Source organism: Balaenoptera acutorostrata, chromosome 1, assembly GCF_949987535.1.
Source record: "Balaenoptera acutorostrata chromosome 1, mBalAcu1.1, whole genome shotgun sequence".
Classification (NCBI taxonomy): domain Eukaryota; kingdom Metazoa; phylum Chordata; class Mammalia; order Artiodactyla; family Balaenopteridae; genus Balaenoptera; species Balaenoptera acutorostrata.
In genome coordinates this window covers 104,053,974-104,172,342 of record NC_080064.1, presented here as the reverse complement: position 1 = coordinate 104,172,342, position 118,369 = coordinate 104,053,974, and the positions used below count along the sequence as shown (strand labels likewise).

General features: G+C 44.6%; 1 protein-coding gene across 1 annotated transcript; it reads right to left on the bottom strand.

Annotated features, from left to right (window-relative positions):
• Positions 1-4,158: 4,158 nt before the first annotated feature.
• Positions 4,159-80,862, bottom strand: PTGFRN (prostaglandin F2 receptor inhibitor). The gene is made up of 9 exons (XM_057527157.1): positions 80,496-80,862; positions 49,648-50,016; positions 46,628-47,041; positions 41,512-41,892; positions 30,244-30,669; positions 26,868-27,287; positions 12,038-12,145; positions 7,371-7,676; positions 4,159-5,884 (listed from the first exon to the last, which is right to left on the bottom strand). The coding sequence occupies exons 1-9, from the start codon at positions 80,542-80,544 to the stop codon at positions 5,718-5,720; spliced, it is 2,640 nt and encodes an 879-aa protein (XP_057383140.1). The 5' UTR covers positions 80,545-80,862; the 3' UTR covers positions 4,159-5,717.
• Positions 80,863-118,369: the final 37,507 nt, after the last annotated feature.

The window sequence follows — 118,369 nt, the reverse complement described above, 5'->3', positions numbered from 1 at the left end:
CACCCAGGTGTATAAGCCCCAAGCGGTGAGTATATTAACCATGTCATTTTATTTCTGGTTTTTGATGCTTTGACACCTAGGACCTTGCTGATCCTGGAGAGACTGCCCCTCCCACGGCTGGCCAGTTCCTAGAGAAAGGAAATCATTCCGATTTGCCTGTAAGCACGCCTTCCACGCGCAAACCAACCAATCTGGAGTCCACACACCCTCCACCTCCTCCATCAGGCTCTCACGCTCAGGACCGCTGTTTCCTGCTCTGATCACCCCAAGGCCAGGAACCAGATGTGCTGGCGGGGTGCGGGAGAGGGGGATAGCTGGTGTATTAAATTAAGAATATGCGGATTACGACCTGCTGAACGAGGAGGCACCAGCCACCCACGTGGGGTCACCCAGTTGCTCCCTCAGCATCTGAACTCCCACCCCGAGGAAGTGAAACCCCCGGGTCATTTTGATTGAAGGCGCAATTTCAATACACTCACGCAAAGTCAAGTCACAAGACTTGTTACTGACAGATCCCAGAAACCAGGGTCGGGGGTGCCAATGAGCAGGGGGAAGGGCAGTGCTCCGACGTCCCAGGTGTCCAGCAAGCAGGAGATAAACAGCAGGGTAACAAGCACCTATTATAAGATGGTTGGGGCAGAGGCTGCAGGCTCAACTCAAAGTGGTTATTTTAAAAGGTGCCCCAGGAAAAGCAAAGTGGGAACTTGCGGTGGGAATCCTAAGCTCAGGTCCTTATCTAAATGTCCAGGCTCTGGCTGTGAGCAGGGCTATTACACTGTAAAATCCTAGGCAGCAACTCAAAATAGCTGTTTTCTCATCACACCAGATAACTAGGGATACTCCCTATGCCCCAGAAGCTGCTGAAATTATCCAAACTAGTCAATCCTAAGCCTGCTTACCCTGGCTTGCCCGTTCCTTCCTGTGAAAACCCCAACAAAGGCTATTGCCCGTGCTTCTCCCTTGCTCCCTCTGCTGCCTGAGGGACCCTGGTGCTTTCCCGTGTGGCCCCCTTTTGTGTGGCATGACCCTCCCTCTTGGAATCTGTGAGTGTAACAAACTGTCTTTTCAATGGCAGTCGTCTCCCGATCTGCTGGTCCTGCCTCACCTAAATAATAATAAAACCTGTATTTTAAAGCAGTGTGCTACACACACTGGTCTGTGGGTAACAGGACATGGAGTGGCTGTTACTTGGAAGATCTAGTTACATGAAGAGCAGGTAAGAAGTCTTCCGCTGTAGTCACCCCAGGGTGACCTGAGGCACTTGCCCAGGTGTACAGCACATCTAAGCATCCTAGTGTTGGTTAGCTATTGTCACAGTGGTGAGGGGTCCCTGCCCTCGGGCCACTTTCAGACAACCAGAGCAGCTGTCAGGGGTTCCTCTCCTAGCCTGGAGGGGCAGAAAAGCCTCCCTGGGACCTGAAGGAGAAGTAGGAGTTGGAACAGGTGGAAAGAGGTTTCTAGAACGAGCAAACAGCAGGTTGCGAAGGCCTCTAGGAAAGGACGTAAGTGGCAGGTTTTCTGTGCTTAGCACAAGGCCTAGGCCACAGGAGGTGTGCAAGCAAATTTTTGTTTTACTTTTAATATAAACTGAGGCAGGAACAGGCTGAGCAATAGGTGTGGGACTGCTGAAGACCAGCTCCGACTGTGTCAGCATTGTGATGTGAGCTGGGTCTTCCGTCTTCATGCAGAAGTGTGCAGTGTCGGGCTACTCTCCCGGCAGGACGTTAACTGTGCATTTATAAACCGCCAGTCCCTTCTATAGGCCCGGATCAGGGCCAAGGTTAGTAACCGGGACACAGACCCAGCCCCTGAAGACCTCACAAGTGAGGTGGTCCCTGCCCAGGACACACATGGGGAAGCCCAGCCGAGGCTGAGCGTCTGCTCCAGGGGCCAGCAGGGAGGTGGGGCTCCCAGCACTTCCTGCTGTGCAGGTCCCTGGAGCCAGTGGCCTGGGGAAAAGCACTGTTTTTATATAATACGGGGACGAGCACCTTCTGGATTAGTTTGGCTCCAGACTGGGTCATGAGTCAGAAAAGCCGTTCCGTCCCAGGCACAACATGGTCACAGAACTTGGGTGTGTTTCCTCATCCGCAGAGAGGAACAACCTCTAACTTCTCTCTTTCCTGACAGGAGTCCTGTAAGGTCATGGGAATTCACGGAAAGACCAAGAGACCATCCATCAGCAACAGGATCCTGGCCCTCACCTTTCCACTCGGTGGGAATCTCAATATTGATCCTGTTAAATCCATTTCTTCTTTGATCTTTGGTGAAAATCTACAATGCTTTCATAGGATCCCAAGAGATCAGAAGGTGCCCGAGTTGCAACCGGAATTCAGTCACAGCCCCTCATGCGGAGGAGATAAAAGGGCCTCAGAGATCAAGTGCCCCACACAACTTCAATTTAAATTAAACTTCCTTTAATGAAATAAAAAAAACAAATGGTGCATTGCATAATATTTTGTGGTCACAGTATAAAACAATACAATTAGTTCATATAACATTGGATATGGACAAAAATACACAGGACCCTTTCTTTGTCTACGTAAAATTCAGCAGATCCATATGTGCCACGCTAAAAAAGAAAGAAAGTCAACTTTTTTCTCCTAGTGATCTGCACACAATATTTATCACTGAGAATTTGGTCAAACAGCGGAGGAGAACTTACCCAAATCCCAGTTCCCTTCTTCCTCTGTTGTCATCGGTGAAGCTAAAAAAAGTTTCTGAAAGTAGCAAGTTGTGTAGTATTGCTTATTATTCCTGCTAGAGAGGCTCAGTCTTTGGCTCACAGATGTCAGTGACAAAATCATGGCTGCAGGCAGTCTGCAAAGCAAGAAGCAAGAGCCACCAGGGAAAACAGGCAAGGGTCTGGGCAGGAGGGGCCACCTTTACGAGGATCTTAGGGAAAGCCACGTGGATAGGAGGGGAGAAAACACACAAATAAATACATTTCTAAATTCAGATTTAAATCCAGTTGGTGAGTCAGAGTTCCACCGTCCCATGAAAAACCTGAAAAGTTGTTAAAAAGTCAGAGCTTGGATTTTCTTTTTTTTTTTTAAAAAGTGAAAAGTGTATGTAAACATTATAAAGTAAACAATTGAAAGTAATTTTGAGGCTTCTATCGGAACATAGCTTAGGCTCTTTCTGGGGATATCTTTATGATTAGAAAAAAAAAAAGCCAAACTTTTGATCGCTTCTTTGTGTTAAGCAGTGCAATTTCATCTGTGTGAATCGTGGCTGGGTCCTTCCATTCATACTAGTGTTTCTGGAGGGAACCTCTTCCAGAAGAACACTTAGTGGGGGCCCTATTTGGTACAACAAAAGAGTACATCTCACACTTTGAACAGGACACACATTCCCGCCAAGTTTATGCCCCTGGAAGGAAGGAGGCCCTTGGTACAACGCCCTGGGATTTCTCCCCACTTTGTACCAGCCCAGTGGACAGAGGGTGGGGCTAGGGGGGCGGGCGGTCAATGCCTTAACAGCCCCAGCCTTGAACTGCAACAGCAGTTTGAAAGGAAAAGGTACAGTGTATGAGCACGTGTCACCTTTCCTGCCACTGAGTGTCTGCTGTGACCCATCCGTGGTTTTACATACACCTGGGGCCACCTGGTCACGTCCAAAGCCAAGTACCCTTTCCTCCTACCACGGGCCTGTACTACCACAATCCTGAATCTTCTTTTAGGAGGCATGATAACTGCAAGGGTTCAAAGGGCACTGGCTGTTCCTAACACAGCACCTGTTTCTATTTCCTGTTTGCACAATCACCTGTGACCACCTCCTCTGGAGCGGCCCAGTTAGGAAATGGCATGCAGGAAACACCCAAATCTAGTGCTATCAAGGCCTCCTTCCCTTCCTCTAGTCATCCGTGCTCTGGTGGGGCGGACCTGCTGCCCGTCTTCCCGCCACAGATGCTAGGTCTGGAATTCATTTGTGCTGCTACCATTAGTGCAAAATCTAGTTCCTATCACGTGAGTGGTCCCCTCTGTGGGCGAAACCAAAAGGAAAAAATTCGGTGGAAACTTGCCTCCTGGGGGTGATTTGGTGATAAGTGCAGAACGAATCGTGGGTGACAGAGGGAGGGAAGTGGAGGGGAAGATGGTGGGCCCGAGGAGTCGGCTGTCTGGCCCATTGTGACAAAGAGCCGCACATGAATGGCCATCATTTTGTATTACTTTATTGCTCAAAACAAACGAATCTTTCTCCCCTTTGGAAGACAGAGCAGTATTAGATCCTTCAGAGCCAGGATAAAAGCACAGAGGACTGCAATGTGGGGCGTGAGTCACCAGTGAGCCTCAGGAAACCCCACTGGGATGCTTCTGAAAAGCCAGCGCTGTGCAGGGGGAGACACTTCGGGGAGCGGAAGATCTCTTTGGGTCCGTTGTCCTTCTCCTGGTATGAGGGATCAGGCAAAACGGACTGCTCTCAGATCTACTTTGTAGGCTGTTCACATGGCAATATAAATTGCTGGGTTTCCTTTGTCTTCCTAATAGGAAAGCAAACATACCACAGAGTATACCCTTTCTCACTAACCCCCTGCAGGGGATTTTAAAAAGACTTGAAGGACTGAAAAGGTCATAGAAAATGCATGGTTCTTCCAGGTAATTTCTGATTCCGTGCAGTCAGTCTTGCAAGCAGCAATTCACCTCCACATTAAGGAGCCCACGCAGCCCACAAAGGATGTGGGGTGTCCGTGGTTCCCCCTGCAGACCCACAAGGCCTTTGCCTCTCACAAAGGGCGGGACAGAGAATAGAGGTGGCTTCTTCCGCCAGACACACCCCTGGCACCACTGACCCTCCGGGCACGAGCTCCAGACATCTAACTCCCAGGATCCCCCTTCTGCAATCCCCAGGGCCCCCTGAGGCACGGTGGCCTCCGAACTACGGAAGTGACTGTTCCCTTCCTTGTCCCCAACTTCCTCTTCCTTGCAGGCCTTCTTACTGCCTTGGACAGAGGTGGCTGTGCATTTTTCTTCATACGCATTCTTAAGGCTAAGGTGGCAAGATAAGGTGCTTGGTGGAGAGCCAAATTCTCAATTCCAGGGCCATTTCAGCACTCGCACATAAAGCAGATACGAAAGAAATGGAAAGGGGGCAGAGAAGCAAAAAACCAAAAGAGAACAAAATGCATCTGGGCTCGATAGGAAGTTACGGACTGCAGGTTTAGATTTCAAATGTGGTCTAAACCCCCTGAAAATAGGGGGTGGGGGAGGGTAGTAAAAGCCACAAATTAGCCTTCGGCACTGGTCTGTGTTGTCCCTTGGCAGGGGTGGAGGGTCGCCTTTAGCAGCTCTCTCAGCACGTGCCTCCGATGCAGAAGCCGGCTCTCAAGCGGGGCCCTTCCGTTCTCACCCGAGACAAAGAACTCTGAACGCCTTCACCCCTTCCTCACCGCAACCCCTCGAAACAAAAGGTAGAAACACACACAAGCCAGAGATCTATAAACCAGTAGGAGAAAAAAATTAGACAGAGGTTAACCATTAAAAAGCCGCCGTCGGGAAAACACACACTCGATTGTTCTATCAGAAAGTGCCGTGGGAAGAAGAGCCGTGTGCTGGTAAACATGTCCGCGCTCAGAACTTGACATGCAGAAAAGAGAGAGCGCCGAGTCCCACCTGAGATTAGAGAGGACTGGTTTTTAGTGTAACACACATCACGTTAAAAGATCACTGTCCTCTTCTCCTCGACCGTCCCTGTGTCCCGGCCTTTCCCGGCCCCGGTTAGTCCATCTCCATGGACATGAGCCGGCGGCGCTCCCGCCTGGTCTCCTGGACCTCCTTCTTACAGCACCAGTGCGAGCTGCAGTACCCGATGAGGCAGGACAGGAGCCCGATGACCGTGGACAGGCCAACGCCGATCAGCAGCGGGTACTTGAAGGCGTTCAGCACTGGGAGGGAAAGACCAGAGGGAACGGGTCAGTGATGCGAGGAGGGGGGCCTCGGAGAAGACCGCCGCCTCCCCTCTCCATTGCCACGGCGTCTCCACCAGGGATCTGACCTCATGCATCCTGTACCCAGCACCTGGCGTGGTGCTTGAGACAAGAGTAGTTTGGCCATGCGTGTCCAAAAAATGAGCAAATGTCTCCCCACCCAGCTCTGTGCGGGAAGGCAGCGGAAAGCCAGAAAAAAGAAAGATTCTCCTTCAATGTCTTTGAATGTCAACTTGCTTTTTAGGGTTTTGGCAGGAGACTGATTTTTAAAAGTCAGTATAAGGGCACCACACATTCGGCAGCAGATGCATCCTTAAAAAAAACCATACATAAATCAATTCTATGCATCAGATAACTGAAGTGTACTAGGGGAGCTATTTTAAGTAACACTATAGTAAATTATCTAGCAAAGTGAATAATCACTCCCTACTTGTTTAGTAAATCTGGGTTTTCATATGGAGTGACTGCAAGCAAGACATTTCTAAGAGGCAAATATGGTATAAGTGACTAAGTTGCAGGAATGCACAAACACTGTTTAGATCCCACACCCTCAACTCCCACGTCCCCGTCCCCCAAAGTACCAGCACGCCTTGGGTGGAGGCTGGCACTGTGGTTGTTTGCCTGACATTTAATACAACAGCCCCAGGAGAGATTATCATCCCATTTAACAAGAGAGGAAACGAAGGATTAGAAAGGCTAAGTCACCTGTGGAAGAGCTGGGGTTCCAATTCCAGTCTCCACCAAACTGACACATCATCAGGGTAAGACACTCAAAGGCTCCTACTTAATCCTTGGTGGCACCTGGACTTGAATTCTCTCCATGAGTGTTTTCAGTTAACGTTTACCCTGACACTTTTTGCAGAGAAGACATGTTTCTCATTAGCCAAGGAACAACTGCCCACACTCTGGGAGGCCAGGGAGCAGAGTGGTGGGAAAGGGGCCCGCTGACCATGGTGCTTTAGGCTGACCGTGGTGGTCAGTGTGGGCCAACGAGGCTGGGACCTCCCCCTCCCATCCAGGAGGAACCCCCTTTACCAAGAAGCAGAACCAGTAGGAGGACAAGAGGGGCAGAAACCCACCTGCAGCCCCTCCTAGAGACCTGGACCCACTCTCTAGATCTGGTCTCTGCCCCTGCCTGGCAGAATCCGTGCCAACCCGAGGACACAGCAAAGTGGGTGTGTACAGAATTTAGAGAAAGCATCGAAAATCTTTCCAGTAAGTCTTAAAAATCATTTCCCAGTGGTAGCTCCAGCACACACGATACCAAAGCTGGGAACACAGCAAGGGCTGTGTGTGCTCTTTCTGGGTACAGGCCCGGGCCGGGCTAGAGAGAAAGCAGGCACATTCCTCACAGGGTGGGAACCTGGATCCCGTCAGCGGCAGCAGAGCATGGAGAGAAGACATTCCCCAAACACCAAGAGGGTTATTTGTGTGTCATTCTTACCATCCATCTTCACAGTTATAAAGATGGGCTTGGACTGGATCTCTGCCTCTTTCTGCCAGGAACCGGTGGGTGACTTCACCCACGGAGTCACGGAACAGTAGTAGTTGCCAAAGTCCTGGTCCTCGGAGCCATGCACTTGCAGCAAGAACTCTAGCACGCTCACGCGCTCCAGGCTGAGGCCGCTCTTCCAGTCTCTCTGGGCCGTGTTCACAATCCCCTTCCGATCCAGGGACGACAGGAGGACGGGAGCCTTGTCCAGGCCGAAGGAGTGCACCGCAAACCAGGACACGTCAAAGGCCATGTCGTCTATGGATGACCAAGCCACAACGCTGGGGTCAGTGCCACAGGCAGAAGTACCAAGTACGGCTAACATGCCCGTAACCTGACTGTGGGCCAGCACGGCTCTACGTGCCTTGGGTCTCCCCGAATCCTCTCAACAACCCCATGATGAAGGTACTGTCACACTTCCCACTCTGTGGCGGGACCAAATAACTGAGGTCACACAGCCAGGAAGTCACAGAGCGCGTGGCTTAACCCAGGAGTCCAGCTCCAGAATGCACCCTCTTCACCACGCCACTGCCACTACCCAGCTGAAGGAGCACAGCCCCAAACTGTCTCCTCCAGAGAACACGGGATGAAAGGCTGGTATGTGGTGACATCGAACGCCCTGTCTCCCAAAGAAAGCAGGGTCCTTTGGCATTTCGGGCAGAAGAACCCACGACAGGAAGGACACGAAAGTCGTAAGGAATGACATGGACATAAAGTGAATCGTACGAAATGGAGAGTTGTAAACAGTTTAGATTTTATTGTTTGCTGTGATTTTTTTCCCCCTGAAGTGCTTAAGTTCAAAACAAGAGGAAAAAAATGTCAAGCTGAGAAAATTGAACACAGTTTAACAGTCCCAGAGAGTAATGCTGCGGAATCGTAAAGTACTCTGCAAAATTAAGGTTCTAACAGCCTCACATAAATTAATATGGGCATAAGAGAAAGACGGCTTTGGCACAAGTGGTAGTTCTCATAGAACGTGGAAATAGAGTACACATCCTAAACCCCTGACCTCTTCTTCTGACTGCTACCAAGTGATACCAGCTGTGTCAGGTCTGAGAGTCACCCAGCAGGCAAGAAAGGACTGGGAGGTCACAAACACTGCTTTACCTTACATTCGCTTGATGGGGCTTTCTACACACATGTTAAATAACATAATTTTTGTTAAACAAAAAGTAACATCCATTTAGTAAAAATACACTAATAACCTCAAAAAGCACATTCTAAGGCAAATAAATTATATTCAGATTCTTACGTATTAAAAAAGAATATAAGCAAAACCAGAAGCAAGAATTTTTTTTTTTGGCCACGCCACATGGCTTGCGGGATCTTAGTTCTCCAACCAGGGATCGAACCCTGCAGTGGAAACGTGGAGTCCTAACCACTGGACAGCCAGGGAACTCTCCCAAAGTAAGAATTTCTAAAAAATTATTCAAATGATAATTCCTCTTCAACTCACTCTAAAAATGTTAAGGGCCACAGGCAAATCTCAACTCTACATATGTGATGTCAGCCCTCTACTCTGATGCACCAAAACATTATTTTTTCCTCCCCATCGACCCACCGTGGCCCTTGAGCAAAACACCTGATTGTTCCGAGGGTGAGGGTCATCTCTTGCAAGAAGACCGACACCCTGAGGGCAGAGGGAGTGCGGTCAACGTCCTCACACCCTCACAGTGCCCAGGCGGAGTGGGCCCCCAGATCCCTCCCAGGTCCTCAGTGAAAACTAGCTCAGTGTTGCTGTCACCTGCAGGCGTCGGGTGGTTACTGAAGGCAAAGAGTCACAGCTGTGTCCCCATTACTTGTGTCCAGACTCTAACCCCAGTCCCGCCGTGCCGTACAGTGTGGTGGCCAGGCTGCAGGGTCAGGTGACCCGGGCTAGAATCCCAGCACTGGCTCTTGTTAGCCTAGTGACCTGGGTGAGTCACTTAAGTTCACTGTGACTTAGTTTCCTTATGTGGAAAAGGAAATTACAATAGCACCCATAGTTAGTTAGCTTTATAAAATGCTTAGAACAGCACCTGGAATATAGTAAGCGCTCAATAAAAGTTGGCCGCCATGAACATCCTTACCGTCACAGTTCAACACACACGTTCTGTACTAAGAGATGCTGTAACAGGAAGGGTACTGCCACCTGCAGCAGATGCTCCTGGTGCTCCGCCCCAAACAGCTGGAGCGCTGGGCCCCCAGATGCTGCAGGTGCTGGCTGCTAAGCGCTCACACCGGTACCCTTCTCCAGAGGACTGGCCTTAGCTGACAGAAGCCACCTCCTGGACAGCCACCCCCGGAGGTGAAGAAACACGACCCCTCCCCAGCCATTCACTGTGGACAATGACTGACAAATTGGGGTGGGGGCGGGATATAAAAGCCCAGTCCCTTAGCTCAAGGAGGTCACACTCTGTGGTACGACCCATGTTCTGGAGCTCCCCACAGGGAGTTAGACTTGCTTTGAAGATCTCTGCCTGGCTTCTTTCCCTGCTCTATCCTGACTCCCTCACTCCCTCATCGTTTCCTCCTGAGGGCACACCTTCAATTAATCACTCGCACGCTTGTCTCAGGCTTTGCTTCTAGGGAACCTGACCTAAGGCACCACCTCTAAAGGGCCGTGGTCTGCCCCTGTCCCTCCCCCTGCCTTGGCACTCGGCCCACTTGGGCCACATGTCCTTTCCAGAAGAGAATTCCTTCACAGCCCACAGGATGCGAGAGGAAAAACGAAATTACGACTTGTGTTTAATTATTCAGAATCTTCCACCCATGCAGTCTAAGAGTGCAAAGTTCTGGAAAATTGTGATCTGCAAGGTAACAGCTACCTATAGCTTTTGCAATTACACTGGAGGAAAAGACTTATATTAAGGGCATAGTTGGTGACCCCTCAATTTACCGAGAAAGAGCATTTAAATGATTTGTTTTTGTATATCTCTATAAAAGAGCTTTTTAAATTTTTTTAAAATTTTTTTATAAATGAGCTTTAAGGGTAAAAATGGTATTACACTATTCCAACTTTGGAAAAGGATCTCCCCGCCCACCCCCCCCCCCCCCCCTTCCTGGCAGTCTCCACAGAAGCGGTGGCTCAGTCAAGACCTAGGCCCCTCCTTCCTAACCCCGCAGGACAGAGCTGACCTCTCTGTTGTTTTGGATGGGTTTTTTTCTTTTCCTTTCTTTACATCTTCCACAAACTCTTCTCCTTTTTTCCTACCTCTAAAGCTCAACCACGTTCAAGTCCCCTATGAGAGTCAATTTCGGTATCAATCAACTCGTCCAGGGGTCAGTAAACTACAGCCTGCAGGTCCAATCCAGCCTACCACCTGTTTTTGTAAATAAAGTTTCACTGGAACACAGCCAGGCCCATCTGTTTACATTGCTCTCTTCGGCTGCTTTCCCTCTGCAACAGCAGAGTAGAGTAGCTGCTGTAGAGATCATCTGGCCCACAGAGCCAAAAATACTTTCTACCTGGGCCCTTTACAGGAAAGGTTTGCTGACCCTGAACTAGCCGCACCTGAACCTTCAGCTGGAGTCCCTGCAGTAGCCGGACCTCAGGGGATGGCGGCCGAGCCCCTCTCCTGTTGGTCACGCCAGAGCCAATACAGCCCACCCTCACTTGGCTGACAGCCTGCCCTTAACACAGAATGAAGATCTGCTTCCAGTTTCCACCCCAGGGCCACACACCCAGTGGTCTCTGCACAGAACTCAGTGAACCCTGCACAATTTGGCCTTTTTGAGGCACAAATCTGTGTGAGGCCATGGCTCTGCTTATGATGGGGTGGGCAGTACAAAGACACCCAAGGTCAGAGCATGGGCATCCCCCAGGCAGTGAGTCAGGGTCTCCACGGGCTCTTTAGGAGAAGGCAGAGGTGGATACAGTCCTGCTCAGCAACAGAGACACACCTACGTGCATTTAATGTCCTTTCAAACCCTGAGGGTCTACGAGTGAGAAGAACAGCACCGGGTACTAAGGGGGCCAAGCAGAAAAAGTGTAAGGCTGCTGGCCCACAACTGTTAGGTATCCTGTTGGCAGTACTAGTATCTTCTGCAAAGAAAAGATTTACAAAGATTTCCTAAGAATTTAAACTACAATAGCTCCCCGTGGTTACTTGCTACTCATTTCCTCTGCTCTGTATTTCTTCAGAGTGTTAATTGCTATCTGATATTATATCATATGGTGATTTCTTTCTTGTTTGTCTCCTTAACTAGGCTGCAAGCTCCATGAGGGCAGACATGGTGCATTTTGATCATTCCTTTATTTCCAGCAACTACAACAGCACCTGTTTATAGGAGTTCAATAAATAGCTGAATGAATGAAGGAATGAATGAAAGACAAAAAGCGAGGGAGCCGGACTCTGCCAGTAGGTTGCAAACAAGCTTGAATCAGCCCCCGAAGCGGCCACTAGATCACCCTGAGAACACATTCAAATGTCTGGTTGTGTTTCCAAATCGTCAAACAGATAGTTGCATCCATTCAACACATCCTTATTAAACACCTACTGAATACTGCCGAGCTAGGCAGTTTGGGAATAAACAGCCAATCCAGTCCCTGACCTCCACATCTGTGTAACACAGTGGGGATGATATGAGAAACACTTACAAAAAGAAATACGGAGAAGGGGAAGGATGGAGAGAAGTACCTGGATCCAGGGCTGCTCCTTCAACAGTGATGATACAGAACAATTTGATGAGATCTCCCCGGATGACTGATGGCGCGTTCGAGTGCACAGAGGCATTAAATATAGGACCTGGAAGAAAGCAATGCCACCTCATGATCCTCTTTCACACTTCTGTTTAAATCCTGTTCTTGGTGTGCAAATGGGCATCTAAATGTGGGATCCCCTTCCTTGGAACCGAGCTAGAAATTCACAAAATAGGTGTCCTAAGATTGCTTTCCTTCTATTCAGAGAGACATGTGCATTAAGTATATGAGCTTCATCTTAAGATTACAACCATGGTCTCATTTGAAGCCCACCCACCTCCCATCCTGGTACAGCCTGGGCTGTTTCTGGCTGCACATGGTTCACTTCCAGGCCAGAGTGGCTCAGAGGCCAGAGGGTTCAGGACTAAATCAGGGACGCTTTTGGTCCCGAAAGAGTGAGCAGCCTCATTGTGTTGGGTGCTGGCGACGGGCCCTGCTATTAAGAGGCTGAAATCCAGTAATGCCAACAATGACGACATTTCTATAAAGTATGGTGGGAGCACTGAAGGCGATTCATTCCAATCTGCTGTGAGAAACTGAAGAAACGTGGAAACTCCTTTTAAAAACTACCCAGGGACTTCCCTGGTGGCGCAGTGGTTAAGAATCCACCTGCCAATGCAGGGGACACGGGTTCGAGCCCTGGTCCGGGAAGATCCCACATGCCGCAGAGCAACTAAGCCCATGCGCCACAACTAATGAGCCTGTGCTCTAGAGCCCGCGAGCCACAACTACTGAGCCCGCATGCCACAACTACTGAAGCCTGCGTGCCTAGAGCCCGTGCTCCACAACAAGAGAAGCCACCGCAATGAGAAGCCTGTGCACTGCAACGAAGAGTAGCCCCCGCTTGCCGCAACCAGAGAAAGCCCAGGCACAGCAACAAAGACACAACGCAGCCAAAAAGAAAAAGAAAAAATAAATTTACAAAACTAAATAAATAAAAATAAAAATAAAAACTACTCAGATAGGATCTGTCTTGCATACCTTTCTGAAACTCTCACTTGATACCCAGTTTACTTTTATAAAAGACCCCTTTCCTTCTTCCAAAGGCCAGAGGATGTTTCTACACAAACCATGCTGACTCCTCATAGTATCATCGACTCACTGCAAGGCAGAGTTGTTCCAAGTTTCTAAGTTGTAAGGCAATGATGAGCATATGTATGAGCAAGAAAATGTGAAGAATTAAGTAAAAAGAATTTAGGGCTAGAAGTTAATAATATTTACCATAGAGTCAGTTGGATGCATTTGACTGTAGGCATAATTATTATTGTGCTATTTCATAACTAGGCACAAATAAATGACTTACTAAATTTAAAAAAAAAAAGTATGCCTTGTATGCAAGAAATCTGCAGCTCCGATCCCCTCCTTAGGCAGAGAGAAGGGCTAGGTACTGCATTCTGTTTTTAACCCCTTTACAGCTCATTTTTAGGTGAGAGTATTACATAGCTTTAGGCCAATCTGATCCTAAGAGCTTAATATTTACCTTATGCCAATTCCTAATGTATAGGAATAGGCAAACCTGAAGAAGATTCCAGAACACCAATGCTAGGGGATTTCCCTTGGGTTTTCTGGAAAGCAAAGATAGATGGCCCTGGACAATGATTCTGAAACTCACTAGAAGCTAAGAATACAGGTGTAACTACCTTTAAAATCATATTACCAGAAAGAAAAAGGTCCTTTTTGTTTTAACATCCAAAAGAAATGACTGTGAGAAAGAGAGTAAAAAGTCATATGAACCAATGAGGCAAAAAAATTGAAAAGGCTATACTTTCATTTCAACATGAATAGTAAGATGAATTCATCAGATGGCTTTCTTAACACCGAGTCCATGAGTAATCTGTGTTTTGCTGGGAGAAGGGTGAAGGATGGTTGTAGAACATGGAAACCTTGAGGCATTAGGCAGCCCTGGGCAGGTTCTGCTGAGTACTCAGATTCAGTCTAGGGCATGGAGAACGTAACAGAATGGCAGTCCCAGGACGTGGGGAACGGGATGAAAGCAAAAAGAACAAGGAAACTTTACCTACTTCTAGACATCACATCCTTCAATTAACTCGGCTCAGCCATGGTTCCCTCTGGTCCTTACCACCCTGGATTTGCTCTGTTTATAGCAGTGAGGTGGGAAAGGATTAAGCCAGTTGCTCTGAGTTGGCTCAGTGGTAATGACTGGGGGAACTTCATGCCATATATGGTCATCCATGAGGACAGGTTAGTAGCGACCATGGTGAGCAATGGGGGCTGCATTTTTTTTTCTCTGACTAGAAATTTCATGGTTATAAATAGAACTATACTATGGGGCTTTCTTAAAGTATCCAGGCCCCTTCTAAGAGAACACAAGATAATAAAACACAAGGAGATCCTCATAGTGGATTTAGGTTCTTATTTACTTAATTTGAAACAGTAGAGGAATTTGGACATATTTCCTTTACCTTATTTGGACAAATTTCCTTACTGAATTTGGACAAATTTCACTTTCTTTTCTTTATATTTCCAAAAAAAATCCAAAATGCCTTCTAGGTCACAAGTTACTGTTCTCATTTCCCCTCATGGCCGTGGGAACAACAGAGCATTTGTGCTATGCTCACCATGCAGACAAGGACCAGGGAAAAGGCCTGCATTGTGAACTAGTCACAGCAGTGGATTTCCTTCGAACGAAATGAACAACTCACTGTTAATGTGGGTCATTATCCCAGGCTTAGAAATATTTTTATTATGGTCAATTTCTGTGGTAATGCTGTTTTCTTGAGGGGATGTGTCTGGTTAACTTCACAGATGACAGACTACAGCACAGATAATTTAAGTGAACAACCAGAGTCACTACATGTCCCTGGATTCCTAGTCTGCAGAGTACATGGACCACTTCGCTTCTAAACACAAACATTGACACAAACCATGCTCCAACTCTCGCCCCTAAAAAAAGGCTGTAAATGAGAGTATTTTTGTGAAAGCCAAAACTACAGACTGTCTGCATGTCCGTCAATAGGATAATGGTTAACCAAATTCTAGCAGGTGTAGTCATTAAAGTTGGTACTTACCTAGAATTTTTTATTACATGGAAAATGCTTATCTTATAATGTTGGGGGAGGGCAGAAAGCAGGTCATAAAACTGCATATACAGCCTGATTTCAAAGTCATGAAGAAAACATGCAAGGGAAAAATTCTAGGAAGACGAATACCACCAATTAACAGTCTCTGGTAAGATTATGGGTGATTCTTCCTTGTATTTTACTGTATTTTCAAACTTCTCTGTTAAGGAGAAAAACTTTATTATTATTCTTTTTAAAAGGCCAAAGTCGGGCTTCCCTGGTGGCGCAGTGGTTGAGAATCTGCCTGCTAATGCGGGGGACACGGGTTCGAGCCCTGGTCTGGGAGGATCCCACATGCCGCGGAGCGGCTGGGCCCGTGAGCCACGGCTGCTGAGCCTGCGCGTCTGGAGCCTGTGCCCCGCAGCGGGAGGGGCCGCGATAGTGAGAGGCCCGCGCACCGCGATGAAGAGCGGTCCCCGCACCGCAATGAAGAGTGGCCCCCGCTTGCCGCAACTGGAGAAAGCCCTCGCACGAACCGAAGACCCAACACAGCCAAAAATAAATAAATAAATAAATAAAGTAGGGGGAAAAAAAAAAATTATAAAAGGCCAAAGTCTTTAACATCATCACATTTAAACCGTATTATTCCTCCTGATACTTTGAATCAGTAGAAGTTACAACTCAGGGACTTCCCTGGTGGCACAGTGGTTAAGAATCCGTCTGCTAATGCAGGGAACACAGGTTCAAGATCTAGTCCGGGAAGATCCCACATGCCGCGTCCCGTGCACCACAACTACTGAGCCTGCGCTCTAGAGCCTGCGAGCCACAACTACTGAGCCTGCGAGCCACAACTACTGAGCCTGCGAGCCACAACTACTGAAGCCCATGTGCCTAGAACCCGTGCTCCACCACAAGAGAAGCCACTGCAATGAGAAGCCCGCGCACTGCAACGAAGAGTAGCCCCCGCTCACCGCAACTAGAGAAAGCACATGTGCAGCAACGAAGACCCAATGCAGTCAAAAATAATAAATAAATAAAATAAAATAAAATAAAGAAAAAAAAAAGTTACAACTCAGTAGGACCCCTTGGGGAACACAGTCCGCATACCAAGAGGCAAGTGTCCTGAAAGCAGAGGACAGAAAGGTGGACACCCGGAAGGATCTCTTTGTTACATGTGTTTTACCATGTGCTGCTAATTTTTAGGAAGTAAAGGCTCTCAGTATCAAGTCAATGTTTTCTTGGAGCTATTCGGGGCTATGGCATTGTGCTGGGTGCTGGATTTGATGGCAGCTCCTCTTAATCAAACTGTGAACTGGCCATGACAACTCTGTGGATTAAATAAAGCAAAAATCTTAGGCAGTCTATTCAACCTGTAAGTTATAGTGATTTCATCTGTTATGCTGAGATTTAAAGAACTGAGAAATAGATTCAATTCCCATTCCTCACCTAGAAATACATACAAAAGATTTTATGTCTCCCCTCTTTCTCAAAACAGTTTTAAAGAAACATCAAATAACAAATGTAAACAAATTGGAATAAAATCCTATAGATAATAAAACAGATACACAAATAAAGGGCAAAAACCACATAATCATCTGAATCTCAACAGTCACAGAAAAAGCACTTGACAACACCCAACACTTCATCATGATAAAAACACTTAACAGATTAGGAATGAAAGAAAACTTCCTCAACTCAGTTTCTGGTGTCTATGAAAAACCCACAGCTACCATGATACTTAAGGGTAAAAGATACTTAATGGGGAAAGTTCCCCCTAAGATCAGGAACAAGACAAGGATGTCCACTTGTGCCACTACTATTCACCACTGTACTAGATTCTAGCCAGGGCAATTAGACAAGAAAAATAATTAGAAGGAATTTAGTAAAACTGAATAGAAGAAATAAAACTATCTCTATTTGTATCAATAGATGACATGATCCTATATTTAAAAACCCTAAGTAGTCAACAAAAAAAAAACTATTAGAACTAATAAACAAGTTCAGCAAGGTTGCAGGATACAAGACCAATTTATAAAAGTCGATTGTGTTTCTATACACTTGCAATGAACAAACTGAAAAGGAAATTAGGAAAGCAATTAATTTATGATAGCATCAAAAAGAATAAAATACCTAGGATAAATTTAATGAAAGAAGTTCAACATCTGTTCATTGAAAACTACAACCACCACTGACAGCAATTTTAAAAGACCCAAATAAATGGAAAGACATCTCATGTTCATGGATTAGAAAACAATATTGTTAAATAGTAATACTCTCCAAACTGATCTACAGATTCGACACAATCCCTATCAAAGTCCCAGCTGTCTTTTCTGCAGAAATTAATGAACTGATCCTAAAATTCATCTGGAAATGCAAGGGACCCAGAATAGCCAAAACAATTTTGAAAAAGAACAAAGCTGGAAGGCTCACACTGATTTCAAAACTTGGTAGAAAGCTATAGCAATTTAACAATGTGGTTCTGGTATAGGAAAAGACATAAGGATCAACAGAATAGAACTGAGAGTCCAGAAATAAACCCTTATATTTATGGTTAAATGATTTTTGACAAGTGTACCAAGACAAGTCAATGGGGGAAAGAACAGACTTTTCAACAAGTGGTGCCAGGACAACTAGGTATTCCCATGCAAAAGAATAAAGCTGAATCCCTTCTTCATACCACACACAAAAATTAACTCAAAATGGATCATAGCCCTAAATGTAAGAGCTAAAACTGTAAAACTCTTAAAGGAAACCATAGGTGTAAATCTTCACAGCCTTGGGTTAGGCAATGTTTTCTTAGATATGACACCAAAAACACAAGCAACAAAAAGAAAAAATAGATAAATTGGACTTCATCAAAATTAAAAACTTGGGTGCTTCAAAGGATACAATTAAGAAAGTGAAAAGACTACAGAGTAGGAGAAGATATTTTCAAATCACATATGTTGTTAAGGGACTTTTGTATTCAAACTATGAAAAGCTCTACTAGCCAACAATAAAAAGACAAATCAATTTAAAAATGGGCAAATGGTTTGAATAGACATTTCTCCAGAGAGGATACACATATGACCAATAACTATATGAAAAGCTGCTCAACATCAATAGTCATTAAGGAAATGCAAATGAAAACCACAATGAAATACTACTTCACATCCACTAGGTTGGCTATAATAAAAATGATGGAAAATAATAACTAGTGAGAATGTGGAGAAATTGGAACCCTTACACACTGCTGGTGGGAATGTAAAATGGTGCAGCTGTTTTGGAAAACAATTTGGCAGTTCCTCAAAGAATTAAAGAGAGTTACCGTATGATCCAGCATCACTCTTAGGTGAGAAATGAAAACTTATGTCCACACAAAAACTTGTACGCTAATGTTTATGTCAGCATATTATTATTCATAATTGCCAAAAGGTGGAAACAATCTAAAGGTCCATCAACTGATGAACAGCTAAGCAAAATGTGGTATATCCTCACACTGGAATATTATTCAGCCATAAAAAGGAATGAAGGACTGATACATGATATAATGTGATGGACCTTGAAAACATTATGCTAAGCAAAAGAAGTCAGTCACAAAAGCCCACGTATATGTTTCACATCATATGAAATGTCCAAAAAAGGCAAATCTATAAAGATAGAAAGGAGATTAGTGGTTGCCAGGGGCTAGGGGTAGAGAATAGAGGGAGTGACTACTAACGGGTACAGAATTTGCTTTCTGGAGTGATTGAAAAGTTCTAGAATTAGATTCTACTGATGGTTGTACAATATATATCTGTGAATATACTAAAACCCACTAAATTGACACTTTTAATGGGTGAATTTTATGGTGTTAACCATATCTCAATAAAGCTATTATTAGAAAACAAACAAGCAGGTACACAACAAAAGAAGCGTGTGTTTCCTCTGCTCTTTCCAAATCTGAGGGTTTAAATCAATATTTACTCTTTATTAATCTACATATTAAGAGATTATTAGATGCCAGAAGATTATTTCATAATACACTATAAAAAGTTATAATCATACAAAATAATATTAATAGAAAACAAACTTTACTAAGGTATAGTTTACCTTTAATATAAATGGTAATAATTAAATTCAACAAATATCTTGCATTCATTGCACTGATCAGTTAATACCTGAATCTTTACAGGTGGGTATGAATTTACACATTCAGAAACTTCCAACTGGAACCCAGGGCAGATTTAGTGAAAACATTCAGTATTAAACTCAAAAGTGATGATCCTTCACTTTGATATTCTAAATAAGATTGGGAATCAAAAACTTTTAAATCATCTACCTGCTGAAACACAGATACACACACAGATTTGTCAAAGGAGCTTAATGAATTTCACAGATAAATAAGAAACATTTCCATTTGAGAATATGTATGTATGCTATTAAAAAAAAGTGGAACTTTACACCTTATAGCATAAAAACATTTTACTTACCAAAGATAAAATCATTCAGAATGGACACCAAAATGCTCATTTTAATTAACCCTCCCATAGGTGAACACCACTAATAGTTATTCTTAACAAAGCAGGTTGACAGATGTATTCACCCATACCACCACAGCTCTGGAGACTCGACTAATTGGAAATCTTTTTCTAGTCCAAAAGCAAGGTGAAGCATATCCCATAAGGCTGGGATACTCATCCCCTGTATGGAAATACTGCTCTGATAAGTTGGGCCAAGAACAGTACCCATCACCTTCAGTCCTAGGGACCTCAAAGAGTGAAAGCCATGGGCTGGATAAGACTTGGGTCTTAGCTTTGAATCTTCCACTCTTGGCAAGTCACTTAACCCCTCTGGAGGCTCAGTTCCTTCTTATCTTTATACTCCATCCACCATGTTCCCTGAAGGATTTGATATAGGTGTTTGTCAGTTGATCTATTTTAAAAAATGAGGGTAGTATGTTCACACAAAAATTTGTACACAAATGTTCACAGCAGCATTATTCATAATAGTCAAGAACTGGAAACACTCAAATGTCCATTAGCTGATGAATGGATAAATAAAATGTGGTATATCCACACAATGGAATATTATTCAGTCATAAAAATGATGTGCTAATGAGAATTTATTTTGCATTAAATGCTACAGTACAAAAAGAAGGGGATATGTGGTTTTTTGGTGTTTGAAGAATTTATTTTGCGTTAAATTGCTACAGTACAAAAAGAAGGGGATGTGTGGTTTATTGGTGTTTGATTTTCTTAAAAAACAATAAGTAGTATTTGTAGTTGGGAGTTACATAGGTTTATGTGGAGAGAGCAGTTTGCTATAGCTACCAAAAAAAAAAAAAAAAAAAAACCATTGTCTTGCCAACACATCCCAAGCACTTTGGGATTCCTAAACTTATTTTCTCATATAGAAAATATGAAATTTACTGGCATTTTTTTTGCACTTCTCAAGACAAAAATGGCATTAAGTAAAAGTTACATGTATATTTGATTCACAGGTACTTAAAAACTTAAAAGCTGCAACTGAAAGAAAAGGTCCCCAGTATTCAGATAATTATATTTTCTTTTTCTGACTACATTATGGAGTTTATACCTCATTTATTTTATATATGTTTTCTTTAAAGCACTGTTCCTTTTGACACTAAAGTTTTCACTGTACTACATTTTTCATGTAACACCAAATCCAGGATTGCATTTTACAGTGCTTTTTCCCTCACACTGCTGCTTAAAAAAACAGCTAGCATTATGAATTTACAACATGCCAAAGATGACACAGAGACTACATTTATTTTTGTTCTTGTTAAAACTCTGTGAGCAACATTTATCAAGATATTGTGTTAAATTACTGGCATTCTCTAGGTACTAAATAAAAGGCTGCAACTCTCTAACATTAAAATATATATATATATATACATATGCATATATATAACAAAAAATTAAAAATAAATTGAAAGAAAGAATGAAGTTCTGATACATTTTGCAACATGGATGACTCTTGAAAACATCATGCTAAAGTGAAAAAAGATGGGATGCAGCAAAAGCAGTTCTAAGAGGTAAGTTTACAGCAATACAATCCTACCTCAAGAAACAAGAAACATCTCAAATAAACAGTCTAACCTTACACCTAAGGCAATTAGAGAAAGAAGAACAAAAAAAACCCAAAGTTAGCAGAAGGAAAGAAATCATAAAGATCAGATCAGAAATAAATGAAAAAGAAATGAAGGAAATGATAGCAAAGATCAATAAAACTAAAAGCTGGTTCGTTGAGAGGATAAACAAAATTGATAAACCATTAGTCAGATTTACCAAGAAAAAAAAGGGAGAAGACTCAAATCAATAGAATTAGAAATGAATAAGGAGAAGTAACAACTGACACTGCAGAAATACAAAGGATCATGAGAGACTACTACAAACAACTAAATGCCAAAAAAATGGACAACCTGGAAGAAAGGGACAAATTCTTAGAAAAGCACAACTTTCTGAGACTGAACCAGGAAGAAATAGAAAATATAAAAAGACCAATCACAAGCACTGAAATTGAAACTGTGATTAAAAATCTTTCAACAAATAAAAGCCCAGGACCAGATGGCTTCACAGGCGAATTCTATCAAACATTTAGAGAAGAGCTAACATCTATCCTTCTCAAACTCTTCCAAAATATAGCAAAGGGAGGAACACTCCCAAACTCATTCTATGAGACCACCATCACCCTTATACCAAAACCAGACAAAGACGTCACAAAGAAAGAAAACTACAGGTCAATATCACTGATGAACATAGATGCAAAAATCCTCAACAAAATACTAGCAAACAGAATACAACAGCACATTAAAAGGATCATACACCATGATCAAGTGAGGTTTATCCCAGGAATGCAAGGTTTCTTCAATATACACGAATCAATCAATGTGATAAACCATATTAACAAATTGAAGGATAAAAACCATATGATCATCTCAATAGATGCAGAAAAAGCTTGTGACAAAACTCAACACCCATTTATGATAAAAACCCTCCAGTAAGTTGGCATAGAGGGAACTTACCTCAACATAATAAAGGCCATATATGACAAATCCATAGCCAACATCGTTCTCAATGGTGAAAAACTGAAACCATTTCCTCTAAGATCAGGAACAAGACAAGGTTGTCCACTCTCACCACTATTTGAGATTTTCTTGTTTCTTGAGGTAGGCTTGTATTGCTATAAACTTCCCTCTTAGAACTGCTTTTGCTGCGTCCCATAGGTTTTGGAGCGTCATGTTTTCATTGTCATTTGTCTCTAGGTATTTTTTTATTTCCTCTGTGATTTCTTCAGTGATCTCTTGCTTATTTAGTAACGTATTGTTTAGCTTCCATGTGTTTGAGTTTTTTACGTTTTTTTCCCTGTAATTGATTTCTAATCTCATAGCGTTGTGGTCTGAAAAGATGCTTGTCATGATTTCAGGTTTCTTAAATTTACTGAGGCTTAATTTATGACCCAAAACGTGATCTATCCTGGAGAATGTTCCATGCGCACTTGAGAACAAAGTGTAATCTGCTGTTTTTGGATGGAATGTCCTATAAATATCAATTAAATCTATCGGGTCTATTGTGTCATTTAAAGCTTCTGTTTCCTTAGTAATTTTCTGTTTGGATGATCTGTCCATTGGTGTAAGTGAGGTGTTAAAGTCTCCCACTATTATTGTGTTACTGTCGATTTCCTCTTTTATAGCTGTTAGCAGTTGCCTTGTGTATTGAGGTACTCCTATGTTGAGAGCATATATATTTATAATTGTTATGTCTTCTTCTTGGATTGATCCCTTGATCATTATGTAGTGTCCTTCCTTATCTCTTGTAACATTCTTTATTTTTAAGTCTATTTTATCTGATATAATATTGTTACTCCAGCTTTCTTTTGATTTCCATTTGCATGGAATATCTTTTTCCATCCCCTCACTTTCAGTCTGAATGTGTCCCTAGGTCTGAAGTGGGTCTCTTGTAGACAGCATATATATGAGTCTTGTTTTTGTATCCATTCAGCAAGCCTGTGTCTTTTGGTTGGAGCATTTAATCCATTCACGTTTAAGGTAATTATTGATATGTATGTTCCTATGACCATTTTCTTAATTGTTTTGGGTTTGTTTTTGTAGGTCCTTTTCTTCTCTTGTGTTTCCCACTTTGAGAAGTTCCTTTAGCATTTGTTGTAGAGCTGGTTTGGTGGTGCTGAATTCTCTTAGCTTTTGCTTGTCTGTAAAGCTTTTGATTTCTCCATCCAATCTGAGTGAGATCCTTGCCAGGTACAGTAATCTTGGTTGTGGGTTCTTCCCTTTCATCACTTTAAGTATATCATGCCACTCCCTTCTGGCTTGCAGAGTTTCTGCTGAGAAATCAGCTGTTAATGTTATGGGAGTTCCCCTGTATGTTATTTGTCATTTTTCCCTTGCTGCTTTCAATAATTTTTCTTTGTCTTTAATTTTTGCCAATTTGATTACTCTGTGTCTTGGCGTGTTTCTCCTTGGGTTTATCCTGTATGGGACTTGCTGCACTTCCTGGACTTGGGTGGCTATTTCCTTTCCCATGTTAGGGAAGTTTTCAACTATAATTTCTTCAAATATTTTCTCTGGTCCTTTCTCTCTCTCTTCTCCTTCTGGGACCCCTATAATGCGAATGTTGTTGCGTTTAATGTTGTCCCAGAAGTCTCTTAAGCTGTCTTCATTTCTTTTCATTCTTTTTTCTTTATTCTGTTCCACAGCAGTGAATTCCACCATTCTGTCTTCCAGGTCACTTATCCGTTCTTCTGCCTCAGTTATTCTGCTATTGATTCCTTCTAATGTAGTTTTCATTTCAGTTATTGTATTGTTCATCTCTGTTTGTTTGTTCTTTAATTCTTCTAGGTCTTTGTTAAACATTTCTTGCATCTTCTCGATCTTTGCCTCCACTCTTTTTCCGAGGTCCTGGATCATCTTCACTATCATTATTCTGAATTCTTTTTCTGGAAACTTGCCTATTTCCACTTCATTTAGTTGTTTTTCTGGGGTTTTATCTTGTTCCTTCATCTGGTACATAGCCCTCTGCCTTTTCATCTTGTCTATCTTTCTGTGAATGTGGTTTTTGTTCCACAGGCTGCAGGACTGTAGTTCTTCTTGCTTCTCCTGTCTGCCCTCTGGTGGATGAGGCTATCTCCACTCTCACCACTATTATTTAACATAGCTTTGGAAGCTTTAGCCGCAGCAATCAGAGAAGAAAAAGAAATAAAAGGAATCCAAATCGGAAAAGAAGTAGTAAAACTGTCACTATTTGCGGATGACATGATGCTATACACAGAGAATCCTAAAGGTACTACCAGAAAACTACTAGAGCTAATCAATGAATTTGGTAAAGTAGCAGGATACAAAATTAATGCACAGAAATCTCTTGCATTCCTATACACTAATGATGAAAAGTCTGAAAGAGAGATTAAAGAAACACTCCCATTTACCACTGCAACAAAAAGATTAAAATACCTAGGAATAAACTTACCTAAGGAGACAAAAGACCTATATGCAGAAAACTATAAGACACTGATGAAAGAAATTAAAGATGATACAAACACATGGAGAGATACACCATGTTCTTGGATTGGAAGAATCAACATTGTGAAAATGATTATACTACCCAAAGCAATCTACATATTCAAGGCAATCCCTATCAAACTACCACTGGTATTTTTCACAGAACTAGAACAAAAAACTTCACAATTTGTATGGAAACACAAAAGACCCCGAATAGCCAAAGCAATCTTTTTTTTTTTTTTTTTTTTTAACGCAATCTTGAGAAAGAAAAACGGAACCGGAGGAATCAGGCTCCCAGACTTCAGACTAAACTACAAAGCTACAGTAATCAAGACAATATGGTACTGGCACAAAACCAGAAATATAGATCAATGGAACAGGATAGAAAGCCCAGAGATAAACCCATGCACATATGGTCACCTTATTTTTGATAAAGGAGGCAAGAATATACAATGGAGAAAAGGCAGCCTCTTCAATAAGTGGTGCTGGCAAAACTGGACAGCTACATATAAAAGAATGAAATTGGAGCACTCTCTAACAGCATACACAAAAATAAGCTCAAAATGGATTAAAGACCTCAATGTAAGGGCAGACACTATAAAATTCTTAGAGGAAAACATAGGCAGAACACTCTATGACATAAATCACAGCAAGATCATTTTTGACCCACCTCCTAGAGAAATGGAAATAAAAACAAAAATAAACAAATGGGACCTAATGAAACTTACAAGCTTTTGCACAGCAAAGGAAACCATAAACAAGACGAAAAGACAACCCTCAGAATGGGAGAAAATATTTGCAAATGAAGCAACTGACAAAGGATTAATCTCCAAAATTTACAAGCAGCTCATGCAGCTCAATATTTAAAAAATAAACAACTCAATCAAAAAATGGGCAGAACACCTAAATAGACATTTTTCCAAAGAAGATATACAGATTGCCAACAAACACATGAAAGGATGCTCAACATCACTAATCATTAGAGAAATGCAAATCAAAACTACAATGAGGTATCACCTCACACTGGTCAGAATGGCCATCATCAAAACATCTACAAACAATAAATGCTGGAGAGGGTGTGGAGAAAAGGGAACCCTCCTGCACTGTTGGTGGGAATGTAAACTGATACAGCCACTATGGAGAACAGTATGGAGGTTCCTTAAAAAACTAAAAATAGAACCCATACGACCCAGCAATCCCACTACTGGGCATATACCGTGAGAAAACCATAATTCGAAAAGAGTCATGTACCACAATGTTCACTGCAGCTCTATTTACAATAGCCAGGACATGGAAGCAACCTAAGTGTCCATCGACAGATGAACGGATAAAGAAGACGTGGCACATACATACAATGGAATATTACTCAGCCATAAAAAGAAATGAAACTGAGTTATTTGTAGTGAGGTGGATGGAACTAGAGACTGTCATACAGAGTGAAGTAAGTCAGAAAGAGAAAAACAAATACCATATGCTAACACATATATATGGAATCTAAAAAAAAAAAAAAAAGGTTCTTAAGAACCTAGAGGCAGGTCAGGAATAAAGATGCAGATGTAGAGAATGGACTCTAGGACACGGGGAGGGGGAAGGGTGAGCTGGGACGATATGAGAGAGTGCCATGGACATATATACACTACCAAATGTAAAATAGACAGCTAGTGGGAAGCAGCCCCATAGCACAGGGAGATCAGCTCGGTGCCTTGTGATCACTTAGAGGGGTGGGATAGGGAGGGTGGGAGGGAGACGTAAGAGGGAGGAGATATGGGGATATATGTATATGTATAGCTGATTCACTTTGTTATAAAGCAGAAACTAACACATCATTGTAAAGCAATTATACTCCAATAAAGATGTTAAAAAAAATAAAAAATAAAGTGAAACAAGCCAGACACAAAGGTTACATATTACATTCCATTTATGTGAAATGTCCAGAATACGCAAGTTTATAGAGACAGAGAGGAGATTAGTGGTTGCCAAGGGGTAGGAGGTTGGGGAGCTGGGGAACTAAAGGGTGTCAGCTAAGGGTGCAGGTTTCTATTGGTTGTAATGAAAATGTTCTACAGTTGATTGTGGTGATGGTTGCACAACTCTGTGAATATACTGAAAACCACTGAACTGTATATTTAAATGGATAAATTGTATGGCATGTGAATTATATTTCAATAAAATTGTTTAAAAAAATGAAGCCATTGGATCAAAACCCTAGGGTCCCTTCCAGCTCCATCTAGGGTTCAACAGGGTTCACTGCTCACCTGAGGTTTGGAAGTCTATCTCAATAGGATTGGAGAGGCTGGTTGCTGCTTCTCGCCACAGGCTGCCCCTAACAGGGGACCAGGCTGTCACCATGCAGCGGTACAGCCCTGCATCCGAGACCTGAGTCTGGTACATTCGATAGCGAAATTCATCTTCCTGAACTTTCTCTAACACAACTCCATCCACCCGCGATGCATCTGTCCAGTTCTCCAGCTTCACCACAGAATCCTGGTCCAGGGAGATGATGTACTTGGTTTCATTGGGACTGGAGAGGTCCCCAACAGGCTTCTCAGCCATGATGAGAACCGAGTAGCGTGGCGACTTAATATTTTTGGAAGACACTTTGCAAGTCATCTCAAATGTATTTCCGGCAGCAAAGAAAGGCTTGGGCTGCCTTGCCTTCACCACAAGCACGGAATCTGCAATGAAGTACCAGAAAGACATGATTTCTAACAGGATTAGCTAAATGGATATGCATCTGAAAGCACAATGTCAGGGAAATAGGAATTTATTTGCAAATTGCCGCACAATAGCGTTTAAGAAAATCTGGAAACTCAGAAGAGAAATCACGTGTGTCAGTAAGCAGGCTGAAATCCACCATGCTGGAAGAGGCAGAGCTGTCTGATTCGATTTACTGGGTGTGAGGGAACAGGGGATGGATGGGTGAGAATTCGTTTTTAAGGATTTTCAAGTCCTTGAGAAGTTTCACCCAGAGCAAGGATTTGGGAAGCTGCTGGTGCCCCCAAGGATGTGAGGGAGAACTTGCTTCTAGTGAACTGGGGAAGACAGGGCTCTGGGCAATGCCATTTGCCTCTCCCCTCTGAGGCTCCACTGGGTACAGGAAAAGCACACTTAGCTTAACCAGCCTGCTTGGAAGAGCAAAGCAAGGGAGCAATGGGTTCTCTCTCTGTTTCATCATATGATGGTAACATTATAAAACAGATCTATTACTAAAGTGACTGGAGCTTACACTTGTAGATCCAGTCATTTCCACAGAGATGCTATTTTAACATTCTGAACCAGTGTCCAGCGCTACTAACTTAAAGTGTGTGACTCCCTGCCTCTCTGTCAAAAAAAATAATCCCTAAGCATATACACATTAGAATTCATCTGTATTATAATAGCTCAGTGTCAGGCACTTGGAAGGTACTTAAATATTTGTTGAACGGATGGATAAATGAATTAAACACAACTCTTTTGTCCTTTAATGAGATACTTCTATAACCCATCTGGTACCAAACATAATTTTTATGTTGGGGTTATTTTGGGAATAGTTGTTCCACCAAACCTATCAGGAGGATATGTATGTTATGGGGTCCCTCCAGAACCACTGATTCCTAAGGTTCCACTGAGCCATTCACATTCTTTCTTGGAGTTTAAATTTGTGAGATTAGAAGAGATCACTAAAGGTTAAACAAAAAAAAAAAGTCCAAGGACTATGTCCTCAGGCATCTAATGTTCGAGGATCAGGAAAATGAACAGAAATCAGCAAAGGAGGCTGAGAAGAAGACTTATGAGGTTGGAGAAAAGCCCAGAGGGTAGGATCCCACAAGCCAAGGAAAAACCAAAGTATTTCCAAGAAGAGGGAATGATCAACTGTGTTAAGTCCTGCTAAGTCAAGTAAGATGACTAACAACTGGACTTTGCAATATGTCAATCATTAGTCATCTTAACATGAGCAGCTGGGGCAAAAGCCAGATTAGAGCAGATTAGAGAACAGGAAGAGAGAAAATAGAGACACTGAGGACAAACAAATCAAATCCTTTGGCTATCAAAGGAAAGGAACAGAAATGAGTGGGCAAGGGGTATGGGGAACAGACAGATGGAGGGGGAAGCAAGACCAAGATTAGTTTAGCTTTAATTAAAAAAAAAAACAAAAAAACCCACAACAAGAGATCTAAAATAGGCCAGTGGGAAACAATGGGAGTGATGTAGAAAGACAGGTGTGTTTACAGGATAGGCTGTTTGGAACTGAGAGTATGGAGGGCTCTCAGTCATCAGAAGTGAGATGTCTAGTGCAGGGTATGAGCTTGGGAGTGAATAACCAAATAGGACAGAGGTCATAATGATTAGAAAGGAGGACAGGGGACTGAGAATGAAAGGTTTCTCAACCTTAGATGCACCTGGGAACCACCTTGGGAGCATCTGACAATTCTAATGCCCAGACTGCACGGAACCTCAGGCCAATGAAGACAGAACCGCCTGTGGGACTCAAGCATCAGTATTTTTTTAAAGCTCCTCAGGTGATTCCAATGTGCAGCCAAAGGTGACCCAGCGCCCATATGGATAGTGAAGCTAGCAAGACAGGAGGAAAACTGGAGAGTGGTTGGGAGACAAAGCTGAGCATCTTCAAAGAATGCATGAGGAGGACCCAGCAGTTGACAGGTGACAGCAATGAGAGGAGGTGGAATGATCTGATGACAGGAGATCTGAAGTTGGATGCTTTTAGGGAGGAGGGAAAATAGCCTGGAGGCTGCAGCGAGGGACGAGGAGGGCACCTGACTCATCTAGGCCAGGTTACACTGTGGGAAGAAAACACCACCACTCAGGAAGGCTCCAGGGGAAATGGTGTCCTTGGGGAGAGCGAGGTGGGTCACGTTTACTGTGAGGAAGAGAAAGGACTATTCAGAGATGAGGTCAGGAAGCAGGAGATTTTGCCAAGTTCTAGAGGGCCCTGTTTGGGGTTTGGGGATTGCAGAGGCGTGGCAATGAGGCGACAGAAGCATGTGGTGGGCTGTACGGTGCTTCACATCCAGGGCACGAAGGAGGACCCGGGAGGCCTGGCCTTCCTGCAGTGACGGACAAGACCAGGGATAAAAGACTCGACAAGTCTGACATCCCAAGGCACACAGGGCTCTGAGCATTCGGGAGGAAACACATCAAAGAAACTGTTTCCCTTAAGTTCCTGTCAGCTCTCCCCAGGAACACTCTCTCTGAATGGGTGACTGACTGCTCTGGGGCAGGCACAGTGGCCTGGGGCTGCCCGTTCATTCTGGGGCGTCTGAAATGTGCCTGCATCCAGCGGGAACTCATGGACCTGGATACACTCCCAAAGGCGTGTGCAAAGTTTGGCTTCAGATCACCCAGCAGGGCCATAGTGTCGATGGCGTACCCCAGGCACCCTGTGAGCTCCTACAAGATGATCTCCTAGCACCGACCAAGCCCCAGCCCTCTTGTTGGACTTACCCTTCTCAGCGTCATCATCGTAAAGGGGTTCATGCTGAGGATAAGAGGCACAGTCACTGGAGTGTGAATTTCTTGGATCCCTAGTGTAAACAGAAACCTGCAGAGTGACTGTGCATCTGAAAATGCACAGTGGGATGACTTAAGCCAAAACAAAACAAAAATGTTCATGAACAAGAAGGAAGTGCCTACCTTCTGATGCCCAAAATATGCTGACAGGTTTGGAGAAGACGTCCTTGCGCTTCACCCAGCTGTTGTTACGCTGTTTGGTCCAGGCAGACACAACACAGTAATAATTGCCCCTGTCTTCCTCTGTAGTCCTTTGGATTCGGAAATTGAACGTGTCTGTATGCTCCTTAGAAAAAATGAAGTCTCCGTCCTGGGCCCGCTGCTTGCTCCTCTCTCCATATTTCAGTGTCCAGTCCCCGTTCATGACCGCAAGGAGCTCGCTGGTCACCACGTCATCGCTGCGCCGGTTCACCCTGTAGTACCAGGACACCGTGAAACGGACGCTCGCCTCGGTGCTCCCCACGTCCACTATCCGGCATTCCAGCTCGGTGAGGTCGTCTGAGAACTCAGGGACCTTAGAAGCATTCAGGTACACCTGATAGTCTGGTTCTGAAAGAGAGAGAGGGGCCAGGATTTAAAAAAAAAAAAAAAAAAAAAATCAAATCAGACAGAGCAATTTACCAAGAATCAGCAAAAGGAACAAGACAAGCACTATGGTTGTTCTGACAATTAAATGCCCATTCTGTTAGCTACAGTGATAGAAACGGAAGTCTTTGTGTTGTATGGGAAGGATCCTCGGAGAGTTTGTTATTGCAAAACTTTCACAGCACTGCCCCCACTATCCCCCCTCAACAAAACCTCCCAAGGCCAGAAGCCAAATGTCCCCAGTCAGAGTCTTGATCTTTCCAGAGGGTGAGGCCAGCTGTTAGTTTCCCCAGGAAGTTGGAGTCTTCTGAGAAGACTCTCTTAAGAAGTTGGGTGTCCATGCTCTACCAAGACGTTCTCTGGCATGCCAAGCAGTGCCCAGAGACCTCCAAAGCCCCCGCTGACACAGCACTGGAAAACCCAACCTCAGAGTACATTCTAGCTCTTGAGGCCAGTCAACCCACCGTGTCGCGGGTTCCTGCCATCCTTGGCTTTGCCCCAAAAGGCAAGGCCCTCAGGTCATCATTCCTCCTGTGTATGGCCATCCTCAAACCCCCCAAACGGTATTTTTTTCACTGACACACGTAACTCCCCCATTCAATTCTGCCAACCTTGAAGGCAGCTCACTGTGATCCTGGCTCTAGTAAAGCCCGCTCACTATGACCATCCTGCTTCCTGCCAGGCACAAATTCTGATGAGGGAGGGAGGGAAGCCAGCAAGTGCTCTCCTAGTGTCCCCACGGCCACTGCCACAGTCTTGTTATTTTTCACTTGTATAGAACCCCTCCTCCTGTGAGGTTCACTGTTTGCATTTAATCCATTTCTGCAACTCCACATTTCAAAGCCTCCCAGGAACTGGTATGAGGACCCCCTTCATTGCTTCCTTTCCTCTACCAATACCTCCTCTGCATGTCACATCTAATTATCTGAAGTTCTCCAGTCACTGCAGTCTCGCACCACCGGGTGACCTGTTTGCGGTGGCCTCTCCTCTTGACTGCCCTGCAAACTTGCTCTCATTCTTCAATGTCACCTCCTCTGTGCTCCCTTCCTGGACACCCTTTCTCTGTGTTCCCATAAGCCGTGTAGATACTGTTGTAAAGCAGTTATTACTCCTTGCTTGAAGGTCTTGTCCCTAAGGTTCAAACATACAGCCTTGTATACAGTAGTCACTCAATAAATGTTTGCTGCCTCGATGCTAAGACTTCTGGAAAAAGCTACATTCTTCACCTGCTAGGAGACAAATGATTCTACCTAAACAGAACTTTCCATTTGCCAACACTGTATTCACATCACCTCCATCAAACAGTTTAGTTTTATTTAACGTTGCTTTTATTTATGACTCATACAAATTATAAACTGCTGAGGTCAAGGAACAGTTGTTTTGTGATTTATACTTCTAACGAAATGTATAACATCATGGCTTCCCCAAGAACGACTCAGTGGCCAGGAAATGGAAAGAACTCAAAATCCGAATTCCCTCAAATGTCATCTTCACAAGCACTTAATTGCAAGTGAGCCTGGACCCTGCGCCATAAGAAGTTGAACCAGCGCAGCTCTGCCCGCTGATGGGAGAATGTCCTCAGTGATGTGGACGCTACAGAGAAATATGCTAGAATGTCATCGGCCACCTCGTTTCACAGGTGAATGTGCTAAAGATGCACAGCTCGGGGGGTTTCCTGGCCCTGGGCAGCGTGCTCACACACACGCTGCCTCTCCAGTGACTGCTGACTGTGGAACAAACACTGAAATGTATTTACACCATCACATGCATAAGACGAGGTATTCCCAACTTAGCCCACATCCAGGGTTTCAGACCCTTTCCTCATGGGGGACTTTAGCACAGCAACTAGAGTGAGGACAAGGACAACCAAGTTTATTTAATGTGGATAGGACAGGCTTGAACTGGTTGTGCACACAGCAAGACTGCCCTCCTCAGTCCTGTCAGGACCAAATGGGAACACCAGATCATCAAGAGTCCTCATGAAGCCAGCAGCAGCTTGCTCCATTCCGAGCACAACGCGAAGACCCTTCACATGTGTCACCACATTAACCTGAACAACAAACCGTGAAGCAGTAAAGAGCAGTGGTGAGGAGCCAGGGGTCTGGAAGCCAGACTGTATTTGAATCCTGGCTCTGCCTTCACTTGCTGTGTGACCTTGGGCAGATTACTTAACCTCTCTGGTGCCTCATCTGTAAAAATGGGGAGGATAACAGTAACCACCTCATAATGTTATCATGAGGATTAATAGTTAAAATAATATACGTGAAAGTGCTTAGACTGGTGCCTGGTCCGTGTATGTGTGGCGGGGGTGTGGGGGGTGTGCTGGCAGAGGTGGGTGCGGAGTGAGGTGAATTGGGTTGTGAATGTGTTATTCTTGAGATGCAATGGAGACACCAAGTCAAGATGCTACGGACACAGCTCTGTGCCAGTGTTTGAACCTGGAGTCTAAGACACAGCTGGGGCCAAAGCAGGGGAACAGACAGACAGACATACACACACACACAGCTAAAGCCTCACTCCAAACGCGCACAGCCGGCCCCTCCTCCTAACTTTCCAACCGCTGCTCCTGGTACCACACCCCACCATTCACTCTCCCAGTCCCCCCTCTTGAAAGGTGTGCCGTATCCCACCCTCTTCAGACGGTGCCTGAGTCTCCCAATTCTCCCTCCTCAGTGTCTCTTCCACTTCTCACATTCCAGGCCTCACACACAGTAGGTGCTCTATAAATATCTGTGCATAGAAGTGAAAACCTCACGACCACCATTCCCGTCCTGGCCCTCTGCCGCCACCAGCCAAGACTATTGTAATAACCTTCCAACCCGCCTCTAGGCTCACACCACCAGCAGGTCACCTGTTCAAGAAGCCTCCCAGCAGGTGGCTTTTCTCTCACCTACTGAGTGAAGAACACACTCTCCAGCCTGGCATTCAAGGCCCTGCAGAGTGTGAGTCTAAAGCCCTCTGTCCAGCCCCACCGCCCACTGCCCTCTTGTACACGCTCGTCTACTCTGTGCCGGTGACACCTGTTACCACTCCCTCATCGCCTCCGCTGCTTCTTCCCGCTGTTGCCTCTGCCTCAGCACCTGGGACACCTGCTCAGTAAGGCGCTGAGTAAATGACTGAGCCGATTCCTCCATTCTACTCCCTCCTCTCCCCCTAGATGGATCTGTTTTAATCTATGTATCCAAATGTGGAGAAAGGAGAGGACAGGGGTTGCAGTGTATGCGCATCTAGTTACAGGAATGCCAGCTTGGCAGAAGAGCAAAATCTCTTCATTGACCGGTTGGTCTCCTTGTTCTCTGTTAAAACTAAATCTTAGGCCCGCAAAAGGAGGATCCTAATGCAAAAACAAACAAACACGTGGATTCCTGTGGACTTACAAGGCATAAGTTCCAGTGATTTAAAGGATGTGCAAAGGTCATCTGAACTATCCCCCAGCCTTGGAGGTCGCCTTCTGACTTACACTCCTAGAAAAGATATGACTCCACTACATCAGAATGGTAGGCGTGTGAGTGGGTTCCTATTTCTTTTATGTTTTGGTGCATGTATGGAAATCTTCCTTTATTGTTGTTTCACAATTTTAAAACTTGTTGGCAGAGATTGGGCTTATTCCTCAAGGTCCATCGTGCACAGACCTCTTCAGGTAGCCTCTCTTACTGAATAGGAAGCCTCCTGTGAACTCATCAGCCTGTCCCACCTCTACTTCTTATTCAGCAAACATTCACAGAGACCCTACCACCCGCCAGGTTCCCTGCTCTCTGAGGACTTCACTTGAACATTGCCTTGAACTTCAGCTACAGGTCTGTCTGCCTCATGGACCTTCTATAGGGCTCTTCTCAGGGTCTGGGACCCCCTACTTGATTCATCTGTGTGTGCGATGTATGCAGTGCCTTGTACATAAAAGACATTAACACACTTGCTGAACTGGACTAAATTTAATATTTTGCATAAAAATGCTCATTTTCAGCATAAGCATTACACTACTGATTACTGCTATATTCTGCTTGATCTCATCAAGAAATCATCTAAGAATGTAATAGTGGTTATGTTTAAAAAATGCTTATCAGTTAAAGATGCATACTAAAGTATTTAATGGCAAAATGACATGATGTCTGCGATGTGTTTTACATTCTTCCAGAAGGAAAAAAAAAGAGGGGGCAGGGGAAAGAAAGAAAGAGAGAGAGTGTATGTGCGTGTGTGCGTCTAGGGGAGGGAAGAGAGATAAAATAAGATTAGCAAAATACTGATAACTGTTGAAGCTGGTGGTTTTTCTACTTCTGGGTAAATTTCTACTCCAAAAGTTTAACACAAACAAACAACCCACCCACATCGTAAGCCCTTCCACAGAATACTGAGGCCAGTCTAAGGCACTACATCACTAACCTTCCGAGAAACAAGGCTCTCTCCCTAATCTAGCTCCCAGGACGACCTGCTCATTTACACACCACCTCCTGAAGCTGCGGCCTCCCATAGTGCAAGCCCCAGCAGGAAAGACTTTGTGTTTTGATTATGGGTCATTAAACTCCTTTGTTATAACTTTCAAAACAATGAAAATGTTCCGAATCATTGGTTAATTTGTAAAAGCAGATATTTTGTGCCTACCACATGCAGGGACCTGAACCGGGGGATTTCATTTATTCACTCTCACAACAATTCTGTAAGGAAAGTACAAGGATACTAATAACTGGCATTTATGGAGGGCTTCCTGTATGCCAGGGACCCAGGCCATACGCTTTCCTTGCATTCTCGTTTAATCTTCAGAACAACCTTATATGATAGATACTATTTTCACGTACTTTTCCTAAACCAAACCAAACCAAACCAAAACCGAAATCAAAGCCCAAAGGAGGTTAAGTTCGAAGACTAAGATCTTGCACAGCGCGGGGCGGGGAGGAGAATCATAGGAGAGGCTTTGGCTCCGTGGCTTGGCTCCCACTAGGGCCGAATTGCACAACCTCATTACACACCCAGTTATTCATGCTTCTCAAAGCCAGCTGCATCCCAGAAGACAAGAGGGATGATAACAGCTGAGGCACTGATCCTGAACTGTGTACAACAGGGCCATGTTCTAATACCCCCCTTTTGAAGCTTAGTTAACTTGGGAGAGCTAATTAGATGAAGAGGCTGCAAGCACGAGTCAGAAGAAACAGGAGGAAGAGGGCCCTTTTTTCTGCCGATGCCAGTTTTATCACCCTGAACTGGGCAGGTACTTTAGATGCAGCTGAGCGAGTCGACTAATTGTCAAAGAGTTGCCACTATCATCATTGGTATACAACCATTAAATATTCTCTGGGACTTCCTTGGTGGTCCAGTGGTTAGGACTCCGGGCTTCCACTGCCGGGTGCCCGGGTTCGATCCCTGGTTAGGAACTAAGATCCTGCAAGTCTCGCAGCACAGCCAAAAAAACAAAAAGCCCAATTAAACATTCTCTAACATTTAAAAAGAGAAGGCTATAAATAAGGAGCTGTTATTACTTTACCCCACTTAGGAGAACCATTATTATGAGGTTGCAGTCAGCATTAGTCATTTCAGAGCAATAGAGATAACATTATTTGAATGGAATACCTATGCCCCACACCCAAAGTGACAATCATGCCGTTTTTTTCTTTCTTCATCCTCACTCACTCCTCCCAGAGAAAGAAGAGAGAATTACCAGATTTGGGGGCAGAGGCAAGAAAGGGGCTAGGTGTGGTCAGCTCAGCCCCTTTTCTTTGGACCCACACATTCCTCGTTCTCCATGCCCTAAGACACCCCCGTGGCTTACCTGGTTAAGAACTTGGTGGGGTAGAGCATGTTCTATATTGACTCTCCCCCAAAAAACACCAATAAATCACAACCCCACCACCATGAAAATGTATAGAGCACTTAAGTGCCAGGCACTGCGTGAAGCACTCTATATGCATTATCCCACGAAGCCAAGAAAACCAAAGCTTAGAAACCATAAGCGATAAGCCCAAGATAACACGCCTAGAAGGTGGTGGAGCAGGACTCCATCGCTCTTCTGCCTTCAGAGATAATCCTGGATGGACAGCTGATCGTAGCTGCCCATAAAATTCTGCAGATCTAAATCTTATCTTCTGTAGATGGCAAAGAACTCTCAAGTCTCCACCAAGTACTTAGCAGATTAACAGCTCCTTTTAGAGAAAAATAATTACCGTCCTCGCTGGCACACGGCTGGAAGAGGGGACGGTCCTCAAGTGGGGAAGAATGCAAATTAGGTGCCTAAGCCTGAATAGCGCAACTCAGCTCTGCCGTGTCCTGCTCATGTATCTGAAGCCCGTGGAACCCTCTCCAATTAACACCACAGAAGTCTGGGACTTCAGGCAGAGAGCTCAACCATGAACTGATTAGTATCCAACTCTTGCCAAGGGCTCATTTAAGACATCTGATAGCAGAGAGAGATGGCTTAACATGCACATTAAGCAGCCATTCCTCCAGATTCTCTATAGTTTTAGCCACATACTAAATTGGATCAACACAAAGCAACATTTGTCCTCCATAGTAACTCAGTTTCTTACAAAAACTCCTTCACACACTTAAGATGTATGCCTTCAGCTTTTATGGGGAGTGGATATAAGAAACATCCATTTAAACAATCACTTAGAGCTTTTGTAAAAGAACAGTTGAAAGCACTGTCCATTATGCTATCGAATGCCCCTTAAATAAAAAAAGCACATGATCGGACTTCCCTGGTGGCGCAGTGGTTGAGAATCTGCCCGCCAATGCAGGGCACACGGGTTCGAGCCCTGGTCTGGGAAGATCCCACATGCCGTGGAGCAACTAGGCCCGTGAGCCACAATTACTGAGCCTGCGCGTCTGGAGCCTGTGCTCCGCAACAAGAGAGGCCGCGATAGTGAGAGGCCCGCGCACCGCGATGAAGAGTGGCCCCTGCTTGCCACAACTAGAGAAAGCCCTCGCACAGAAACGAAGACCCAACACAGCCAAAAATAAATAAATAAATAAATAAATAAAAAGCGCATGATAAATTCAATGCCAAGAAAAAGTTTGTCTCTCTTTTGTTTGTTTTCCATCATCAGAGGAGGACTGTATAATCACATCTCTTTGGCCTCAACTCTCCAAAACTTCAGAAGCAAGTTCAGTGCTCAAATGCAGTAACTAATCCATCCCAACCATCTTGCAATACCTATTCTTTGGTTTTGTTTTTTTTTTATCCCTTTTGATCTTGATTTTATTTTTGTGCCTCCTGCTTTAAATGGGACTTCGTTTTGCAACCCAACTTAAATCTTTTTCCCTTCAAAAGTAGGGCATCCATCCTAAGTAAAGACATTTTTTCTTACCCTCTAAAAAATTGTAGTCCTCCCAGCTGCTACAAGTGCTCTTGGACTTGACAGACCCATTCACGTCATTGCCCTGATCTCTCTGGTTAACACGATGGAACGTGAGAAGACCCCAATCAGCTTCAACCCCTCATCTACTCAGTGCACCCAAGCAAATGAGGACAAGAACCACCCAGCTTTTAGGACTCTGTGCTTTAGAGTTTCAGGAGTGAAGCTGATCCCCAAAGCCAAACTGTTTCCATATAGGATGACAATACTTGGGACAGACTCCCCTCAAGATGAAAATACTTGGGACAGACTTGACCTAGGGCCATAATTCTGTCCAAGCCATTCTAAACGTTTCTTTTGAAATAAAAGGAACAAGCGTTAACCGCTGCATAGATTCTATTTTCCAAAGACGATGCAGTAACGTTTCCCATCTCACATGCCCTTTTTGCAATGTGACCTTCCTGGTCTCCCATTAAGAGATGGGGTCTCTTTCTCTACCCCCTTGAACTTGGACAGACTCTGTGATGGCTCTGACCAATAGAAAACAGTGGAGGTGCACTGTGCCAGTCCCAGGGATAGCTTTCAACTAGCCAGGCACTTCTACTTCCTGTGTCTTGGCAGCCAGCTGCCGTGTAAGAAGAATGACTGTCCTGAGAAGACGGCAGCATGAGAAACCCAAGCCACATGGACAGGGCCTGGATGAGACACCACGTGGGGACAGAGAGAGATGCCCTGGAACGTGGTGACAAGTGCATGGGAAAGCCATCTGGAAGGGGATCCCCAGCCCTAGCTGTCCCAGCTGTCACCATGTGCATCAGAGAGGAACCCCATTGAGTCCTTCCCTAATTCCTGACCCTCAAAATTGTGAGCGAAATGAAAATCAGTGGTTTTCAGGTGGGGATTGGGACCAGTACCTCACTCGCACTGTTTGTGGGGATCAAATATTTAATGCGTGTAAAGCCCTTGGCCCAGTCCCTGGCACACGCAGTAAGTGTTCAACACATGGTAGTTATTATTTTTAATCTGTCAGGTAGCAAAATTGAGCATTTTGTGTAATACCTGCCTAGGGAACTGGCTTTCTCAAGAGCTCTTTTGTGACAACATTCCACAGTCACACAACATAAGATGACCTATCTAAATAGAGTACTTCCTGTCTTATTGCCACCTCTCAGTTAGCCTCAGCAGGCCCCAATTTACATGTGGCATGGTATCCACATGCATACGCAGACATGTTGTCGATCTAGAGAGAATCACACAGTGTCAAGCCAGGCCTGATCACTGCTGAGCGGAGAATCCAATCAGGAGGTCCTGGAGAAAAAGCCTACTGCTGTACTCAGGCCCAACTCGCCTCCTGACAAGTGTCCAGGGAGCTGTAATGGTATGAGTCACAGGCACAGGGAAGGAGGAGAGATTTAAGGGGAAGACAGGAGAAGAATACCACTTACACTCCTGGCAGGTTTGCCCGTGTGCAGTATCTCTGAATATTCTGAGCTGAACATTATTGCTTTCTTTGCAATTCTTCTTTTCCTATGCACATACTTTAACATACCCATGTGTTGGTGCTGGTTTATCTACCCATCAGGCCAACGTTTACTGAGTGCCCATTATGTGCAAAGAACTGCGAGAGATGCGGGGTCTGGGGCCTTAGATCAGCCAGGGAAAAGCACACTGACAGCTTTCACAACAACCATGTTGGATCCTCAGAATAATAACCAAACCTTTTCCCACAATTTAGTCTCTTTATTTCTTCCCACTCTCCGGAGAACACAGCCACCAACAAATCCCTTCCAGCTAAAAGAGCCCATTCCCTCCCAGAGCTCCCCTCCTGTTTCCTGACAGTCGCTGCATCTCTCCCCCCCGGGGTAGGCTGGGATCAGTGCATGAGGACTTCAAAGAAGCCCTCAAATTGGAGTGCAGGCAGCACTGTCTTAAAAAAAAAAAAAAAGGGAGAGAGAGAGAGAGAGAGAGACCCATTTGAGCTGTGATTCTAAGTCGGTGGGGGAGGGGTGCGGAGCGTCCGCGCTGGGATCTGACAGCACCGCACAATGCACCGAGGATCAGGGCTGTGGGACACATTCAGCTCCAGAGATGAAAACTCTTCTTCTGGTGCTGACAACATCTGTTTTATTTTGAAGGTTGCTAAGGAGAGTTCTAGCTGGGCTAACATTGTTCCAGTTCAGTACTTCATGATGAGTTTCTCGCGTGGGGTTCAGACGGCAGGAATAAAAGCTCGCCAGATGAACCCGCTCCTTTCACTTTGCAGATATCAAAGAATCACTTTGCTCCCAGGGATGACTAACACCCCGCCCGGTCTCGCTCAGAATTGGATGGACCCTCTGCTTACTCTCTTTATTACTCATCTTCTCCCTGCCCCCTCTGTCCCCACTTGCCAACTCCCCATCTTTGCCAAATAACAGCTTATTAGGAAGAAACAGACAGGGAATGTGCCACTAGCCCAGGAGAAGATTGCACTGCAGAGACAAGGAAGAGCTGAGAAATGAGCTGGGGCTCACGGCGGGAGGATGTTTAGTGTTAGACAAAGGAGGAAATGATTTTTGAGCCTTTAAAGATCTGTTTTACCTCCTAACAGAGCAATGCCAAATGCCTTCATGCGGGCTCGGAACAGTCAGGGGACAGTAGAGAGATCAAGCTCAAAACAGGGAAGAGGCTAACCGGCAAGCCTGTCTCCATCTTTGCAGTAATGGACGTGGGAAGCGAAGCACTCCACACTCCACCCGGCCCCATCCTGCCTAAGTTCACTTGCAATTAATTACAAGATAGTAACAAAATTAGGAAAAGTCAGCCCTGGAGGGCAAGCATTCAGGAAAATAAGAGATGGGGAAGATGAGCATGGTAAAAAAAAGAAAAGGATATGACAATGACCTTCACATATATGACAAGTAACAGTAACATGGGTGGCAAGGAGGGCAATAGTTGAGGGCCACTCTGCTCCTCCCTTGGGAATCGGACGTTGGGAGAGAGCCCTCCAGAAGTGCAGGGGAAGCAGGAAGCCCCCTGGATTTGACTGGTATCTGCAAAAAAAAATTCATTTGGGCATTCCAGGGCATTCAGTGAAAAAAACGTGTCCCATTAACTGAAGGAATTCTTTTTCTTCCCTGGGCTTTAGAAAAGCCCCAGCTCCTGCCAGAGAGTACCTAGGAGTCTAGGAAAAGGAAAGGGAGAATGGCAGTGTTCTCCCTCCAACAAAGACCCATTTCAAAGAGCCATTCAGCAGGGCCCCCGACCCTGCAAATCTCGACAACGAAAGGAATATATATCCTCTCAGATGAGGGTACTGAGACAACTGAGGCCACATTATCTAAACATTTCCCTTGCCTGCCAGATTCTATTTCAGCCAGTTTTGCTTTCTCCCCCAGCTTGGGATCTATGCAGGAGAGAGCATGTTTGTCCTGATATCAAGAAGGCCAAAACAATGCAGAACATACAGCTCCCTGACTCCTCTCCGTATCCCAGAGGAGGAATTAAGCCAGAGAGGTGAAGAGCCATCCTCCAAACCACTCACCTAGCCAGGTCACAGCCACAGCAGCTGGAGCCGACATGGCCTCTGCCACCTTATGCCAGCTCCTGTTGTGCCCGGGTGTCCAGAGTGCCACGTGGCAGAAATAGTAGCCAGCATTTTCTTTGCTAACATCTCGAACCAGTAAATGGTAGGAGCGTGCATCCACATGACTCAAGGCCATGTGAGGAGAGCTGTGCACCAGGGAATCATGGTCCAGCCGAGCCAACACATGGGGGCCGGGCAAGGTGCTGTCAGGCGTCCTGCTGAAGTACCACGTCACCGCGGGTCGGACGTCGTCCGCTCGGTCCGTTGTGATGTTGCAGGTCAGGTCTAGCTCCTTTCCTTCAGCCACAGACACATTCCTGGCCACAGCGGCTCGAAGAACTGGAAAATTAAAAACAAGGACATCTAGATAATCTCGATCGTATTTGCTACTTCCACTCCCGTCCCCTTAGATCATCTCCTTTTACCTTCTTATTTGCAACATTCAAGTTAGAAGGCTTTGTACAGTTTTAAGTGCTTGAGAAATGTACTGAATAAATGAATGAAACATACCATATTTCTTTTTATTTCATTAAAACAATAACAGCAGCAAGCACTTATATATATATGCTTACTATATGCCAGGCACTCTTCTGAGTGCTTTATAAATTTCATCTTCAAAACAACCCTACAAGGTAGTACTATTATCATCTCCATTTTACTGATAAGGCAGTTGAAGCACAGAGAAGTTAAATAACTTGCCCAAGGTGCCACAGCTAATATGTGACAGAGCTAAGATTCAAATCCCGGCTGTCTGCCTCTAGGGACTCTGCTCTTAAGTGTTACACTATTATCACGTACACTATCATTTGAAAACAAGTCTGCTGAACATTACAAAACTAAAATTATACTTTCTCCATATGCATGACAGGCCTTGGGTGACTTTCAGAGAAAAGACAGCTCAGCTCCGGCCGGTACATATTATTAGTTGGGGGCCAGGAGCTGGAGGGTAGGAAGTGAGGGTGAAACCATCTTCTGGGTAAAAGGGGGTGGGGAGGATCCTACACAGTAGGACTGGGAGACTGAAACCAGACAATATGCCTAACGAGTCAAGTCTTCCAAAGGCAATGCACTTAGAGCATCATTTATTCTGTTCCACACACCCGCCTTCAAGTCAAGGAGAAAGCATATATTCTAAAACCAAACCACAGTGATTTCTGGATTACCCATGCCACTGCCCTCTCTGTGTGGATAATTAAAAGTAGACTATATTTAGACGAAGCACTGAAGGATTTTGTGTCACGGTCTCCAGGCAGATGTGGTTTCAGCATTCCCCTGTCAAAGCTTTTTACATGGAAACATTTTAGTTTATTCAAGGGATTTTTTGCAAAGAACTTGAACATCTGTAATCAGAGTAGAAAAACATTCAACACGTGGTAATGCTCTAGGAACAACTGCTTAGAGGATAAATAGCCGACACCTCCCAGGGGATTCAAGTGGACGCACAGCAGAGTCCTGGTCTTCTAGCAGGAGTCACTCAGCACCAGCTGCGGTCCCGGGTCAGCTCAGCGACAAACGCTGTCACTCAGTTCAGAAAAGACGCAACCCCAAAACCCATGCCCTTTGGAGTAAATCACTTTCATATAAATATTTCCAAAGGCTGATGATATTTCAAATAAGTGATTCAGGCCAAGTTCAAGATCTGCCTTGATGAAGACAGAAAATGAGGTGGGCATAGTATTAGAAAAAGGAATTTGAAGTCTAATTTCTCACCTCCACCCACCTTCTTCCAAATTCCTCCTCCTCCTTCACCCTTTAAACGAGCCAAAAATAATATGAGATATCTTTTGAGAGGAGTCAGTATGGAAACTGCTGCCCTGAGCCTGTGCTGCGGTTCGAACCACCCCACATACAAACCATGGTCAGAGATCCCAGAATACTGCCATTGTCCCTCTATGCCAGCCACCACTACTGGGGGTAAAAGAAGGCTCAGGAGGGAGCCAGCGGAGGAAAGAAGTGGGCAATATGCAGTTGTGGAGAGTATGCATGGAGAAAACAGATTCTTGCGTTTAGAAATACTGGCAGAAACATCTCTTTAACAGTATAGTTCACTTTCTAATTTTTTTTCCCTGCAAGTGGCTAAATATCTTGTCACATCACTAAGCATAGTTGTCACATGTTCTATGGGATTGGAGGGTTCACTGCTGGGACAGGATGAAGTACGGTGAAGGGAAAAAAAGAATCAGTTCTAAGGACTCGTAATGCAAAAGGGGACCTCAGACTAAGCCCGTGGTGATGGAGGCTTTCTCCAACTGGATATAACTGAACCTGTAAATTAGACACCAGCATCTGCATCAACCAGACCACTCCTAATATAGGGGGGTTTACTGCCACCTACATGACACAGCCCCACCATTTAAGTAGCTTTGTGCCATTTATCATTACAATGCAATAAGAATACTTAAGAAGCTAGCTATGGACAATGTTTGTAGCAGCACTATTTACAATAGCCAAGATATGGAAGCAACCTAAGTGTCCATCAGCAGATGAATGATTAAAGAAGATGTGGTGTACATATACAATGGATTATTACTCAGCTGCGAAAAAGAATGAAATTTAGCCATTTGCAACAAAACCTGTAGGGTATTATCCTTAGTGAAGTAAGTCAGACAGAAAAAGACAAATAGTGCATGTTTTCACTTATATGTGGAATCTAAAAAATAAAACAAACGAATCAATATAACAGAACAAAAACAGACTCACAGATACAGAGAACAAATTAGTGGTTACCAGTGGGGAGAGGGGGAGGGGGTGGGGCAAGATAGAGGAAAGGGATCAAGAGGTACAACTACTAAGTATAAAATAAATAAGATACAGGATGTAATACGCACAGGAAATATAGGCAATGTTTTATAACTTTAATGGAGTAAAATCTATAAAACTATTGAATCACTATGTTGTACACTTGAAACTAACATAATATTGTAAATCAACTACACTTTAATTTAAAAAAAAAAAAAAGCTAATTATGGAGAATGCACGTGTTGAAAATGAGAGAAAGACCATCACTCTAGTGTGGTGGTTCTTAACCTGGGGTCCACAAAGAGAATTTAAGGAATCTGTGACATGGATGGGAAAAACAAATTGTCTTTGTTTTACTAACCTCTACGTGAAATATAGCGGCTCCTCTCATTATGAAACTAAGCAACAAACCAGTGTAGTATTATCTGTCCCTGGGACCTTGTTCCCAATAGAAATCACAGATATTTTCTCATCACCTTACAATTGTTGCAGATATCTTAAAATATCATTTATATTCATCACTTATCAGAAATTACAGTAGTTGTTAGGCCTGCCACTTCATCTTATTATTTAATGCAATAATAAAACACTATATTATTATATAACAAATTTATCTTAAAAATATTTTGATTACTATTCGATGTAATTGTTTTCCTGTATCATCCTCCACATGTATTTTATGAATTAAAACACATTAACTCTGAGAAAGGGTTTGTGAGCTTCAAAGGACTGTCAAAGACGCCCATGGCACAAAAAGCTACGAACCCTCAGGCTCAGGTGAGAGCCAGATGCTACCGCCTGCCTAATAGACTCAGGGTGTTCAAGTCTTATAACTATACTCTGGGTTTTGTGGCTTGTTTGAAATAAAAAAAAAATACCTTTACAACTGAAATTCTTGTATGAAAAGATAATTCGCTGCCAAGCTGAAATTCTTAACCCTCCTGCCCCGTTAAAACAGTTGTTTGATGCAAGCTGAATATCCGTGGTTTCTCAGGTCAGATTCCTGGCAGATCACTTCCGAAAAGGCAGGTGACCTGAATCCATCTGGAAAGTGATTTCTGCAGCCAGGAGAACCAAGACTGAGCGTGACCTGCAGCCCCTCTTGTCGGCAAGAGCACCTCCAACCTCACTGACGGCCGCGGTCACTCAGTGGCCAGTCAGGGCTGCTTTCACCAAATCCAGCTCCTGTGCTGTGGTGTAAACGCAGGGTAGAGTGCCCAGGACAATGCAGCTTGCAGAGGAAAAACACTCCCCGTGTGTATCGTTTCCTGCTTTCCTTCCAATCTGAGCAACAGAGCGACCACACACTCTTGTTTATAGTCAGGAAATGAGTCCAGCCAAGGTCTTCCCAGTTTACAAAACAGGAGGCAGCAGCAACAGCAGCAGAGTACTCTGAGATCTGGAGATGTCAGCCTCCCAGCAAACCAAGTCTATCCAACCATCCACAGCAGTGACATCACCCGGAGATGGGCTCTTTACGCTTTTTCTCTGCCAAGCCAGAAGCTCCATGAGGCCTGGGAACGATCCTTGAGCATCTCTGACCCCAGAGCCCAGGACAGAACTGAGCACACAGTAGGTTCTCTACTGATGCCTGTTGGAAACTGAGTCAAAAATGGCCTTTTTTTCTTTGCTATTTGTTTTCTTTTATTTTTATGGGTTTTCGAAAATGTATTTTGCATTTCCTTAATTACTTCTCTAGCAGGAGTAAGAAGGGTTTTGTTTGTTGTTTTTGAAAAGGCTGGTTCACAGATGACAACAACTTCTTGCATATAGACCCCCGGGCTGAATGCTTCTGGGGTATGTGGCATAGAGGACATAAGAAGAGGCCCAGCCCTAGGTAATCCCTCACCTACAAGGGGATGTCACATCTGAGGGGACCTGAAAGGCAGGCCTAGAGGACCCAAGTCAGATGAGAGGTTTGGGGATGAGCCAGACACGTCCCCAACAGCTGTGGGGAAGGGCAGATGCAGAGATTTAGGAAACACCAAACAAAATGAAGCCAAGGGAGCGGGCTGGGGGGCAGCTCCACCCCAAAGCCCCTCTGACCACCAGGCCAGACCTCTCCTGGCACTTAAAAGGACTTAATCTTTCAGTCACAAAATTCTCGTAGTATGTTACGTAACCTGCAGCTTCCCAGGGGTCTCGGCATTTGGCACGAAACAAATGCATCCTCCCCAAACCATTAACACCACCCTACTCCCTCACCCGTCAACGCGAGGCCTCCCAGGAGGAGCAGAAATCTTGTCAGAGAAGAAAAAGGCTCCCGGCCGAGTTCTTTACACCACATTGGCCTGAATAATACATAGTCTAAAACATACAATTTCCAGAAGCTCACCTGTTGGCTGGATCACCACGGTGGCCACATCCACGGCTTTTTCTTGAATTTCTTGCCAGTTACCCTGCTCTCCGATCCACTCGCTGACGATGCACCGGTAGGAGCCCTGGTCGGAGGCCAGGGCCCGGGACACGGAGAGGCGGTACCCGTCGCTCCCCACGGTGTCCAGGCGCACGTCCCCGCTGCGGTAGCGCTGCTCGTAGCCGGGGCCGGGCCGCAACCTGCCCTCGTGGGTCAGGGAGAGGATGCTCCGGTGGGTGGGGCCGCGCCACACCTCCCAAAGCAGCGCCAGGTGCGTGTGCAGCGGCGACGCGGCGGAGGCCGAGCAGCGCAGCTCGAAGGGCTCGCCCTCGCGCAGGCTGGGGCCCGGGGAGGGCTGCGGGCCGGCGGCCACGCGCAGAGCATCCGGCACCACTGCAGGGAGAAAGCGGAGCCGTCAGCGCACCGCCACCCCAGCCACTGTGCGAGTGCCCAGCACCGTGCGGGGCTTGCGGCACAATTTCCTCCTCCCCTCCCCTGTTCTAAAGCCCAGATGGGCACGGCTGCCCACTGCGCTTCATCTATGATCTCAACTTTCTGACTTGAAGAAAGAGGAGACATTAATAAGACCCCTGGCTAGAAATGGGTGGTGCAAACTCCCTTTTGGGAGCTGTGCCTTGGAGTTCTACTTCTGCCACCCTTAGGCAAGTCACTTTACCCCTCCGTGCCTCATTTTCCTCAACTCTAAAAAGCGATGACAACGAGACCTATCTCCGGAAGTTGACTGAGAATTAAACCAGTTATAAGGGAAGGTGCCCAGGAGAGTGCTTGGCACTCAGCACTCACAATCAAATAACCAGCCACTACTGTCCAGCACTTTGTTAGGACACAGGCTGGAGTAGAGAACCTGGGGGATCTTCTAGGAGTGAAGGCAGTGTAATCCGCAAAGCACAAACACACAGGAGAGCTTCCTGTGCCTTGAGGCCTGGGGAACGTCTAAGAATGACTAGGGTGAGCAGAGGGTATCTGCAGGGTAGGAACCCATCAAGGAAAACTGACGCCTCAGCTATTTAACTATTAGGACCCACTGGGGAAAAGCTGGGCTCTTCCATAGTCTAGAAAAAGGGGGCCGGAGGTCAGGGAAGTGTTGGTGACTGCTCTTGAGAAAGGGAAGCCACACGTGATGTAACCAGCGAGGAGGCCCCTACCAAAGGGCAGGGACAACCTCTCAGGCCTGCCTATGGGCTGGATGAGAGAATCCCCAAACACCACTGTCCATCATCTCCTTGGGTGTTCCTGCCATCCCACACTCAGAAACGAATTCAGTGTCCTTGAGAAGGGACTACTCTAAATAACAGAAAAAAAAAACCTGCTACATGTTTAGAAGGACACATCACAAAGACCTATCTCTATTGCAAATGAATATAATGACCTTCTACTATACACATCAGTCTGTGAGTCCAGCTAACATGACTCAGTTCCCAAGACCAGTTATCCCTGAGGCCATGGATATACAGCTTGAAGACCCATGAAGCTGAAGGCCAGAGAGACCCTAGACCATGCATGGCGGCCACGAGAGGCTCCACATGGCCAGCCATCTGCTTGCCTGACCCCAGGAAAGCCTCTCCTTACTCCTGCCTTTCAAAGACTGGAGAACAAACAGAAAGATACTGGGTGGTTGGTGGCGGCGGGTTGGGGGGGGTAGGTTCCCCCTGCTGCCTCCAACTCCTCAAGATGAGAATTACACATGGAGACGAGGGTGCATCTGACCTAGTGGAGGTGTAGCGTGTGTGTGATGACCACAAAAGCAATGCATTATTTAACTCCAACGCAAGAATGTCTTATGGGACTTTTTTCTCAAAAACATATTTGGATTTTGTAGAGGGATGAGAAGAGGTAATGGAAGAGGTAGACTGGACATTTTAATACCTGCATAATGGACATGGCTGTTTTATCCCCTCATGAGTCTAATGGGGGAACAGTATCTGGACAATATGGTAGCAGTCCATAAATCATTACAGAAGGAATGAATGCCTGAATCAACCCCTTCTGTTTATATCATCATGTACATCTTCTGCTTTCCTGATCATTAATTACACTACTACTCTGGTATAATTCTTTTTGGAACAAGGCAGGATACAAATAAATGCATACTTAAGTAATAATAATAACCACACTAATAATGTTTCTATTTTGCTAGCCCCAAATTAAAATTGTTTGTTCTTGCTCATTTACTAATTAGCTGTGTGATTTTAGGCAAGCAATTAACCTATGCTCTTCCATTTCCTCATGTGTAAATTAGGGAAATACCCTGCCCTCTCTTCCTCATTGGGTTGAGAATTGAATGTGTGCATTAATCAAGCAGAATTTGGAAAATGAAAAAACAAACAAACCCAAACATTCCAGATACATAAGGTGTGATTACTTGCACAGCCAGGCCAATAAGGTTGCAGTGGCCACTTCATTCTTTCCCCACATATGACCCCTACAACTTCTAGAACAAACAGGTACTTAAATCATGAAGGGCACAAAGAAAGACGTGAGCTTTGAAGTACCTGTTAGTCCCATAAACCTGAACATCAGTGGCATCATGACCGTCACCTTCTCGTCCCTAACCTGACTGAGTGCTTACTATGGCATTGCTCTGAGGCTTTACATGTCCTAACTCACCTTGACCTTTACGGAAGGCACTGTTTTCCAGAGGAGGAAGCTGAGGCATGGGACATGCCCACGGCCACAGAGCTGACAGGTGGGAGGGCCAGCCATGGGATTACTGAGGGCAGGCAACCTGGCTCACAGCTGGAGTCGCCATCACACACCAGCCACGGGAGGGCTCACAATCATAATGGACTGAAGAGGAAGGGCCCTCAGAGGTCACCTGGCCCATCCTCTGCCTTTAATCAGGTAAGACATTATTCCTCCATTGGACAGAGGAGGGAACAGAGACCCAGAGGATTTCAGTTTCCTGGCACAGCCCCGCACAGCTGAGTGGCAGAGGAAAGTCCGGTCCCCCAGCGCAGCAACCCCCCGTGAGGATGTACCTTTAACTTGCACTGTATCCTCATAGTTGCCCTGGACGGTGGCATCCGTGCTGGGGGTGGAACACTTGTAGTGGCCTTGGTCTGAGGGCTGGACGTTCTTTATGTGCAGCTCCACGGCGTCGTTGGCCGTCCGCCGCAGCACGATGTCACCCCTCTGCAGGCGCTCACGGTACAGCTGGGCGGGGAAGCCCACCTCCCAAGTGCTGGCGAGCTCCACGAAGCTGCTGCCCGAGGCCAAGAAGCTCCAGTCAAAGTTCTGCTCGCTGGGGCCGTCGTAGTCGCTGACGTTGCAGGGGATGACCAGCTCAGTGCCCACCACCCGCACCAGACTCCCCGCGGGGACCCTCACCACACGCCCTCGACAAAGAGCTGCAACAACAAGAGGTGAAAGGCAGGGCTTGAATCCAATAAGGTCTTCCCAGTATAAATGTGGTAAAACTGTGGGCACTCCGGCTCCCAGGCACATGGTGGAAACGTGACATCGACCAGCTGGGGAAATGTGACATTGACCAGCGTGCTGCCAGTGTCTGTGCAGAAGAAGGCTGAGCCCACCCCAAGGACCCCAAGCCAGGAATACCCCCCTGCGGTGAGTACCTCTCATGCAACAGTCTCCTAGGATTGCCAGGGAGGAAGAGAAGCACTAAAAGTAGGCTAACCATGAACTTGAATAGCTTTCTCCCTCCTGTTACTATTTAACCTACTGTGATCACTCAACATGAGGTAGAAATACTTTAGGTTTTGTGTGAAAGAAAAGGACACAGCTAATCAAGTATTTACATTTCTGTCCACCCTATATCAACATTCTTCCCTAGAGACCATTCCCTGGGGGCTCCTGAGACCTGATTTACAATGATGGCTGCCAATTTTTAAATCCTAGAGCAGCCTTCTGATAAAATGATTTAACTCTGGTTATCTGACATCGCCTATAAATTAATTTTAAAATATGACGACTCTACCAAGTATTAATTTTCTATTTTCTGGCTCATTTCCTTCTCTCTACTCTTCACCCTGATCTAAATTCAGAATGAGGATAGGGAAGCACAAAGGGAGACAGTGCCTGCTCCGGCTGGTTGCTGGGCGTTGGTAGGAATGCAGCGGCTTACTGGGGATGACAGGCCTGGTGGACAAAGCCAAGAGTTCACTGGCATTCCCTGCCCCAAGAGCACAGACCTCACAGGCCTCTGGGAGGGCCCTTAGGGACCGTCACCTGTGTGTCCTTTAAGATCGTTTCTTTGCAATGAACTTCAGCACATTTTTTTGCAGTGCGTTTATTACCTGTGTTAGCATTTCAATTCAGACCAGATGAACTTGCATGGCTCTTTCCTGATGTTCTATGAATAAGTATAGCATTAAGATATACAGGAGAAAGCATGGGCTCTGAAATCAAGGAGACAAGTTGAAACTGAGAGACCTCTCTTAGCTTTGGCTTCCTGCACTATAAAATGAGGAAAGAAGGATTCACCGAGTTGATGAAATAAAATGGCTAGCTGAGACTCTGCCACGTAGTAAGAGCTCAATAAAATGGAACTTCTATTATTTATTTTGTTCTGTGTTTCTGTCATTTGTTATGGGTTGCATTGTGTCTCCCTACCACCACCCCCCCCCCCCACATTCATATGTTGAAGTCCTAGCCCCCAGCACCTCAGAATGTGATCTTCTTTTGGAATAGGGTTGTTGCAGATGTAATTAGCTAAACCGTAATGAGGTCATACTGGAGCAGGGTGGGCCCCTAATCCAACGACCAGTGTCCTTAAAAGGGGGGAAATCTGGACAGAGACAAGCACTCAGGGAGAGTGCCATGTGAAGATCAAGGCAGAGATTGGGATGATATGTCTATGATCCAAGGAATGCCCTGCACCCCCGGTCCCAGGAATGCACACTGGGGCTGAAACCAGGTCAGAGTCTTCCTTGCTCATGTTTGCTGAAGCTGCTCAGGAAGGCACTTTCACCTCCTTGGGAATCAGGGTACTACAGAGCTGCTTTGCCCTGAAGCTGCATGTGGGCAGCGCTCCTGACCAGGTGAGGAAGCCATCTACCGCAGAAGAGACCCAGGTCAACACTGGGGCCAAAGAGGCGCAGAGAATGTGCCCTCGTGACTAGACGGTATCATCTGAGCCACTAGTTCTGCCACACCTTCTAAATCATTCCACATGCACACACACATACACACAAACATACACATGTGCACACATGCACACACACACACACACACACACACACACACGCACATGTCTTCCCCTGGACATTTCAATTCCTTGCAATTCCACTCACACCCACTTATATTCCTTAGGCTAATTTCTGTCACTGGAAACTCAGGGCACTGAAATAATACCCAGCAAGCAGTGAGGTCATCGTCACCACATTTCACAAAGGAAACAGGCCATCTTTTTTACATTTAATTTCAGAGATGACTGGATAATTCTGACTCTCCCAGAGAGACCCTTCAGAAGGAAGCTTCAGGACTTCCCTGGTGGTGCAGTGGATAAGACTCTGCGCTCCCAATGCAGGGGGCCAGGGTTCGATCCCTGGCCAGGGAACTAGATCCCACATGCATGCTGCAACTAAGAGTTCACATGACGCAACTAAGGAGCCCACCTGCCACAAAGAAGGAGCCTGCGAGCTACAACTAAGGAGCCCTCCTGCTGCAACTAAGACCTGGTGCAACCTAATAAATAAAGAAATAAACATTAAAAAAAAAAAAAAAAAAGAAGGAAGCTTCATGGTGGAGACCCGTAAGAGGGAACACAGCCTAACGCTTATTCTCCTTGAGCCCAGTTTCCATCTGTGAAATGCAGACACAACCCTTAGGGCTGTGTAAGGATTAATTGAGCCACAGAGCACTCACAACAGTGCCCTGCACGCAGTAAGGGTCTGCGGTTACCTGCTTTGCAGGCCGCCTCTAGAATAAACCTGATCACAACCATTCCCTTTGCTTCCTTGACAGGTTTACAAAGGAATTCCCTAACATGTAAACCTTTGCAATTTCTAGCCCTTGTCAAGAAGTTCACCAGGGTTAACAACCAGCTCAACGGGGCTCTTCGGCACGAGGCTACATTCCTTGTAAGGTGTCTGTCTTTATTCTTAGTGAGTGGAGCTCAGCAAACTGAGCCAGCTGCTTGTCTCAGCTCTCCAGTCCTGCTTCCACAGAGTCACCCAAATCATCTTTTTAACGCACAAATCATATGTCACTTCACTGGTCAGAAGTATCTCATGGCTCCTCATCACCTACAGGATACACTCTATCTTCCAGACCCCCCACTGTGATGCCCCTGGTTCACGCCACCTTCCCTCTCACCTGAATTATTGCAACAGCCTCCCAACTGGCTGCCTGCCTTCCCTCTGCTCTTGCCCTCCACTCTCAACACAGCCAAGCCATCTTTTAAAAACGTAAGTGTATTACGTCCTTACTCTGCTCAAAGCTTTCCAATCACTCCCCATGTCACTCAGATAAAAGCCAAGTCCTCACAGAGGCCACCAAGACCTCACAGGGCCTGGTCCTCTTTTCTTCTCCAAGCTCCTCCCTCCACTGCACTCCAGCCATGCTTTCCTCCTAAGACTCTTGAGCAGAGAGACCTATTCCAACCTAGGGCTTCTGCACATTTTCTCGGTCCGGAGCACTCTCAGACATAAACCCCACCCCATCACCAGCTTCACATTTCATTCTAGTGTCGCCTTATTAGTGAGGCCTTTCTTGACCGCCTTAAAATTGTACACACCCACCCTCATTCTTGCCAAATTTTCTTCTTATCACTTATCACTAATATTCTTTATGTGTATCCATATACTTTTACTATTATTTATTATCTGCCTCCTCCCACCAGATTGTAAGGTCTAAATGAGCAGTGATTTTTATCTGTTTTGTTCACTGCTGAATGCCAGTGCCTAGAACTGGGCCTGGTACATAGTAGTTGTTCAACAAATATTTGCTAAATAAATGAACGAATAGAAGACACACAAGATCCTTCATAGTCTGGCCCATGGCTACCATTCCAGCTTCATCAGCTACCATTCTCCCACCCCTTAGTCCTTAGACTTCAACAAAACAAATGGCCCTTCAGTCTCTGGAAATGCCATGTTCTCTTGGGCCTCACAGCCTCTGTTTCTGTGCTTCCTTCATCTGGAATGCCCTCCCAGCAATCTCTCAGCCTCTTGCAAGAAGCAGCTCCAGCACCACCTCCTGTGGGAAGCCTTCCCCATCTCCCCTGGGGTCACTTAGGCACTCCTGCCTCAACTCAACCTGCAGAAGTACCTTCGACTCTGGCTATGTTACAGTGCCCCTGGAAAAAGCCAAGCAGATAGGAACAGATGCTTGAAAGATCAAATTCTAATCTAAAAAAAGATATAAACCTGAGCAGTGCCGTACATGTAGAACTAGGATGTCCCCTCATCTGCGCAAAGCAAGATTTTGAAGTTTAGTTAACAGAATTTCAATTTGCTACCAGCAGTCTGCTATTTAGCACATATTTCCTTTAATATTGTTAAATAACAGCTAATAATATTTTAAAAATAAACACAACTTGTAAAGCATAGAGCATATGGCTCTTTCCAAATCAAAAAGAATATCTGCAAAGCCACACGTTACCAATTTTAGTTGAAACCTCTTGTAACAGTTGACTAAGGGGAAAAAAACAAAATTTTCCTCTGGTTTTCCAAATTCTACCAGTACTTCAAATGAAGAGTCCCAAACACTTTGGCACCTGAACTGTATTAGGTTAGCTTTCTATAAAAATGTCTTTACTAAGAAACAATTTAAATTTGTTTTCAGGGGTCAATATAAGAAACCTTTATATGAAAAGCATTTCTTTATTAGTTTTAAAAGGACTATTGAGGCCACTATTGTGTTGTTCAATGACGCAAGAATCCATATGATAAAAGTCTCTTAAAATTTACTACCAGAAAAAAAATACCAGGTGATGGACCATTGTGTGTTCTTTCCCCAGAAAACAAGAACTGTATAGGCGTCTCTCACCACTCAGGTCAGTAACCACAACCCAAGCACCTTTGATACTCAACACAAATTAGGGTACCTTAATAGGACATTTTGTGCAGTATATTAAGGCTCTGATGCTAAACCTCTCTCTCATAATCCCAATTACTAAGTGGCCCAGCACCACATCACCATGCCCTGGTGATGCCCAGACCCTCTTAGATAGGTCTCAGAACCCTGCACTGCTTCCTAATTCCTGTTTTTAAAATTTCTGCCTAAACCTACCAAAACAAAATAAAACAAAACAAACAACACACACAAAAAAACCCTGAATACAATTGTTACTGCTTCATCATCTCTTTTATCTGTATTCCAACTTCCAAGTCCTGTTTTCCCCAACATATATAAAATTCATGTGTCCTTTTGTACCTTAGCTTCAAGGAAGTCTAGTACTAAATATGATGGTGAAATATGGAAACCATTCACAATCTAAATTTCTAATAATTATCTCTTTTCTCTACCTGTACACCTTCCTGTGCCTTCTCTGCCACCCTTGTACTTTTGATTTCTTTACCCTTATTTTAAGGTTTATTGCATGTGTGTATTTCACTGTAAATTGCCTCAAATATATTTTTTGGGAGGAGGGGAGATAAGTGAGGTATAAATTTCAAAAGACTAATAATGGAGATGAGATACTTTCTGCTATGATGGACTAGCTTGTATCAGATCAACTCCCCGCCCCCTGCCCCCACCACAGAACAACTACAAAAGATGGACAAAACACAAGAAACAGACCATTGAATGCACTTGTGATCTATCCAGGTATCCGGGACTAAGGGGCCAAGATCACAGAAACACCCCAAGGTGGGCCTGACAACATGCACTGCTTTTTCTCTTGAAATATTTGCCAATTTTAAGTTGTGTAGTAAAAGGTAGTAGTTCAGAACTGCCAATGCCTCATGGGGCCAAGAAGACAGCAACTGAAGTTCAGGGCCATTAAGAAAGTCATAGTCTAAAACAAGCAAACAAACACAAAAAGAAAGTCATAGTCTGAGGTGGGGGGAGTTGGTGGGGGAAGATTGGTAAGTGTCCGAGAAGTTAAACAGAAAATAAATATTAAGAAGCTAAAAGGTTAAGCAAATTTTTCGACCATCTCACAGTACTGGGGAAACAAAAATTGGAAATCCGAGTTCACAAAGGAAGGTGGACTATAGTAAACACCCCAGACTGAATTACAGCCCTGGAAAGGGCTATGCCTTTGGAGTAAGAGCAAAGCTGAAGAAACAACCAGCTCTCAAGAATACTGAAATCTTGTCTCAAAACATCTCAGCTCCTCACTGGATTACAGTGAGCTTCTCTTACTGTATTAGCCTGCTAGAAAGAAAAATAAAAAAATAAAAAGTAAATCTTCTTGTGAAGAAGGTAACATCATACAGAGCCTCTACAATTTTTCAATATTCAGTCAAAACCTACCAGACATTCCGTACGACAGCACCAAATGACTGAACACAAAAGACAACAAACCAGACAATAGAAACAGATGCACAGGGATCCAGATACTGGTGTTATCAGACGTGGACTTTAAAATGACTATGATTAATTTATTAAAGAAATAGACAACAGGATTTCACTTCTTAACTTTATTAAAATAATCAGATTAAAATTCTAGAACTAAAAAAAAAATCTAAAATTAAGAACTCAACAAATGGGTTTGATATCAGATTAGATGCAACAGAAGTCAGTATAAGATATCCAAACTGAAGCACAGGGTGTAAAAAAGATGAAAAATGCAGAAAAGAGTCTAAGAGACACATGAGAGACAGTAAAAAGGTCAAACACGTGTAACAGAGTCCCAGGATGAGAAAGAATATGATAGAATTAGAATTAATTTCTGAAGAAATAATGGTTAAGGTATTTCTTAAACCAACAAAAGACATCATGCCACAGATTCAAGTACTACATATCTAAAGCAGCACAAATACAAAGAAAACCACACCTAGGTGCATCATTGTAAAACTGCTGAAAGGCACAGAAGGGAGCAACAATTCAATGATACCTGACTTTCAATAGAAACAATGCTCATAAGACAATGGAATGACATCTTTTTTTAAAAATATTTATTTTATTTATTTATTTACTTGGTTGTGCCGGGTCTTAGTTGCGGCAGGTGGGCTCCTCAGTTGAGGCATGCAGGTTCCTTAGTTGTGGCATGTGAACTCTTAGTTGCGGCATGCACATGGGATCTAGTTCCCTGACCAGGGATCGAACCTGGGCCCCCTGCACTGGGAGCGGGGAGTCTTAACCACTGCACCACCAGGGAAGTCCCTGGAATGATATCTTTAAAGCGATGAAAGAAAGTAACTACCAACAGAGAATTCTACACAGAAAAGATATCGTTAACAAAGGAAGGCAAAGTCAATATGCTTTCAATCAACTCTCAACCAGGGAAAGAGAATTAATAAAAAGAAATGCTAACGAAATACCAAAAAGATATACTAAAGGGAGTTCTTCAGATAGGAGGAAGATGACCCCAGATGGAGTCATGGAGATGTAGGAAGGCATAAAGAGCAACAGAAAGGGTAACTGTGTGGGTAAATCTACTGAATGGTGACTATGTAATACAATATTAGTAATGTCTTCTGGAATTTAAAATATATGACAACAACAGCACAAAAAGCAAGGGAAAGAGTGAAATAAACGGAGCCTAAATGTTTTCTAAGGTCTTGCATTTGATAAAAGGATCATCAGTAGACACTAATAAGTCAACAATGTACGTTCTAAGCTCTAGAATAACCATAAAAATGAAAGAGTGGATAACAAACTAATGAGAGGGGGATAATAAAAAATACTTGATTAATCAAATAATCCATAATTTCAGCTAAAATCATATAAGCTTTTCTCAAGTATTTACTTTGTAATGTGTTCACTTTGATTCATCATCAGATTTCTCTCCACAACGCTAGGACAGAGTTAAGAGGAGGAATAATAACATACTGCATCTCTCTTATATGCCAGACCACCCCTATCACAGAACCAAGGAAACTGAGACTCAGAGAAGTTAAATAACTTGCTGAAGGTCATAACAGCTATGAAGTGAGGGACTCAACCCAGGTTTATCTGGCCCATGCACTGCACTGTCAAGGCAAAGATGGGCTGGGTTGGTTTTGTCTTCAACTGCACTGTTGATACTACCATATTCTGTTGATTCTGTCTTTGCCCTGAGTGGGAAGAAGAAACGGCTTGAAATTCCCTATAAAATATTTCAAATTCTCCACAGGCAATGTGAACCAGATAGGCAACAAAGTAACCAAAATGAGTTACTAAGGGAAGAAATATATATTCTTGACATGAAATAGAGGAGAGAAATCCCATTTCTCTAAACGGGATTGTTAAAAATAACTTCCAGTTTCTTCAAATATTTTTTTCTGATAGACTGCCTCCATTATTTTAAGTGACACTAACTCTATATCTCACACTTTCATGTTCAAAAAAGGTGAAGAGAACTTGATTCTAAAAACATATGGGAAGGACTTTTGGAAGCCCACTGCTCTGACTTTTCAGCAGTGCAGATAATTAACATGCAAGAGGTAATTGTTTCCAGATTGCTATTTGCCTACCTCTGAAGTACTCAAGAAAATAATTAAATGCTTTCAACTTTCTTCCATCATGTAGAATGGATGGAGATAGGGAAGAAAAGTCGGGCAAGTTTTTCAGTGCAATTATTCCTGCAATGTTTATTTCAATAAGCACTATTGGCAACCATGAGGAATCATTAAGAGAGACAAGCTAATGAAGATGAAACTGTATTTATCCACCCTCTTCCACCCCCTTATGATATCCATGGGAAATAGATTTTATTTCCTGGGTTATCATCAATATTATTCTAAATCAAGGCCTGTAGAGTACAGCAGATCTGCACCGGATTTTTGCAATTGTTCCTATTATTGCTCAAATTTTATCACCTCACTGTGCTGCCTAGAAGCAAACAATCTGATTTTACAATCGGAGCCATTTGTAAGATAAGTATTGTAAGTTACTGAATCCAGTAGAACAGGTACAACGGAAATACCGAAACCGAAGAGCTTGTGGTATTTCACTTTGCCTTGTAAAATGACGGCTAAATCCCCCTTCTCCAGTCCTTACAAGGCCTTTAAGAGAGACCAGGGGCCTATGGATTGCTATGCGAAGTTCCCAGTCCACATGTGATTTAGAAGTGAATACACAGAAGGTTAAACCTGTAAACTCTCATAGAACCTTTACTGCAGTACCTGATTTAATGAATGCAAAACCTTTGTCTCTGCAGGACTGCCACTGAGAGGTCTGGCAGGAAGGGATCATGCCGGCTTTCATCTAGACAGTCCCTAAGTGATGAAAATGCAGCAATGTACACATTAAACAAGTTCCAGCCAGCAGAGAATGTGTAATGAAGTCACATATGGCAGTACTTCAAAATCCCATCCAAACGCAAATAAGGTTCTACTAGAGCAGGCCTTAGAATCATTTTTTAAAAAAAGCTTCAGCTAAGACCTCACAGAGATAAACTAGACAAATGCAGTATGACTCATTTAACAAACAACTACTGAGCAAGAAGCCCTCGTGCTGGACGACATGTGAGAGAGGAAGGTAAATCAGCCTTGGACCTTCTTTTAAGGGACTTACGGTATGTTGAGTCATAAGGGGCACGTGAAAACTCTAACGTGAGGAAAGATATAGTAACCAAAGAGAGGTACTAGCAAGTGCTGTGGGTTCCTCAGAAAGTGAGGGTGCATCCCTCTAAAGGGATTAGTGAAAAGCTTCATGCAGTGTCAACATTTAAATTGGGCCTTTGAAAAATGGCTGGGGAGTAGGGGTTGGGCAGGGGACGCTGAGGAGGAAGATGGTCAGAGTTAAAGGGAGGAGCACAGGCAAAGGCCTAGGCGGGGACATGTGGGGAGTGGTGAAGAGCAGGGCGGGCGGAACAGTGCAGTAAGAGCAGGCTGGAGTGGACACACACACGGGTGGTCAGTCGGAAGCCCTCTAGGAGATGATGGGGCCGGGGGTGGGGGGGGGTGCTGGGGGAAAGGTTGGTACAAGAATCAAAAGAAGAGCAAGGGCAGGAGCGGAAAGGCAGCAGCCCTAAGAGTCATGCTGGAACAAGAATCCATTGATAGAACCGAGATGAGAGACATGCCCAGGGAAGCTGAGAGCTGCTAAGGAAACACAGAGGAGAAAAGTAGTCAGTGAGATTCAGACAAGTTGAAAGGTCCACCAGGCATGGAAACCCCCCAGTCCGAAGATATCTGAGCCCCAGATGAATGTGGAGTCACATGCTTGGAGAGGAGATCTGGTGAAGATCTGGGAGATGTGAAGGTCCATGGGGTCACCGGGGGACAGAGTACAGAGAAGAGGGAAAGGGACAAAATCATAGTGCGCTCCTATTATTTAAGACACAAGCAGAAGAAAAGGAGCCAAAAAAAAAAAAAAAAAGGCAAAAAGGAATAGTAGCCAGTTAGGAAGAAAACAGAAAAGGCTTACGTCCTAGCAGCCAAGGGATGCAAGAATTCCAAGAAGGAAAGGCTGGAGTGATACTTACTGTTTTACTTAAGGACATACCCATCTGCTTGCTCCTGGGAGGCTGCGAGCTCCTAAGGCAGGACCTGGTTCCTATACTATCTGCATCCTGCACAATATCTAGAGGAGAATCCTATTATGCTTCAGTTTGGAAAAAATGAGCAACAATGTCAAACCTGCAGAAAAGTCAAGGCAGATAAGTGCTGTGAAAAGACTTCTGAACTGACGACCACGTAACCACTGGTAACCTCCACAGAAGTGCATTTGCAGTAATGTGGTGTGGGACTTGGAGAGTAACAGCCAGGAGAAAGGAATAATCAAGATGTAAGTAAGGGAGCGTACAGCCATGAAAAGACCCCAAAGCAGGCAAGAGGAGATGAAGGGCACAAGTGGGCAGTTTATCCTGGAAAGTCAGCCAGTCCTCCCCAGGTCCTCTCAGCACCTTCTAGGCACCGCGGACATTCGGCCAAGAGTCCCTGCTCACAAGAAGCTTGTGTTCCAGTTAAGGAGAGACTGGGGAAACAAGCCCAGAGCGCTGATAAATGCTATCAAGATAAAATAGGCCGACGTGCTGGTGACTGGGGATGGGGGAGGGCTGCTTTTAGCCAGTGTGGTCAGGAAAGGCCCCTCTGAGAAGGTCACCTATGAGTTCAGACCAGAATGAGAAGGAGGCAGGGGTAGAACTCTGGGGTAAGACTGCTCCAGGCAGAGAGACCAGCAAATAGAAAAGCACTAAGATGGAGCAAGCCTGGTGTTCAAGGGATAGAAAAAAAGATCAGTGTGACTGGATTATAATGAACGAGGGGGCAGAGGTCTTGGACTCTGGTTGAAATGGGAAGCACGTAAAACTAGGGAATGATAGAGCCTGCTTTATTGTAGGAAGCGCACTGGTTGCTGTGTGAAAGACGGATTGCTGTGGGACCAATTTGGAAGTAAGGACACCAGAATGGAAGAAGTTACGGTAGACCAAGCAAAAGAGGATGGACATTTGGCCTCAGCTTGTAGTGGCGGTGATTCTCAGGAGTAGTCAGATCCAGGATATATTTTGGATATAAAATGAAAAGACACACTGCCATTTTGAATGTGGAAAGTGAGGAAGACAGGAGCTGGTATGACACAGGCTCTGGCTTGAGCACCTGGGTGCATAGTGAAGCCACTTACTGACAGGGGAACATAACTGACAGGAAGGAATTTGTATCAGGCAAGGCTAGAGATTTCTTCCAGCCCTTTGAAGTCTGAGATGCCTGCTGGACATGTGAGTGGGGGTACAGTGGAGTAGGCAGTGAATTTATGTGTCTGGAGCTCAAGGGGGAGGTCCAAGCAGAGACATTCACTGGAGAGTCATCAGCACATAAATGGTATTCAAAGCCACAAGTGGCATGGGATCACATAGGGACAGAGTGTATACATACAAAGGAAAAAAGAGCCAAAGGTGGAGCCCTTACCTTTTTCAGAATTTAGGAGAAAAGGATGGGTAAAAATATAGCAAGGTTTTGAGGCAAAAAGCTTGAGGAACCTTAGGTGGGTCTCCAGTGTCTCAGTGAAGTAGCAGAGAGGGGTTTAGATCCTGGAGATTGTGGACAAGGTTTAGAATAAGAATTAGAAGGAATATAGTGGAAAACCATCACAAAACTAACACAAGGTTCACTGAGGTGAAGTAAAGACACCCTAATTGGTAGGAAACTCAGGTGGGCAGGTTGTAGGATTTTCCCCAGCAAGATGACAAAGCTCAGACTTAGAGACTATGGTTGGTGTGGGTTACTCAACTACCATATGAGGACTGGCAAAGAAATGTGGCAGAGGGTCCTTAGGATGTTAACAAGCTCACTGCTGGCATGCTGACCACCAGGATGAGCGCCCAGGAAGTGAAAGTGGCTTGGGAAAAAAGGAACTTTCAAGATCAGGGGGATCACAGTGAGGATGAAGAACAGGTTCAACACATACGAGGGAATCTGAAAGGAGGAAGGCAAAGCACTTGTGGTCACACAGGGAGATATCAGAGTTGACAATCAAGAGGTGAAAGAATTCAGAGTGATGACAAGGTCCAGGTGTGGCCATTAAATCTCACAAAGTGTGTTATTTTCTCAGGAGCTAAGATGACCATAGAAGGCACTTCCTGAGTTCTTGCTGACCTGAGCTGGCTGCAGAAACACAAGGAAGGGACAATATGACTAACAGACCATGGGGGTGAAGAAGGGCGGTACAGAGATCTCAACCTTGTTCTCACTTAACATTTACACGACAGTTTCTGGCTCTGGTCTGCAGTCATTCATATCTGCAAATCTTCTTTTAGCCTTCATACCACGAGAGGAGGGACAGTAAGCATCTGTTTCCCCAGGTCAAACAGGACCTTGGTGATAGAAGACTTCACGCTCCATGGGAATTGACAGGCTCTTCAGTCAATGCAACTTTCCTTAGCTTTTGCTGCCGAGATAACCATTCCCTCTGGCACTACAGACAGGAAAGGCAAGGAAGACAGGAGGCAACTGAGGAACACAGCTGCAAGTCACTTCTTGAAGACTGGATCATTAACTAAGTGAACTTCTTACCACTGAAGCACTAGATCACCTAACCATGATGTCGCTCCAGTTCCATGGCCTTTGAGAGATCCCAGTCATGCCAAATCCTTAATTCCACATTATGAAATTCCACATTATGAAATTGTGCAGGTTTGTAATGAGTCAACATGGCTAAGTTGGAACTACACTTCCTGGAAACCTTCTCCCTGTGCAGTTCTGGGTTAGAGTTGGACAAAAGAGACGTAAGTGTGTGTGAGATTTGGGAGATGGCAAGGAAGCAACAGCCATTATGCTCTGGTGGTCGTCAGGGTTCAAGGCAGCAAGAGACAGATGCACAGGTGTTGGTGGGCTCCAGTTTGTTCTAGCTCTTCTTTCTGCTCTGGGTTTCTTCCCAAATGCTATCTTTACTGACCAACTCGGCTCCAAGACCACCAGATGCTTGGCTGCAAACTCATAGGTGGTAGCTATAAATAGGCAACTACCCTTACACAGACTCTTATGCCAGACCCCCCCCCCCCCAGCCCCATGTGCCCCGCTTGCAGTCCCACTCTGCCTGGCTTCTCGATTCCTCTGCCAGCAATAACGTATCCACCCCCACTAGTGCTTCGGGGGGATGACTAGTGGCTTTTCCTTGATCCCTTTTCAGACCTTCCTTGCCCCAGCTCCTCCCAAAATTGTGTAGTCTAATTCCTCTACTAAATGGCTTATTCCATAATATTCACAGTGGCTCTGCTCCTCTGATGGAAGCCTGATACATACATACATACTTGGCTTCATACAAGCCAAGTACTGAGCAGAAAGCTTCGCCCTCAAGGACTCAGTAACTGACAAAAACCACCTGACATTTATAGCATGGCTTTAGAGTTTTCAAATCCTGTTCACATGATTTAATACTCCACCTTGAGAGGATTAAATATGGAAACTGAGGTTCCGAGAAGTTAGGTGACCAAAGAACAACACAAAGACGCAAAAGCCACTTCGAGGCAATCTGTACTGGTGGGTAACCAAAATAACTCAACAAAACATGAAATGATTCAAACAATTCTCTGTCCAAGGATCAGAGACAGAAAAAGCTGAGGCAAGATCTAGCCACAAGGATTATTTTAGAGTGTTCTATAAAACTAACAGCTGCTAGAGGCCCCAGCACTGCCTAGCACCCCTCACTACTCAGCCATTTTCAATCCTCCCCATGTTTGAACAGGCCAGCAGAGTCTGCCAAGTTCTGTGTGAACACCTGGTCCTCCTTTCAGTCTAGTTTAAAGAGAATGGGAGATTCACAGGAGTTTAAACTTGCATCTGGGCATGAACACACCTGAGCTGTTAGTAAAATTCTCCCCCACTCCTTCCCTTGAGGATCTTTGTCCTCTTTCCCCCAATTTTACTGTTTCCTATGCCCATTTTCTGCCCTTCCTTTGCCTTGTCCATCCCTCCTCCCCAACAAGGCCTTAAGCCTGCCCTTGATATTTACAGACACACTGCCAGATGCCATGGGTGGTACAGAGGTCTGTGCCAGCTTCCCCAGTGAGGCCCAGTGAGCAGTACAGTTTGGTAGTTTGACTTGAACAAAAAGACTCTGAGTTCACGTGCCCTTTAAGGAACAGACCTTGACCCCATGGATCCAATATTTCATTCCTTCACTCAGCAGCTCTTTACAGCACACCTGCTGGGTGCAGAACCACATCATCAGGTGAGTCGATGAGCCAACACCTAGCCAAGTGTCAAAGTCAAGGACGATGGAACAGCGTGGCAGCCTCACAGAAACGTGGGGGGAGGGATAAATTAGGAGTCTGGGATTAGCAGATACAAACTACTATATATAACACAGATAAACAACCAAGCCCTACTGTATAGCACAGGGAACTACAGTCAATATCTTGTAATAACTTATAATAAAAAAGAATGTGAAAAAGTTACATATGTATAACTGAATCACTTTGCTGTACACCAGAAACTAACGCAACATTGTAAATCAACTATACTCCAATAAAAAAAAGAAAAAAGAAAAGCTGGGAGGAGATGAGTCCTCCAACAATGAGAATTTTTTAAAATATTAAGTTAATAAAGGACATGAGGGACTTAGGGAAGGCAGAACCAGAAAAAATAGACATTCGCTCAGGACATCAGGCTTAAACTCCTTTAGGTGACAATTCCAGGCTCTTCACAATCTTACGACTGTCTCTCCAGCCTCCACCCTTTCCCTCTGAAGCCCCCACGACTTAACCCTCTGTTCCATCCACCAAAAAGCTTTCTTCACACAAGACCAGCAAGCTTTTGTAAACAGGTGTATTTCTTTACTTATGCTCTTCCCTCTGCCTGAAACAAATAACCCGTGCTTTCTCTGCCAGACAAAGCCTACTGATGGTTCAGACTTAATGAAGGCCACCTTGTGGAAGCCTTTCCTGATCCGCCCCCAGCCCCAGCCCCAGCCCCCAGCGCCAAGCAGAGTTCAGAACGTGCCTGCTGAGGGTCGACTCGGCACGGCCACCGTGATCATCCCAGGCTCGTTTGCTTGTCCGCCGCCCTCGCCGGACCGTGAGCTCCATGGCGGGGCAGAGCGCTTGCTGCTCATCACCATATTCCTAGCCCAGCAACATGCTTGCTGATGCAATGGCTGGGATCACTCCTATCTCAATGAACTTCTGCAGACTGGAATTTTAGAGCCAGAACTAATCTTTGGACCATCACCTAAGTGGGTTAACAGGAGTTACTTAATCTCATTTGTATCAGAAATTGCCCCTCATCGATGAATTTTCAAAAAAGCTCTTCGATGAGCTCATCACAGAAAGTGAAAAGCATACAGTCTGAGCAACCATAACGCACAGCATAATCAATCAAGAGACCCGTTCTCAGCACCCCAGGAAGTGATATCATCTCAATATTCCAAACCCCAAATTTTGCCACATCAGTTTTATTATCACTCTTTGGGGCTAGAGAAGCCAACAACTTGGGTGCTTTGCATCCTTACAAAAGGTTCCCAATCCAGACATAGCACTAAAGCCTAAAAAAAATGCATATACAGGTAGAGAGGATACAAGTAGTGATACAAACAGGTATGGAGGATTGTGTCAGCTGTCCCACCTTTTCTGCAAGAGCACCTCTGTCTAAACTAGCCCAGAATGCTCTCCCTTTTTTTTTTTTTTAATTATTTATTTATTATTTTTATTTTTGGCTGTGTTGGGTCTCCGTTTCTGTGCGAGGGCTTTCTCCAGTTGCGGCGAGTGGGGGCCACTCTTCATCGCGGTGCGCGGGCCTCTCACTATCGCTGCCTCTCTTGCTGCGGAGCAGAGGCTCCAGACGCTCAGGCTCAGCAATTGTGGCTCACGGGCCTAGTTGCTCCGCGGCATGTGGGATCCTCCCAGACCAGGGCTCGAACCCGTGTCCCCTGCATTGGCAGGCAGAGTCTCAACCACTGCGCCACCAGGGAAGCCCCTGCTCTCCCTTTTCATTAAAATTTCAGCATTTTTTTCTAACAATCCTTAGACACTTCTGGGTTTTTTTTTTTGGCTGTGCTGCGTAGCTTGCAGTATCTTAGTTCCCCGACCAGGGATTGCCACCTGTGACCCCTGCAGTGGCCTGGACCGCCAGGGGATTCCCCTTAGACACTTCTTCGAGGCCACCTCTTTTCCTGGGTAAATGTCATGCCTCCACATAGAGACTGGCAGCTACAGGAGTCAGGTCTGTGACTATGTCTTCATATGCCCGGAGCTCGAGACTAAAGCCTGGCACAGGGTAGATAATAAGGAGTAGTTACGACCCAGGCCGACGGTGAGACAAGGCACCTGCTGCAGGCAGCAGCCCCCTGCCCCTTCCTGCAGACGTGGCCGGAGCTGGCCACTTATGAGAACAGTGACGGCAAGAAGGCAGTCCGCGGTTTGGACTAACCCAGCCACCAGGCACTTGAAGCCTGCACTGGAACCGAAGAAGTACGCTTCCCCACGCTGTGAGCAACTGACACGAAGCCCAGGAAGGAGCACATGCCAGTCGGGGATGGGAGAGGCTGTGAAAACCCCACAAAGGGAGGAAGGGGTGGAGGGGGTAGAGAGAGAAGAGTGAGGACCATGAGTCGTTTGTCTTCCACACGAGCTGCCAAGGAAAGAACGGAGAAAATCACATGAGGAAGAACGGGGACTTTCTCACCTCTGCCTTTTCATGTGTGGACTCCATCTCCTCCCCTATCCCATCCCACCAACCTGTCTTAGAAATGAAGGCACCTGCAATTACTTCGGAAGTGCTACGGCAGTAACAAAAAAAGATAGTAAGCACACAAATGAAAGACAGTGAGGGGCTTCCCTGGTGGCGCAGTGGTTGAGAGTCTGCCTGCCGATGCAGGGGACACGGGTTCGAGCCCTGGTCTGGGAGGATCCCACATGCCGCGGAGCAACTGGGCCTGTGAGCCACAACTACTGAGCCTGCGCGTCTGGAGCCTGTGCTCCACAACAAGAGAGGCCGCGACAGTGAGAGGCCCGCGCACCGCGATGAAGAGTGGCCCCCGCTTGCCGCAACTAGGGAAAGCCCTTGCACAGAAACAAAGACCCAACACAGCCAAAAATAATTAATTAATTAATTAAAGAAAAAAAAAAAGACAGTGAGGACACACAGATAACCTCTGTCCCCTTTATGACTTAAGGCCCACAATACAGACTTTATATATGTATTTCATACATGCGTTGCATATGTCATATACAATATATATTATACATGTACACATGAGATATATAGGCGTTTTCTAAACACATAATTTCATCATTCAATAACTCAAAGTCCTAAGACACTGGGGTAAACAAAAACAGACCTGGCCCTGCTTTCATGGTGATTGCAGTCTGGGGTGAGACAGACACTCAACCTAGTAAACAGAGCATTATAAATCGACGGCCATGATCTGAAAGAATGGGTCCAGCGAGAGCCCAGGACAAAGGAACAGACACAGCTGTGTGCTTACTTTACAGGCAGCCTCCCCCCGGGTCAGAATGCGTACTCACCTCTCCCAGGAAGTGAGGCTTGAACTGGGCCCCAAAGAATCAAACAAATAGAAGTAACTCCAAGACAATATATAAACACGAGAGGGGCAATGTGTACGCAGATTACACAGTTGTTTCTAAGGGCATGGAGTGAGGGATGCTTGGGAAGACTTCAAGAGGAGTCATCAAAATTTAATTATGGGCTTCTTTACTCTGAGGTCCAAATGCTGTCAATGAACACACTGGAGAGAACACAGAGCTTGCTCTACCATTGCCATTTGCTTAGGGCCAAACATACCCTGTTTGGAGTGGGATAACTCCTGTTAGGCCTGTACAGGAGGGTACAACTGGGCAGTATATACCACCTCGCTGCCTCTGTGATACTCCAGAGCTGCGGTAACAGAAGCACTGTCCCCAGTTACTTACAAGCCGGGTTCAACACTAAGCTTTCTGGGACTCATATCGATGTTCGGAGAAAACTTGTTTGCAGAATAAACTGTTATTAAAGTGGGACTCTGATGAATAGACCACATGACTGCATAAACCTTGTTTCCATAGGAAAAAATTCCCCATCCTTCCTCTAAAACTTATGTGTCTTTTATTTGGTGACAGTCTTTTGAAGAGATGCTCTGATAAACTACCTAAGGGGAACATCAGCAATGGTTTTGTGAGCCATTTTCCTCTTAAGAAACAACCAGAAATAGGCTTATGGCCTGACTTATCACCTTAATTTAGCAGACTAGCTTCCTGTGGGCCCCAGCAGACCTCGCCAGCCCCACGCACGTGGGTTCTCAGCGTCTCTGTGGGCGCCGACAATGCCGCTGACCACTTTCAGGGTGATTCTGATCCCGTTCTTCCAACCTCCCTGACCCAGAGTTTAATATCCACGCTCCCTGAGGTCTCTCTTACTGTTCCAGCTTAAGTCAGCTTATCCCCCAATTGGAACACCATCCTGCGCACGCTGATTTACGCCCGCCTCTGAGAAACGGTGCCAGTCGTTTTCCTACCTGAAACGCTTTTCCTGCTCTTGGCTCAAACCGCCTTCCAGACCCACGTGCTCCACAGAGCCTTACGATAAAGCAGCTCCCGGCCTGTTTTATCCCTATAATTCTGACAGCTCCATACGCACAGCTATCTAATAATGCATCCACTTAGATGTTTAATTTATTTATTATTTATTTATTATTTATTTTTGGCTGTGTTGGGTCTCCGTTTCTGTGCGAGGGCTTTCTCTAGTTGTGGCGAGCGGGGGCCACTCTTCATCGTGGTGCGTGGGCCTCTCACTGTCGCGGCCTCTCTTGTTGCGGAGCACAGGCTCCAGACGCGCAGGCTCAGTAGTTGTGGCTCACGGGCCTAGTTGCTCCGCGGCATGTGGGATCTTCCCAGACCAGGGCTCGAACCCGTGTCCCCTGCATCGGCAGGCAGACTCTCAACCACTGCGCCACCAGGGAAGCCCCCACTTAGATGTTTAAAAAGCACCAACGATCCATCCTGCTGTTCAGTTGTAACTGGTTCGGTTTCCATTTTGGACTCCGTTTCCTAATTCCTTTGTCATCTGTCGCAGTGTCAGAAACATGGTAAAGAGTCTCTAAATGCTGCTGAAGTACTAAAAAAATAAGGCCACAAGGAAAAGCAGGAATGTCATATATTAATAGCTGGGCACAATGTATTTATTCACAACTGTGTTCACTTCGACCAACCTGACCAAGTGCCTGCCACGGCGCTATGGTCTTAACTTGGAACACACTGTATGGATTTCCCAATCAAAGAGGATGGACTATAATGCCTTCTAATCAATGAGAAAATATTTGGACGTGCCAGCCTTCAGAAAATGGAAAAAATGAACAGCTGCGCCAAAAGTGGTTGGGTTTTGCTTTTTTTTTTAAAACTCCTCACTACAGCATAAGCCAAGTAGCAGCACACTGGACAGACACCAAATCAGCTAACATTCTGTTCTGAGGACATCCTAGAGGGGCAGTGCATTTATAAAGCACTATCCACCCTTTTGCCTCCAGAATAGCATATGACAGCAAGCCCCTTCAAATGCAGTGGAGAATTCACTCCCAGAGGGTTCTTGATGAGCCCCCAAAAGACCCACGTCCAAGACGTGGGTCGACACCAGCATCCACAGGTGCACCTCAAAGTAGCCAGGAGGGCTGGGCAGCAGCCGGCATGCAGTAAGGACTGAGGTCAGAACACAGGCTCCTACCAACAGCATGGAGGTTTTCCAGAATGTTTCCTTTCCACTGTTAATGTATCCAACATCACTTGCGCCCTCCCCTTCCAGGCTAAGAGAATGAAAAGGAAGAAAGTCCCCAAATGCTAGAACACATTGCTTAGCCAGTTAAGGCTACTGATTGGCAATGTCGGAATTTCAACTCTCCTACTCTATAGGAACGTGGAAAATCCAAAGTGGTGTCAACATTTGGACCCAGCTAAAGATGTCCATGTCTCTTCTCGCTGTGGTTTGGGGTGTCAGGAAAAGGAGAACTCTGGTGCATAACCATCTACTGGTTCAACATGAGAGCTAAATGGGGAAGAAAACACAAATCACATTGCTGAGGGCTGAAACTTGATTACTCAACCGCAACTTACTTGTGGCTGATATCCTCAACGAAACTTACTTAAAAAAAAAAAAAAATCAGTAATAAGGAACAGTCTGCCATCTAGAAACGCTTTATTGGTTTCACTGTTTTTGTGATTTTTCTCAGAGGTCCATCAAAAAATGCAGTTAGTGGTGGGGATACCTCGGTAACCTAGAGCACCATGAGGAAAGATGCCAGTTTCACCACACGGGATGGGCTAGGAGGAGGAAGTAGTTGCTGCTGCAGTGACAGAACAGCAAACAGTTCCCAGAGCCCTCAGAGGCACTAAAGCCCCGTTGCAGAGAGGTGCCAGGCAGATGAGAGATAAAAGGCGCAGGCTGCACACAGGAGTGCTGGGGAAGATGGGTGAGGAGCCAGGGCTGGACCAAGCGGCCCATCTGGACCACAGCAGGGATCAGCATGAACTCAAAGAATTCTGGAGATGGAAGGGGGCCTTGGGATCAGCTAGCCCAGCCCCTTACTTTACAGAGGCTAAGAGCTATTCAGCAACTTGTTCAAGGTCACAGAACTAGTGAGTGGAAGATCAAGGGCCAGAATCCCAGCCTCTTTGTTTTAAAAGACGAGGACACAAATGTTATCACATCTTAACTAACTGTATCAATCCCTTTCTATGTTTTCCAACATGTGTTTGACTCTGAATATCTGTACTAAGACAGAGAGCAGTACAGTGTATTGTGGTTATGAGCCCAGACTCTGGAACCAGGCCATCTGGGCTTGAACCCAAGCAGCTGGACCACTTGTGTGACTTTGAACAAGTTACTTCACCTCTCTGTGACTCAGTTTTCTCTTCTATCAAATGGAGGTCATAACAGTACCTACCTCATGGGGTTATGACGCCTACTAAATGAGTTAATATATAGAAAATGCAGGGCCTGGCACAAAGTAAGTGTTATATAAAAGATAGGAAAGGGCTTCCTTGGTGGCGCAGTGGTTGAGAATCTGCCTGCCAATGCAGGGGACGCGGGTTCGAGCCCTGGTCTGGGAAGATCCCACATGCCATGGAGCAACTAGGCCCGTGAGCCAAAACTACTGAGCCTGCGCGTCTGGAGCCTGTGCTCTGCAACAAGAGAGGCCGCGACAGTGAGAGGCCCGCACACCGCGAGGAAGAGTGACCCCCCCCCACTTGCCACAACTAGAGAAAGCCCTCGCACAGAAACGAAGACGCAACACAGCCAAAAATAAATAAATAATTAATTAAAAATGCAACTGCAGGGGAAAAAAAGATAGGAAGGAATTTTTTTTTAATTTATTATTTATTTTTGGTTGCGTTGGGTCTTCGTCGTTGGGTCTTCATTGCTGTGTGCAGGCTCTCTCTAGCTGCAGCGAGTGGGGTCTACTCTTCGTTGTGGTGCCCGGGCTTCTCACTGCCGTGGCTTCTCTTGTTGCGAAGCACGGGCTCTAGGTGCGCGGGCTTCAGCAGTTGTGGCACGCGTGCTGAGTAGTTGTGGCTTGCGTGCTCTAGAGCGCAGGCTCCGTAGTTGTGGCGCACAGGCTCATTTGCTCCATGACATGTGGGATCTTCCGGGACCAGGGATCAAATCCGTGTCCCCTGCATTGGCAGGCGGGTTCTTAACCACTGCACCACCAGAAAGTCCCAGGAAGGAATTCCTTAAGGAGGAAATAATCCTCATGTTGGTTCCTCCCCAGCATACCTGCTCCCAATCCCCATTCATCCTAGTCACAGGTTAAGACCTTTTTCCTACAACACCTGGGACTAATGCTTCTAAAACATCATGGCTTTTTCTCCTAATCCCTTCGGCCAGACCCAGTCAGATGTTAGAGGTAAATTGGCCAAAATGATGTGAGAGGTGAAAAAACTTTGGCTACTACTCACCCAACCTACTACCCCTCGGATAGGCACTTCCAAGACCCTGGACTCAGAAGTTACCTCTTTTGACCCTCACCTCCTACCTTTCTGGCCCACCCACTCCTCTGTGCCTCTGAATCTGCTTTTTCACCCTCATCCTGTCCTCCAGGCCCTCAAACCTTCTGCGACTCACCAGGCCTTCCAGCCTCTCAGCTGCCTGTCCCAGCTGAACTCCTTGGCCAAACTGTCTCCATGATGCTGTCAGAGCTTTTGACAGATTCCTGGACCCCCTCCTCTCATGGCAAGATCACACCATGTCCCTGCCTTACTCCCCGGCTGCTGAACCTGGTGGAAGAAAGTCATGAAACCAGGCTGAGTGCCTCCACTACAGACCTAAGCAAGCCCCACCCTTCATGGCTAACTGACCGCCTATACCACATTCCCACATAGCCCAGCCCGTCCCACTCTCCTCTAGCTCTGACGCTCTTAACATAGCCTTTGCCTCAGAGTTCACCAAGGAAGCCCAGGCCACCAAATAACCCATGTGTGAAGCACTCTTCCAGACGAGGGTTTCTCAAAATGTAGCATTCGAATCCCCTGGGGAGAGATGGTTAACCCACAGGCTCTGACTCAGCAGGTCGCACTGGGCCCTGAGATGCTTCCCAGGTGCTGCCGATGCTGCTTAGTCCCAAGACCCCACCTCGAGTAGCAAAGTTCGAGGGATTTACATACATGAAGTTTAATGTGTGCATTTTCCTAGACACATTATGTTTAATCTTCATGACAAACCTGCAAGAGAGGTAATAGTCCCTTCTTACATGTGTAGAAAATGAGGTTCCAAGAGGTTAAGAAACCTGTCCAGTTTCACAGTGCTGAAGGGTAGGATTCAAATGGAGGCCTGATTCCAAAGCCTGAGCCCTATTTTTTCTCTCCCTATGTGATTTTTTTTTTTTTTAATTTTTAAAATTTATTTATTTATTTATTTTTGGCTGTGTTTGGTCTTCGTTTCTGCGCAAGTGCTTTCTCTAGTTGCGGCGAGCGGGGGCCACTCTTCATCACGGTGCGCGGGCCTCTCACTGTCGTGGCCTCTCTTGTTGCGGAGCACAGGCTCCAGACGCGCAGGCTCAGTAGTTGTGGCTCACGGGCCTAGTTGCTCCGCGGCATGTGGGATCTTCCCAGACCAGGGCTCGAACCCGTGTCCCCTGCATTGGCAGGCAGATTCTCAACCACCTTGCCACCAGGGAAGCCCTCTCCCTATGTGATTTTGAAGAGCAGAAACAGTTTAGAAACACACATGTAATGGTTTATTTGTAATACAAACTACTGAAATCTTAGCTGATGAAGATGGGAGAAAGATGGGTTCTAAAACTGCCCCGGAGTCCCCGTGCTGGAGATTCCAACTGACAGCTGAAGGCCTCAATGCAGCCGTCAGAGAGAAGGTTAATTCCACCAATCAACGTGGACAAGGACATCCAGAGGAACATGGGGAAAACTTTCAAAAATTTATACAGAGAATGAAAGGGAACATACAGATGACCTCAAGCTGTTATGTCTGGGGATTCTGTGGCCACTCTCAGGGCTAAAAAGGCTGACAGCACTGCAGAAACCGTGTGTCCTACACCACACAGCTCCTGCCCTATCCCCCTCCACCTCTCCCTTCCATCCTCTCCACAGCCCCCAAATCCAAGGCTTCTCTTTCCCTCTCTGGTTTTCCTGCAGCATTTGACTAGTCCCTCTTTAACAAATCTACCTACATCCATCTCTGCTTGGCTTCTGATAGAGTGAGCTCCTGGTTCTTCTGCCATCCCTGTGACTACTCCTTCTAGAACCCTCCCTTCCACTTCCTGTCCCCCAACGACAGGCATTCCCGTGAACTTGCTCTTGACCCTCGCCTCCATCATCCAGGTGGTGCTGCACCTTCCGGGGATACCATCCACCACACGTCAAGTGCGTCCTGTCCCACCGCTGGAGGGCAGATCTGAGTTGGCTCTGTTTGCTGCAGAATCCCCAGCACTCACCACAATGCTTGGCCTGGAGCCGTAGGCACTCTCTCAATATTTGCTGAATAAATAGATGAGCTACTAGCTACTCGCCATGTCACTGAGCTTCTCATCTTCCATCTTCAAACTGCCCATCCTAAGGCCAGGCTGGGGCTCAGGGGCTGTGGTTCCCCAAGTAAGAGACAGAACTGTCGATTTCCATCCAATCACGGCACACATAGGAAATGGGACTAGCTGTATGGCTCTCAGGGTAGACAGGGCTTCAGGTTTCGAGGCTGCTCTGATCTGTGGGCTCCAGGGGCTGAGGGTGTCAGTTGCCACAGTCAGTGCTTTTTAGATCTTGGAATATTTTCCTCCACACCAACTGCAGTCTTTGTGAAGCAACAGAATTAGACCCAGTAATTAACTCTGACACACCTACAACCCACCTGAACCCCATGTGGGTCCCTTACCATGGCCCACAAGCTGGGAGGTTCTGGCCCAGTCCAGCCCTAAGTAAGAACAAGGAAGAGCGATTATTAGTACGTTCTTGGCTTGGTGTCACTTTTAAGGTCTGAGAAGTGACCCACCTGTCTGCATTACTGCCTCTATTTCAGTAGGATTCCAAGGTAGCACCCATTCTGAAATGTGCCTTGAACCCTTACGCTCAATTCTGTTCTCTAAGCCAAATTTATCCTAGACATAGCAACACTAGCCAAACACTGTTTCCCCATTCCCCTGAAATATCCTGAGGGATGAAAATACTTTCACATTCGGCCACTTATAAAGGTGCAAAGCAGGATGCAATTAAGGTCCTCAAACATCATACTTAAACTTGAATCAGGCTGCTTAGTGACTGCATAATCCTGCACAAACACATAGGGAGTGTTGTGGAGAAATCAGCCTTTGAAGAACACAAATGTGCCCACAGCGCCAGTATCTCTAGTCTCCTGGAAATAGCTTTGCTGGTCCACGACAGTGTTAACTACTGGGTCTAATTCTGTTGCTTCGCAAAGACTACAGTTGGTGTGGAGGAAAATATTCCAAGATCTCAAAAGCACTGACTGTGCCAACAGCAGCACTTTGCCTTTTCCAGAAGATAAATTACGAAGAATTTTTGCCAGTTCAAGTTATTTTCCCAAAGCGAAGAGTCAAAGGGCCTTGCTACCCTGCCTTTAAGAAACCAAGGCAATTAAACAGAATAGCTATGAACTGCCCTGACAGCTCCCCCACAACTTCATTTGATAAAGTGAGACGCAGACACACACTGACAGACAAGCACACACCTTATTTAACTGCCAGACACAGCACTAGTATGAAAATGTACATTCAATCTATGGGGTAGAAATCAGCTCAGCAGCTCGGCACAGAAACCAAATAGACATATAAATGCCGACTAGCACGACTACCTTGTAAGGAATGATCACTGACAACTAGAGTTCCTATTCAGCAGGCTAATAAGAATAATTATAGCCAGGGCAGGCATTAATCAGCTTGGCAGATACAGGAATTCTGTTAACAAGGCTAAAATGAGAGCCGAGGACTCTCTGAAGTCCACAGCACTTCAAAGACCGCTGAGCTGGATGGATTGACTAGGGTTCCTCCTGCCAGCCTTTCTCCTCCAGCGCTTTCTGGAGGAAGCTGCAATTTGGTCCCTTTCCTCAGAGCAGGGGTGGTGACGCCTTCGGGGTTGCAGAGTTGTCACATCTATGAGGTGCATCCTGGCACTGCCCCTCCCTTCCGGAATCGTGCCTGGGCTGCACTCACCCCAGACCTTCCTCTTTTTAACCGCACTTTTGCTTTCAAACCAGTAGTATACTTTTTCGTCTAAACTCATCTTGAGTGATATACAAAATAAGATTATGGTGAACATCGGTCAATCTTTCCTTAGTTGAGACCAAATTTGGGTCCTGTGATCAAATCCTGGCTCAGCCATGGAGTAGCTGTATGATTCTGGACAAGTTATTTAACTTTTCTGGGTGTCGGTTTCCTCATCTGTAACATGGAGAATATAGCAGTACCTTTCTCAACATGTTGTTGTGAGAATTCAATAAGAAAATGTCTGTAAGGGCCCGATGCTTGGTATGAACGCTCTAAATAGCAGCTATTATTACTCTGTGCCTGTTAGGTGCAGAGCCCTGTGTAGAAGCTATGAGAAAAGACCAAACAAAATATTCAGTCTACGGACACATGTACATTATATATGAGTGGCTATGCCTGGGCAGTGGGAGGGTGGGCACATTCATCCTTTTACCTTATATCCTTTATAAGTGACACCGAGACTGCAAGCTGTCCCCCAAATCTGTTCTTCTCTTCTTCCACAGTAGCCAGCACAGGGCTCCCACATTCCTCTGCATTTCTGGGCTTCCCTTGCAGTGAGTGTGGCCTGGACTAAATCCTCTGCCATGGAATGTGTGCAGAAGTGATGGGGGCCACTGCCGGGCTTAGCCCAGGAAGACTACATGCTCTTTCCCCTTTACAGGGCTGGAAGGGCAACGGTGACAACCCAAGTGATCTTAGAAACTATGGGCTGAAGACAGCAGAACTGCCCATCAGCCTGGGAGCCAGAATGCCTGTGTGGAACAGCGATCAGACCCAACCATTTCATCCGAAACATCCCCAAGAAGAGTTAGGAAAAACACTTCTATTGTTTGAACCACTGTGCTTTGATTCCATTTGTTAGAGCAATTTAGTCTACCCAATACAATAATACATTACCCTTCTATGTTACTTGGATTTTAAAATATAGATGTAATGTTTTCGTTGTTTAAAAACTACTTCGATGGATTTGCAAGTATTTTTTTTAAAAGACACACATTAAGAGAGTATCTTAGTGACTTCCCTGGTGGTCCAGTGGTTAAGACTCCATGCTCCCAATGCAGGGGGCCTGGGTTCGAACCCTGGTCAGGGAACTAGATCCCACATGCCGCAACTAAAGATCCTTCATGCTGCAACAAAGATCCCACATGCCGCAACTAAGACCCGGCACAGCCAAATAAATAAATAAATTTTTTTTTTTAAAAAAAGAGAGAGAGAGAGTATCTTAATCCCTCTCCACAATCTTCATACCTTCCTCTCTAATTCATGCTGCACACTAGGACTGACCTCCTCAAACACATCACCATGTTGTATCAATCTCACACTGCAAATTTGCAGTGGCAACCCATGACCCACAGAAAAATGATATACACGTGCATTCATTCAGTCAGCCAATATTTATCAAACACCTACTCTGTGCCAGACACTCGATTAGTATGAGGAATACTATAGTGAACAATACCAACCTGGTCCCTGCCCCATGGGATATAATCAGGGTGAGGATTTAGACCAGGAACAGATAATCATATACAGTGAGATAAATAAGTGCTCTGATGGGAGAAGCACAGGCTGTGTGGCAGCACCCACGAGGCCAACAAGCCCACCCACATAGTGAAGACTTCAGCACTGCGGGAATAGCCTTCAGAATCCATCCCAGATCCACTTTTCGTTTGCCCTCCTAGTATTCCTCCTCCCACCTTCAGTTACATGGAACTTACATGCCCTTTCTGAATGTACCATGCACTTTCACTCATCCACACTGGATGCCTTTCCCCAGAGCCTGGAAGGCTCTTCCATCCTTTCTTTCAAAATACTAATTATCCTCAAGGCTCAGCTCAAATGTCACCTCTTCAGCAAAATCAACCCCAACCCCAAGTCAAAATTAATCATCCTCTTCCTTGCTTCCTACCAGCACTTGGTTTCTGTATCAGGTATTTCATTCTGGCTTGTAGTTGGCTGTTTTATTAACTGTCTGCCCACCCCCACTGACCACTCAGTGAGACACTGTGTCTTGACCATTTGTCTGGGACACTCTTACGGACACACTGGGCATTCAAGAAATGCTGTATTAAATGGATGGATGAGATGAGTCAGACATAGGCAATGGAAGTGAAAACCTGTTTTTTGAAGCTGAGTGGGTTCTGTTGTGATTGTGATAGGTACACTCATTTAGGGAAGCTTTATGGAGGAAGTAGTTTTAGGGCGAAAAGGAAATACACGGGTAAGAGAAGAGAAGAAGGAGAGGCATTCCCAGGTCATGGGAAATGGAAAGGCCAGAAGGTTCACATACATTCTATGTAAAGGATAGCAAACAGGTTCCTTAGAATGAAGCATCTGAATCAGACAGAAGACTGGAGGGGAGAGAATACACGCGGCACAACATCCTCAGAAGAAAATCATAAGGGACTAATGAGCTAAGGTGGGACCTCCAGAAACGATCCTTCAGGAAAATGATGAACTTAGAAGGGAGGCTGGAGGAAAAAGTCAAACAGGTAGATGTCAGATCTGTGTGGGGAGCTGTCTGAACCCGAGCTAGGACAGTAACTTTAGATACAGGAAGGACAGAGAAGACGCTCGAGTCTGCACTATGGGAAAAGGAACAGAGTTGGGCGACAGTGTGAACGTAGAGGTCAAAGAGAGTGACAGCAAGATTATGCCCAGGTGGCAATACAAGAGGAAAGATGATCTAGCATATCAACATATTGGGTTTCAGGAATCAGTACAGTGCTAGAGTAGCACGACAGGGAGGGCCTCCCGTAGGTCACACAGAAGCCACACCAAGGGAGATTCGGTACAGCAAGTTAGCAGGTGAACATGAAGTTCAGGGACTGTCTGGGGACAAGGCACTGGCTGGTGACACCACACGCACTACCTGTGTGTAGTTGACATGAGATGTCCAGCCAGGGCAGGATATACTGGAATACCTCCAAGACTTCCCCAAGCTGTACTTTCTCCACTTCTATTTTTGCTGTTGCTGGTCTCTCTTTGCCCCCTCTCCCTTCTTCTCCCTCACCATAGTTACTCACGGACATTCTTTTCAAACTTCTACCTGGCCTCACCCTCTTAACTAGTACAGGGGTTGTGAACTGCACAACTTTTGGGATGGTCATTCACACAGAGGATGAAGGGAACAGCAGCTCCTAGCGTTGTGCCTTCAGTGCACAATCTGTGCAACCAGTGGCCGTGGCCCTGCTTGACCCAGACACATCAGCCAATTATGTAATGGGTGTGGATTATCACCAACAGTGTACAAGGAACGGAAAACTTACAAGGTTCTCAGAGTGAAAGGAAGAGGATAAAAGCACTAGGACCCCAGACCACAAGAGAGATGCTACAAAATTAGGTGAAAGATCTGGAAGCTTTCTGCACCTGGTTGCAGCTAAAGCAATGTGGCTGGGTGAGCTCTTTTAGGGAGGGAGTTCCATGAAACCCCTCAGACATGAAGGAAAAGAACACAGTAGCAGCTAGAAAGCCTGCCCCCCACCCCCCAGCAGCAGGAGTCATGGGAGTTGGGACAGTGTGGAGCCTGGTGGCAGCTGGACGGGAGTGGCTGTGGAAGGTCTCCACTGGGACCCTCTGACCGTAAGTGCAGAGTAGTCATTTACCCTGGGTGCAGCTGGGACAGACACCACACACCATGTGCTTTATAAAAGATTCAGCTCTGCCTTCTCTAGGGGTGTGGAAGAGAACCCCTGATCAGATCACAGAATTCCTTCTCTTCTGGTTGACACTGACCAAAGGGCTTCAGGGATAGCAAAGCTTTTAAGAGTCAGCCTTCCCGATATACGGTGGGCACTTAATCAGCAGATTATTTCTGTGGCTGATAACCACTTGGTTATATTAATATAACCATATTATACGATGTGAAGATGGTGTCTGTGTATATGGGTGAATGGAAGATGGAGAGGGGAAAAAAAAAAAAATCACACCAAAGATTCCTTGGGTTGGGGGAGGGCGCTGGGCCAAATAATCAAGAGGCACCAAGGTTGAGAGAGGGTGGAAGACAGGGGACAGTAAGGGAGAAAAAGTAACAGGTAGGAAAAGTTGAAGAAGCCAAGGCTCCCAGGTCTTTGTGTGCAAATATGCAGCGAGGCAGCTTCAGAGGAGCTGAAGGAGAAGACTGAGGCAGAAGAGCTAGCCACAACTAACATGACAGAGGGACCCGCACACCGATTTTTACTGTAGCGGTCGGGGCCACCCGGTGACCTTCGTAGAAGGAAGTTGGAGGATCCTCTCGCTTCCCTGGAAAGGCAGGCTGGCGCGGGGGAGTGTGTGTGGAGCGCGGTTCGGCCGGTCTCGGCCATGGCGGGGCAGATCAAAGCCGCGGATTTCCGCTCCCGAGCCGGGGACGCTGGCCGGGACCGCAGGCACCTTCCGGGCCGGGAGTTCAAGGTGAGCCGGCCGCGGGCGACTAACAGGTAGGGAGGGCCCGGGGAAGCCGGCCTGGGGCCACTCCCCCCCGCACATGTGCGGGCGAGGCTCGGCCTGGAGCACGGCGACTCGCACCCCGCGCGATTCGCGCCCGCTCCCCGCCGGGCCCCGCCGCCCGCGGACCCCGGCCCGGTCTCCCGGGAGTGGCCCCGGCACCGTCGGCGCCCCAGGCCGCGCGCGGCAGCCGCGCCCCACCGGTCCCCCCGCGCCTGGCCGAGCCCCCCGCGCCCCGCCGGGCCCCGCGCGTACTCACCCAGCGACAGGAGCGCCAGCAGCAGAGGCCTCGGCGCCAGGCGCCCCATGCTCGCCGGGCGGGAGCGACTCTCCCCCTCCTCCTCCTTTCCCGCCGCCTCTCCTCCTCCTCCTTCCCCGCCGCCTCTCCTCCTCCTCCTCCTCCAGCTCCGGCTGCTCCAGAGTCAGCGCTCCACCGCCTGGGCCGCGCGCCTGCTCCGCTCTCCTCGCAAGCCGAGAAATCCCAGCGCTGGGGCGGACGTGCGCCCCTCGCTCCGCTCCCGCCCGTCCGCCTCCGCCCTCCTCCTCCAGCCGGCCGGGCACCGGGAGCCGGGCGCCAGGGCCGCCCCGCCGAGCCGAGCGTGTAGCCCCGACCGCTTCCCGAAAGCAGGAGGGAGGAACCGCAGCGCTCGCCCGCCCGCGCCTCCCATCCGGCGCTTTGCCAGCAACAAACACAAACTTTCCCAAGCCCCTCCCCGCTCCAGGTAACAGAGGCAGGGCCGGGGCCACCCGCTTAAAGGGGAGGAGGCGTCGAAGCCCACCCAGCTCCCCCCCTCGGGGCCCCCGCCCCGCGACAAACTTTCCTCCGACCTTTAAAAGTTGGCCTTGGAAAGACTCGTCTGGAAATCCCATCGCTTGAGCTCCATTCCGAGCCACCCCGCGTTCCACCACTCTGGAGTCACCCACGGGGGGCTCCAATTCCCTCAGCTAACTCCCCGCACCTTCACCCACTTGTCCTGAACTAAGCACCTCACCAACCAGCCGCTTGGACCTGGCTAAATATTATTCAGATATGACTGAAAGAGATGAAAGGACTTTTTTTGTTTGTTTTTAAATATTTCTTTATTTTTTTAGTTATATTATTTGGTTGCACCAGGTCTTAGTTGCAGCAGGCAGGCTCCTTAGTTGAGGCATGCATGTGGGATCTAGTTCCCTCACCACGGACTGAACCTGGGTCCCCTGCATCGGGAGCGCAGAGTCTTAACCCCTGCGCCACCAGGGAAGTCCTGAGACGAAAGGACTTTAAAGGCCGTGGGTTCTAGCCTCCAAGGTGCAGAGGCCTTATTAAGTGTTCGGTGCCTTGCCCTGGGATTCACAGCGAAGTGTCAAGACCAGAACCCAGATCTCACAGGCTCTGCTCACTGCCCTGAGGTTGGGTGGGCCTGCCTCGCCTCGCCCACCTCCTTCCTTCTCAGGGGTGCCTATGGCACTGATGAACACTCCCCACAAATAGACCCATGGGGGGAGGGGGTGGACCCTGGGAACCCAAGTGTATTAATAGCTACAGTACTTCATGTGGAATGTACTGTTTAGACTTTTTATTTATTGCTTTAAGTGGACGCAACTGGTTGCCAATAAAGATTCTTTTTTCCCCCCCATAATGGGGCTTTGTGCTTTTGATTTGAATACAAAAGGCCTAGTATTGGGGGGGAAAATTAGTGTTCATTGTTTAAAACTTCACAAGGATAATTCAAACATACAGGGAGCAGAACTGGTGCCCCAGTCCCCGAATACCACAGCCTTTCATTAATATATGCAAAACAAATCACAGATGTTAATGGGAAACTGCCCCAACTGGGGAGAGGAACATTGCTTTTACTCTGATAATCATTATTTCCACTAACAAGGGTTTCTTATTTCCACTAACAAAAGTGCCTAAATTTAGCCAGGTATGAACCCTTCTGCAAGAGACTCTTAAAAATTTATACCTGATGGGGCAATAATGTGAATGTACTTAACGCCATTGAACTGTACACTTTAAAAACAGTCAAAATGGTAGATTCTATGTTATATATATTTTAACACGATAAAAAATTTTTATTATTTATTTATTTATTTATTTTTGTTGTGGGGGCTGCATTGGGTCTTCGTTGCTGCGCGCAGGCTTTCTCTAGTTGCAGCGAGTGGGGGCTACTCTTCGTTGCGGCGCGCGGGCTTCTCATTGCGGTGGCTTGTTTTGCGGAGCACCAGCTCTAGGCGCACGGGCTTAAGTAGTTGTGGCGTGCAGGCTCAGTAGTTGTGGCTCTCAGGCTCTAGAGTCCAGGCTCAGTAGTTGTGGCACACGGGCTTAGTTGCTCCGTGGCATGTGGGATCTTCCCGGACCAGGGATTGAACCCATGTCCCCTGCATTGGCAGGCAGATTCTTAACTGCTGCGGATTCTTAACCGCTGCGCCACCAGGGAAATCCAAAAAAACTTTTTTTCAATTCATTTTTGTCACCAAGCCTTTCTTCATGCCATTTACCCACCCTACAATTCCTTTCCATTTCCCATCCCATAGAATCCTCTAGAATTTCTCTGGCAAATTTTTCAATTTAATTCAATCAACCTTAAATGCAAGCCTAATATTAGGCCTTGGGAGATGCTGGAACTACAGAGAAGAGTAAGGCCTGGCTTCTCCAGAAGCTCATATCTTTCCCTTTCTTAACTACACACAGTGCTTAATGTCTGAAGCACACATTCTGGCACTTTGTCACAATTGGTTTAGCACATGCTATGGACCGAATGTCTGTGGCCCCCCCAAATTCATATATTGAAGCCCTAATCCCCAATGGTATTTGGAAGTGGGGACTTTGGGGAGTAATTAGGTCCTGAGGATGGAGCCCTCATGCATGGGATTAGTGCCCTTATAAGAAGACACGAGAGCGATTATATCTATGCCACGTGATGATATAGCAAGAGGGCATCTGTCTGCAAACTAGGAAGAGAAGCCCTCACCGGGTACTAAATGGACCAGCACCTTGATCTTGGCCTTCACGGCCTCCAGAACTGTGAGACATAAATGTCTGTTGTTTTAAGCCACCCAGTTTATGATATTTGTTATATCAGCCCAAGCTGACAACATACACATTGCTCCCATCTCTGTCTAATAATGGAAGGGCCGAAGAGACTGTCACATGCTCATTTTATATCTCTCACATCACTGCAGGGTCGATGTTTGCTAAAAACTCTTTTGTTTAACAAACAAAGTGCAAGTCTGGGCATGTGCCTGGCATATGGTAGGTCTTTAGTAAATATTTGTAGAATGAATTAATGCTAGGCACTGGGCTAGAGCCTGGGTAAATATAACAGTTCCTGCCCTTGAGGTGCTTACAGTCTGTGCATCCTGACTTAGTAGGTGTGACAGCATTGCAAGGTGCAGTTGTGACACAAGGGAGTAGTCAGTCCTGGGGAAGCTTGTCCAAAAAAGCTCAGAGGGGATGACTGTGAACCAAGTCTTGAATGATCAGCAGGTCTTTAGCTGTGAGGTGGAGGGGGTGATCTTACAATAGATGTTGTATATTTAATGTGACAGTGATTTTTCTCCCCTCCCTTCCCCACACCTAGATGTTATTAAATTAATGGTGCATCTTACAATCATGGAAACAACAGTGGTTAGTTGAAATGGAAAGAAGAAATAAGGCTGTCCAGGCAGGGCCAGTAGACTGAGGACTAAAAATGGGTGGCCTGTTGGTGGTGGGCAGTTAACTGTGTCATGAAAGTCAGCCCAAGACAGCTGTTGTTGTAGCAGAAAATGAGGCTAAATTAATAACTCCAGATGCTTGGTCATAACACCACATCCTTTGCATAGCCCTGACTACCAAAGGCTAAAATATGTTTCGAACTAAAGGAACATAGCACCTGAAGCAGACCAGCACAGTTTGTTAAGTCATGACTCTGGAATCTGATGATGCTTTTATTATGAAAGATATTTATTTGCCAGAGTGAGTAACCCCCTATACAGGTAAGGCTTCTGCCCCAACGAACTGTTCTCAGTTTGCTTAGTCTGTAGGCTTGCCTGGGGCAGGAAGGCTCACTCTCCAGCAACTCTGACCCACACCCATCCCCAAGGAGGTGAGTCCCGCCTCCATGAGTTTCCTGCCAGATCACAGAGACCCTCAGAGGTTCTGGTCACAACAGCCAGCCATTACTGTCTCTTGATTACACGGATCTGTCTGCAGACATTACCCCTGAAAACTCCATGAGGGTCCCACAGTCTCACTCCTAACAGGTTTTCCTGCTGAGATCAGTAAAATCACATTGTTTAAAGCTGAACATGGAAATGTTAAAAGGTCCCATGGAATGAATTTGCCTATTTTGCCGATTATCCTAAGATTCACCCAGACCTTGTATGTTAGCTTTGCCACCTCCACCAGCCCATACTCCCTCTCTCTCTCTCTCTTTCTGTCTCTCTCTCTGTCTCTCCAGATGACCTGGATGCTACTTTAGCAGAATGGCCAGCAAAGGCGTGTGTTCAATGGCAACATTTCATCACGCTAATCAATTTCATTAAACTGTCCTTGAATTGTTTCCAGGTGTCTATTTCCCCTATTGAAGTTAAACAGGGGATTACTAAAAGTAATTACTAAGTAATTACTAAATTTCAAAAAGAAATTTAAGATTTAATCATGGAATTAGAGAATGGAATTAAGAGTTAAAAAGGGAGGGGTGGTGAGAGGAAGCCTTCATTTCCTGATGAGTGAGAGTCATTCGGTGCTGGTGAGGCCGTGAGGGAAGTTGTGGAATGCCCATCTGACAAGCTTCAAAAACAGTAAGGGGCCTTATCTGTTTGGAATGGGTTAAGCATGGTCCTGCCCAGGGCTGTGCTCTGTGACCTCTGGCCTCAAAGACCAAAATGGGAGATAGTGAGGAAAGTGTCCTGAGATGCCTGGAACTGCCCTTGATTCCTGGCCAGAAGTGACTTCCAAGCATTTACTCCTGCAGGGACACTGGGGTGAAAATGTGAGAAGAAAAATAAGAAAATGGAATGAGACAAGGCTTTTGCAATAAAAGCTTTCTACAAAAGTGAGGCATTATGACTATATTAAGCGTATGCATAGCCCTTGCCCTAGAGGAGTTTATAATCTAGTTAAATGTATCAAAAGACCTGGAATGCTGTAAAGGAAGGGGAGAAGATCGATGCCAGAAGAGCAAAGGAAATTGAAAGGGAGGTAAGTAGATTAGAGAGGCACCGGTTATTGTGTGTAGTATTGTGCCAAAATACTATCATCCGGGCTGAGAATACCTCCGACAATGGATAGAGACAGCAGAGTCCAATACAAGAAGGAAGAGCAGCCATATCGCAGAAGTTGGAAATAGTTAGAGGGAGCTCGGGATGTTGGGGGAGATGATTTACCGAAAGCTAGGGCTGCCGAATGTGATGGTACCCAAAGGTGCCCACCTGGCCTGAACTTGTGCCCTGGCCCTGAGCTGGTGTGCTGGGGAGGGGGCTTTCTGCCTTCCCTGGAAGGTACTTTACCCAGGTCTTCACGCAGAAGCATGGGTGGGGGTGGGAGTGTCCCCCTTCCTTCCCCTCACCATTCCTCCACCAGCCTTTCTCACCCAACTTGAGCTCTGCTTGAGGGTTCAAATGGAACAATGCCTTAAGTTCTAGGCACTACATTTTAAAAACACTGGCAAACTAAAATGCATCCAGAGTAGAGCGGCTAGCTAAAATACAAGATGCCCAGTTGAATCTGAGTTTCAGATAAACAAAGAATACTTTTTCAGTATAAATATGTCCCAAATATCATATGAAGCATACTTAAACTGAAAAAGTATTCCTTGTTTATCTGAAACACAAATTCAGCTGGACATTCTACATTTTTATTTGCTAAGTCTGGCAACCCTCATCCAGAGGGGAGTTACCTTATATGGAAATAGGTTCTTCTGGAAGACTTGGAGAAGACAACAGGGAGCTCTGAGCAGTTATCTTCAGATTATGGTGAAGTTTTGCGTTTCAAAGGAGGAATAGACTTGCTTCGGGTGTTATGTTGAGTCACTGGGTAAAAGTTGCTAAGAGACTGAATTGGCCTCATTTGTCATTACCAGTTAGTCATCAGTGATGAGAGGAGCTATGTTATTTGGTGTTATCCTCTCCTCTCTAAAAAGCATTCAGTGAAAGGTTACATGCCTACCTGTAAGGGGGGCCATGGGGCAATTACTGTATTGGGTGGGGCGCTAGACTAGCTGCCTTCAAAGGCCGTCCTTTCCAACCTCAAGACTGTGTGATTTATCTAAATCCAGGCAACTCTCTTTTCTAGTTCCTCTTCCAAAGTTAAGCCTTTGTCCCTGCTGTTTCCTTTTCTTGAACTTCGACCCCTTTGGGCTGGGCTGGTGTGTGCCCTTGCAGCATTAGAGAACAGGGCACGGTCAGATGTCAAAGCTGTATGGAAAACTAGGATTAATACCCCTGTTACCTACCTACTCTACTGCTGGGGACTCAGATTAATGATTGCAAAACCAAGCTACCCTTTTTGGTAGATATCTCCCTGTTTTTATCCATTTTGTAGCTCATAATCGCCCTCAGCAAATCACTGAGCAGAGAGACACATTTTTGCAACTTTGTCTCTCCTGGAAGGTACCTGGGGAGTGGCATTTTGCAAGCCAGCCACTTGAGGGATACTTTACTGAATGGCTTTCCTTTCCCTGGGGCAGAAGCCGGTTTGTAGCCCCTGCTTCAGTAATTCTTTCTGGCCTAAAATTGTCGTATCCGTGCTTTATGACATAAAGCCTCTGCGGCTGGCCTGGATCACCCGTGTGCCTCTAAGTTAGAAAGAATGCAAAGTTACTTTCTGAGGAGAATCTTGGCGGCCTGCCCATGAAAACCCTGGCGGTCTGCTTCCCAGCCACGGTGGATGTGCTCGTGCGCCCCCGGCCCCAGCCTCTCACAGGAGGATGTCAGACCTGCCCCAGGTGGGCTGATTGATGGCTAGAGCAGTATTTACGGAAGGTTACCGGCGTCAATGCAGTCGGTACGTTCCTTTAGGTACCCTGAGATCTACCCATGAATTATGAATTAAGTAGACCATCAGTGAGCTTGATATCTGGCTATATCCTATCGGCACCCCCATAAAGTTGCTTTCACTGAATTGCATTTTGTCATGATGTACCATCAGTCTGTACTGAGGGACGTCCTAAGGAACAGTCCTAAGGACAGGTTTACAGACCCTCTTCATCACATCAGGCAACAGCCTCTCTGCTTAGGACCCAGGGAGAAACTTTTCTCTGGTCTCAGTACTACAAAGAGTTGTGCTTTTCCTTAGCAACTGGTTTCTTTTTACCTTACGGACTTTGTAAATATTATAACTGGCAGTTTTCCTTTTCGTGTTAGTGGTTAGAAAGCTTATGGTCAAATCTGTGGCCTTCCTCTAGCAGAAAGGAATAGGACTTCCAGCATAAATTTTGAATTACCTCACTTCCAGCTCCTCCTTCCCTTGCCACTATAATTTTCCCTTTCCCTCACTTTATCTTTTTTCATTTGCATTTCTTTTATTATGTTCAGGCGGTGACACAATGTAGGAAGCAGTTTCCTATCCTCCCTACTGTAAAATTCTATTCTACACCTACTGCCCTTCAAGAGGCATTTTAAATTCTAACTCCTCATTTGCAGATTAAATACAATGAGGTAATAATCACAAGAAACGAACTCTGCTTCCAGGGAAAGGCCGGAAGGTGATTCGCCTGTGTCAGCCACCCTTGAACTCGAGTACTGGTGGGATGAAGAGGGCACTGAAACACATCAGAGTCTTCGGAGCTCCTGAGAAAGCACATCGTTTCCAAGAGCAGCAGGCAGCGGCCTCTTCTCCGCTAACCCTTGAAAAGTGTGCTGTTCCTTCGTCTGCGCTGATTAGCAAATATGAGAAAGGGCTCGCTCTCTCCAAGCACACAAGGGTGGGAGGGTTGGAGTGGTCTGAGAGTGTCCTGGGCAGATGGATGGTAACCGACCCCAGATTCTATGCAGGCAACAGCTCAAGCTCAGTGTGACGGTCCTGCCAGCCCTGAACCGCTCTGCTGCTTCTCACTTCTTAGCATCTGCTGCCATCCTGCCCTCCCTCTGCACTGCCTCTCACACTGCTCCGTGTGGCCACCCCTTAGGTTAGGTTCCCTTGAAAGCAAAACCTAAGACCCTGACTTGGGTGTGAGTGGCTGATTTGGCAAGTGATCTCAGAAAGCAGTACCGAGGGAGCAGGGGGGCAAGTCGGGGAAGGAAAGAGAGAGAATAAAGAGTGTGTTCTCCAGGGGGCCATCTGTGTCCCATGTGCCTCAGAACTGTCCCCCAGCAACAGAAGGCTCGGGCATTGACCCTCTGATTGTCATGTCTCAACAGCTGAGGTTGGCCCCCAGTGACATTAACTCCTCCACGCCTCTGTCTGCAGCTTCTGGGCCCAGAGTCCTGATGCAGGCAGGTGGAGAGACACGGGTGTGCTTGGGCTGGGCCACTGGCAGCAGGCACTGAACTGTCCCCCTTGGCTGCGTGGACACCATGGGAGGGGCCCAGTGCTGTGCCTCGGGACATGTACTATGGCTACAGCCCTCCCTGTTTCCCCAGGCTGCTGTCCCCACCATGCCTTGTGCATGTCTCTAGCTCTGTATTTGATGCATGTGTCTTATAGTTGCACAACTGTCCTGTATTTACATCTGTCTCCCCCACCAGAATGAGAGTAGAAGCTGTGTTCCACTCACCCAGCACCCAGCACGGTGTTCGACACATAGCAGGCCTGCTTAGTAAATGCTTCCGCTCCAACTAATGTTAGTGTAATTTTATCCCTTATCTACTGGAGTGCCACATAAAATTTTATTTGAGGAAAAAGTAATCCAAACCCACTATCTACTCTAACCCCCTCATTTTACAGATGAGGCATCTGAGGCCCAGAGAGCCCAAGTAACTTGTCCACGATATCACAGTATATTAAAGTGATTACGGAGTGTTAAAATGAGTTCGCCAAGTATGCCAAATGCAGACAAGGGAGCCGACTGGAGTTACAGTGTGAATTATTAGCACTTCAAATGGAGGGTATGATCACCTCTGTTCTGGGTTTCCAGGAGGAAATTGCTTAAAATAAATTTACTTGGAACGTTCTTGAGATCTGATTAAAGAGGTGAATGGCTCGAGTGAGGCTCTCTCTTCTAGGAGAAGAAATTCATCCTCTGTAAACACATTTTCAGGTAATGTACCAAGGACTTTGAATCAGAAGGAACTCATTTAGCATTTTCTTCCACCAGGCTGTTCATCTGACAGTGGCAGCTATAGGAAGAATGTTGTGTTTGTTTTTAATAAAAAATGAGGTGTGAATGGTACTACTATCTTAATAAATTGGAAAAGGCTTCTGCCAGCCCTTGCCTTTGCCCATGCTCCCTTCCTACCTCTAGACCATCCTTCCGTTGCTGTCTTGGGCACATGTTTGATATACAGAATGCCAGAGGTGGTCAAAGATTATGATGAAAACAAGAAAAATAAGATTTGACCACTTCTCACTGCATGCTAGTATTAAAAATAAAACAAAAAAACCTGAAACCCGTTATTTTGTGGGGAGGGGGGTTGTCATGTGAGTCGTGAGAACTAGTCATTCCTGCCAAATAAGAGAGTTAGGATTTATGTGAACAGACCTACTCGTACTAAACTTTTATTTGCCCAGACATGGGTCAACATTACTCTAGAAAAGAGGGGCTGGTGTAGCATTTCCATGGTCCATGACACTGTGACAAAAACAAAAAAGAACTTGGTGAGTGTAAGGCAGACACGTGCTCCTCATCTGTGTGGCCCATTCTTAAAAGTTTTCCTTTGGACACTCATCTAAGCCAGAAGCACCAAAAATCAAATGATGAAGAAAGGAAAGGTGCTGTTTTTCTTCAGGCGATGTACGATAAAAATTAAGAGACCTGAACTGGAGTCACACAACATACGTAAACATTCAGGCTCTGCCACTGACAAAAGCTCTCTGACCTGACCCAAGTTATTTAAACTCTCTGGGTCTTTTTCCACATCGGTAAAGTAGGGACAAAAATACTATTGTTTGCGGGATAACTGAGCAATGGTAAATTACACATTTCTGTGGTAGAAGCTGTTGGTTTGTCACTCAATGGTGAGTGCCCCCATCTCTACCTCCACCATGACAGACACCCAGCTGCCACCAGAATATGTGTCCCATTCCACAGTGTGGAGTTATCACTGAGAATCAACTCTCCTGCCAGGAACTGTATTTCCACTCCCTTTCCATCTAGATGTGAGTGAGTATGAGCAGAAATTCCATGTGTAACTTTGAGGGGAGCAGGTTAAGAAGTAGTTCTGTGGCTTCTTTATAGTCTCTTTCCCCCATCTGCTAGGTGGAAGCAGACACCTAAGGTGACAGAGCCACAAGATGGGGAAGAAACATGAGTCCCCGAATCTCTACATGAAGGAAAGCTGCCCGCAACCAGGAACACCTGCCTTGTCCTGTCATGCTAGGGAGAAATTACCTAGGAAGGTGTTCAGTCACTGAAATGTGAGGGCTTACTTGTTACAGCTGCTACAGTTACTCTAAGTAATATACCTTCCTTCCTCTTTTCTAACAGAACTTCACTGTTGCTGAGAAGTCCACCCACTTCTATTGAACCATATAGCTCAAGGGAGACTGCCTCCATCCCCTGGCCCAGCAGGTAATTCCTGATCGCTCCACAACATGAGCTCTCTAAAGCTCCCAGGCTAAGCTTCATAAATTCTATTCCCTTGTCAGTGACTAGTTTAAGCATGAACACGTGAGCAAATTCTGGCCAATGAGAGGTTAAAGGAGGTCTTCTGGGTGGGGTTCTTGGAAAGGTCTTCTTTTTCTTATATAAATATAGCTACTCTAGCTTTCTTACCATTACTGGGTTTCTGTTTTGTTTTAATTTTCTTTTTATTATTATTTTTAAGCTTTATTGAGGTGTTATTTACATATAATAAAATCCACCAATTTAAATATACAGTTTGATGAGTTTTTACTAATCTAGACAGTCATATAATCACAACCACCACAATCATAATAAAAAATATTTCTATCTCCCCAAAAGTTTCCCATGCTCCTTTGAGGTCAATCTCCTCCCTCTACACCCTGTCCCTGGCAACCACTGATCTGGTTTCTATCACTATAGTTTTGCTTTCTCTAAAATGTCATATAAATTGAATCATACAGATATAGTCTTGTATGTCTGGATTCTTTCACATAGCATAATGCTTCTGAGATTCATCCATGTTATTATATGTATCAGCAGTTCATCCATTTTTATTGCTGAGCAGTATTCCATTATAGATATAACACAGTTTGTTATCCATTCATCAGTTGATGCATACCTGTGTTCTTTTCCGTTTTTGTCTATTATGAATACAGGTACTATGAACATTTGCAAGCAAGTATTTATGTGGACATACATTTTTTTCTCTTGGGAAAATGCCTGGGAGTAGTATTATTGGATCATATGCTAGGTTTATGTTTAAATTTATAAAGCACTGCCAAACTGTTTTCCAGATAACATTTTGGAATATATTATTTAGCATTCTTACCAGAAACATATGAGAGTTTCAGTTCTTCTACACCGTTGTCAACACTTGGTATTGTCAGACATTTTTAACTTAAGCTATCCTAGTGGGTCTGTAGTATAATTTTAATGGTGTTTTAATCTGCATATCTCTAGTGACTAATCATGTGGAGTATCTTTTCACGTGTTTATTTGCCATCTGAATATCTTCTTTGGTGAAGTGTCTATTCAAATGGTTTGCCCATTTTCTATTGGGTTGTTTCTCTTCTTATGAATAGCTTATAGAAGTTCAATATATGTTTTGAAAATAAGTCCTTTACCAGATACATGTTTTGCAGATATTTTTTTCAGATTCATGTTTGCATGGTATATCTTTTTCACCTCTTACCTTTACCTATCTGTGACTTTTTACTTAAAGTGCAATTTTAGTAGATTGTATCTAGTTGGGTTGTGCTTTTTAATCTGTCCTGACAATCTCTGCCTTGTAATTGGATTGTTTGAAACATTTACCTTTAATGCAACTTCAATATGGTTGAGTTTAATTCTATGATCCTGTTTGTTTTCTATTCATCTCAACTGGTCTTTTCTTTTCCTGCCTTTATTTGGATTGAGTTTTATTTTGTTTTTAAGTATTCCATTTTATCTCTTCTTTTGGCTTTTAGGTATACCTCTTTGCTATTCTTTTTAAAAGTGGTTTCTCTGTTTACAGTCTGCATCTTTAACTTGTCACAGCCTACCTCATATAAATAGAAGAGGTTACAACATTACTTCCATTTCCCTTTCTCCTCCCTTGTGCTATTGTTTTCATTAATTTTCTTCTACATTTGTTATAAATCTCAGACTACATTATTGTTATTTTTGGGTTACACAATCAATTACCTTTTAAAGTAATTTAAAAATAAGGAAAAATGTCTCATATTAATCCACATGCTTACATTTCCAGAGCTCTTCATTTCCTTGTGTGGTTCCCAATTTCTATCTGGTATTGTTTTCCTTCCACTTGAAAAACTTCCTTAATATTTCTTGTAAGTGTACTACTGCAGGTGATAAATTCTCCAGCTTTTGTTTGCCTGAAAATGTCTTTATTTTGTCTTCATTTTTTGAAGGAACAATTTCTCCTGGATGTAGAATTCTAGATTGTAAGTTTTCATTTTCTTTCAGCACTTTAAAGATGTCATTCATTGTTTTCTGGCTTCCTTGACAAGAAGTCAGCCTTGTCAGCCTTATTTTTGTTTTCCTGTATACTATGTATATCTTTCTGTGGCTACTTTAAAGATTTCCTCGTTATCATTGGTTTTCAAAAATTTTATTAAGATGTGTTTTGCTGAGATTTTCTTTGTATTTATCCTCTCTTGGGTTTATTAAAATTTTTAAGATCTGTGGCTTATAGTTTTCATCAAATTTTGAAAAAACTTGGCCACTATTTTTTCAAATGTATTTTTTGCCCCTGCTACCCTTTTTGTCTTTCTGAACTCCAATTATATGTATGTTAGTCACGATATTACCCCATAGGTCACTGTGGCTCTGCCCATGGTCTGAAAAACATTGTTCTGTCTGTGCTTCAATTTGGATAGCTTTTATTGCTATGTCTTCAAGTTCATTGATCATTTCTTTTGCAGTATTGATTATGCTGGTAAGCCCATCCAGCAAATTTTTTATTTCAGATATTGTATTTTCAGCTCTAGAGGTTTCTTTTCATTATTTTTGCAGTTTCCATTTATTGCTTCATTATCTTCATGTTCTACCTTGAATTCTTTGACATATTTATAATAGCTGTTTAAATTTTTGTTTGTTTTTTCTTTTGGCCAGGCCACATGGCTTGCAGGATCTTAGTTCCCTGACCAGGGACTGAACCTGGGCCCCAGCAGTGAAAGCATGGAGTCCTAACCACTGGACTGCCAGGGAATTCCCTAAAATTCCTTTTTGGAAAATTCCACCTTGATGTGATTTTTAATCTGTTTCTACAGACTGTTTTTTCTTCTGGTTAAGAGGCACATTTCTCTGCTTCTTTGCATGTTCAGTAGCACTTGGATACTAGGCATTGTGAGCATTATATTGTTGAGTATCTGGATTTTGTCATCTTCCTTTAAGGATTGATAGGCTTTATATGGGCAGGCAGTTAAGTTACCTTCAGATAAGCTTGATTCTTTTATTTTTTAACTATTAAAAACTTTTTTTATTCTTAGAAGTAATGTATGCTTATTATACAAAAGTTGGAAGTCTAAAAAGTATGAAAAAGGAAATAAAACAACACAGGATATAATTATCCAGCAATAACCACTATTAATATTTATATATTTCCTTTCAATGTTTTTTACCCCATAAGGATAAATTTCATTTAAAAAAATACATAAACAATATTATAATGAATACACAGCTCTGTTTCCTGCGTTTTTTACATTACATTTTCTCATGTTATTAAAAGTCTTTTATAACCTTTTTTAGCCTTTTATTTTGAAATAATTTCAGATTTACAGAAGAGTCGCAAAGGTAGCACAGAGTTCCTGTGTCTCCTTCATCCAGCTTCCCTTGATATTAACACCTTCCATAACCACAATACAGGCATACCTCACTTTATTGCACTTCAATTTACTGCACTTCACAGATACTGCATTTTTTTACATACTGAAGGTTTGTGGCAACCCTGCATTGAGCAAGTGTATTGGTGCCATTTTTCCAACAGCATTTTCTCACTTCGTGTCTCTGTGTCACATTCTGGTAATTCTCACAATATTTCAAATGTTTTCATTATTATTATATTTGTTACAGTGATCTGTGATCAGTAGTCTTTGATGTTACTATTGCAAAAAGATTGCAACTTGCTAAAGACTCAGATAATAGTTAGCATTTTTTAGCAATAAAGCATTTTAAATTAAGTTATGTATATATATATTTTTAGACATGACATTACTGCACACTTAACAGACTACAGAATAGTGTAAACATAACTTTTATATGGGCTGAGAAACAAAAATTTCATGTGACTTGTTTTATTGTGATAGTTGCCTTATTTCAGTGGTCTGCAACTTAACCTGAAATATCTCTGATGTATGCATGTACATTTTATCTTGAGTTGCCAGCCAGATTTAGCAAATAAAAACACAGAACACCTAGTTAATCTTGAATCTCAGACAAACAGTGAGCAATTTTTTAGAACAAGTATGTCCTAAATATTGCATGAGGCATGTGTGTGTATATATATATATATATATATATACACACACACACACACACACACACACACACACACACACATATATTTTTACAAAACAGATTGATTCTTTTGAGGATTTTTTAACCTTTGCTAAGGCAGGTAGCCTTTAGGGTTAGTTTTGCCTTACTATTAGCCTTACTACTAAGGCATGACCCTTCCGGAATCTCTACTAAATGCTCAGGTATACAGAGAAGACTCTCCATTCTAGCTGGCTTGAATACAAACAGCTGTCATTCCTGTGTGAACACTGGGAGTTGTGCAGCTTCATGAGTTGTTTTATTGTCCAGCCTTGTACAGTTTTACTCTTGAGTTTATACAGCTTAGTATTCGACCAAAGACTCAAAGTTTCCCCTTAAACAGACCACGGGGGGTTCTTTCTCTCTGTAGCTTTAGTCTCTCTAGCACACTGCCCCCCATTCCAAACTCCACATCCCCAAATTCTGATTGTGTCTCCCAAGCTCAGAGTGGCTGCCTGCTCTGCATAGGTCCCCTTCCTGCTCTGTAATCCAGAAATGTCTGCAGGAAGAAAGCCAAAGCAATGATGGGGCTCATCTAATTTTTTTCCCTTATCTTGGGGCTCACCCTGCACTGCTTGTGAACAATGATGGAATTCTTCATATATTTTATCCAGTTTGATAGCTGTTTATGACAGAAGGCAATTCCAGTATCGGCTACAGCTTGATGGCCAGAAATGGAAAAGTCTCTTTTTTCTTATTAAAAAAACAAAGCAAAACACATGCACACATGGTGTCTTCTTTCTTGGATGCTGTTGTGGTTGGTTGTGATGATGGTTGTGTTAGCCAAGTTATAGGTGTGAGAAAAGCTGGCTTGCAGACAAAGCCAATATGATAAGAATGGTAGGGACAAAGAGGGAAATTACCTGGGTCCCTGGTGACATTGTTGATCCACTGAACTAATCAACCCTGGAAACACCTCCCCGCCCCCTTGGAGACATATTGCTATGTGAAAAAACTTTTTTTCTTAATTTTTAAGCCAGTCGGTTTGCAATTTTTGTTATTTGATGTCAAAAGTATCCTAATTAATACAAATTAATGTACTAATAAAATAGCAAATGTTCAGTAATTGTTAGTAAGTAATTTAAAAAATACTGTTGTAAAGCACTGTGTGCTACCTAGCTCATGTGCTGAGAGATTTATGTATATTATCTCACTTAATATCATGGCCAACCTAGCAGGTAGTTAGTACGAACCCCATTTTACAGATGCAGAACTTGAGGCTGAGAGAAGCACATTTTTCAAGCTTACAGATTTAATCTGTGGCACTGCCAGGATCCAATCACAGGCCTCTCTGACTTCAAAGTTACACTGTTAGACTTTCTAATGTTGGTTTTCAAGTCCCTGAACTTAATCTAGACCATAGTTCTTTTCATTAAAAAGGAGAAAACCGATCAATGATAAAAGTATCTTTCAAGATGGGAATCCAGGACACCCAAATGTTAGCTCAGTTGGGGGAGAGAAAGTTCTAATCTAGTCCTGGGTCCTAACTTTCCCTGCCTGCCCGTTTCTGAGGATAAAGTTTTGGCTGCTTTCTGCTAAGTCAGCACAGCTGGCTTAATAAGAATAAAGACCACCTGAAGCAAGCGAGCACCTGGGAATTAGAGTTCGGTCCCCAGCAGCTAGAGATCCAGATGTACAGCAAGGCTGAAACAGCAGCCAGGGAGTATCATCAGGGTCACCTGAGTTGAGGGACGTTTTCAAGTCAGAGTCAGGGACACAGGAGGTGGGAAACAGAAGTTGCTGGGGAAAGCCAAGTCCCATGTCATGGCCCTGCTATCAGGAACCGGAATGGTGCTAATTTAGAGATGCTGGAAAGAGCCACAATCCTTAAAGCTTACTCTGTCTGTGCTAGGAATTCCAAAATCATAGTTTTAAAACGTTGAGAGATGTAAAAAAATGGACTGCATTCTGATGGTATACAAATAGAGTAAATCCTTTAGGAAACTCTTTCCTAAGTTACTTAGTGTAAATGAAGTCCACGTGCCACAGCTACTTAAGCCTGCGTGCCTAGAACCTGTGCTCCACAACAAGAGGAACCACCGCAAGGAGAAGCCTAAGCACTGCAACGAAGAGTAGCCCCCGCTCGCCGCAACCAGAGAAAGCCTGCGTGAAGCAACAAAGACCCACACAGCCAAACATAAATGAATAAATTAAAAAAAAAAAAAAAAAGACAAGAACTTCCCTGATGGTGCAGTGGGTAGGACTTGCACTCCCAATGCAGTGGGCCCAGGTTCGAGCCCTGGTCGGGAAACTAGAGCCCACATGCTGCAACTAAGAAGCCCGCCATGTGCATGCCGCAGCTAAACATGCTGCAATGAAGATCCCGTGTGTCGCAACTGAGACTCGGCACAGCCAAAATACGTAAATACATAAATAAATATTAAAAAAAAAAAAAAAGAACGGGCATGAGGCTGAAAAAGCACATTTCTATTCCTAACTAGTGTCTTTTCCAAAAGAGTTGGGCAATAAACTGGAGTGAGTCATGGAGTCACCAATAGAAAGGAGGGCACCTGGAGGGTTGGAGGGAGTGTGTGTGTGTGTGTGTGTGTGTGTGTGTGTGTGTGTGTGTGTTGAGGGGAGTGAGCCACAAGACAGAGAGAAGGACGGAGACCCACCCTTCTCCCCAATCCCAAGAAACCTGAAAATGACAATAATTTGGGTAGAACTGCCTTCAGAAGTGGGGAGGAAACAAGAGACATCTAGGCATAACAGACGGAGTAAAATGAGCAATAAAAATTGCATTAGCTATGCAGGAGAACATGGAAAAATGAAAGCAGTGAATTTGCTGGTGGGGGAGGGTAGGATTATGGATGATTTTTTTAAAGTCTGTTATTTCAATAAATAGCTTTTTAAAAATGGCATCCTCTGTTTGAGAGTCAGGATTTGGTCTGGAGTCCCTGTCGTGGAATTTACTCCCTGCCAGAGGGGCTGGTAGCACTTTAAATGATCCTGAGAACAAAGAAGGGAGCCTTTGCCACATTTTAATGGCCTCCAGCTGCCAGACCAGCCCCTCCCAGGCCTTAGCCTTGGCCACACCCTCAGAACGCTCTGCTTTTGGGCAGTCTGTGCTCCCTGAGGTTTGGCTGTTTCTGACGGAGTTAGATCGGCTCCCTGGAAAATGTTACCGCCAGTGTCACCAGTTGCAGCCGACATCTTGCCTTTGGCATGAGGACCCTTGCTGGCTTCGCCTTCCCGGGGCTCTCCCACAGGGAGGTAGTGGGCCTCTCTTCTCTGCAGCTGCAGGGTGGGCAGGGACACTTGCTGGAAGGCCTGGGCTGGTCGATCAAGGAGAACAAAGGCCTGACAGTGCTCATGCCAAGTGGTCCATCCAGCCCAGGTAAAACGATGTGACGTGTAGCCTATCGTCCAGCTCCACCTTTACGGCATCTCATAGGGGAGGTTCAGCAAGCTAACCCATTTTACAAATCACCGGATTTGAAGGTCCCTCCCCCTTTCTCCCAGCAATTTAGATGCTTAAATTGCTTATCTCCTGTATTAATTAAATTTTTTAACTTTTAAATTAAATGAAATGACTTGGAGTTTTCTCAAAAAATTAAAAATTACCATACCACCCAGTAATTCCACTTCTGGGTATTTACCCCCCAAAATTGAAAGCAAGTACTCTTACAGATGTTTGTGTACCTGCATTCACAGCAGCATTATTCACAATAGCCAAAAAGTGGAAACAACCCACATGTCCATCGACAGGTGGATGGATAACAAAACGTGGTATATACAAACAATGGAATATTATTTAGCCTTAAAAAGGAAGGAACTCCTGACATATGCTTCAACATGGATGGACCTTGACGATATTATGCTCAGTGAAAGAAGACAACTCAAAAGGACAAATATTGGGTGGGCCAAAATGTTCACTCGGTTTTTTTCTGTAAGATGGCCCTATTAGCACTTAGTTGTCTTTAACTTCATTCGAAACAATTTTGTTAGATTGTATGTGACAGCTTTCTAATCAGCGTGCATTTAAAAAAAGACATCAAAATTGGTGAATTTTTGTGTAGCCATCTTAATACTGAAGATGGAAGAAAAAAAGCAACGTTTTCTGCATATTATGCTTTATTATTTCAAGAAAGGTAAAAACACAACTGAAACGCACAAAAAGATTTGTGCAGTGTATGGAGAAGGTGCTGTGACTGATTGAACGTGTCAAAAGTGGTTTGCGAAGTTTCGTGCTGGAGATTTCTCACTGGACGATGTTCCACGGTTGGGTGGACCAATTGAAGTTGATAACGATCAAATCAAAACAACAATTGAGAACAATCAACGCTATACCATGTGGGAGACAGCCGACGTACTCAAAATATCCAAATCAAGCGCTGAAAATCATTTGCACCAGCTTGGTTATGTTCATCACTTTGATGTTTGAGTTCCACATAAGTTACGCGAAAGAAACCTTCTTGACCATATTTCCACATGCAATTCTCTACTGAAACGTAATGAAAACATTTCGTTTTTAAAACAAATTGTGATGGGCGATGAAAAGTGGATACTGTACAACAATGTGGAACGGAAGAGATTATGGGGCAAGTGAAATGAACCACCACAAACCACACCAAAGGCCGGTCTTCATCCAAAGAAGGTGATGTTGTGTATACAGTGGGATTGCAAGGGAGTCCTCTATTATGAGCTCCTTCCGGAAAACAATTAATTCCAACAAGTACTGCTCCCAATTAGACAAACTGAAAGCAGCACTTGATGAAAAGCATCCGGAATTTGTCAACAGAAAACACATAATCTTCCATCATGATAACCCAAGACCGCATGTTTCTTTGATGACCAGGCAAAAACTGTTACAGCTTGGCTGGGGAGTTCTGATTCATCCACCGTATTCACCAGACATAGCCCCTTTAGATTCCCATTTATTTCAGTCTTTACAAAACTCTTTTAATGGAAAAAATTTCAATTCCCTGGAATACTGTAAAAGGCACCTGGAACAGTTCTTTGCTCAAAAAGATAAAAAGTTTTGGGGAGATGGAATTATGAAGTTGCCTGAAAAACGGCAGAAGGTAGTGGAACAAAAGGGTGAATACATTGTTCAATAAAGTTCTTGGTGAAAATGAAAAATGTATCTTTTATTTTTACTTAAAAAACTGAAGGTACTTTTTGGCCCACCCAATATCTTATGATCCTACTTATATGAGGTACCTAGAGTAGTCAAAGTGATAGAGACAGAGAGAAGAATGGTGGTTGCCAGGGGAAGTGGGGAATGGAGAGTTAATAAATACACAGTGTCAGCTGCGATGATGAAAATGTTCTGGAGATGGATATTGGTGCTGATTGCACAACAATGTGAATGTGCTTAATGCCACTGAATTGTCCATCTAAATGGTTGAGATGGTAAACTTATGTCTATTTTCCTACAACAAAAATTAAATGAAATGTATTAAGTAATTTAGTAATTCATTTAGTCAACGAGCATTTATGAGGGACTTATATGCCAGTGTTGTACTAGACAGAATACAAAAAGAGAGTAAAAAATATTACTGCTCCCAGGGAGGTCACCATCCAAAGTGCCAGATACAGTCTTGCCAAACTAGACTCATTTCCTTCCTAGACACTGTTAAGGGAATCCATAGATAGAAATCCATCTATTTCTGCCAGAACTTTTCTTTTTTCAAGTCTTGGTCCTCTCTACTCAGTCCCTTTCTCCCCTGTACTTATGCATACCTATGTACCTTTACTAACCCTTATAACATCATAATGTAAACACTGGCCTGTATATCTGTCTCATCTTCTAGACTCTGATCTCCCTGATTCACCCTGTACCTAGACCCTAACATCAGAAATGCTGTATGCATGTGTCAGATGGAGAATGTGGGATAAGAGCCTTGCTACTCAAAGTGTGGTCTGAGGACCAGCTGCGTCAGCATCACTTGGAAGCTTATTAGCAACGTTAGACTCTCAGACCCCACCCCAGACCTATTTAATCAGAATCTGCATTTTTATAGGACCCCCAGTTGATCTGGGTGCACATTCCAATTTGAGAAACCTGGGGTTAGAGGTTAATATATGTGGAAGGTGAGCATGTATTTGGGGGGGTGTGTTCACACACACTTTTTATGGGGTCTGCCCACCCCCTAAGGAGACCCTAATTGGTAGCCTCTGGAAGCATCCCCTCTGATTATTCAGTCTGTCTCTAGTCTCACCCACAACTTTCCTCCAAAACGGTGGCTGAACTGGATTTAAGTAAGAAGTAGAAGAAAATGAGCTGTAATAGAGAGGATTCCAGGCAGCCTGGGTAAGGTTCCATTCAGCACAATGGAACAGTTACTACTTCCTCATGTCAAATCTTATTACCACAGCAAAACTGACATGGCAAAATCCCTTGCATAGTAAAGATTTCTGCTTTCCAGCTGATTCTCTACTTCTTTCAAGGAAGAACTTCAAAGATTCATAGGATTTTTTTTTTAACATCTTTATTGGAGTATAGTTGCTTTACAGTGTTGTGTTAGTTTCTGCTGTATAACAAAGTGAATCAGGTAAACGTATACATATATCCCCTTATCCTCTCCCTCTTGCGTCTCCCTCCCACCCTCCCTATCCCACCCCTCTAGGTGGTCACAAAGCACTGAGCTGATCTCCCTGTGCTATGCAGCTGCTTCCCACTAGCTACCTATTTTACATTTGGTAGTGTATATATGTCAATGCTACTCTCTCACTATGATTTTAAAGGTACTCAGTTAACGAACATTTGTTAAGCTTCTGCATTAATTCCTTCATCTTACAGGAGAGCAAACCAAATGCCAAGTGAGATTGGAGAAGTTTGAGTTGATTTGGCCCCTAGGATCAAGGCTAGACAGAAACTGTGAGCACCTGGCAGATTAATGAGTCGGTGACCTTTCAAATTGTTATTTTTTAAATATTTGTTCAACACTTAAATGGGATTCCAAGAATTAACTGATCTTCTGTTAATAAAAATTGCATATAGAAACAGATCCTATTGTTAATTTATTCCTACTGGCCGAAAGAGAGTCTGGGTACCAAAAAAACCTGGAAAAATATTTTCCTTTTTCTGATGTTCTTATTCTCACTTCCATTTTCTTTTACAATTTTCTAAACTAGACAGCTTCATGATGGGAATATGAAAGGGTTTACAATTTAATTAAGCACTATGTTGCCCTTATTTAGGTTCAGAATTCATCTAAGTGTGACTTCTAGCTTCAGGTATGGTTGCATCGAGCACCTGTATGCGGCACTTCTGCATACAATCCACAGAGATAGGTCAATTTGGCAGAGTGTTTTATTTTGGTGTTTTAATTGAAGTATAGTTGATTTACAATGTTGTATTAGTTTCTGGTGTACAACAAAGTGATTCAGTTATATATATTTATATACGTATATTCTTTTTCATATTATTTTCCATTACAGTTCATTACAGGATATTGAAGATAGTTCTCTGTGCTATACAGTAGGACCTTGTTGTTTATCTATTCTGACAGTGTTTTTAAATTTACTACTCAAGGGTCTTGTGTGTTTTGTGGAGACAGACCAAAGCATATCCTATGCTCATGACTTTAGGGGAAATCTAAATTAAGTGGCAATCATTCCCGTTTATAATAGTGGTGTTCTGTTACCCTGGGCAGTTGCTTGGCTGGATCTTATTAATCCAGCTCTGACTGAAATCTAGATACATCTAGGCATATCTTGAGGATTAAAGGGACAAGCTGCCAGGAGACTATTTGCATGAAGGGTCAAGGAGTGTTGGGGAAGAAGGGACTATTGGGAAAAAGAGGCATCCTAAAGCCTCAGCCCCACAAACTTGTCTCAGCACTTCGCATTCTCCCGTGGCAGCTCCATTTGCCCTAGGACAACAACAGGGGCCTTTGGAATGTTTCCTGGCTTCTCCGCCTTCCTCTTCTCGCTATGTAGGGGTGGACCTGATCCAGAATGCGGCTCTGGCACTGAGCAGTAGCAAGCTCAGTGTTCGTCATTGCAGGCACCAACAGCAGAGCATCAGGGGACCAATGGGGACCAGAGAAGGAGAGGAGGATGATGGAGGATGTCACATGGCAGTGGGAAGGGCTTGTCCATGAGCACAAGTGAGCCTTCCTGGGGTCCCCAAAATAAGATCTGAGAGCCAGCAATAACACTATTAGGGTAAGTCTATGTATATCCTATGCTCATTTGTTCTGATGAAATAAACAATAAACTAAGAGTCAGGACCTTTGCCTTTTCCTACTCAGGTGACCATTGGCCTTCAGTGACCTCTCTGATCCTCAGTTTCCTCATTTGTAAAACAGGACAATAATAACTGCCTAACCCCTTCCCGAGAGTATTGAGTTTCGTGTGATATAAAGTACTTGAAAGTGTTTTGTTAGCTATAAACGAAGTAAGGTATTAACCAGAAGAGAGTCAACCCCCAAGGTCACAGCCTAAGAGAAAGGGCTGTAGACTAGGATGAGAGAGGCACCTAGGAACCCAAAGTGAGATATTTTACATTTGTGCCAAGAGAACAAAGAAATGCTATGAGATAGCCAACTCCATCTTGTTGGCAGAGAAGCTGAGTGTGAATGGCGCTCCCTGGAATTGTGTGACAGAGAGCTCAGGTTCTTTGGCACCCCCCCCCATGTTTCTTCATGTTGTACTAAAACTTGACTGTGTGTTTGAATCACCTGTACTAGACTTGATTGGACAGGACTGTCAGAGCTGGTATCTTCTGGGGGGAAAGAAACTAAGTAAGGGTTAGAAGCAACGGGCATAGTCTCTGAGCGGACATGCCTATCTCCATATTATCCTGGGTGGTGGCAGAAAAAAATTAACACAAGATTTCCCAGACCAGCATGTCATATCCTGTCTAAAGGAGGGCTTTCCCAGGCAGGGAGGGGGCTCACTCAGCATTCTGTAGTTATTGCCATTATGTCATGGTCTTGGGTTCGTTGATAATAGACAGGCAACATATGGAGAAGCACAGGTTATAGCATGCAGTGCTCCAACAGGTTCTGGCCACACAAACCAAGCTGGTGACTTGAATGGTAGAAAGCCTTCCGTAAGAAATTAAAGTGGCCTCGATTACATTAGAAATCACCGTTAGCCTCACCCGGGTGGATCCTATCACAGTGGAAAATTTGGGTGTTTTTCCAGGTTAGGTAGGGTGTGCTTTCCTTGGGAAGGAATACTACAGAATGCTGTGCTAATCACATTTGGACAAAAAGCATTGCAGATATTTCCGTGTTCCACACAGAAAGCCTCAGCAGTGAAACCAGAAAATGCAATCTTGGCAGGGACTGCTGGGGTTCCTGGAAAGCCATTCGGTGCAGACACCTGGGGCCAGATCCTTGGAGCAAAAGAGGTATTCCCTTCTTCTCCTGGGCAGTGATAGCTGTCTTGTGGTCCACTCCTCAGGGTCTAAATGGTTCAGTTGTCAATCAAACAACCTTCAGTCAGTCATCAAGATCCCTTTCTGCTCTAAATTTCTATGAGTCTGTAACCAAATACTCATTGCGCAAGTAAGTATTCACGGCTCTATTCCTGGCACTGTGGAAGTTACATGGTCGCTTCTTCCCATCCCCCATCCTCCCAAGAGCTTATCTATTTAAATAACAGGTGAGTAAAACTGTTCACATCTATTTAACATCTTCTGTTAAAGCATTGCAAGCAAATTATTTTTCCAGATAATTGAAGCTTACTTACTCCATTAAGTGCCAAGGATTTATTTGAATCTGTTTTGATGGAAACCTTTTCAAAATGTATTATACAGCTCTCTATTTTCTTAAAATGATGGTACTGAACATTACGTAGCCTTTCTTTAAGTTACTATTCATTTGCAACCATTTGTTCAATAAGTGTTTTGTATGAAACTAGTATTGGTTAGACACTCCTAACCCCTGGGAATATAACAGTGAGAAGTACTTAAATCCTGTCCTCCAAGTGCTTCCAGGTGATGGGGAGACAGAGAAATTAGCAGACAGGTGTTTTACAGTGAGCTACCACCATGATAGGGTAGGGGGAGAGGAGGACTTTATCTAATCTTGAGGTCAGGAAAGGCTTCCAAAGGGGCGCTCTTGTAGTTGAGAACAGAAGTACCAGCAAAAATTAGTTGAAACAGGAATGAGAAATTGAAGGGCATCTTTAAAGAAGAGAGAATTGCAAAAGCGTATGTCAAGACATGCTATGGAGGCTTGAGGCAAAATGCAGAGAAGATGGGGGGGGCGGGTTGCGGGGCGGGGGGGGGGGAATAGTAGGGGAGGGGATGTGACGTGATGAAGCCCACAGGGCACCTCATGCAAAGAAGGCTTGAGTCTAGAGACATGAACAGAACCAGGACACGGCACCAGGAGCTTTCTATGCCTTTGGATAGGAATTGCATCTTCATCTTTTCAGTCTGTGCACAACACAATTTGATTAATTGGTGGACAAATGTTAATTGGCCACCTACTAAATGCCAGGTGTTGATAATAATAATGGCTAACCATGAGTGCTTACTATATACCAGGCATGTCACTAAGCACTTTAGAGGTTACCTTTTTTAATCCTCATGAAATAGGCATTAATATTACTCACGGGCTTCCCTGGTGGCGCAATGGTTGAGAATCTGCCTGCCAATGCAGGGGACACGGGTTCGAGCCCTGGTCTGGGAAGATCCCACGTGCCTTGGAGCAACTGGGCCCGTGAGCCACAAGTACTGAGCCTGTGCGTCTGGAGCCTGTGCTCCGCAACAAGAGAGGCCGCGATAGTGAGAGGCGTGGCGCGCGCACCGCGATGAAGAGTGGCCCCCGCTTGCCACAACCAGAGAAAGCTCTCGCACAGAAACGAAGACCCAACACAGCCATAAATAAATTAATTAATTAATTAAAAAAAATATTACTCACATTCTATGGACGAGGAGATTGAGGTTCCAAGAACTTAGGCAGCTTGTCCACAATCACACAGCTCATCTGGCCCATGCCATGGCAGGTTCCACAGATCATGAAGAAATATCTAGGGAGATTTTTGCAGAAGTGCATGGCATTTTAAAATGACCTCCACCATCATTTCTGCCCTCCTCTATAGATCAAAGCAGTCCCAAAGATCTCCGAGTAAAGGGAGGGGACCTTGACCTCACCAGTGGATGGGAAGAGAGTATAATGTCACATTGTCAGAAGAGCATGAGGGATGGGAGATATTGTGGCTGCCATGTTTGGAAAAGGCAATCTGCCTGGGGGTACCTTGGGAAAAGGTCCACAGATTGAAGGCTTGACCCACTGCATGGCTTGGCCCATCGTGCAGTGCACGAACTGCAGAAACACATGCAGCAACTTCGGCCCCATCAGTTTTGCTTTGGGGGGGGGCCCTGACTGAGTGAATTACAGAGGGAGGGAGTGTTTTCTGGATCTCCATACTGAACCACCAGGAATAATTTTTACCTTGTATTGCTAAGGTCTTATCACCAAGGCTTGTGTGGCTGGGTGCACAGCTAGTAATAATTCCAGTGATGTGATGGTCTGCAGTCTACCAAGCATTGGGGGAAGCTGCAAGTGGGGGCAGCTGTGAGGGGGGCAGTAGTTAATAGTGTTTGTCCATGAGACGTGATTACACCGGAGTCACTACCTCACCCCAGTAGGCTGTGTTTCATTGAGAACTACGAACATAGTAAATAGTTACCCTTGGAGAGCCTATTTAGGAAGGAGTATCCTGGAAAGGACTGGAATTTCTCTTAGTAAAGTGGTTGGAGGCTCAGTGTATCCAGGTATACATGACATCATTTGCTGGTTTTCTACCAGCCGAGACAAAGAAGCAAGAAAGTGTTAAAAAGCAAAACCAAACAAACAAAAAAACACCAAAAAAATCCCAGGACTCTCTGGATGACCAGATCCATTTTATTGCAGCAGGTGGCCAGAGAAGTGAAATACTGGGATGAGAGCTCAGATAGGTAAATTGCAGAGGACCTTGAACATCAGGCTAAGGGGTTTCATCTTCTTATTTAGACCAGTCGCTTCCGAACATTTTTGATCATGCAATACATTAGTAGGACCGTTTTTTTTTTTTTTGAGCACTCTTTCTTGAAACGAATACTCATCATGTCTGCACTAATATATGATGTACATTATACAATCTTTTCAAGAATAGAATTAAGGCGGAGGCCAGATAATTATTAAAGATACTTCTAATATTTTTTTCTGTACCCTGACAGATCAGCACACACATCTCACGTTGGAGGCCACTGGCTCAGACAACGGGAAAGCTTTGAAGGGTCTTCTTGCTCCCGGCAGAGGCATGGTCAAGGTAGCACAGGAGGAAATCTAAGCTGGTGGAGACTCAAGCAAGAGGTGCTTGTTATCTCTAGACCTGGGCAGGCCCTAGCCCTCTCCGTGGTTTTGTTACCAAGAAAATCTATTTATTATTCACGAGTGGACTCACCTGGCTCCCTCCTCACTTTTCCCATCTCTCTCCTTTCCCAGCTGTTCAGGGTTGGAATACTCATTGCATTGTTCCAGCCACTGAACAAATTGCACGGAGATCTGTAGACCTGCAACATTTCAAATAAAGGAAAATCATGTCTCATTCTGTCAAAGCTTTTTCTTGACCCAGCCTGAAAAGATATATGGTCTGCCGTCCTCTGTTACCATGTGATACAATTTCTCTCATCACCAAAATCTTGATAGCTCCCGTTCTCTGGCGGCTTGTGTTGGAACTTTGTGAATCACCCGGTGGGCCAATATTGCTGCTCTGCGTAGGAGAATATCGGATAATATTGTGTAATACGCATTCAGCAGTGTGAATACACACAGCTATCGAATGTTAATTCTCTTGGCAGGCTTTAAAACAAGTACCAGGGACTTCCCTGGTGGCGCAGTGGATAAGAATCCACCTGCTAATGCAGGGGACATGGGTTCAATCCCTGGTTCGGGAAGATCCTGCATGCCACGGAGCAACTGAGCCCGTGTGCCACAACTACTGAGCCTGTGTGCCACAGCTACTGAAGCCCACATATCTAGAGCCAGTGCTCCACAACAGGAGAAGCCACACAACGAGAAGCCCGCGCACCGCAGCAAAGAGTAGCCCCCACTTTTCGCAACTAGAGAAAGCCCTCGCAGCAACGAAGACCCAATGCAGCCAAAAATAAATAAAATTAAATCTTTAAAAAAAAAAAAAGTACCAGTCCGCACTGAGGTCATGCTTTGGGTTGTCTGGTCCTCTTGTTTGTCAGTAACCCTGGGCTGGCAGTTGGCTGGAGTCCATGGGCTTGCACTTTCCAACTGGTCATGGAAAGCCTGTCAGCCTATCCCCTTCCATTACTGCTACCTTTCAGTGGATGTGACCTATTTATTTATTTATTTTTACTGGCTGAGGTTGGGAACCCAGGTTTAACTAGTTTTTCAGTCTAATAAGGAAGTGGGCTTGAGATGGGTGGCAATGATCAAGCCAGAGCCTTGCTGTGACTCTAGGGCCAGACTAGGGTGAGACAAGTGAGGTACCCAGGGCACAAAGCTTAAGGAGGTATCAGTCTCAGCATCACCCACGTGCAGGGCCAGTGCCTGAAAGGGATGCCTCCTCGAATTTTGCCTTGCTCTAGGGACCCCCTTTCCTCTCTAGACTGACTTAGTGCCCAGGATTGAGCTTTTGAGATATGGGGAGATGGATCATTTTTACCAGGGATTAAGCTGAATCCCATCTGGTCTAAGTGTATACCAGATTCTGAGGTTTTCTCATTAGTCCAGAAGGGCTGAGCCCAGATGGAGTTGGGAATGTAGCCCATGGTGATTCAGAGTTTTGAAAGTCTCTATCTAGGCTAGGAAAATGAAATAGCAGAGACTGGGGGAGGAGAAATAATTCGTGTCTCTTGCATTTGCACACGTCATCATGGCCCTTGGTAAGTGGGCAGTGGCAGCTCCTCTGCTTGTGGGAGCATTTGAGTCATATGCCTGCATCCTGTTGGTTTAAGGAGGCTTAGTCTTTTGAGCTCTGACCATTGGGCCATCTGTTACCGAGTTAAAAATATTGCTTCTACAAATTGGTTGCTCTGCCTGCCTGCTCAGCTTCTAGCCCATTGGCAACAACAGTTTGAGTGTAATTCCATTCGCTCTTTCATTGCTTCCAGGTCCTTCAGTAAAGAATAGCACCTCATGAAATCCTTCCAGCTCACACACTTCTAACCTTTGAGTCAACCTTGAGGGTAGGTCAAAGGGTATCAAAATGGCTCCAAATGCACAGATTAAGCAGCTCTCTCTCTGTCTGAACACAGTTGAAGTATTCAATAAAAGGAAAAACTGGAAGCAAAGATTGTTTTGTTTTATTTCTTCCTTTTGAAATGGTGACAAGCTGGAAACAATCTAAATATATCAAACAGGGGACTGGCTAAGTCAGTTATGGTACAGCAACCTGAAGGAATGCTATACAGCAATTAAAATAAGAAAATTACCTATGGAAATATCTTTGTAATATAGTGTTACACTTTAAAAAAGCAGAATACAAAATTGTATGTTCACTATGTGAAATATGTGAGTGCATGGACAGAAGAAACATGCATACGTAGAACTGGTTGCATGGGGGTGGTGAGTTTATTGGTGACTTTCTTTTCTCATTTAAACATACTTTTTATGATGTTATTTATATAATGATACTAGCATTCAAAAAATTCCTAAACACTTTGTAAAAAATGAAGATGATCTGATGAAGGCTGGAGATTTGTGTCATTCAGTGAATGTGTAGACCCCCCTCTGACAGGCTGGAGTGTGGGCTCTGGCTTCTAACTGCCTGGGTTGAGACCCGACTTTGCCACTTTCTAGCTACGTGACCTTGAGCATATTCTTATCTCACCTGTCAAGTGGAGTTAAGAATCGTGTCTATTTCACAGGCGATTGCAAGTCTCCGTGAGTTAGTGTATGTATAGTGCTTAGAAAAAAAATTCCTGGCCCAGAGTGAGCACTCAGTAAACATTAACTCTCGTGATTATATTGTGGATCTAAGCCACGTCAACCTGGGCAGAAAGTTTAAGTCAGAGGAATTCCTCTGGCTTGACCATGACCCATACTCATAAGTCTTCTCTGATTTTTTCCAGGATGCTTCAAGGGTATTTGGCAAGTGAGGGGTCCTCGCTGCCTCAGCTGGCTGGCAAAAAGGCAACCATGCTAGCTGGAGGCCCGCTGCCTCCATGGAGGGGCTGGTTATCCCTCCCAAAGACGGAGGGGCACCCGCTGCTGAAGCTGCAGGGCTGGCGGTCGAGGTGGCAACTACTGCAGACGCCGCAGCTGGTGCCGATTCCTGTGGATGCCCAGAGTCACACGCCAGCTGCCCCGTGTCGATCTCCTCTGTGACCTGCCACCTGTCCTGGGGAGAGCATGGCTTTCCCTTTTCACATGTATACAGACTGCTCACCCTCAGTCCATGGGGACAGGGACAAGTGCCAGCCCTGTGCTGCTCTTCACACTGCCCCCACTTCCACCACTGAGTCAGGGCCCGAGCTGAAGACTGTGTGTGGCTGGCTGACTCGCCCCTCTTTCCCAGGAGGCCCCAGCTGCCTTCTTGCCACCCACCTCCCACTTGCCAGCGGGACAAGCCCAGATTTGACTGTATCCTCACGTGAGGACGATTCTGCTCCAGCTGGGACCCCATGCAGCGCAAAGCCAGACAGACATCCAACCTGGAGAAAATATTTGGTTTCAGGAATGAGGAACAGATGCCCAGACAGCCAAGGGCAGGGATGGCTGGACCGTGGGGGGCAGGTGACTGAGGTTGCCGCTGACTGGACAGCGAGGCTGGAGAGAGAAGGAAGGACAGGGAAGGCAGCTGCTAGAAAGGAAGAAGGGAGGTCCCCAGCAGATGCTAAGAAAACCCTCAAGCTCATTTGCACAGATCAGCTTCAATCTCCCCAGAGGATCTCCCTCAACCCCTACCACTCCACACCCCCTATTCTTTCCTGGCTTCTAATCTTTACAAAAAAAAAGTGTTTGAGGTTGGCGGGAGGGGCTGTTCACACGTGTGATTGTCTCACATACCTTGTTCTGGAGACAGACCTGTTATCTCAAGTAATGCTTCCTTTCCCTTTCACCAGAGTGGCATTAGAAATGGGGACAAGTTTCCTTAATAAAGGGGAGGGGGTGTGTCTGAGGAAAACTGGATGTTGTGAAAAGGGAAAAAGAGACAACGTAAAAAGCCCTGGTGGAAATAAAGTGCTCAACCAGTCCTGTATCCATTAAAGTAATAACATCATTGCATGGCAGGTTTATCACTCCCTTGCAGCTCCTCGGCATAGGAGCTGTGGCTTTTTTAAAAATGAGAACAGAGTTGTGAGCTGCAGCTCCAGTGTGGAAGGGCAGGTCTCCCTGTCCCTCCCCTCAGCGATCCTACCTCACCACCCCGCCCCCCAACCTTGGACTTCTCCCAGCCTCTAGAACCATCACTAAAATTCATTTCACTCTTTAATTAGATTTCATGGAGTAAGGGATTGGGAGGGGTGCTGGGAAAGGCATTCATATGACCTCTTTCTGTAGAGAGGGGTAATGCTGTTGATAGGGAGGTGGGACAATGGTTGCTATGGAGACATATTCCCAGACATACAGACACACACTCATTTAAATGCCTTTTTTTTTTTTTTTCTTTCCAGCAGGGAAAGGATCCGGTGCCCTATTTTTAGTGTCAGATTTCAGGAAAACAATTCACTTTCGTTTCATCACACACACACTGCTGGGTTTTAAAGTAGGTCACATTTTCTAACCATATCAAGAGCTCAGATCTGTCTTGCTTGAGTAGTGCAAGGTTCCACAGAAGATTTTACTGATTGAGACAAAGATCTCAGACTTGCCTTGGTACAGTTTTCTTTCATCTCTGTTTGACAGACATTAGAATAGGCAGAATGAATAGCTGTAGGTAAATTTACATTTTAAAGACTAATGCAAAATGTCTGGGCAGTGATAATGGTAAGTGGAGGTATAGAAATTAAAAATGACAAACTGGTCTGTTATTCTGTTATCAGATTATCACTGATTATCATAAAAAATAGTCCTCTAGTGGGAATTCTACATAGCCCATTGGGGAAGAAATAAGTCCTCACTGGTAGCTGTCCAGTTTAAATCTGGGATCTTTGTTCCAGTTTGACTGGGTATGTCAGAATATGTGAATCCAGAGTTTAGGTTTTTATTTCTGCCCCATGCCAAATTGTAATTTTTAAGTGTTTCTGTCTACATTTCTTGCTTTGTGCTCTTCACCAAATTTCACAACCCCTCTGTGACTAGAATATCCTATTGACTGGAATGAGCATTGAACATTCCCCGGCAGAATTAGCCTGAGGCAAGATTGTGAATTGGCCCATAATTTCCAGCAGCCCTAGACTCACCCACTCCCCTGGATCATCCCAGGACCTCCTGCTCCCTAGGTTTGGTTCTTTCTAAGGTGGCAACAAATCCAGAGTAATTCAGGAAGGATTACCCTCTCCTCCCTTGAAACACATTATATATTAAGTGAATCCTTTTGTTTCTAATGGAGGGAGTTATTTTTACACTGGTAGAGACTTCTGACTTCCCTTTCATAGCATGGAGTGGGAAACTGCCTGTGTGTAGAATCAAAGGTACCCTGTGGTCCACAGCCTTAAAAATAATTGCCTGATAGAAAAAGACATGACATCATCATGATAGAATACTGACAGTGTGATCCTAAGTAGTGGCAATTCAGCTGACTAATCTTCTCCTTCCTTTTTGTATTTTCTAAACTTAGTTGAGCATACATTGCCTTATTAATCAGAAAGTAATAAAAAATAAAAACAAAAATGATAAACTCAGGCAGACACTGGCCCCAGGACCCCCAGGCTGTGCAGCCAGCTATGCCAAGACCCAGTCCTGCCCACCAGTGGGCCAACAGCTCTTGTACCAGGCAAGGCCTGGCAGCCAACAGGGCCAGAGCCAGCCTCACCTACCAGCATACCCACAGAAGTCAGACCTTCCACAACAGAAGGGCACACACACCCCACACAGGGGGGAACCTTAGAGCATATAGTTCTGGTGACAAGACGGGAGGGTTCTGTTGGGCCCCACAGAACATCAACATAAGGCCACTTCTCCAAGATAAGAAAATGTAACCAACCTACACAATACACACAAATAAAAACAGAGTATTAGGCAAAATGAGGTGACAAGGGAATATGTTCCAAATGAAGGAACAAGATAAAATCCCAGAAACAGAACTAAGTGAAGTGGAAATAAGCAATCTACCTGATAAAGAGTTCAAGGCAATGATCATAAAGATGCTAAATAAGCTGGGGAGAAGAATGGATGAACATAGTGAGAAGTTTAATGAAGAGAAAATATAAAGAAGACCCAAATAAAGCTGAAGAATACAAAAACTGAAATAAAAAATACACTAGAAGGAATAAACAATAGATTAGATGAAACACAGGAAAGGATCAGCAAACTGGAAGACAGGGTAGTGGAAATCACCCAAGCTTTGGACTTTAAAACAAAGACTGTAACAAGAGACAAAGACGGAAGTAGAAGAAAGAAGAACTACAATCCTGCAGCCTGTGGAACAAAAACCACATTCACAGAAACATAGACAAGATGAAAAGGCAGAGGGCTATGTTCCAGATGAAGGAACAAGACAAAACCCCAGAAAAACAGCTAAATGAAGTGGAGATAGGCAACTTTCAAGAAAAAGAATTCAGAATAATGATAGTGAAGATGATCCAGGACCTCGGAAAAAGAATGGAAGCAAAGATCAAGAAGATGCAAGAAATATTTAACAAAGACCTAGAAGAATTAAAGAACAAACAAACAGAGATGAACATTACAAAAACTGAAATGAAAACTACACTAGAAGGAATCAATAGCAGAATAACTGAGGCAGAAGAACGGATAAGTGACCTGGAAGACAGAATGGTGGAATTCACTGCTGAGGACCAGAATAAAGAAAAAAGAATGAAAAGAAATGAAGACAGCCTAAGAGATTATCCAGAGTATAACAACATTAAACGCAACATTTGCATTATAGGGGTCCCAGAAGGAGAAGAGAGAGAGGAAGGACCCGAGAAAATATTTGAAGAGACTGTAGTCGAAAACTTCCATAACATGGGAAAGGAAATAGCTACCCAAGTGCAGGAAGTGCAGAGAGTCCCATACAGGATAAACCCAAGGAGAAACATGCCAAGACATGTAGTAATCAAATTGGCAAAAACTAAAGACAGAGAAAAACTATTGAAAGCAGCAAGGGAAAAACGACAAATAACATACAAGGGAACTCTCATAAGGTTAACAGCTGATTTCTCAGCAGAAACTCTACAAGCCAGAAGGGAGTGGCATGATATACTTAAAGTGATGAAAGAGAAGAACCCACAACCAAGATTACTCTACCCGGCAAGGATCTCACTCAGATTGGATGGAGAAATCAAAAGCTTTACAGACAAGCAAAAGCTAAGAGAATTCAGCACCACCAAACCAGCTCTACAACAAATGTTAAAGGAACTTCTCTAAGTGGGAAACACAAGAGAAGAAAAGGACCTACAAAAACAAACCCAAAACAATTAAGAAAATGGTCATAGGAACATACATATCGATAATTACGTTAAACGTAAATGGATTAAATGCTCCCACCAAAAGGCACAGGCTTGCTGAATGGATACAGAAACAAGACCCTTATATATGCTGTCTACAAGAGACCCACTTCAGACCTAGGGACACATTCAGACTGAAAGTGAGGGGATGGAAAAAGATATTCCATGCAAATGGAAATCAAAAGAAAGCTGGAGTAGCAATACTCATATCAGATAAAATAGACTTTAAAATAAGAATGTTACAAGAGACAAGGAAGGACACTACATAATGATCAAGGGATCAATCCAAGAAGAAGATATAACAATTATAAATATATACGTTCCCAACATAGGAGCACCTCAATACATAAGAAAACTGTTAACAGCTGTAAAAGAGGAAATCGACAGTAACACAATAATAGTGGGGGACTTTAACACCTCACTTACACCAATGGACAGATCATCCAAAATGAAAATAAATAAGGAAACAGAAGCTTTAAATGACACAATAGACCAGATAGATTTAATTGATATTTATAGGACATTCCACCCAAAAACAGCAGATTATACTTTGTTCTCCAGTGCTCATGAAACATTCTCCAGGATAGATCACATCTTGGGTCACAAATCAATCCTCAGTAAATTCAAGAAAATTGAAATCATATCCAGCATCTTTTCTAACCACAATGCTATGAGATTAGAAATGAATTACAGGGGGAAAAAACGTAAAAAACACAAACACATGGAGGCTAAACAATACGTTACTAAATAAGCAAGAGATCACTGAAGAAATCAAAGAGGAAATCAAAAAATACCTAGAGAAAAATGACAATGAAAACACGATGATCCAAAACCTATGAGATGCAGCAAAAGCAATTCTAAGAGGGAAGTTTATAGCTATACAAGCCTACCTGAAGAAACAAGAAATATCTCAAATAAACAATCTAACCTTACACCTAAAGGAACTAGAGAAAGAAGAACAAACAAAACCCAAAGTTAGCAGAAGGAAAGAAATCATAAAGATCAGAGCAGAAATAAATGAAATAGAAACAAACAAAACAATAGCAAAGATCAATAAAACTAAAAGCTGGTTCTTTGAGAAGATAAACAAAATTGATAAACAATTAGCCAGACTCATGAAGAAAAAGAGGGAGAAGACTCAAATCAATAAAATTAGAAATGAAAACGGAGAAGTTACAACAGACACCGCAGAAATAAAAAGCATCCTAAGAGACTACCACAAGCAACACTATACCAATAAAATGGACAACCTGGAAGAAATGGACAAATTCATAGAAAGGTATAATCTTCCAAGACTGAACCAGGAAGAAATAGAAAATATGAACAGACCAATCACAAGTAATGAAATTGAAACTGTGATTAAAAATCTTCCAACAAACAAAAGTCCAGGGCCAGGTGGCTTCACAGGCGAATTCTATCAAATATTTAGAGAAGAGCTAACACCTATCCTTCTCAAACTCTTCCAAAAAATTGCAGAGGAAGGAACACTCCCAAACTCATTCTATGAGGCCATCATCACCCTGATACCAAAACCAGACAAAGATACTACAAAAAAAGAAAATTACAGACCAATATCACTGATGAATATAGATGCAAAAATCCTCAACAAAATACCAGCAAACAGAATCCAACAACACTTTAAAAAGATCACACATCATGATCAAGTGGGATTTATCCCAGGGATGCAAGGATTCTTAAATATACTCAAATCAATCAATGTGATACACCATATTAAGAAATTGAAGAATAAAAACCATATGATCATCTCAATAGATGCAGAAAAAGCTTTTGACAAAATTCAACACCCATTTATGATAAAAACTCTCCAGAAAGTGGGCATAGAGGGAACCTACCTCAACATAATAAAGGCCATATATGACAAACCCACAGCAAACATCATTCTCAATGGTGAAAAACTGAAAGCATTTCCTCTAAGATCAGGAAAAAGACAAGGATGTCCACTCTCACCACTATTATTCAACATAGATTTGGAATTCCTAGCCACGGCAATTAGAGAAGAAAAAGAAATAAAAGGAATACAAATTGTAAAAAAAGAAGTAAAACTGTCACTGTTTGCAGATGACATGACACTATACATAGAGAATCCCAAAGATGCCACCAGAAAACTACTAGAGCTAATCAATGAATTTGGTAAAGTTGCAGGATACAAAATTAAGGCACAGAAATCTCTTGCATTCCTATACACTAATGATGAAAAATCTGAAAGAGAAATTAAGGAAACACTCCTATTTACCATTGCAACAAAAAAATAAAATACCTAGGAATAAACCTACCAAGGGAGACAAAAGACCTGTATGCAGAAAACTATAAGACCCTGATGAAAGAAATTAAAGATGATACCAACAGATGGAGAGATATACCATGTTCTTGGATTGGAAGAATCAATATTGTGAAAATGAATATACTACCCAAAGCAATCTACAGATTCAATGCAATCCCTATCAAATTACCAATGGCATTTTTTACAGAACTAGAATAAAAAAATCTTAAAATTTGTATGGAGACACAAAAGACCCTGAATAGCCAAAACAATCTTGAGGGAAAAAAACGGAGCTGGAGGAATCAGACTCCCTGACTTCAGACTATACTACAAACCTACAGTAATCAAGACAATATAGTACTGGCACAAAAACAGAAACATAGGTCAAAGGGACAAGATAGAAAGCCCAGAGATAAACCCACGCACCTATGGTCAACTAATCTATGACAAAGGAGGCAAGGATATACATTGGAGAAAAGACAGTCTCTTTAATAAGTGATGCTGAGAAAACTGAACAGCTACATGTACAAGAATGAAATTAGAACACTCCCTAACACCATACACAAAAATAAACTCAAAATGGATTAGAGACCTAAATGTAAGACCGGACACTATAAAACTCTTAGAGGAAAACATAGGAAGAACACTCTTTGACATAAATCACAGCAAGATCTTTTTTGATCCACCTCCTAGAGTAATGGAAATAAAAACAAAAATTAAAAAATGGGACCTAATGAAATTTCAAAGCTTTTGCACAGCAAAGGAAACCATAAACAAGACAAAAAGATAATCCTCAGAATGGGAGAAAATATTTGCAAACAAATCAACGGACAAAGGATTAATCTCCAAAATATATAAACAGCTCATGCAGCTCAATATTAAAAAAGCAAACAACCCAATCCAAAAATGGGCAGAAGACCTAAATAGACATTTCTCCAAAGAAGACATACAGATGGCCAAGAAGCACATGAAAACCTGCTCATCACTAATTATTAGAGAAATGCAAATTAAAACTACAATGAGGTATTTCATACCTCTGGTGTGAAACGTCACACCAGTTAGAATGGGCATCATCAGAAAATCTACAAACAACAAATGCTGGAGAGGGTGTGGAGAAAAGGGAACCCTCTTGCCCTGTTGGTGGGAATGTAAATTGAATCAGCCACTATGGAGAACAGTATGGAGGTTCCTTAAAAAACTAAAACAAATTACCATATGATCCAGCAATCCGACTACTGGATACATACCCAGAGAAAACCATAATTCAAAAAGACACATGCACCCCAATGTTCATTGTAGCACTATTTACAATAGCCAGGTCATGGAAGCAACCTAAATGCCCATCAACAGATGAATGGATAAAGAAGATGTCATACATATATACAATGGAATATTACTCAGCCATAAAAAGGAAAGAAATTGGGCCATTTGTTGAGATGTGGATGGATCTAGAGACTGTCATACAGAGTGAAGTAAGTCAGAAAGAGAAAAACAAATATCGTATATAAACGCATATATGTGGAACCTAGAAAAATGGTACAGATGAACCGGTTTGCAGGGCAGAAATTGAGACACAGATGTAGAGAACAAACATATGGACACCAAGCAGGGAAAGCAGTGGTGTGGTGGGGGTGGTGGTGTGATGAATTGGGTTA

What these genes read in the sequence shown, in the direction of transcription:
- PTGFRN (XM_057527157.1), bottom strand. Translation starts at nt 80,544, where the DNA reads ATGGGGCGCCTGGCGCCGAGGCCTCTGCTGCTGGCGCTCCTGTCGCTG. An exon ending in GGATACAGTGCAAGTTAAAG is followed by an intron (nt 47,042 to 49,647) that starts GTACATCCTCAC and finishes TTCTCCCTGCAG; the next exon opens with TGGTGCCGGATGCTCTGCGC. An exon ending in CATATTTTGGGCATCAGAAG is followed by an intron (nt 27,288 to 30,243) that starts GTAGGCACTTCC and finishes ACTTCATTGCAG; the next exon opens with ATTCCGTGCTTGTGGTGAAG.